At 45.2% G+C, this 143431-nt stretch overlaps 5 protein-coding genes across 5 annotated transcripts in view; 3 read left to right on the top strand and 2 right to left on the bottom strand.

Moving 5' to 3' along the window:
• The window catches only part of FAM178B (family with sequence similarity 178 member B), a 291511-nt gene extending 283593 nt beyond the window's left edge, over positions 1 to 7918 (bottom strand). The window contains exons 1-2 of the mRNA XM_087703499.1: positions 7529 to 7918; positions 3855 to 3924 (exon numbers count right to left, since the gene is read on the bottom strand). Of these exons, the coding sequence (XP_087559625.1) occupies positions 3855 to 3924; positions 7529 to 7918 (460 nt within the window). The remainder of the gene's footprint in view (positions 1 to 3854; positions 3925 to 7528) is intronic.
• A 15020-nt stretch (positions 7919 to 22938) lies between these two features.
• On the top strand, positions 22939 to 26606 carry COX5B (cytochrome c oxidase subunit 5B). Its single transcript, XM_087706108.1, has 4 exons — positions 22939 to 23124; positions 24206 to 24276; positions 25036 to 25135; positions 26368 to 26606. The coding sequence occupies exons 1-4, from the start codon at positions 23007 to 23009 to the stop codon at positions 26475 to 26477; spliced, it is 399 nt and encodes a 132-aa protein (XP_087562234.1). The 5' UTR covers positions 22939 to 23006; the 3' UTR covers positions 26478 to 26606.
• Positions 26607 to 29843: 3237 nt separating this feature from the next.
• Positions 29844 to 52520, bottom strand: ACTR1B (actin related protein 1B). The gene is made up of 11 exons (XM_014068222.2): positions 52365 to 52520; positions 47583 to 47647; positions 46529 to 46604; positions 45560 to 45685; positions 40740 to 40864; positions 40010 to 40226; positions 36509 to 36601; positions 35424 to 35598; positions 34827 to 34888; positions 34119 to 34159; positions 29844 to 32986 (listed from the first exon to the last, which is right to left on the bottom strand). The coding sequence occupies exons 1-11, from the start codon at positions 52410 to 52412 to the stop codon at positions 32884 to 32886; spliced, it is 1131 nt and encodes a 376-aa protein (XP_013923697.1). The 5' UTR covers positions 52413 to 52520; the 3' UTR covers positions 29844 to 32883.
• Positions 52521 to 54073: 1553 nt separating this feature from the next.
• Positions 54074 to 71906, top strand: LOC106550326 (E3 ubiquitin-protein ligase MARCHF5). The gene is made up of 6 exons (XM_014068221.2): positions 54074 to 54239; positions 62505 to 62707; positions 63479 to 63609; positions 67638 to 67821; positions 68988 to 69157; positions 71340 to 71906. The coding sequence occupies exons 1-6, from the start codon at positions 54199 to 54201 to the stop codon at positions 71508 to 71510; spliced, it is 900 nt and encodes a 299-aa protein (XP_013923696.2). The 5' UTR covers positions 54074 to 54198; the 3' UTR covers positions 71511 to 71906.
• A 22532-nt stretch (positions 71907 to 94438) lies between these two features.
• On the top strand, positions 94439 to 99436 carry LOC106549705 (neuropeptide Y receptor type 4-2). The gene is made up of 2 exons (XM_014067409.2): positions 94439 to 94568; positions 97570 to 99436. Exon 2 carries the CDS (start codon positions 97674 to 97676, stop codon positions 98778 to 98780), a length of 1107 nt encoding a protein of 368 aa, XP_013922884.1. The 5' UTR covers positions 94439 to 94568; positions 97570 to 97673; the 3' UTR covers positions 98781 to 99436.
• The last annotated feature ends 43995 nt before the right edge of the window (positions 99437 to 143431 follow it).

The following is a 143431-nucleotide window of genomic DNA, read 5'->3' as shown; positions in this document are numbered from 1 at the left end:
AGTTTGGGCACTTGGTGCCAGAAAGGTTCGCCATCACGGCTCTAGACCATTTCAGACAGGTTTCATTCCATCTCTTCTTAAAAACCTCCAGTGATGGAGAATCCACAACTTCTGGTGGCAAGCTGTTCCACTGGTTGATTGTTCTCACTGTGAGGAAGTGTCTCCTTAGTGCTAGGTTGCTTCTCTCCTTGATTAGTTTCCATCCACTGTCGTACCCAATTCCTGTAACTGTTGTTCGTATGTTTTAGCCTCCAACTCAGACTAGAGCTGGAAGGGACCTTGGAGGTCTTCTAGTCCAGCCCCCCTGCTCAAGCAGGAGAACCTATCCCATTCAATCAGATTAGAGATGGAAGAGGTGGGGGGGCTGTTAGAACCAGACTACAGGAACATTTGCACCACTGGGTGACTCTGAGGACAAAGGTAAACCTCCAAGTGGTTCAAGGACCCTCTAAAAGCACACAGATGACCAACTCTGTCTGCAGGGAATATCAATCCTTCCATTCCCAGCTATCCTGTCAGAGCTGAAGAAGCTTCTTGGATGAGAAGCAAAATCTCTTCAAAGAAAAATACCCAGAAACTCCATTTGCCTCTTGAAAAAAGCACCTTTGGGACTTTAATACTCTTAATGTCAATGGCCCTGCAGAGTAAGACAGCAAAGGGCCCAGCGAAAGAGATGTGGTCCTTCCCTCCTCCTTCCTTAGCTAAATCTACTCCCTCGTCGAGGTGCTCATTGTGAATACAGGCTGTCAATAGATCCCGTGGGATGCAAAATATTTGGCAAGGGTCTCCAGTGGAGCACTTCAGGGGTGACGAAAGCCCCAATGATCCATCAGGCAGAAGAAGCCTGTTTATCCTGTTTCAGAAGGCTGACATGGCACTTTAGAACAGGGGTCTGGCTGGGGAATTTTGGGAGTTGAAGTCCACCAGGCTTAAAGTTGCCAAGGTTGGAGACCCCTGCTTTAGAAGATAAAAAGGCAATCTGAACGAGGGACACCACTTGTACAATTTTGCTCCAGGGGATTCTGAAATCCTAAGGATAGAATTGTCTTTTTGGCGAAGAAATCTTTCCGCCTCAGAATCCCAACTTTCATTCACTTGCAAATGAATTGGAAGGGGGTGGGTGGGTGCTAAGTCAAATGACAATTTTAGAGCCAAGACTGCCCTCTAGTGAATCTCATCTGTTGTAAGAGTTTGTTTATTTATTTGGTTTGTCACTCATGTACAAGATAACAGGGATAAGAATAAACATGAATAAGAACACAGGAAATGGGCACAAATAAATGGGGACAATGGGGCAAGGATGTTGGGCACACTGGTGCACTTATGCACGCCTCTACTGACCTCTTAGGAAGAGGGTGAGGTCAACAGTAGACCGTTTAAGGTATGGTTAAAGTTAAATGCTCTGTATGGCTGTGAAGGATGGACCATAAGGAAGGCTGAGCGCCAAAGAATGGAGGCCTTTCAACTCTACTGCTGGAGGAGACTCCTGCGAGTCCCTTGGACTGCAAGACCATCCAACTGGACAGTCCTAGAGGAGATCAACCCTGACTGCTCTTTAGAAGGCCAGATCCTGAAGAGGAAACTCAAATCCTTTATAGCAATAGCAGTAGACTTATATACCGCTTCATAGGCCTTTCAGGCCTCTCTAAGCGGTTTACAGAGAGTCAGCATATTGCCCCCAACAATCTGGGTCCTCATTTTACCCACCTCGGAAGGATGGAAGGCTGAGTCAACCCTGAGCCGGTGAGATTTGAACCGCTGAACTGCTGATCTAGCAGTAGCCTGCAGTGCTGCATTTAACCACTGCGCCACCTTGGCTCTTATCCACCTCATGAGAAGGAAGGACTCCCTGGAGAAGAGCCACATGCTGGGAATGATGGAGGGCAAAAGAAGGAGGGGACAACAGAGAATGAGGTGGCTGGATGGAGTCACCAAAGCAATAGATGTGAGCTTAAATGGAGTCCAGAGGATGGTGGCGGCCAGGACAGCCTGGAGGAACGTGGTCCATCAGTTCAAGATGGGTCAGAAATGACTTCACAACTAACAACATACTAAAAAAGGAGTCTATCTTTTGCAAATCCGATTACGCTTGGAAGTAACCCCGCTAGCTGCACGTTTTCCAGGATTTAAATAGTGCCACACCCATAGTAGCATCCCTTTCAACAAGTTATTATTTCTTATTTTCTACAGTAACGTGGGTGTGCCATGTTAAATCTTATTTAAGATAAAAATAAGATAAATAAATCTTATTTTTGTACTGTTCAGACCAACCCTGGAGTAATACAGCAGCGTGTTCTGTAGGTGAGAAACTGGCTTAAAACAGCTCATCTAGATTAAAAAAATATTTTAAGAAACAGATTTTTCTTTGAAAGTCTGGTTTCATGCATGTAAAGATCTAAAGGTTCATTTTCTTGGTGGGGGCTTCAGGCGGTAGGGAGGGGTGGTAAAGCAAGGGTATGGGGAACAATATTTAGCCTTCGCATAAAAATCTTTCAGTACTGAGAGCCTTTTGGGTTGTTTTATTACCTTTAATTATAGATAAAGGTAAAGGTTCTCCTCGCACATATGTGCTAGTTGTTCCCAACTCTAGGGGGGGTGCTCATCTCTGTTTCAAAGCTGAAGAGCCAGCGCTGTCTGAAGCTGTCGCCGTGGTCATGTGGCCAGCATGACTCAACGCCAAAGGCGCACGGAACACTCTTACCTTCCCACCAAAGGTGGTTCCTATTTTTCTACTTTCATTTTTTATGTGCTTTTGAACTGCTAGGTTGGCAGAAGCTGGGACAAGTAACGGGAGCTCACTCCGTTACACGGTGCTAGGGATTACAATTCCTGAACTGCCAACCTTTTTGATCGACAAGATCAGCGTCTTAGCCTCTGAGCCACTGCATTCCCCACCTTTAATTATAGGTGGCATTTTATAAACCAGGGGTGACAAGGATATAAGCTATATGCCACGGTCCTTTCCAGTGGCTTACAAATCACACTGCCAATTTTCAGGGACAAATGGTCTATAATTGAACACTGCTTCCCATTTCTTTTCCGCCCCAAACACTCAAAAATGTTGGTAAGCCTCTGATGCCCAACAGGCCACCTGAGTACTTTAAACCTACGACTTCCCCCCAAAGTACCAGCTTTTTATCCTGCTCTCTTCAAGCACCTTTTTAAAATCACATCCAAAACATGGCACACAACAAATTTATTTCATTAAGAATCCTTTGTCCCAACAGGAATAGCACTTTGACTTATATACCACTTTACAGTGCTCTAGGGCCCCTCTCTAAGCAGTGCACAGTCGGCCTCTTGCCCCCAACAATATGGGTCCTAATTTGACCCACTTCGGAAGGATGGAAGGGTGAATCAATGTTTGAGGTCAGGATCGAACTCCTGGCAATTGGCAGAATTAGCCTGCAATACTGGATTCTAACCACAAGGAAGGGAGGGAGGAAGGAAGGAAGGAAGAGCACTTAGACTTCTATACCACTTCACAGTGCTTTACAGCCCTCTCTAAGCGGGTTACGGAGTCAGCCCCTGGGCCCCAAACAATCTGGGTCCTCATTTTACCCACCTCGGAAGGATGGAAGGCTGAGTCAAGCTTGAGTCTGCCAAATTGCAGGCAGCCGGCAGGCAGCAGAAGTAGCCTACAGTACTGCACTCTAACCACTGCACCAGCACAGCTCATAATAATATAAAGTACAAACAAGCAAGGTTAAAAAGTCCAGTTTCCCCCCTCCCCCACTGAAGTTAGATCTACTTCAGCAAACAAGCATCACAACCGATCCTAAAACTGGCTATAGGACAGTGTCCCATTCTCCCACCCGCCCCAAAGTCACCGGAAATATATTTTAGAATATTACCATTTCTATGAGCCGAGAGTCTTTTGCGGACTTTAGATCTATCCGTTCTTGAAGCTCTGTGAATATCACCCTGCGGGACAAATTTGGTAAGATTTTAAAAATGCTTGTTGAATGGCTGGATTCATATAAACACATGCCTTAGCCCTCAAATTAACAAAACACAGCACCAGGGATATGAAAAATGCTAAGTCCAAAGAAATACATTCCAGAAAATCTAATGGCCTGTTTCAGGGGAAAAAACACCACCACCTAACCTCTAACTTTCTCATCCTTATTTCAATTGAGTGTATAGCACAGCCTTTATTGTCATTGTATACATCGAAATTTGTTTTAGCCTCACTGGTGCAGTCCGTGACAAAAAATACAAACAACATAAATAGTATAAAGAATAATCCCTATGCAAGTAATTGGAAAAAGAAAGAAAAACTACTCATGCGTTTCCGCGTGTGCGTGGAATGATTGTGATTGTGTTTAAAGAGTCCGATAGCCCAAGGATAGAAACTATTTTTAAACCTATTTGTTTGGCTAGCTATCCTTCGATGTCTTCTGCCCATTGGCACCAGAAGTGTAAAGAGACACTGACCAGAGTGTGAATCACCACTGAGTATCTTCCTTACTCTGGTAAAGCAGTGAGACCTGGCAGTGTCACCCAGTGGTGTTAAGAAGGTAACCAATGGTTTCTTGTGCCGAATTGATCCCTCTCTGTAGTGTCTCCCTGCCCGCAGCAATTAACCAAGTGTACCATACTGTAATTGCGGCATGTGAAGACACTTTCTATCATGGACCGATCGAAAGAGGTCATCAGACATTGTTCCATCTGATCCAGCCCTTATTTATTCAAGGCTATTAAAAAAGATAATTCTTGCACCTATTGCTGCCTTAAGGCCTTGTGTTACCTTTAAATCCGTCTAGGATAAGTTGCCCAAAGCAAATTTATGGCCAAGAAAGCCTCAGCATACATCCCTTCATAGGAAGGGCCTTTTAGACTTGGGCCAGTCAACATAGACAACCTTCCCTTTGATCAAGAGGAAAAATAAACAATATTTTTAATACCATATAGGTCAGCGATGGTGAACCTTTTCAGTACCGAGTGCCAAAAAAGTCACACGGAAACATCACGTGTGCTCATCGCGGCCATGCTCTGCTTTCTAGCACGCACACGTGCCCAATGATCAGCTGGCCAGCACACATCCGCAATCCAGTTTTCAGCACTGCCGCGCACGCAAAGGGATCACGCTCTGGAAAGCCAAACTTCTGAGTTCTGGCGCACATGCGCACCTGACAATCAGCAGGCTGGCATGCATGTGCAGGCCGGTTTTTGGCACTGCTAAGCATGCAAAGGACAGCTGATTGTTGCACATGCATGCACACGGGCACCAGAAACCCGGAAGACAAACAGGCAAGGCCGCACGTGCCAGGCGACATGGCTTTGTGTGCCACTTTGGGCATATGTGCCATAGGTTCGCCATCACAGATATAGCCTCACAATTCTACCAATGAACGTGGTTTGAGACAAGTTTACACACAATTCATCCAGGTATCAAGAAAGAAGGTGGTCTTAAAACACTAAAGAAAGAAACTTGATCAATACCACCTGTCATGCCCCTGTTGGATCCTGAATCTGCAGAGGAAGACGAGCTGGAACTGGAGCCAATGGAGATCGTTGGCAAATGGGGAAGAGGAGACCCAGTCAGGGCAGGGCTTTTCAGGATTGGGACGGCTTGTAGGCAGGGAGGGGCAGGACGACCAAGGAAGGCTAAGCAGTGAACATGAGAGACAGAGCTCAGGCGAGGAGCAAGGATCACCTCCTCCTGATCCTCGAGCACGGAGAGTGGAGAGAAGGCGGGAACAATGCAGACTGAGCAGGCTAGTCAGGAGGAGAGCGGTGCGCCCCTCTTCACAAGGCCCACCTGGGGAATGAGCCTTAAGGAGATGCTGTGGGGAGGGGCATTTGTCAGGAACAAAGGCTTAATTCCTAGAGTGTTGACTGCCAACGTTGGGCTGGATTACGTGCAGCCAGAGACTGCTTGAGGGATGTGTGCGAGTGATCACTTTGCTCTGGGACTTGCCAGAAACAAAGGGAGCGTTTTGGGAAATTTGGAGCAATAAAGGGGCGGTTTGAACTGCCAGCTGCCTGTGTTATCTTTCTGCTGTGCCCCGGGTCATCACACCACCTTGTACTATTAGAGAACTTATGTTCTCCAGCTAAAACTGTAGAAATGGTGGTGGATTTAGAAGAAATCCTCCTATACTACCACCTCTTACAATACTAGACAACACAGTATTAATAGTAGAGACCTTCACGTTTCTAGGTTCTATCATATCTCAAGACTTAAAGTGGACACCTAATGTCAAAAACGTTATCAAAAAAGCACAACAAAGAATGTTCTTTCTGCACCAACTCAGGAAGCTCAAACTGCCCAAGGAGCTGCTGATTCAGTTCTACAGAGGAATGATTGAGTCTGTCATCTGCACCTACATAACTGTCTGGTTTGGCTCTGCAACCCAACAAGACAGACACGGACTTCAGGGGATAATTAGAATTGCAGAAAAAAACAATTACTACCAGCCTGCCTTCCACTGAGGACTTGTATACTGCACATGTCAAAAAGAGGGCTGTGAAAATATCTACAGACCCCTCATATCCTGGACATAAACCGTTTCAACTTCTACCCTCAAAATCACGCTATAGGGCACTGCACACCAAAATAACTAGACACAGGAGGTTTTTCCCCCATGCCATCACTCTGCTAAACAACTAATTCCCACAACACTGTCAATAATTTACCAAGAATTATGGGACTAAGAAATTCCAGATAGTTTATGACTGAGGCAACAAGGAATGACATAATCTGTTTAGAGTTAACAAAGAGGAGTTAAAGCTCAAATGATAGAGGATATTAATTTTTTACTTTTAAGTTTACTTTAGAATATTTTTGTTAAAGATTTATACCCTGTATTGGTTCTGGGAAGTCGGGGGAGGGAAGTTTGGGAGGGGTGGGGTTTGGGTGGGGAGGGTAAGGGAAGGGAAGTAAACATTTGTAAAAGGTTTTTTTTTTTAAAAATTCAATTAAAAAAATAATTTACCAACAATGCATTACTATTATTCTTCTCTTCCTTCCTAGTATCTATCTGTCCCCACATATGACTATAACCATGATGCTGGTATCTTTCAATTTATATTGTTTGATAGCTTATTAGTAACCATGACTATCACTAAGTGTTGTATCTTTTTATTCTTGATGGATGTATTTTTATTCTCTTTGTGTACACTGAGAGCATATACACCAAAGACAAATTCCTTGTGTGTCCAATAACACTTGGCCAATAAAGAATTCTATTCTATTCTATATTCCAATATCTATTCTATTCTGTTCTATTCTATTCCTATTCTATTCTATATTCCAATATCTATTCTATTCTATATTCCAATATCTATTCTATTCTGTTCTGTTCTTTTGTTCTATTCCTATTCCTATTCTATTCTATATTCCAATATCTATTCTATTCCTATTCTATTCTATTCTTTATTCCGGTATCTATTCTATTCTATATTCCAATATCTATTCTATTCTATTCTATTCCTATTCTACTCTACTCTACTCTATCCCTTATGCCATGCTATTATGCTATGTTATTCCCCCAAGTCAATCAATCCCAGCTTCCCTCCTTACCCGCAACGCATCTCGAAATGCTGGAGGATCCGTAAACGGCAAAGACAAGCTCGGAAAAGGCAGGACGGAGAAGGGCCTGCCAACTTTCAGCCGCTTGGTTTTCCGAAGCTGCTGGTACCTCTGCAGGCTGGACTGGAAGGTGAAGCTGAAGAGGCCAGCTTTGGGTTTCCTTAAAGAGGACAAAGGGATTTGGAACCAGCGAATGTCTCTCCAGGTGTTGAAGAGCTCCTTGCTGAAGGATGTCATCTTGGACTGAGAAACCAAGCCAACTTTCGAGGTTTCTTTGTCAAGCGGGCTCTGGCGCATCTGCTTCAGGGCATCCTTGGATGTCCCCGGTTGGCTATCCAGTGCAGGGGGTTTCCCCCGGCTTGGTTTGCCTGACTTCTTCATGAGGGTGGCCAATCTCTCTTCTGGCTCTAACTTGAAAGGAGAGGCTCAGCTGGTCTGGGAACGGCTGCAAAAAAGTGACTTCCCTCCACTCTCTCTCCCTCGGCCTGAAAGGATAATCCAGGGACACCGTCAAAGGAAAGAAACAGAAAGGTCATTTCAACCACTCCAAGGCTGCTTTTAAGGCTTCCAGGTGTACAGAAAGAAAACAAATGTCAATGGATTTATATTACATTATGATTAATTATTGTAAGTATGATTTATGATCTATGGCCTATCACTTTGTTGTTGTATGTGTGTACACTTATGCACCAGAGACAAATTCCTTGTGTCTTTATTACCAATAATACAATACAATAGCAGAGTTGGGAGGGACCTTGGAGGTCTTCTAGTCCAACCCCCTGCCTAGGCAGGAAACCCTATACCGTTTCAGACAAATGGCTATCCAACATCTTCCTTAAAGACTTCCAGTGTTGGGGCATTCACAACTTCTGGAGGCAAGTTGTTCCACTGATTAATTGTTCTAACTGTCAGGAAATTTCTCCTCATTCTAAGTTGCTTCTCTCCTTGATTAGTTTCCACCCATTGCTTCTTGTCCTGCTCTCAGATGCTTTGGAGAATAGCTTGACTCCCTCTTCTTTGGGGCAGCCCCTGAGATATTGGAACACTGCTATCATGTCTCCCCTAGTCCTTCTTTTCATTAAACCAGACATACCCAGTTCCTGCAACCGTTCTTCATGTTTTAGCCTCCAGTTCCCTAATCCTCTTTGTTGCTCTCCTCTGCATGCACTCTTTCTAGAGTCTCCACATCTTTTCTACATCGTGGCAACCAAAACTGAATGCAGGATTCAAAGTGTGGCCTTACCAAGGCATTATAAAGTGGTATTAACCCTTCATGTGATCTTGATTCTATCCCTCTGTTGATGCAGCCGAGAACTGTGTTGGCTTTTTTGGCAGCTGCTGCACACGGCTGGCTCCTACTTAAGTGGTTGTCCACTAGGACTCCAAGATCAATAAAGTCTACTCCTTTCCTTTTCTATTCCTATTCCATTCCATTCCTGGGATGCAATAATGTCTCCTGTGTTGGACAAAGGGTTGGACTTGAAGGGCCTCCAATGGTAGCTTCCAGCTTTATCGTTCTATGATCCCCCAACCAGGCAACTTCTGAAATGTTTGCACAAAAACAACCAAGATCGTAGCACAACATCCAGGGATCCATAATAAAGATCAAGCCAACACTGTCAATTTGTAAACTCCCAGCATTTTCCTTGCTGGAGACAAATCTTGAGGAAGAAAAGGTGAAAGAGCTGCACAAGAATTTTCATCCACTGCAGTGCAAACATTGTTTGGAAGCATTCTCATCTTTTGCCATGGAGAATGGATCAAGGAACCAAATTACATGTCCTGCAACAGGCAGGAATATCTGCAGGGCATGACTGAAAAGAGGTTCAATGACACCATTGTGGCCAACATCTTGACTTTTGGGGAGGGGGCTACACCCGGTGTTGCCAAATTGACCTCACCTACCGATGCGGGTGAAGAAGGCGAGTGCAAAAGTTGGCTTGAAAGTCAACATTAAGAGAACTAGGATCATGGCATCCGGCCCTCTCAAATCCTGGCAAATAGATGGGGAAGAAATGAAGGCAGTGACAGATTTTATTTTCCTGGCCTCCAAGATCACTGCAGATGGGGACTGCAGCCAAGAAATTAAAAGAGGCTTGCTCCTGGGGAGGAAATCTATAGCAAATCTAGACAGCAGATTAAAAAGCAGAGACATCACCCTGCCAAGTGTGTATAATAAAGGCTATGGTTTTCCCAGTTGCAATGGATGGCTGTGAAAGTTGGGCCATAAGGAAGGCTGAGCGCCAAAGAATGGAGTCCTTTGAACCCGGGTGCTGGAGAAGACTCCTACAAGTCCCTTGGCCTGCAAGGTGATCCAACCGGTCAGTCCTAGAGGAGATCAACCCTGACTGCTCTTTAGAAGGCCAGTTCCTGAAGAGGAAACTCAAATACTTTGGCCAGAACGAAGGACTCTCTGGAGAAGAGCCCAATGCTGGGAAGGATTGAGGGCAAAAGAAAGGGATGGCAGAGAATGAGGTGGCTGGATGGAGTCACTGAAGCAGTCGGCGTGAGCTTAAATGGATTCCAGGGGATGGTAGAGGACAGGAAGGCCTGGAGGAACATTGTCCATGGGGTCACGATGGGACAGACACAACTTCCCAGCTCACAACAAGTTTATGGAGACCCTGAAGCACAAGACGGATTATAACTTATCACAACAGCTACACAAACCCTGGACCTACAAGGAAGCAGTTCTGCTGCTGATAAACAGGGTCCATTACCACCTTGAAATAGCCAAAGTTAACCCCTTGCGGCATTTACACTGTTTTAAGTCATTGCATTAAAACGTCAAGCAAGGTTTCCGAGATTTTTTCTTCCCAACTGCGGCCTTGTCTGAAACTCACAGCCTTGCTCCATCGCTACCCTGTGCCGAGATACGAGTTTTGAAAACAATGCCTGTGAAATAAAAATGGCAATTGCCGGAGTTCATGCATCGCACCACACCACACGTTTTATAAGCCGCAAATGCTCAGGTTTCATGCAATGCCTAAGCCACAAGTAGAAAGTTTGGAAGGGAGAAAAGATGCTTTTTAAAAAAAATTGCCACACCTAGAAATATCCCCCTGAAATCTGGATATCCCAAAAGAAATTTGCTTCAGGGTTGGCTTTTTTAATTGTATGGTACACCCGGCAAAGCTGCTTGCTATATTTCCCAAAAGGATTTTATCAGGAATATTTCTGAAGGGAAAAAAAGCCCTAAAAAAATAAATATTGCACAAAAAGGATGTTTTTAAATCTTTTAGCCATGATCCACTTGTTCCTCCTTCTACCAAGAAACCCCCCCAATTGTTGTGGGAAAGACACGCTGGCGCTTAAATAGCCTTAATGGCCAACAAAAAAAACCCCATATTCAATATTTACAGTATTTTAATCCTGTTTTTCACCCACCACAACAAAAAGGCTCTTGAAGACACTCTTACAAATCAATTGTAAAGAAATAAGCTTCTTCTGCTCCCAGATGTAACAGCTCAGCGCTATGAAAGAGACGGAGAGGAAAAGAAGGAAGAGATACTTCAGTCGCTCAAGCACCGTACTTGCCCCTGTTACCTGAACCATGGTTTATGTGCAATTAAGCCACAGCAGAGAGCAGTTCTAAGTCAACCTTGGTAACCAGAGGGAACCGAAGAGATGGAGGGAGGCCGAGGCGGCTGATGACTCAACAGGATGATAATCACACCATCTGTTAAATGACCATCTGTCTCCCCCGATGGCATCATCTTTCTCTCTGGCTGCAAACTGATGGACTACCACCACCACCCCCGCTTTTGATAGCCCAACTGGCTAAATTGCAAATCCCTATGGAAATGCAGGCAGCCCTCAACAACTCTATAAAGCCTTAGTCAGACCTCACTTAGAGTACGGCATCCAGTTTTGGTCACCACACTATAAACAAGTTGTTGAGACTCAAGAAAAAGGGAAGAGAGCAACCAGGATGATGAGGAGACTGTAAGTTAAAACATACAATGAACAGTTGCAGGAACTGCCATTCAGACGCTTCGCAATTGACTCGTATTTATGACGGTTGCAGCGTCCCAGGGTCACGTGATACCCTTTTGTGACCTTCTGACAAGCAAAGTCCCGGGGAAGGCAGATTCACTGAACAGCTGTGTTGCTAACTTAACAAACGCAATGATTCACATAACAACCATTGCAAGATTCACAACAAATGTCTCACTCAACAACTGAAATTTGGGGGTCATTGTGGTCGTTAAATCAAGGACTACCTGTAATATACCAAGCCTAGAAGACTACAAAGCTTCAATTCTTATTCATCTGAGCTAAGCTCCCGGAAAAAATACAACCACAAACCATGAACCGTAGTTTGATGATTGTTTGCTTGCGGTGGCTACTAGATTGAAAGCAAAACCCACCTTTCCCCTCGCTCCCTGCTTCCCCACCTGCCCAATTTTTTAACTCTCCTCTCAATGTATTCTCATTGCTTCCTTTTTTGTTGTTTATTGTTCCATTCCTTTGCTACTGTTATGTTTGCACTTTTCAGTCTCCATGTGTATTGTGGTAATCTGCCTACAGCAAGATAAGGGGCAAATACATTTAACAAATAAATAACTTTGAGGCTAGTCCCTTGTGTAAACCTGGGTTATCTAAGGTTTGGATTCTCACTGCAGATAACTGGATGAAAGAAATCAGGAAGTTAAGGACAGATAAGTGTGTCAGGCAAACACAGCCTTAAGATAATGTAGTAGGTCTTAAAACTGAGCTATCCCAGTTACTACTTTTCCTGGTTTCCAGGGATGTCCCACAAAAATGTCAAGACTGTGGCTTCATGCAGGATCCCAGCTGGATCCTGGACTGACAAACAAGCATCTTCCAGTTGCTGCATTAGCCCCAGGATACAAGGAGGCTGGATAGATGGAGATGGAAACAAATCAAAGGAGAGAAGCAACTTAGTACTAAGGAGAAATTTCCTGACAGTGAGAATAATTAACCAGTGGGACGGCTTATCTCCAGAGGTTGTGGGTGCTCCAACACTGTAGTTTTTAAAGAAGAAATTGGACAACCATTTGTCTGAAATGGTATAGGGTTTCCTGCCTGAGCAGGGGGTTGGACTAGATGACCTCCAAGGTCCATTCCAACTCCTATGCTATGCTATTCCTTATTTTATTTTATTCTATTCTATATTCTATCCTATTCCTTACTCTATTCTATATTGTATTCTATTCCTTATTCTATTTTTTATCCTATTCCTTATTCTATTCTGTATGCTATCCTATTCCTTACTCTATTTTCTATTCTATTCCTTATTCTATTCTATTCTATATTCTATTCCTTATTCTATTCTATTTTCTATTCTATTCCTTATTCTATTTTCTATTCTATTCCTTATTCTATTCTATATTCTACCCTATGCCTTACTCTATTTTCTATTCTATTCCTTATTCTACTCTATTCCTTATTCTATTTTCTATTCTATTCCTTACTCTATTTTCTATCCTATTGCTTATTCCATTCTATATTCTATTCCTTAATCTATTCTATTGTTATTCTACTGCTATTCTCTTCAATTAATCAGTGCCTCCAGAGGTTGTGCATGCTCCCAACATTGGAGGCTTTTAAGAAGAGACTGGAGAGTCACTTGTCTGAAATGCTATGTGATCATCTCCTGCTTGAGCAGGGGGCTGGACTAGAGGATCTCCAAGGCCCCTCCCAACTCTGTCATTCTGCCAAGACCTCCGAAAGTCCCTTCCAGCCTCGATTCTCTCCTCCTTACTCTATTCTAGTCTATTTGCCCTAGTGATCCCCCCTCCAATTAAAAAAAACCCCTGACCTAAGCTACCAATTATTGGGGGTTTTGTACCTCTGCCAGATGGGCAGCTCAGGCCAGCCCGGTTCCTCCAACGCCCTGACCCGCAATGGAGGCTGGGGGGGGGAGAGAGACCCCCACCCCAAAATAGGGATCTCCCCTCTCCTCCAAGGAAGAGCCACCTGGCGCTCCACCTGCAAGCCAAACGCCCCAACCGCTCGCTAACGCTCACCGGCGTCTACCTGTTTCAACTGGCAACGCTCCCCGAGACAGACAGCCAATCAGAGGCCGGGATTGACCGCTAGCTAGGAGAGAGCCAATCCCGGCCCAGATGTCCGAGCTTTCTCTCCCGCAAGTGTAGAGAAGAGGCGGGGACCCAGCGGAGTTTCAGCCAATCGACGGCCGCAGTTTGGGGGCGGGGGTGGGGGGAACGCCCTTCGGAAAGTCAAGGCGGGCCACGTGCTCTTGGCCACCTTCGCAGGTGTCGCCTTTGAAGAGCTGTCCGTTCGGGCTGGGCCGCTGGGCCTTGTGGGAAATGGAGTCCCGCCTGAACCACAGACTAGAATAGAATAGAATAGAATAGAAAAGAAAAGAAAAGAAAAGAAAAAAGAATATAGAGTAGAATAGAAAATACAAAATAGAATAAAATAGAAAAGAATACAGAATAGAATAGAATATAGAGTAGAATAGAAAAGAATACAGTAGAATATAATAGAAGACAGAGTAGAATAGAATATAGAGTGGAATAGAAAATACAGAATAGAATAAAATAGAACAGAATATAGGATAGGATAGGATAGGATAGGATAAGATGGTTTAGGGTAGGGTAGAAAATAGAATAGAACAGGATAGGATCGAATACAGAATAGAATAGGACAGGACAGGATAGGAAGGATAGGATGGGGAATAGAATAGAATAGAATAGAATAGAATACAGAGCAGTGTTCCCCTACTAAGTCAATGTTTCTCAAACTTGGTAACTATAAAATGGGGTGGACTTCAACTCCCAGAATTCCTACCTTCAAAGTACTGATGTATCTAACCACACTTGGCCAAATAAAGTATTATGTTCTGTTTTATCCTCATACTGTGGATGAGTGTCCAAAATATCGCACCACTTAATTCCATATTATTTTTAAAATTAGCTTTCATACTTACATCGCTGTTTATTTTACAAACGTTTCATCTGCTAAAAGCTATCATGTTAATATTTCCATGAAGATTTTTGTAACTTTGCATTAATTAAAATGTAATGTGTCTTTACGGGTTGGCATTTTTCATACACAGTTGAAACGGACTAAATTCTCTTTTCCGCAGAGCATAATCCCCACCGCCTATTTATCAGTGACAAACTATTATTGGAAATTGAAAAATGGATGATGATAGCAGCTTTTCCAACTAACAATTTTTATTAAAAGGCATAAGCTTTTGTGAGCTGCAACTCACTTTATCAAAGTCATTCTATGCATCTAATGAAATGAGCTGGAGAAAAGCCTCATGCCTTTTAATAAAACCATTTAGTTGGAAAACCTGCTATCATGCTTCTATTTTTTTAACTGCAGACTAACACAGTTCTCCCACAATGTCTTATTGACTGAATAAATGAATGAATAGATCAAAGACCAGAACAAGTAAAAACCCTCAATAAATATACAATTAAAAATTCTAAAATAAAATAATAAATAACAGGTAAAATCTATGATAAAATCTAGTCTGTCAATTATACATGATCTAACTATACTAAAATCACAATCAGGGCCGGATTTAGATGAAAAGAGGCCCTAGGCTATTCCACTTATGAGGCCCTTTCACCTCCCATTTTTCGTGGCACGACAAAACCGCGGTCCACTAAAGCACGCCCGATTAAAGTGCGTCTCTGACATCATCAGCAGCGCGACAAAAAACACCGTGGAGAAAAAAGGGCGCTTTAAAAAGCGCTTTTACAGCAAGCCGATTCACGTAAAGGTAAGGGTTAGGTTTAGGGTTAGGGTTAGGTTAAGGGTTAGGGTTAGGTTTAGGGTTACGTTAAGTGTTAGGGTTAGGTTTAGGGTTAGGTTAAGGGTTAGCGTTAGGTTTAGCGTTAGGTTTAGGGTTAGGTTAAGGGTTAGGTTTAGGGTTAGGTTTAGGGTTAAGTTTTGGGGGGTTAGGTTTAGGTTTACGCATTAATTTTACCTTTACCTCTCACAGCGTGCTTTTTTCGTCGCACTGTGATGACGTCAGGTACGCGGTTTCGTCGAGCGCGCTTTAGTTGACCGCAGTTTTGTGGTGGAACCCCATTTTTAAGTTTGAAAATTGCATGAGACACAATAAAATACATAATTACTGTGATATATATCAATATATATCAATATATATAGTTGGCCTCCCGACGGAGGGCGGCTCTACTCTGTGGCAAAGGCAGCGAGGCCAGCCGCCTCCCTTCCTGCGCTCAGCTGCCCGGCTCGGCCCCCTCACCCTCACCTGCCTGGCCGCTGGTGGGCTCTGTGTCGACAGGGCGGCTACTGGGAGCGGCCGCGCCTCTCGCCCAACCACCGGAGCCGGGAACGTGGGTGGGCTCCCCAACTGCCGCGGCGCTGGATTGATCTTAACCAATACATTTTTATGTTTGTTTATTAGTCATGCGTAGAATTTCTCCTTATTTTCGGTTCAGTGTTTTAGTGTTCAGTTTTTAGAATAGCGTAATTTTAATTTTGCTAACAATTTGAATGTAGGCCCCTCTTGATCTTGAGGCCCTAGGCTGAAGCATAGTTAGCCTATAGGAAAATCCGGCCCTGATCACAATCCATAAACTGTGTGGACCGTAGTCAGTTTAATACTAAAAGGGGAAAGGAATAAGCAGTGAAAAGAACCTGTGACATTTGTTGTATAAAATAGCTATGGTGTCAGGGGTGAAATCAACTTACCTTTGCCACTGGTTCGCAAATGTGAACTTATGTGCCATCTCCGTGCATGCACAGGACCTTCTGCACAGGGGTGGGTTCCGGCTTCTGTTACTGCCGGTTCGCTCAGGGGTGCGCTGTGGGCACACACGCACTTGATGCATGCTACGCCATGATGCGTGCTATGCCATGATGCACAGTAGTAAAAAAAATGGTTCTGCGCATGCACAGAAGCAAAAAACAAGATGGTTGTGCCTATGGCACCGCCAATAGAACCGGTTTGGGTGGGTGTCTCGTCAAGTTACTACCTACTCATTTGAACTGGTAGGAACCCACCTTTGCTGCTGTGCATGCGCAGAGCATCAAAAACAGGACCTGATGATGTCCAGGCAGGTAGACGGAGCCTCCTGCCGCCACCCCTACTAGTTCACTGGAACTGGATAAAACCAGCTGAATAGCACCATTGTATGATGGGTTTGACACGTGTTTCCGATGAACCCCCAGTGTTGCTGCACAGAATCGAGCCCCCTGCGCAGTAATTTTGACTATCCGTTCTTGAGCAGCCACTGGAGATAAGCAGTATTGGAAATGTCTTGTTGGATATTTGTATTCCATTGCTACTGATCAGCAATAGATTTAGCTTCTTTTACAAAGTTGTGGGCAACTATAGCATTTCTGCCAGGATGACATGAAATAATCAGTGACGTGCGGTGAGGGTTACTGTTGGTGAGGCAAGAGCGTAGCAGTGGCGAGAAGCAACATCCCTGCCGCTGTGTCCGACAGCCGTCTCGCATTTATGGCGGACATAAATGCAAGCCGCCTGTCAGACACAGCGGTGGGGGTGTTGCTTCTCATCGCTGCCGTGCTCTGCCGCCTCGCCCCCCCACCTCCTCCGTCCCCGCTGACTTTCCAAAAGGACATTCCAAAAGTATGCCGCCGAGGAGCAACAGAGCCGGGATCATTGCCACTCAGGTGGCCCCCACCGCCAGCAGCTTGGGTGTCCCGGCTCCATCCAAGCTGCTTGTCGTTGTGCTCCCCTGCCTTGCCCCCCTGCCTCCTCCGACGAACAATCCTGCTCTCCCGGCCTGCAGCTAGCCCAGCACCAAGCAGGGAGGACAAGGAGGAGGAGGAGAAAAGCGGTGAGTCCTTGTGCCGGCCGGCCGGCAAGGCAGGGAGCAGGTCAGGCGGTGTTGTGACTCAGCAGATGTCTGCTGTGAGTCTTTTCGGGATACAAGATTCATTATGCAGCTGGGGCTGGTTAGAGGCAAGTTTGGAGATAAAAGGACGGATGCTGCCACGCCCTAGTCGCAGAAGTCATACGTTCCTTCATACGTTCCTTCGTGGGTTTCTTGGTTCGTACAACATTGCTTGTTACACTTGGATAAGTGCTTTGGTGTTTCATGTAAACCCGATTCGTGGAGACTTTGGAAGAAGTGCATTGCTTGTAAAAGTGTTTTGTATTCTGTTATCTGCTTGAAAGAGACTGTATTTCTGTTAATTTTGGGCTCAAAGCCAGTTTGAACTGAGAACTGATAAAGAAAAGTTCTTTTAAGTTTGCCTGTCTTGCCGTTTGTTAAGAGCCGTGAAGGGAGGACAGAACAGGCGGGGGGTGGGTGGGCTGGCTGGCTGGCTGGCTGGGGAGGGGGCCACCTGAGCGGCCATGATCCCCCCTCCCCAGCAAGCCAGCCCACCCACCCCCCACCTGACCTGCTCCCCGCCTGGCCGGCTGGCCGGCACAAAAACTCACCGCCCTCCTCCTCCTCCTCCTCCTCCTCCTCCTTCTCCTCCTCCTCCTCTCCTCCCCGCTCGGTGTTGGGCTGGCTGCAGGCCAGGGCAGCAGGATTGTTCGTCGGAGGAGGCAAGGCGGTGGAGCGCGACGGCAAGCAGCTTGGATGGAGCCGGGACACCCAAGCTGCTGGTGGTGGGAGCCACCTGAGCGGCAATGATCCCCCCTCCCTAGCCAGCCAGCCCACCCATCCCCCGCCTGACCTGCTCCCCACCTGGCCGGCCGGCCAGCACAGGGACTCACTGCTCTCCTCCTCCTCCTCCTCCCCCTCCTCCTCCTCCTCCCCGCTCGGTGCTGGGCTGGCTGCAGGCCAGGGCAGCGGGAATGTCGGCGCTTGGTGGCTCCCGCGATGCAAAGTGCCCAGCGGGCACTTTGCATCGTGGGAGCAGCCAAGACCCAGGTCTGCCCAGTAGAAAATGCCGGGCAGAGAAGAAATTGCTGCTGAAGAACCTCTCCAGAAGCACTCTCGATGGAAACTGCTAGACTGCACAGTTACTCAAGTGCCCTTGCACAGGCATGATTCACTGCTCCCAGATCAGGAGGCAGGAGAATCAGTGTCTCCTTTGCATACATTTTTTTTTTGCTTTTTAACCCTTTCTTAACTTTTAAAAGGCAAAAAATTCCTTATGCGTAGGAGGCCCCGAGTTCTCTGGCCTCCTCCTTTAGTTAACACTGAGAGCAGACACCAAGCCACTGTGACTTGAAATCTGGTAGCAACTATCCTGGCTTTAATTATTTTTAAAAAATTATTTAAAATTCTTTCCTTTCCCTCAGGAGACTGGTGAGGCCCCGCCTCCCCTGCCTCTAGTGACTGCACGTCCCTGGCAATAATCCATCCATACATTGAGTATCTTTAAAAGTGTGAATTTCTTTAAAAATGCAGGGTCTTAATCATTTTTAATTTATAGAATTGTTAAGATTCTATCCTTATTTTATTTTATAGAATATAAGATTTAGTTATTAAACTGCAATTATATTTTTTAACCTACGAAATCATTGACTTTATTAAGGGGAAGGGAGAGATCACATAAAATCATATCTGTTTTTATGGTTTGCAGTACCCTGAAGTTAGTAAATATTGGCAAGACAAAATCAAACCATATTTAAGATAAAAATCAGAATAAGCGGACAATAGCAGACAAATATTGTCAGGAAAAGAATTAGTGATAAGGAGTACAAACTATATGATAATTAAAAAGACAATTTCTTTGACGAAACTGCTGTCTTATACAAATCCTCCCCACTCCAAAGAAGCACATTAGAAATCGATTTGTTCAATCGCTATGACTGCCCATCTCAATCAATAATCATGTACAATAAAGAAATTTGGTTCTCTTACCCAAATCAGCCACTTTGTTCCTAATGACATGTATAGAGAGAGAAAAAGATATGTAACCACAGCTGTTTGCTTGAAAAGTTTTGCCTTCTCCTCTAAGGGACCAGAATTAAATAAACCTCCAAAGTTCAGTTTTGGAACTTTTGGGACTTCCAGTATGGAAGAAAATGTAAAGTTGACAAGATGTACCAGAGCATCTAAGTTTGGCCCAAAGCATCCTTGTGAGTAGTCACTGTCATATGATTAACAATTAGCTGAATGATCATTCTAGAATGAAAAGGAGCAACTATGACAGTGCATTAGAATATTCTTTATTGGAGTATTCTTTACTGGCCAAGTGTGATTGGACACACAAGAAGTTGTCTCCGGGTGCCTAAGCTCATACAAATAACAAAGTGATAAATCATAAGATGAAAACAAGTGATACCCTTCTCATAAAATAGCAATAGGAAAAGGTAATAGGAAAGATGAGAAGGATAATAGCAATACAGCCCTACTACATGGGTAAATATCTTTAGGCATAAGACAGTGCTGTGGGAATTAGGTATTTAGTAGAGTGATGGCATGGGGAAAAAACTGACTTTGTGTCTAGTTTTTTGGCATGCAGTGCCCTATAGTGGCATCCTGAGGGGTGAAGTTGAAATCGTTTATATTCAGGATGTGAGGGGCCTGTAGATATTTTCTCAGTCTTCTTTCTGGCTCGTGTAGCATACATGTCCTCACTGGAAGGCAGATTGGTTTTCTTTTTCTGCAATCCTAACTATCAGTTGAAGTCTGTACCTGCCCTGTTTGGTTGCTGTGCCAAACCAGTTATGGAAGTAGAAATGGCAGACTCAATAATTCTTCTGTAGAGCTGTATTAACTCCTTGGGTAGTCTGAGCTTTCGAAGAGATATGCAATTGCTGGGAGAAGACCTGAGAAATAGACTTTCATCTTCGTTGGTCTGTGGAAGGAGCGATAGAGGATGGCAGAATCAGGGGTGGGGACTTGGCGTCTTAACAACCAGCGCTCTCCCTTCTCCCCTCTCGATCTGTTCCAGCCATCCTCAGACTTTGGACCCCCAGACTTTGGACCTTCTCAGAACTTTAGGAGAGGGGGAAGACAAGACATTCCCCTGCACACTATCTACATATCCCCTATGGACCGTTATTGGTGATTGTTTTGAACTACATCTTGATCTGGAGGGTGTGAGACTGCGAAGTTGCTGCTTGTTAACATCAGGCGTTTACGCCTTGTTCCCCTCCAGCTACAACCACCTTACACAACACGGACTTTTGGACCTTTGGCCTTGCGTGTCTTTCTGGGACTTAGAGGAAGGGAGAGGAGCGGAACAGCTCTCCCTCCTTCTTCCATACCACCGTTTATCTTAAACCGCACTAGCGCAGTGCTCCGCAAATTTTTTGCGGGAGGTGGGAGTGGGAGGCACCGTTCTTTGGTGGTTCTCCTCCCACCTCTCGGACAGGTCGCAGTTGGTGTTGGTCGGAGGGCAGAGGTCGACCCCTTGGCCCCTCAATTATGGGGTGCCACAGGGTTCGGTCCTGTCCCCCCTCCTATTTAACATCTACATGAAGCCGCTGGGTGAGATCATGCGCCGGCACGGGATTAAATACCATTACGCAATTGTATCTGTCCGCCCCGTGCCAACTCAGTGAAGTGGTAGAAGTGATGTGCCAGTGCCTGGAGGCTGTCAGGGTCTGTATGGGAACGAACAAGCTTGCATTCAATCCCGACAAGACTGAGTGGCTATTGATGTTTCCTCCCAAAGATTGGCTAACTATTCCATCTCTCAGTCTGCGGGGTGAAATTATACGCCCCTCAGAGAGGGTTCGCAATTTGGGGGTCCTCCTTGATCCATAGCTGTCTTTAGAACACTGTTTGTCGGCTGTGACCAGGGGGACCTTTGCCTAGGTTCGCCTGGTGCACCAATTGCCACCCTACCTGGACTGGGAGGACCTTCAGATAGTCACTCATGCCCTCGTGACCTCAAGACTGGATTACTGTAATGCGCTCTACATGGGGCTGCCCTTGAAGAGTGTTCGAAGACTTCAGTTAGTCCAGAATGCAGCCGCGCAAGCGATTGTGGGTGCACCTAGGTACACCCTAGGTACCTAGGCCTTCTCTGTTGCAGCTCTGGCCCTCTGGAATGAGCTCCCCGTGGAGATCCGGACCCTTACGACCCTCCCAGCCTTCCGTAAAGCTACTAAGTCCTGGCTGCTCCGGCAGGCCGGGGGCTGTTGAAGTATCCAGCCCCACGATAACTATGAATGTTGTTGTATTTTAAATTGTTGTTTGTCTTATTTATCCACTTTCCCCTTTTTATTGTAAGCCGCCCGGAGTCCTCCGGGAGTGGGCTGCATACAAGACTAATAAACTCAACTAAACTCAACTTGTTATATTAAATACTAAAGGACAGGAGAAATGAGACCAAGATCTTTGTGACCAGATACAGATTGATCGTGTGAAATATTGTTCTAAGACAAAGCATTTTAGAAGATCAGCCTTCTCCACATCGTTGGTTCTCACAGGGAAATCCTCACACAGTTCAGTTTCACTTCCCCCCCCCAGCCTTCATCATCCCTTCCAGCTTCCCCCCATGGTTTATGGCAAACTGGCACTGAGGTGGCAGCTGGCTGGCCTATATCATTTCAGACAAGTGGCTGTCCAGTCTCTTCTTGAAACCCTCCAGTGATGGAGCACCCACAACTGCTGAAGGCAACTTCTGTTCCACTGATTTTCACATTGGGAATTTGAAAGACAAATTCCTTGTGTCCAATCACACTTGGCCAATAAAGAATTCAATTCAATTCAACTAATTATTCTACTCTACTCATTATTCTATTTTATTCTATTCTACTCATTATTCTATTTTATTCTATTCTACTCATTATTCTATTTTATTCTATTCTACTCATTATTCTATTCATTATTCTATTCTATTCCTATTCTACTCATTATTCTATTCTACTCATTCTATTACTTTACTCTATTCTACTCCACTATTCTATTCATTATTCTATTCTATTTATTATTCTATTTTATTCTATTCATTATTCTATTCTATTTTATTCTATTCTACTCATTATTCTATTCTATTCATTGTTCTACTCTACTCATTAGTAGACTATTTTATTCTATTCTACTCCACTATTCTATTCATTATTCTATTTTATTCTATTCTACTCATTATTCTATTCACTTTTATTACAAAGCAATTTATTTTTCTCCTTCAGCTAAGTCCTGTTCCATTTTCTGAGACAACCTGGAGAAATGTTTGCAATTTTGCGGGTGACATTACAAGGGAACCTCAGCAGAAAACAAGGGCAGGTGAAGGAAAACTGAGAATAACCTGGGAGGAGGGGGGGGCGAATTCTGGGAGTTGAAGTCCACACGTCATAAAGTTGCCAAGGTTGGAGACCCCTGCTCCAGAGGGGAGTCTAGAGGGAGCAGGCAGTGCCAACCCTTCGCCCAATTAACGGGCACCCAAATTCCCCACGTTTCAAACTTTCCTGCCTTTTCCCTCATAAGGGAACCAGGGCAAAGCCCGATGGGCGGGCCCACGTCGACCGCGCCTTCCGTGCGCGGCGCACCGGAAAAAGCTAGGCGGCCATCTTGGTTCAGAACTGAGGAGGAGACGCACGTGACCGGAACTTTCTGCCCGCCAAGGAGGAAGTGGTGTCTCTGAGGCGGCCGCAGCTCGAAGGGTGGCTATGGCGTCAAGGTTACTGCGGGTCTCTGGAACCTGGCGGGCTCTCCGGGTGGTGCCGGCTGCCCTGGGAAAAGGGCCGGGGGCCCTGGCGGCGGGCTCTCGCGATGCCAGCTCTGGAGGTCAGCTTTTCTCCGGGGGGGGGAACGTCCTCCCTCCCAAGCAAAGACTACCCTGCCCATCATCCCCCACCCGGGATGGAGGGAAGTGACTGCTTGAAGCCGAGGGGGGTGGGGAGTGTAAGTGCTTCAGGTTGGGTAAAAGGGTGTTGCTGAGACGCCTTTCGTAAATGAAAGCAAACCAAAAATTATCTGAGTTTCTCTCTGTGTGCATATATACATACGTGGGTATATATGTGTGTTTGTGTGTGTGGGTATATGTACACACAGATAAACGCAAACTAATAATTTTTCCGTGGGTTTTAGTATGTGTGTGCATATATACATATGTATGTGCATATATGTGTGTATATATATATATATACACAGATAAACGCAGACTAATAATTTTTGCCTTGGTTTTAGTGTGTGTGTATCTACATATGTATGTATGTGTGTTTACACATATATGGGGTGATGTGTCTTTTTGTCACAGGACTGTAACTATACTAAAAATGATCACAAGAGTGTGTGTATGTATGTATACACACACACACACTGTTTCCCAGCCTCACTGTTCTGCAATAGATGGGCTTTTAGGTTTGACTAGTGATTCTCTGATATTTATTTGATGTATTATTATTGATATATTCTTTTGGTTTTTTCATTGTTTATTTCATTGTCCTAACATTTTACTTCTGTTTACAGTCTGCGCCCCCTCCCCCAGGAGTCCCGTGGGGAGATAGGCAGCAAATATATTTAACAAAGAAATATAAGACAAATCAATTTGTATATATAAGAATAAAATGAATGTATAGCTATCCAGCTACTATGGAGCCAATCAACAGAAATTGTGGGAACACTGAAAAAAAAGTATTCATAGCCAGATCGATTTTATATGGGTTGTGTAGATTTTTTATTTTTTATTTAGCCTTGTGGTTAGATTAATGGGGACACAGTCTAGAAGTAGTTGCTGTTTTCTGGACAAGCAAATGTTTCAAATGCTACCGAAGAATATTGGGCCTTATTTTTTTAACCACAGGGGGAATTTCTGACCAGAAGAGGAATCTTTCAGATGATCTAATATTGTCCTTCTCTACCCCAGGTATGGCTACTGATGAAGAACAGGCCACAGGAATGGAGCGGAAAGTTTTGGATACTATAAAGAAAGGAGTGGTGAGCAAAACAGATCCAACATTTCTTTGAACAATGATACTTTAATGTGCTGACCATAAGAAACCTTCCATCCTTTCTTGGAGGGGCAGCATTTGAGCTACCTCATTCGTCATCACTTATCTTCCAGACTCAATTAAAAGGGTCAGTTACAGAGCCTGCCCAAAATAATATATCCTCCACCATAGCCCTATAGATTGCAGAGGTGGCAAATTTGATTTCGTTGAAGGTGGCATTGGAGTTGTGTTTGACCTCGGAAGGCCAGGGGGGTGGTGGTGTTGCCAACTCAACATCACTTGTGTTGGGGTCACCTGTGGTGGCCAAATGCTAAGGCAGGACTTCCCTCAGACCCTCCCTCCCTCTCATTATTATCTTCCCTTCTTTCCTCCTTTTTCCTTCCTTGCTCTCTTCCCATCTTTTTCTTTCTTTTCCCTCGTTCTCCTTTCCTGTCCCTTCTTTTATGCTTAAATGCAAAAGGGGAAACATTTCTCCTTTTGTTTTGTTTTTAGTTTGTTTGGCTAGCCCTCTCCCAGTGAAAATGGAGCTCAGGGTGGCCACCTGCATTTTTGCTGGTGGAGGCACCATGGGTTGTTCCTTTTCTGTTTCCAGGCCAGCCCTATGGAACAGATCTAAGCATCCGGTGGGCCGGATCCGGTCCACGGGCCTTGAGTTTAATACCCCTGCTGTAGATGGAGACAGATGATTTTGTCAAACGATCAAAGAAGCTTTTAACTTTTCTCTTTCTCTCTTTGCTGTTTGTAGGATCCTTATGGAGTATTTCCATCCAAACCATACGGGGGAACAAAAGACGACCCCCACCTTGTCCCCTCCTTGACAAACGTGAGGCTCGTGGGCTGTATCTGTAAGTGGCATCTCCTACAGTTGTTCTGACCCGGGCTCCCTTAAAAAAGCATGCATTTATTTATTTATTTATTTATTTATAGGGTTTGTATGCCGCCCACTCTCGAGAGACTCAGGGCGGCTTACAGATAAAAAGGAAGGGGGAACATACAAAAATTAAAAAACAACATTAAAATTCCACAACATTCATAGCTTAGGATGGGGCTGGAAAGATCAACAGCCCCAGGCCTGCCGGAACAGCCAGGTCTTGGTCACTTTGCGGAAGCCCGGAAGGGTAGTAAGGGTCCGGATCTCCGCGGGAAGATCGTTGCATAGGGCCGGAGCAGCTACAGAGAAGGCCCTCCCCCGGGGAGTCGCCATCCAACATTGACTGGCAGATGGAATCCGGAGGAGGCCTAGTCTGTGGGATCTTATGGGTCTCTGGGAGGTAAATGGCAGGAGGCGGTCTCTCAGGTAGAAGCAGTCTTGGTCCCGGCAAAACCCCTTTTATTTACATGTCTGTGAGTTCCTTTCATTCAGAGTCAGCAAGGCTTGGCAAACAGTCTTTCCGAGGAATGTTTATCCACACGCACCTTATCTCGTTTGGAGAGCTGCCAGATAACTAGTTTCCAAACGCAGGGCAAGGCAAAACTTGGCAGTGTCTTTTACGCACCAACAGAATTTTCCACTCTTGATATGACCGAAGGAACAAATTGTTTCCTACACAAGTCCCCTCCCCATTTGCTTTTTTGTTTCCTATGGGAGGGGCCAATCACCTCCAAACGAGTTTCACTCATTTATTTTTGCAACTGTATACATTTTCTAACCAAAATTCCCAAGGGTTCAGAGGATTGCCTTTTTGTTTTTTTAAACTTGAGCAGTTAGGTTTGCTTATTTAATGAATTTATTTGCTGCCCATGTAGCAAATGACTCTGAGCAGTAGCCTAGAGGTGGAGCTCTTGCCTGACAATCAGGAGGCTGAGAGTTCGATCCTAGGTAGAGGCAGGTATTTCTCTAGGCATATTGAGATTATATCTGATGAATATCACTCTCCCATTGGCAACAGGGAAGGGCATCCAGCCAGTAAATCGCTCCATTCAGTTGCCCAGACTCCACCTTGCAAGGGATTATGGGGTCATTAAAAGACGATGATAGCAAATGACTCTGAACGGCGTTTGTTTGGGTAGCATGTAATGTACATTTTTCTAATGCTTCTATGGCATTTTCACAATCTCATTTCTGCCCTTTTTCTAGGTGAGGAAGATGCCACGGAGACGTACTACATTTGGCTTCACAAAGATAAAATGGAGCGCTGCCCTTCATGTGGGGCCCATTTCAAACTGGTTCCCTGTGAGTTGCCCTGAGTGGTTGCCAAACCCGAATTCTTAGTTTTAGGGCGACACGGGCGTGAGCCAGAAATCTTGAATTAAGTTATGCGGTCCTGTATTTCCTACAGCTTAATAAAAGTCTTTTGATCTGTTGTGTAAAACACATCTTTGGCATCCTGGGCTGGTTTTTAAAAATTGCATTGAAATTAAAAGAGCTTTGACTAAGGGGGGAAATAAGGACATTTGCTATTTCAAGGCAAAAAAGCTGAATCGTTTCCCTGAAATTTTCTTCTGGAATTATGTGTACACATGGACAGAAATGCCATGGCTAATGTGGGATCTTTGTCTCAGTGGAACTCCGATTGGACACTGTGTCCCTGCCAAACTAATTGCCAATTAAGTCTTTGGCAGCGGTTCAGGGAAGATAAAGGTGGGTGTTTATCAGCCTTATCCCGAAGGACTTTGGCTGCCTACTGTAGGACTCTTTACAACTATTTGGGACTCATTACGGGCTGTGAATTGTTGAAATAAAAAAGGGGCTTTGGACCTAATTGTGTGCTTTTTATTGTTATCGGGAAGCCTAGGTCAGAACAGTGACAAGTCCCAGAAAGGTCTACAGTTTTTTATTTGTTGTCACATTTAAGGCATGTTACGCGACTTAAAAGCCATCCATGAAAAATAGTGTGGACCATTCAAAACTTTTTAAATGAGATTCCTTTGAGAAGCAGGAAAGTTCACGTGGGCACAATTCTGGCACTTGGCAACAGGATCGCATTTATAATTGTGTAGCATCCTGCAGTAATTGCGATTTGTGAGCCTTTTTTTTTGCAGATTTCTCTCCCCCCCCCCCAAAAAAAACAGCTATTGGGGAAGCTGTAAAATCAGGCTCACGTGAAGCCCAGAATGACAGAAAATGAAAATTATTGCCCCAATTGTGCTTGTTAAGTGAAGGACCACTTGCAATTTAATGCTGTTCTAATCCAAAGTCACATCCAGGGGAATGGGGTGCACAAGTAACCCTAAGTCCTATTAGCATTGGGAACAACTGCTATACCGAAGGTGGTTTCTTAGTGGCATTTTTCATCATGTTGGGGCTAGAGGCTTGCAGAAATTCTTAGTTCAGGGGTACCCTGGTAAAGGGCTGGTAGCCAGATCTCTGGGGCTGTTGCTATCAAATTTTTGTCCATGTGCTGCATGAACCCCAAATTTCCTTTGGCCAATTAACTCCTGCCAGCAACCAGAGGCATTCAAGGAGAATGAAAGCAGCACCCTAAATTCCTTGAGTATTAGGATTGCAGATCCAAAGGCGCAGTGGTTAGAATGCAGTACTGCAGGCTACTTCTGCTAGCTGCCCTTTGCCTGCAATTTGGCAGTTTGAATCTTGTTAGACTCAAGGTTGACTCAGCCTTCTATCCTTCCGAGATAGGTCAAAGGAGGACCCAGATTGTTGGGGGCAAGAGGCTGACTTTCTAAACTGCTTAGAGAGGGTTGTAAAGCACTATGAAGTGGTAGAGGCATCGGTGAATAGTGGTTAGAATGTAGTATTGCAGACTGACTCTGCCTACTGCCAGCAGTTCGATCCTGACCAGCTCAAGGTTGACTCAGCCTTCCATCCTTCCGAGGTGGGTCAAAGGAGGACCCAGATTGTTGGGGGCAAGAAGGAGGCTGTAAAGCACCGTGAAGCGGGATATAAGTCTAAAGTGCTATTGCTATTGTGTGAGTGCACGACATTGCCTTTGTCATACTGAGAAAAACTAGGGGCCAACTGATGAATCTTCAGCTAGTACTTTATTCTCTTAGCATTTACTCTAATTCAGTCCTACTACCCTCTCTTAATATGGAGATTCACTAACCATATTTATCCATAACTGCATTTCCAAAAAGCGCATCTGCTAGAAACTAAATAACTGAAATAGTTGCTTTGACATGCATTTATTGATATATTTGCCGTTTCCACCCTACCCACCTCCAGTAAATGGGAGATGGTCACACAGACAACTCTGCTTTGTAGCTGCTATATATCCAGCCCTAAGTAAACTACTTTTTCCTACCTGTTTTCACATCACTGAACTATTCCAGACACAGCTCACCTGAAGCCAGACGAGCACAAAACCTTTTAAAGTACTTAAATAATTTTTTTTAACTTTCTTTCCAAAAAGGAACTTCCAAACAAACAGAGTATGGTTATTTGCTAATAAGGGCAGAATAACCAAGAAGAAAAGTGCAATTAGTATACTGGGACACTACTTTGAAGCTGGAAGGGCTCTTCAAATTCTACCATCCTCAACATTGGTTTTTCTGAAATTTAAATCCATTATTTGATACCCTGCAATCAGGAGTCACATAGGACAAAGCCATGATCTAATTCAATTTTAAGAGAAGCAGAATTTTAATTTCCAAAATTCCCCAGCCAGCCATGCAGGGGGAATTCTGGGAGTTGAAATCCACATGTCACCAAGGCTGAATAACACTTGTCTAATTTCACACGTTTTTGAAGTGACTACAGCTGAGCTGACCAACCAAGAAATGACAGCAGTGAATGTGACCTAGTGTGCAAGAGGTTGTGAACTCTGTTGCAGCATTTGGACAGCCACTGCGGAAATGGGGACGGAGGAGACAGACTTCAGATTCCATCTCTTGTCTTCGCTGTGAACAGCATCACAAAATCCTTAGGGAATTGTTTAATTAATCCACCAGCTACACCCTCTCTCTTTCAGGGATTTGCATCAACACTTCACGTGGCCAAATCATAGTTTGGTAAAAGACAAATCAAGGCGGACTAGAATTATGTTCTGAAAAGTACAACCTAAGAGCTTCCTTAGCCCAACCTTTTCCATGCAGCGCACCCCAAAAGAAGGGTCACCCCAATTCCTGAAAACTTTTAGGAGTTCTAACATGCTCCATGAGCACCGAGTGCCGAAGGAAGGATCTAGTCCCGTGATGGCGAACCTATGGCATGCAGAGCCCACTCTGTGGGCACCTCTGCTGTCACCAACTGCTCTTCTGGTTTATGGTGCGCATCCACAATCTGGTTTTTGTGGGTCCCGGAGCACCAGAAAACAGCCTGAAAACGGCCTCAACGACAACTGTTTTTAGGCTATTTTTTGAACTGCTTTTGGGCCTTTTTCAGGCAGTTTTTGGCCCCCAAAAGACTGAAAATTGGTCTGAAAATGGCCCCCAAACCAGCCTGAAAACGCCCAAAAGATGCTCCAAAAACAGACATGCGTATGTCAGCTAGCTGGTGTTTGGGTTCCCAGCACTCCGGCGCATGTTCCGATTTTGGCACTCAGTACCAAAAAGGTTCGCCATGCCTGGTCTAGTCCCAGCATCTGAAAAGGCAGCATCACAATCAGGATCGTGCCTCCTTCCGCCATGAACAGAGCCACTCCAAACGCAGGCCAAGCCACTGGCGGTTAATTTATAATTATTAGTATAATGAATTTACAAAATAAAAATACAGGCAACTGTGTTAAATTATTGTACATTGCAGCCCAGACAGGTGGATCTCATGGGGAAAGGATGGTGGGAGAGGGAGCAGAGAGGGGTGGGGCGGGGAGAAGAGGGGCACTTCTGCCTCCAATTTGGTTTAGTTACTGTAGAGGGGCAACCAGGAGAAGCTGACAGAGGTACATACGTATTTTAAGGAAACAGAAGAGAGTGTTTCTTTTAAATAAATTCATTTGCCTACATATTAAAAAAAAAACGCTGAATGCTTTTCCCAGCCAGAGGCTAAGGCCATGATTTGCAACACAGCCGAAGTAGTGAAGAGGGGAGCCGGTCCTCTTAGCTGCTGGGCAGTTTGGGTAAATATTGGAAACCTCCTCCTCCCCCCTTTCACCAACACAAACACCCCCCCTCCCCCCAATCAGCTAGCAAAACCAGACACGCTTCCAACTGGTCTCAGTTAATACCGTTTGAATTCTGGACTCTGAGCTGAGGCTATCCAGCCCCCCTGCCCAAAGGCAGTGAGCAAAGGGAGCACCACGCGGAGCAAATTGGGGTGGGGGAAACAGGGTTTGTCCTGCAAAGCCTGGGAAGCAACTCGTGATGGCTAACCTATGGCATGTGTAGCCAAAGTGGCACTTAAAGTCATGTCGCCTGGCACACGTGCTCTTGCCTCTTTATCTTCTGGGTTTCTGGTGTGTATGTATGCACAACGATCAGCTGTCCTTCACGTACACAGCAGTGACGAAAACTGGTGTGCGCATGCAGGCCAGCCAGCTGATTGTCGGGGGTGCATGCACGCCAGAACTCAGAAGTTCAGCTTTTCCGGACCACGAACCTTTCGCGTGTACAGCAGTGCCGAAAACCGGCATGCACATTTGCACCAGCCAGCTGATTGTCGGGGCTGCATGTGCATAAGAGCCTGGAAAGTTCGGCTTTTCTGGAGTGCAGCCCCGGGGAGAGCACATGGGTGCGCACGTGATAGTTTCACACGGGTGCTCCGCACCGAAAAGCTTCGCCACCACTGTCTTAGGCTGTTCAGTAGAGGCCTGGAGAGGGCGGCGCAGGGGGGTTTCAATTGAAACCCACACGTTTGGGTGGGGGCCCCATTTGGGAAAGCTGGGCTAGGAGACAGGAACTGGATAGAGAGCGGGCAGCTTTTGTACACTGGTGAAGGCACCCCCAACACCTCCAAAAGAGACGCGGCCATTTGCAATGGACAGCCACAAGATTTGGGGGGAAGGGGGGGGGGGAGCACATCTCAAGGTATCAAGAGCCAAAGCAGACCTGGGGGGTGGAAAAAAAGACAATATCGCATAGAGTGGGCTCAGGATAGGTTGGTCTATTTCTTAGGTCAGTCTTAAAATGTTCCAGGTTCCTGCACCATGCTTGTTAAGCTTCCTCCTTCTCCCAGCAATCACCTGAACTCCCCCCACCCCAGCTCAAGCTCAAGGGAGATTCCCCCACCTCCAAGGATGGGATGCTTCTGCTCCTACAAACCTGCAAGGCAGCCCTTTCCCATCTCCTTAGTTAGCTTAACCAGACCCAGATTGGGTTCTCCATATCCTTTCCCACTACTTGAAGCCATGTTCAGAAGGACGGGGTGGGAAGGATGATGCTGAGAAGCTGCCTACTTCCTCTCTGGCTTGGCTTATGCCAGAGGTCCCCAAATTTGGCCACTTTAAGACTTGTGGACTTCAACTCCCAGAATTCTCCAGCATAGCTGGCTGAGAATTCTGGGAGTTGAAGTCCACAAGTCTTAAAATGGCCAAGTTTGGGGACCTCTGGCTTATCCCTTCTCCAACTTGGCTTAGGCCATCCCTGGAGCTGAGCCCACACCCCCAAGGGGAGGCCGATCGGAGGAAAGACGTGATTCTCGACCCTCGCCCTATTCCGCCAGGGGCATTTCAAACACCCCTCTGCACTCAAGTCTCCTATTTCTTCAATGTCAGGACGGGGGCTGGAATGGGGGAAAGGGGCCTCCGAGGGGGAAGAAGCTGGGCTTAGGCTGAGGCCCCCATTGCTCTGCTCTCTCACAGACCCCTTGGTTGGTCCTCAGGGTGATGAGAGGGCCGGAGCATTTAGGGGGGCGGGGGGCAGGCTGAAGAATGTTTTTGATATCCTTTCCTTCCCCAGAGATCTGGGAGTCCCTGGTAGAGTTGGCAAGAGGTGGCAAGCAGGGCAGCAGCTGTCAGGTGCCGTCTTCCCTAAGAACTTTCTGACTTGGGGGGGGGGGGAGGGTACCGGAGGCATGGGCACGATGCCTGGCTCCTCCGGAGAGGCGTCAAAGGTGCAGATGGCGAGGAAGGGGTGGTTGTGATCAGGGTTAACTCCCTTGCCAAGAGGGCAGCCTTCTTCCTTCCTGGGAGCCCAAGGCAAGTGGCTGGGGCAAAGCGAATGGGTTGCTTGGGAGGGGATCGGAAGGTGGGAAGGGGCTTCCAGTCCCTCCCAAGTCAAGGGCGAGGACCCTTTCCCCACCCCCACCCCCCAAACAAGGCCTCAAAAGAGCAACACCTCCTCCCAGGGAGGTGTGTGCTAGCAACATGCATGTAAGGGTACTAAGAGAGGGAAGTGGGGAGGGAAAGGAAGGAAAGAAGGAAAAGGGAAGGAAGGAAAAGCAGGAAGGAAGAAAGTAAAGAGGAGGGAGGTATGGAAGGAAGGAAGGAAAGAAAAGGTGAACGAAAGGAAAGGTGAAGGAAAGAAAGAAAAGGGGAAGAAAAAAGGTGAAAGGAGGAAGGAGTGAAAGGAGGAAGGAAGGAAAAAAGAAAGGGGGAAGAAAGAAAAGGGAAGGAAGGAAAGAAAAGGGGAAGGAAGGAAAGAAAGAAAAAGGGAAGGAAGGAACGAAAAGGGGAAGGAAGGAAAGAAAGAAAAGAGGAAGGAAGGAAGGAAAGAAAGAAAAGGGGAAGGAAGGAAGGAAGCAGCCCTGGACAAGAAAAGATCACGAGGGAAGAGAGACGACCCCAGCTGTGGCTTCCTCCTGCTGCCACCCCTCCCTGCCCTAGAAAGTCTTTCGATGAATGGCCCTGGAGCCGTCTTCCTCGTATTCCTTCTTGGAGACCCACATCTTCTTGAAGGTGTCCAGCGAGGCCAGGATGGAGCCCCTGGGAGAGAAGACAGAGGAGGGTCATGGAGCCGGCCTATTGTCTTGGTCAAATAAGATAGGTCAGCGGTCTCTAACCATGGCAACTTTAAGACTTGTGCACTTCAACTCCTAGAATTCCTCAGCCACGATATGAATAAAAGGCCGACCCAAATGCTAAGTTTATTTCTTAGCAGGAAGGAGGAGCTTGTTTGTTTGTTTTTAAAAATACTAAAATTAGGTTTTGTTTTTGGGACAGCCACTCTCCTCTCTCTCTCTCTCTCTACATTTATTTTGAATCAATATCTGCTCCTTACAAAAATTCAAAATTCAGATTCTGCTGTCAGCTCCTCCAGGCCCAATGAGAGCCAATTCTGACAGCAATCTTAGGTTTGGCAATGACAACAAAAAGTAAAAGGTCTTGGCTTAACTTGAGGACAACCCAGACTGCATTCTTCTAGTGCTCAAGTCTTTACAACCCCAATCCAGTTTATTCCTCTTCCCCGATTTGAGAGTCTCTGGTTTAAGGTGTTGTGTGAACTCATCCGAGGGTGGTTTGTCTAGAAGACAGGATTCACAAACTGAACCATGAACGTGGTTTGCTGACTAATTAAGCACAACGGCCGAATTTGCAAAGGGCACTAAATGAAAAATCAAATAAACCACATTCCTGTGCAGGAAAGCTAAGTCATTATAAAACATGGCTACTATACTGGGGCTCCTGGTGGAAACCGCCTAGGGCAGTGATGGCAAACCTTTTAGACACCGAGTGTCCAAACTATGCATGCACACCTGCCCAAACTGAAAGGTGTACCCGCGCATGAATGTGCACAGGCGCAGACATGCACACAGGCATGCACAAACACATGCATGTACGGGCATGAATACATGCGCATCAGAGACCCGAGGCTACTTGGTGGATGGGTGGCGGGCATGCCAACACCCGCAGCAGGCAAGAGGTAGGATTTTTTTCTTTCGTGCGCTTCCATTTCATCGTTTGCAGGGAAACAGAAGCTCACGAAAGAAACGCCACGCAGATCTGACCTGGGGCATCGGCGTGCATGCCAGCAGAGAGGGCTATGCGTGCCTCCTTTGGCACGCGTGCCATAGGTTTGCGATCATGGGCCTAGGGAGAGGAAGGGGTACATTCTTACCCAATCCACGTTGAGTATAATCTCTCCTGAGGAGCCGAAATCTGGAAAGAAGAACACAGAAGCATGCTTAGACAGAGGGAGAGAATCAAGATCAAGTGAAGGATTAATATCAATTTATAAGGCCTTGGTAAGGTCACACTTGGAACATGGCATTCAGATTTTATCGCCACGATGTAGAAAAGTTTTTTTTTTTAGTTTTTAGTTTAGTTTTATTTGTCATTTATAGGTCGCCCTTTTCCCTGAGGGGACTCAGGGCGGCTTACAATTCGTGGGAAGGAGTGCAAGACAAAACATAAAATATGTGAATAAAATAAAATAAAACAGTAAAACACAACATTCATTCAGCATTCGGGCGGGGATGTGAAAAGATGTGGAGACTCTAGAAAGAGTGCAGAGAAGACCAACCAAGATGATTAGCGGACTGGAGGCTGAAACATGAGGAACGGTTGCAGGAACTGGGCCTTACTAGTCTGATGAAAAGAAGGACTAGGGGAGACATGATAGCAGTGTTTGGCTAAACTTTTTAGGTAAATATTTCAGGACGGAGGAAAGGGAACAGTCCCTGGGGAAACTGCCATTTTTTTTTTTTTAAGTATTTCATAGTCATAGGGATTTCAAAATTCATCCTTTCATTTTTTTTAAAAAGGGTGAGTTTACCCACGTGAATGGAATTAGAGCTAGAAGGTAGCCTTTTTCCCATCGAATTACCTTGATCTTGACATCCTTCGGAGCGAGTTTCTTCACTTCGTTGAGCAGTCGGTCCCCGAAACCTTAAGAGTTGAGAAGGCAAGATGAACACCCTGGCATTAACATTGGCATGAATGGAAGGGAAATGAATAATGGATGGATACTGAACAAGGAGAGATTCAACCTGGCCCTTTCTCTGCTTCCGACACAGAGCCCTCATCAGAGCCTTCCCCAGACTCCAGGACTGGCCCATCTTCCTCTCCAACCACCTCACTGTCCGAATCTGCTGCCAACTCCACTGGCCGCCAGCAGGCTAGAACAAATATTTCTGCTCTCTTGAACCTTGTCTGGGAAAGACGTGAAAATGACACATCTCCTTCCCAGCCATTTTGGGGGGAATTGCAGAACTAAACTCCTTTATACAGAAGTTATGGGTGCTCCATCACTGGAGGTTTTTAAGAAGAGACTGGACAGCCATTCACCTGGTATGGTATAGGGTGGCCTGCGTGAGCAAGGGTTGGACTAGAGGACCTCTAAACTACCTTCCAACTCTGTGGTTCTGTTACCTATTATTTGTTACAAGCGGAAGGTACCTCCTCCTCTATGTCCACTGAGTACCTTTGAAGAGCGTAGACCCTCCAGACAGGACAATGTTCCCAAACAGCGTCCGCCTCAGGTCCATGTCCGATTTCTGAATGGCGAACACCAACACTTCGTGGATCCCTTCGCTCTCGTCTCCTATTAGGTCCGGTTGGAAAAGCAGCTCAGGAGCTCGGAATCGGGATGGGCCAACCTGTCCCAAAAGCCACAAGGGTCAACTCGGCTTCAGCAGGACTGCTTGGCTACAACATTCATAAGCTGGCAGAAGATTCAAACACCCGCCCACCCTTACCAAATATGGCTGAATTAACCAGTCTCTGATAGGAACTCATAAAAGTGTTCTGACCCAGGCTTCCTGAGGAAGCATAAATCACAATCTTAGTCCCCCCCAAACCCTCTTTTATTTAGAGGGCTGTGAATTATGGTCATTAACAGTATGCAAGGCTTCACAAACAGTCTGTGAAGATTCCGACAGATGTCTGCTGGAGTTGCCACAGTCTTTCAGGGGAATGTTGATAAACACCCACCTTATTTCCCTTGAAACGCTGCTAGAGACCTAATTGCCAAATGCAGAGCAAGGCCAAATGTAGCACAGAGTCAAACAGAACTTTTCAGAACTTGAACTGACCAGATGAACTAATTGCTTCCTGCAAAAGTTCACGTCCCGTTTGCTCCTCTTTTATGTCTTATCGGAGGGGCCAATCATCTCAAAGCCTTACTCTCAAGTTGACCCTGTTTTCTTAATTGTTCTTGCCTTCTGGCAGCTCTGCGCATGCGCACACTGGGAACAGGATCCCATTGTTCTTCTGCCTCGCTGATGTCAGACTCCGCAGGAAGCAAATAACTACCAGATGGCCTTGGCCCCCTCTCTGCCTCTGACGCAGAGCCCTCGTCCGAGCCTTCCCCAGACTCCAGGACTAGCCCATGTTCCTCCCCAACCTCCTCACTGTCTGACTCTGCTGTCAGCTCTGCAGACAACCGGCGGAACACAACATAAAGCCTTTTTTAAAAAAATAATAATAATCATCATGCTTCTCTTGCACATCGAAACAGGAAGTTTCACATCCCAGGAGCAACGCACATCATTTAGTTCAGAAACTTACATCTAAAGTGCTTCCGTCAGGCAGCGTGTACTGCACCTTCTCTGTCTCAAGGGCTTCATCCTTCTGAGGGTTGATGGACAGGTAGCAAGCTCTCTGTAGGGAGGAAGGAAGTAGGTGAAGCTCCTGAATTGGTTCCGGAAGCCACCAGGGAGAGAAGCTCCTTCTAGGTTCTCGTAGTGAGGCAAGAGGTCAGTTAAGCCTCTCCTCCTTCACTTGACCATGGCATCGGGCAAGAACTTCAACCATCTCATACCAAAAGTCTGCTGGGGGTGCTCATCTGCATGTTCATTTTTAAACTGAACTTGGCATGGCTGGTCTAGTGAAGAGAAGGGCCAGGGGAGACAGAAGAGCATCTTCCAATATTTGGGGGGCTACCACAGAGAGGAGGGTGTCAAGCTATTCTCCAAGGCACCCAAAGGCCAGACAAGGAACAATGGATGGAAACTGACCAAGGAGAGATTCAATCTGGAAATAAAGAGAAATTTTCTGACCATGAAAACAATCAACCAACGGAACAGAAGTTTCCTTCGGAAGTTGTGGGGGTTTCATCCCTGGAGGCTTCTAAGAAGAGACTCAACTGCCATCTGTCAGAAATGCTGTAGGATCGCCTGCTTGGGGGGGTTGGACTAGATGACCTCCAAGGTCCCTGCCAACTCTGTTATTCTATGTACTTCTATGCGCTAATCAAGGAGAGATTCAACCTAGAAATGAGGAATTTTCTGACAGTGAGAACAATCAACCCATGGAACAGAAGTTGTGGGAGCTTCATCCTTGGAGGCTTTCAAGAAGAGACTGGACTGCCATCTGTCAGAAATGGTGTAGGGTCACCTGCTTGAGCAAGGGGTTGGACTAGATGACTTCATCTAGTCCAAAGGGGACTGGAGACTAAAACATATGAAAAACAGTTGCAGGAACTGGGCATGGCTAGTCCAGGGGTGACAGGATAGCAGTCTTCCAATAATTGAGGGGCTGCCACAGAGAGGAAGGAGTCAAGCTAATTTCTTAAACCCCTGAAGGCCAATGAAGGAGTGAATGAAAACGGATCAAGAGATTCAATCTAAAAATAAGGAGGAATTTTCTGACAGTGAAGGCAAACAACCCATGGAACAGAAGTTGCCTTCGGAAGTTGTGGGAGCTTCTTCCCTGGAAGCTTCCAAGAAGAGCCTGGCCTGCCATCTGTCAGAAATGGTGTTGGGTCTCCTGCTTGGACAGGGGATTGGACTAGATGACTGCCAAGGTCTTTCCTACTCTGTTAAACAGTGTGGCTCTCATCTTCCCAGTTGTGCTTTTTATGTATTTTATCTTATTTCGGGGACACCACATGCTGATTGCTGAAGAAGTCCCACTACTTAAATCAACAGGGCTGTTTGTGTTCCTTTCCACACGACGTAGCAAAGCCATTTCACCGGCAAGGAGCTCTTTGAAGCTCCCGTGGCAGGTGTTCTGCTCGCTGAAGGCAGCCGCTTTGAAAGTCAGAAGCAGCTTCTGCCTTCTTTAGCCTCTGATGGACACTTCAAAGGAGCCGCTTGCTGAACAGCGGTTTCCAAGACAAATTGGAAACCGCGGTCGCCAGTTTAACACCATCTCCAGCTGAAGCTTCCCTTCTGTGAGATGCTCAACGCTTATCAGCACACCAGGGAACCCCTGTCCCAACTGCAGTGAGGGCAAAGAGCCCCCCATAAATCCACATATATCCCCTTCCCCCTAAATCCTTCCATTCCCCACTAGACTGTCAGAGCTGAATAAGCTTCTTGGATGAGAAGCAAAACGTCTTTAAAGAAAAAACAAGGAAGTCCGGTTGCCTCCTGAAAAAAGCACCTTTGGGATAACCAGGGCCTGGATGACTGAGAATCTCCTTAGACTTTTAGCTATACAATTTGGGATGAAGACCCTTGGAATGGTGTGGGAGGAGGAATGGATTTTCAGAGGGGGAAAAATGCAGGCTACAATTAATTTAATTTAATTAACCACATTTATATGCCGCCCAATCCCGAAGGACTCCGGGCGGCTTATAAAAATAAAGAGAAAAAAAAGACACATAACGAACACATAACAAAAGAAAACGGTTTAAAATAGCAACACCACATACATTCATTCTAATCGGGGCTGGACCTCAACAGTGAGGTCAACAGCCCCAGGCCTGCCGGAACAGCCAGGATTTTACAGCTTTCCTGAAGGCCATGAGAGTGGGTATGGTCCGGATCTCTGGGGGTAGCTGATTCCAAAGAGTCGGAGGAGCCACAGCGAAGGCTCTCCTCCGGGGGCCCACCAGCTGACACTGTCTGGCTGACGGCATCTGAAGGAGGCCCAATCTGTGGGATCTTACTGGCCGCTGGGAGGTATGTGGCAGTAGGCGGTCTCGAAGATACTCTGGCCCTAAGTCATGTAGGGCTTTAAAGGTGAAAACCAACACCTTGAATTGCGTCCGGAGGCCAATTGGTAGCCAGTGCAGCTCGCGGAGGACAGGTGTAACGTGGGTGTACCTCGGTGCACCTAATATCGCTCGCGTGGCCGCATTCTGGACTAACTGCAGTCTCCAAACGCTTTTCAAGGTTAGCCCCATGTAGAGCGCATTGCAATAATCTAGTCTTGAGGTGACAAGGGCGTGAGTAACCGTTTGAAGTGCCTCCCGATCCAAATAGGGCCGCAATTGGTGTACCAGACGAACCTGGGCAAAGCCCCCCTGGTCACAGCCGATAGATGATGCTCCAGTTTCAGCTGCGAATCCAGGAGGACCCCCAAATTGTGGACCCTCTCTGAGGGGCATAAATTTTCACTCCCCAGGGTTAAGGATGGACTGTCTAAGCTATCCTTCGGGGGCAGCATCCAAAGCCACTCAGTCTTATCGGGATTGAGCACAAGTTTGTTTACCCCCATCCAGATCCTAACAGCCTCCAGGCATCAGCACATCACGTCCGCCGCTACACTGAGCTGACTTTCGTCCAAGCTCCACAGGGAAGGACTTTCGTCCGAACCCCGCAGAGAAGGTGCTCAGCGCGAGTCCGAGGCGGCTGGGGCCGGTGGTAGTTTGTTTGTTGTTTTTTTTGGGGGGGGGGGAGGTTCCTTGTTCCTTGTACAAGAACCATTTGCACTACTCAGGTGACCCCAAGGACACAGATAAACCTCCAAGTGGCCTCAAACACCCTCTAAAACAGTGTTTCTCAACCTCGGCACCTTGAAGATCAATGGACTTCAACTCCCAGAATTCTCCCACCAGTAGCCTGGCAGGGGGATTCTGGGAGTTGAAGTTCACCCATCTTCAAGCTGCCAAGGTTGAGAAACACTGCTCTAAAAGGATGTAAATGACCAGCTGTCTGCAAGGAGTATCAATCCTTCCATTCCCCACCATCCTAGTCAGAGCTGAAGAAGCTTCTTGGATGAGAAGCGAAACATCTTCAAAAGAAAAACCAGAAAGTCCAGTTGCCTCTTGAAAAAAACCACCTTTGGGACAAGCACAACTTGGATGATGGAGAATCTCTACAGACTCTCGCTGGACCTTACCTCTTTTATTGTCTTGACCACTTCAAACTCGGCCGAGGTGTGGAAGTCATAGCCCTCTTTCCGTAGTAGCAAGCGGAGGTAGCGGGATACATCCCGCCCGGCAATGTCGACCCGCATAATGGAGTGAGGCATGGCAAAGCCCTCGTAGATGGGCACTGCATGTGTTACGCCGTCGCCAGCATCGAGCACGACTCCCGTGGTGCGGCCTGTGGCATAACTGGAAGAAGGCAGAGGGAGATGGGGTAGTCAGTCCATTCGGCTAAGAAACCATGTGGACCAAGGTCTGGGCCTGACTGAAGTTTCTTTTCAGCATTGGTTATTCCTTCACATCATGAGACAATTCCTAAAAGAATGCATCTGCAACACAGGTAGTGCTCCGAGAGGTGGTAAGTCACTTCTCATCCAGCCTACTTCCACTTCCAGCAATTGGAAACGTACAGACTGACGTACTGCTTTTTCAAAAGGCAACTGGACTTTCTTGGTGTTTTCCTTGAAAATACTTCGCTTCTCATCCCAGAAGCTTCTTGGATGAGAAGCAAAGTATTTTCAAGGAAAAGAAACCAAGAAAGGCCAGGTGCATCTTTGGTACCTCAGTCTGTAAGTTTCCAAATGCTGGAAGTGGAGGTTGGCTGGATGGGAAGTGACTTACCACCTCTGGGCTTCAGTTATGGTTGACTTTGTATGTTCTGCATGATTTTTATGGCCCACAATCGCTTACACAGACACTTACAGACTGAGGACAGCTTGCATGGAGATGAAGAGAGCAGGGACGTTGAAAGTCTCAAAGAAAACTTCTGCAGCCTTTTCCCGGTTTTTGCTAGGATTTAGGGGGGCTTCTGTCAAGAGAACAGGATGCTGGAAGGAAACAGAGGGTCCACTTCAATGTCACAAAACCGATGGAATGTTTACAAACCCCTTTTCCCATCAGACATACCCCCCAGGCTCTCAAAAGGGCCCCCAATCCAGTTAAGAAGCCACTAAAATTGCAGCTGCCAACAAAAGTGTGTATAATCAAGGCGATGGTTTTCCCAGTTGCAATGGAGGCTGTGAAAGTTGGACCATAAGGAAGGCTGAGCGCCAAAGAATGGAGGCCTTTGAACGAGGGTGCTAGAGAAGACTCCTGCGAGTCCCTTGGATTACAAGGCCATCTAACCGGTCAGTCCTGGAGGAGATCAATCCTGACTGCTCTTTAGAAGGTCAAATCCTGAAGAGGAAACTCAAATCCTTTGGCCACCTAATGAGAAGGAAGGACTCACTGGGAGGCAGAGTTGACAACACAACCTGCAATCTTGGAGCTCCAGGATTACTGTTGATATCTTTGTGCCTGGACAGTCCTTTTGGACCTAAATCGTCCTGTAGAGACGGTGATAGAGAAGAGCATGTCCTGCTGATCTCAGGGTCATCGTAAAGTCCCTGATCGATCCAGGAGAAAGCTCTTTTTGCCAGCTACAAGAGAAGCAGCCATTTCAAGCTGCATAAGGTTGGGACAGACCCCTGAAATGGAAGCAGAGCAGGAGAGAGAGTGTGTTGAAACTGGTGAGATAAATTTTACTATTAGAGAGAACACCCAAAAAACTTAAAGTTAAAGTTGAAGACAGAAGAGAGTAAGCAGCGAATTAGCCTGAATTATAACTATTGTGTTATCCTTTTTTCTTTAATTTTGTTTCTTTTTTATGGAGGAATTTTTATTAATGCCTCTTACTTTTAAATTGAACTGGTCTTTTTTCTCCCCTTCTTCCTCTATTTTTCTCCATTATTTGTATTTGTGGACTAAGAATCTCTTCCTTCTGAATGCTCGGTTGGATCGGAATTGCTAAGCATTTTAAACATTTTTTTTTCCTTTCTCAAATTTGGAGCTTTAAGAGAGAGCTAAAAACAGAGGAAAAAGAAGTAACACTGCCATCTAGAGGCTGGAGGCTTGGTTACATATACTATTTCAAGGCCATTGGCTTTGCTTACCGAAAGGGATAGAGAAAATCACATCTTGTTTATACGGGTGCTCTTTTGAAGTAAAGAGAAAGCCCTGACTTGAAAGATTACACTGAATTTATTTGAAACCTAGCAAAAAGTCTTGGATGTCCTAGTGGCAGTGTTTACGACCTGGAAAAATGGTGCAATATGAAGAAGAAGAGGAAATAACTTTGCAAAGAATTATGCTAGAAATTCAAAAAGTTCTAATAAGCACAGAAAGAAAAAAACACCTAGAATACAGATTTTACAAATGGCAAGAGATATTGGACTGCACTACTACTGGAAGGATACAGGATGATGAAATGAAATGAAATTTTACAATAAAATTAAGTTAAACTTAGTTAAACTTTGAGTATTATGTATAAGACAAAGTAATAATAGTTATAGCCAAATAAATGATTAATAATGATAACAATGCATTTATATATGCTAGATTGGTCTATGGAATTTTATATAAGCTGCAAATTCGGACCATGGAGATGATATGGCAAAGCCTTTTTAAAAAAAATTAAAGATAAACAATATATAGAATAGAATACAAAAGATGTAACACCATTGGATGCGTCCAGGATGATGTAATGAAATGTCATAATATAAATTCATTTTAAATTTAGTATGTTTCAGATAAAAAGGATGTAATAGCTATATTCAATTAATGTTTAATCATAATAATTGTATGCATATATATTAGATTGATGATATGAGCAATGGAATGCACGAAAATGAGTAAGTTGACATATGAAATTAGAGAACAAGAAGATAAACAATTTTATAGTACATGGGATCTATTTAATTAGTGGTTAGATTAAAAAAAATATGGAATTGAAAATTTATTAGTGAATGTTACCAACACCCAAATAATAGAATGATTTAAAATAGGATATAAAAAAACTTATTATTGGACATGTTGAAGATGATGTAACAAATTATTATAATATAAATGAACCCATATTTAGAATACCTCTTTTAAAATGAAGAAATAATAGTGACAGTCAAACAAATGAAGTGCTATAATAATAATGTATACAAATATAATTGATTGACAATGTGACTTTATATAAAATTTAAGGGATGACTATGGAAAGGATGCACAAAAACCTTGTAACCAATCGACACACTGTACGGAATGGAAGATTTTTTTGTTACGTGTTTTATTTGTTTGCTTGTTTTAAAAAATAAAAACGTATATAAAAAAAAGAAGGAAGGACTCACTGGGAAAGAGCCTAATGCTGGGAAAAACTGAGAGCAAAAGAAGAAGGGGACAGCAGAGAAGGAGGTGGCTGGATGGAGTCACTGAAGCAGTAGGTGTGAGCTTGAATAGAGGATGGTAGAGGACAGGAAGGACTGGAGGAACATTGTCCATGGGATTGCGATGGGCCGAACACAACTTCGCAACTAACTAACAACAACAAAATTGCAGCAAAGCGAATTCTATTCACTTTTCTAAGGACATGATGTGATGTATAGCAACTGAATGTTAAGGGCCTCTCTATTAAACCACATTTTTCAAAATGTTGTGTTATCCAGGACGCTATGTTAATCGAAACAAAATTTGGAGCAAAGGGCTCCTCTGACATCTGAATCATCCAGAGACAAAACACATTACAGCAGAAGCAGGATCTAGAAAGTTCTGGAGCCCATCCCTTTACCACCAATGTGGTTTTCCATTCCTACTGGTTAGGAATTACCACCAATGTGGTTTTCCACTCCTACTGGTTAGGAAATTGCCAGAAGATCCCTACGGCTCCATTTCCTTTATCCCTGCAATATGGAGTGGGACAGTACCTTGGTACTCAACTGCTTTGAAACTCATCAAATTTGGCACTCAGCGCATTTTGACGTGGACATTTTGTCCCAGCACTCATCATTTGTTTGGTACTCTACGGACAAGCTAGAACTTGTTGGTATCAGCTGCCTGGTAACTCACTACATTACTGTTTTGGCCAGCCAGCGGATCTGGCAGCAGACTCAGTGAGGAAATTGGAGAGGAACATGGGCCAATCCTGGAGTCTGGGGAAGGCTTTGACAAGTGCTCTGAGTCAGAGGCAGAGCGGGGGCCAGGGCCATCTGACAGTTATCAGCTGCCTTCGGAATCGCATACCACTGGGGCAGAAGAACACCTAGAGCCTGTTCCCAGTGTGCACATGCGCAGGGTTGCCAGGAGAAGGTAACAGCTAAGGAACAAGGGCCAACTGGGGAGTAAAGGGACAGGTGGATGGTGAATGGCCCCTCCCATAGGGAATGAAGAGGAGCGAAAGAGGAGGGGAGTTTGCAGGAGACAATTAGTTCAGTTCATTAGAGTGAAAATCTGTTCCTGACTTATTGCCAAGTAATTGCTGCTACAGTGTGGTGTTTGGAAGATATCGGCCTGGCAGCTCTCCAAACCAGATAAAGGCCTGTAGCTGTGAAATCTCTTGAAAGACTGTTGGCCGGGACTTTGCTGGAGAGGAATTTACTCTAAAACTAAATAAAAGGGGTTTTATTGGGACGAGGAGTCAGCTTCGTGCTTTTGAGAAGCCTAGGTCAGAACAATTACAGTGGTATAATGGAGGTGTAATGAGAACCAAAACCGATGAGCATCGAACACATTCTTCCCATAAGGAATAATGTAGTGAGTTACAAGGTAGTTGAATTCAACAATTTCTAACTTGTGCATTGAGTACCAAACAAACAATGAATACTGGGACAATTTTTTTCCATCAAAATGCATTGACTACCAAATTCAATGAGTTTCAAAGCAGCTGAATACCAAGGTACCACTGTATTCCTTATGGGAAAAATGTGTTTGGTACTCATCACGCTTCCCAGAACTACTAACGATGAGTACCAAGGACCACTGTCCATGTATATCTCTTCTGCACTTTCTCCAACTGCTCTCTTGATGTACTGGATCAACAATTCATATTGCAGTGTGTGATAGTTCTCTTGGGGCACCAAGCCAACCAAAGCTGCATTATTTTTTTTATACAAAAAAGGCCTACAGGAACATGCTGGCTGGGAAATTCTGAGAGTTGAAGTCCACAAGTCTTAAAGTTGCCAAAGCTGGACAGCCCTGGGGTCATGATTCTGAGGAATTCTCCCAACTAGTTCAAGACTCTGAGACTGTTGCTTTCTCAAAGATCCTGTTTATTGGGTACATCAAATTGGCACGTTCAAATGTTAAGCCATCTCTGAATAATTCCCCTGCTTTGGAATAATTCACTGATAGATACTGGCCACCCCCCTTGGGTCACAGTTCATGTCAGCCAATCAAGCAGGTGATGAGCTTCTTCCTGCCATTGCTAGGACATGTTGAATTGACTTTGGTTCTCAGGAGACTTATTGCTGTTATCTGACAGTCTTAGGAAAACATTCTACATTCTATAAGTGTTGTTACCACCCCCACCCCCGTCCCACCTCCCCACTTCCCCGTATAAGGGTGGCAACTAAGAAATGAAGCAGAGAAAATTATGGCCTCGGCTAGAGTCTTTTTGAGAGTTGATACCTAGCCCACGTCATCATTTCTAAAAATACTGAAATTTAAAAACAAATACAGAAGGTTGCATCTCTCCACCTGAACTCATGAACGATGTATTTTACCTCTTCTGAAAATGTCTGCAACTGGTCTTTGGAATAAACGTACTGCCAGATTCTCTCCATGTCGTTCCAGTCCCGGACAATGCCATGCTCCATGGGGTACCGGATGGATAACAATCCTCGGTGTTCCTACGGAAGAAATAGAAATTGTTCTGCTACAGAGGATGGTACCCAGCAGCCAGAAGATGACTCCTCTTAGGTGAGAACAGATAATGTCCAAAATATATAACCTCTGTCTACATGGATGCAACAGAAAAGTTCAAAGGTGGCCTATTGCAAAGCACACCAAACATCTCTAAAAGGCAGAGCGTAAAATGCATATGCTCTTTTTGGATATTAGAGTTGAATAAATCATTGTCCAGCTGCTTTCTGTAGTATAAGAGCCATGGGTGGCGCAGTGGTTAGTATTGCAGGCTGACTTTGCCCACTGCCAGAGGTTTGATCCTGACAGGTTGACTCAGCCTTCCATCCATCCAAGGTAGGTAAAATGAGGACCCAGATTGTTGGGGGCAAGAGGCTGACTCTGTAAACCACTTAAGAGAGGGTTGTAAAACATTATGAGGCAGGACAGTGCCATGGTGGCATAGTGATAAAAATGCAGTATTGCAGGCTAACTCTGACCAGAGTCTGGTCTTTGATCCTGACAGGACTCAAGGTTGACTCAGCCTTCCATCCCTCCAAGTAGGTAAAATGAGGACCCAGATTGTTGGGGGCAAGAGGCTGACTCTGTAAACCACTTAGAGAGGGCTGTAATGCAATATGAAGTGGTATATAAGTCTAAGTGCTATTGCTATAAGCAAAACTCTTAATTAATACAGAGAAAAATCAAGTCAATTAGCATTTTAGGTGGGGAACAGGGTTCAAATGAAGCCTGGCAAGACTGAGTGGATTTGGGTGTTGGGGCCCTTCTGGGTCTGTACCATCTTTGGTACTGGAGTGGGTATCCCAGAGATGCTGTGGGTGGGATTTTACCTCTGCTTTCGGTCCAATGAAGAGATCTCCTTCGAGTGCTCCAGCCATAACGCGAACATGCTTCGGGCGGCCCACACTAGCAAGAAAGAGAGTGATTCATCACTCTTGCACATGAACATGTGTCAACCTTACAAGGCAGACCAGCCAGACCGAAAGCACAATTAGATGACCTAATTCAAGATTACATTAATAGAATCTTGCAAATCTAAAAGGACGATTTTCCCAGTATCTCCTTTACAGTGCAAAAAACTAGGAAAGGTTCTTGCTCCACCCGCATTCCTGTTGTGGGCCCAGCTGCCTTTTATTTAGCTGTGTTCTGGCCAGCCAGCGGCCCAGCAGAGATGGCAGAAGATTCGGACAGTGAGGAGGTTGGGGAGGAACATGGGTCAGTCCTGGAGTCTGGGGAAGGTACTGATGAGGGCTCTGTGTCGGAGGCAGAGATGGGGCCAGGGCCGTATGCCAGTTATCAGCTACCTTCAGAGTCAGACAGCAATGAGGCAGAAAAACAGCTGCAGCCTGTTCCCAGTGTGCGCATGCACAGAGTTGCCAGATGAAGCGAACAGCTAAAGAACAGGAGTAAACTTGGGAGTAAGGCCACAGGTGGACAATGTATGGCCCTCCCAGAGAACATATAAGAGGAGCAAAAGGGGAGTGGAGTTTACAGGAGACAATTAGTGCGCTTAATTGATTTGTGATTCTCCAAGACTCCTTGCCAAGTTTTGCAGATGTTGGCAGCTCTCCAAGCCAGAGAAGGTCTGTGACTGTAAATCCTCCCTTGAAAGACTTTGCTCGATGTGAATGAGCAGAATTCATAGTAAAATAATAAAAGTGGTCAAGACCAGGAGTTTGCTTCAGGCTCTTGGGAAGTCTCGGTCAGACCAAGCTGTTCCTTTAGCCTATGTCTTTTTGCCCCGTTTCCAAAGGTAATTCCCACATATTATTATACCGGAGGACCCTTTACAATTGTTCATCAACCTTAACCTCACCCAGCTCCCCTCTTGTTCCCAACTTTCTACACTTAACAACTTACGAGATGTTTTGGAGTGATACTCACTAGTTTGGGAAGCAGTACTTCGGAATCTGATCTCCAGCAAAACCAGCTTTAACTACTCCTGAACCCTGTGTGGAAAAAAAAAGCCCACTCATCAATAGCAAGGAAGAAAACATTTTGGTTCAAAACACACTGGGTAGCAGAGAAAAATTTGCCACATGTCGCTTGATGGCATAATGAAGTTGGCACTGAGGTTTTCCAGTTCCTTTTTGTATATATCACTTTTTAGATTTTTATTATATATACTGTGTGTGTGCCTGTGCGTAAATATAAATATACTTCCATATTGCATGTGAACAGAGTTGGTTCATATTAACCCAATTCACAGTAACAATATTAGTAATCTCTCTCACATTTATCAAATTTAAGTAATCCTCGTTATATTGTTTAAACCAGGGTCTCTGGAGCCAGATGTCTTTCATCCCTCTGCTGCAGCTCCATGTCTCTCAAAATATGCATCACAACCACCAATGTGCGACCTCATTTTATTGAGGCTTTCAAGTAATCTTTTTTTTCCCAGTGTTCAAAATGTTTTTGTTTACATGCTGAAATAAAAAAATTTCTCTGTAGCAGTTCATTGATTTTATAAATGCAACACACAATAGTTTTTTTATACATAGCATAAAGGTTAAAAAAATAACATTTTCCTGAAAGTAAGACCTCTCTGGATAATAAGCCCAATCGGGCTTTTGAGCCTGCTGAACAAAACTCTGTATTGGCATCAGGAAGGGCATCTGGCCATTAAAAAACTCTGCCTGCTCCATTCAGTTGCCCAGACTCCACCCTGCAAGGGATTATGGGATCATTAAAGATGTTGATGATGACTTATGTTTTATTTTTACAAGTAAAACAAACAAAATGTGAAAAAGTTATGTTTATGTACTTAACAAGGCTTATTTTAAAGTTACATTATATTAAATAACGGCATTAACTAATGTTTTTGTGCCATTGGTCAGCATAATGTATTGGTTAAACAACTGAGCTACTGATCAGGAAAACACGGAGGCATTCCTTTCAAACAGTAGTTATTCTAGACAATCCACTTCATAGTTTTCATTTGCAATACAGGAGCTAATGCTAACTCACCTTACATATAACAACTAGAGAAACCAGTTACAGATAGTCCTCAACTTACGACCACATTGAGCACAAAATCTGTGATTAAGTGAGACATATGTTAAGTGAGTTTTGCCCCATTTTATGATCTTTCTTGCCCCAGTTCTTAAGTGAATCACTTGCAGTTGATAAGTTAGTAACTTGGTTGTTAAGTGATTCTGGCTTTAAATGCTTGTCAGAAAGTCGCAAAAAGTAATCACATGATCGACGCTGCAATGGGTCATAAGTATGAACCAGTTGCCAAGCATCTGAATTTTGGTCACACGAGCATGGGGATGCTGCAAAGATCATAAGTGTGAAAAATGGTCATTAGTCACTTTTTTTAGCCGTTGTAACTTTGAACACCGACGAAGCAAAAATTGGAATTAAGATTGCTGAGAGAAATATCAACAACCTCAGATGTGCAGAAGATGCCACTCTAATGGTAGAAAGTGAAGAGGAACTAAAGAGCCTCTTGATGCGGGTGAAGGAAAGTGCAAAGGTTCGCTTGAAACTCAACGTTCAGAAAACTTAAGATCATGACATCCAGCCCTCTCAATTCCTGCCAAATAGATGGGAAAGAAATGGAGGTCATGGCAGATTTTATTTTCCTGGGCTCCAAGATCATCGCAGATGGGGACTGCAGCCAAGAAATTAAAAGAGGCTTGCCCCTGGGGAGGAAAGCAATGGCAAATCTAGACAGCAGACTGAAAAGCAGAGACATCACCCTGCCAACAAAGGTACGTATAGTCAAGGCTGTGGTTTTCCCAGTTGCAATAGATGGCTGTGAAGGTTGGACTATAAGAAAGGCTGAATGCCAAAGAACGGAGGCCTTTGAACTCTAGTGCTGGAAAAGACTCCTGCGAGTCCCTTGGACTGCAAGGCCATCCAACCAGTGAGTCCTAGAGGAGATCAACCCTCTTTAGAAGGACAGATCCTGAAGAGGAAACTCAAATCCTTTGGCCACCTAATGAGGACTCCCTGGAGAAGAGCCTCATGCTGGGAACGATGGAGAGCAAAAGAAGAATGGATGACAGAGAATGAGGTAGCTGGATGGAGTCACCGAAGCAGTCGGTGTGAGCTTTAATGGATTCCAGAGGATGGTAGAGGACAGGAAGGAACGTTGTCCATGGGGTTGCGATGGATTAGACACGACTTCGCAACTAACAACAAAACTTCAAATGGTCACTAAATGAACTGTTGTAAGTCAAGGACCACCTGTATTTATTTTCCATGCCTCTCAGTGCTATACATTATTATGCTGGCTGTCAAATTGTTACACAAACTTCCTTTTCCCTCCCACCCATTCTCCATTATCTAATAGTAGGGATTGAAACTGGGGTTTTCCCTCATATAGGACCACCATGTTATGGACCATGCTAATAAACTAGGATTTTGAATGGTTCATAATCAAAGCTCAGTAAGAGATTTGCATATAGAAAAGAACACTTCATTTGGTCATATGTGTTTAGACATACAAGACAAATTTCTTGTGTGTCCAATCACACTCAGCCCAATAAAGGATACTATTCTATTCGATAGAATAGTACTCTGGCTCGCCTGGAAAGGAGCAAAAAAAGCATCCGCAAGAAAATAGAGGAATCAACACAAACCATGGCAATTATTTAAGTAGCCACTACAATAAGAATATATTCTTAACCCAAAGAAATTAAGGACAGGAAACAGTCCTATCAGGTGGAACCCGAGAGAGTAACTGGGTAATGGCAACTACCACTGTCAAAAAATAAAATAAAATGCATGGATGAAATGAAATAGGTGGTAAGAACCATGATCAACACAGATGCCTTTTTCTCTCCCGCTTGCATTTCCTATACTGTATAGGTAGACAAAAATGCCAAACTCAGTCTGGACATCTGGTTGACTATGTGATGAATCATCATCACCATTAATAGACACTTTAAGAAGATACTTGGTTGATACCTAGGATGCTGGCAGCAACCGGTATCAACCATTAGTACCAGTCAATGGTATTTGTGATGAATTTTTGAATGTTCAGTTGACTGAGTTCCATGTTTAATGAATAAAGTATATAATAATAATAATGAAATATAATAAAAATGTATCTAGTCAATATTTGTGATACAATTTGTAAATGTTCAGTTGACTGAGTTTCATGTTTAATGAATACAAGTTAATAATCATAACAACAACCATAACAACAACACTATCAAACATCCACTTTTGGCTATCCAAGGTAAGGATTCAATAGGTACACAAAAATGCCAAACCCAACTTGAACATGTGGATGGTTATTATTATTATTATACAATTGTATCACAGTGGCCAGTTGTATCGCCGGATTTGGCATTGGTGACTACTCGGACCCCACCCAGGGGCTTAGGACGTCGTAATGTATTTTCGTAATATGCGTGCAGATCCAAGTAGTGCGGCTTTTTGCATTTGACTGATGGTGATTTTGTCAATTTTAAACTGTTTTAAATATAATTCCAGTGCTTTTGGAATAGCACCCAGTGTGCCAATTACCACTGGAATTACCACTGCTGGTTTGTGCCATAGTCGTTGAATTTCAATTTTTAAGTCCTGGTATTTTGCGATTTTTTTATATTCCTTCTCATCGACCCTGCTGTCACCTGGTATTGCAACGTCTATGATTGTAACCTTATTTTTCTCAATCAGTGTGATGTCTGGTATATTATGCGCCAGTATTTTGTCTGTTTGTTGTTGTTATTATTATTAACTTTTATTCATTAAACATGAAACTCAGCCAACTGAACCTTTAAAAATGTATCACAAATATTAATGTCAAATATATTTATTATTATGTATTCATTAAACATGAAACTCAGTCAACTGAACATTTAAAAATGTATCACAAATATTATTGATAAACGTAATAATATTTATTATTTATTCATTAAACATGAAACTCAGTCAACTGAACATTAAAAACGTATCACAAATATTAATGGCAAATATAATATTTATTATTATTTACTTTATTTATTAAACATGAAACAGTCAACTGAGCATTCAAACGTGTATCACAAACAACTGACACTGATGGTGGATACGGGTTGCTGCCAGTATCCATTATTATTATTATTAATTATCATCATTATTATTATCAACAATAACAATAAAGAAAATACTTGGTCGATCCCTGGGATGCTGGCAGCGACCCGTATCCACCATCAGTCCATGACATTCGCGGCCCATTTTTAAACCTTCCAGTTGACTTGAGTCTCACATTGAATGAAAAAAGATAATAATAATAACAACAACAACATCCACAGTCCTCCTATTTCATTCCAGGCACGAGGCTGCCCGAGTATTCCGCTGAGTAATCCCAGCCTCCACAGCGGCGGGGCTCCTCCTGCCAGGCGCCTGCCCGCCTTCCTCCCTCACCCCGCATCTTCTGACACCCGCATCCCTTTTCCACACGACCCGCAAACCAGGTTTAGGGGTCCCGCATCCTGGCTTAGCGTTGCCCCCCCCCCAGCTTCCTCCCCTCAGAGCCACTCCAGGCCAAAGCCAGCCAGGCGCCCGCGGCCTATCCGGCAGGGCTATCCGAGGCAAGGCGGGGCGGGGGCCAAGGCCGAGGCCCCACCCAGCTCCGGCACCTCATCCTACTCCTCAGCCGCCGCCGCTGCAGCTCCGCCGGGCGCGGCTCTTTTTCCCTTCAGCTTCTCTGCGGCCCTGCAGGCTTACGTTGTCAATGACGACGGGCTGGTTGGCGATGATATCGTAGGACTCCATGGCCGGGGCCGCTGGGCCTGGCCGAGCGACGACTCTGGACCCGCCCGCCTCAGCCGCTGGAGCTCCGCCGCCGGGCCCCGGGAAACCACCACCCTACCTCGGCGCACCCTAACGCGCCACTGGGCAAACAGGAGATGGACAGGCAGTATCAGCCAATCGGCGGCGGCGACACCTCAGCGGCCTCCCCGCGGACGGGCGGGACTTCCGCTCAGCGGCCCGCCGGCGATTGGCTCCTCCCGCGGCCGTGGAAGGCGGGTCTTCCGTGTCAAGTTAGATGGAGCAAACGCCGGAAAGGGAGAAGGGCGGAGGTAAATGATGTCATGGTCCGTTCTTAAAGGGACAGCGCTGTATATTTTTATGGTAGGGGAGACTTTGGGCTTTCCCTCAGCGGATGAAAGAAGTGGGGGGGGGGGTGGACTCGGCAGGCAAAGGAATGGGATGGAGGCTTGAGGGGGAAAGGGAGGAGATTTAACAGATGAATAGACTGGGTCTATGACCCCTGAAGGTCATCTAGTCCAACCCCTTCGCCCGAGCAGGGCTCACTACACCATTTCTGGCAGATGGCAGTCCAGTCTCTTCTTGAAAGCCTCCAGGGATGAAGCTCCCACAACTTCCAAAGGCAACTTCTGTTCCATTGAATATAAAATACCAGAGTTGGAAGGGACCTCAGGGATCATCTAGTCCAACCCCACCTGAGCAGGAGACCCTGCACCATTTCTGGCAGATGGCAGTCCAGTCTCTTCTTGAAATCCCTCAGTAATGAAGCTCCCACAACTTCTGAAGCCAACTTCTGTTCCATGGGTTGATTGCTCTCACTGTCAGACATTTTCTCCTTATTTCTAGGTTAGGAATGCTAATGAAAATACCTAATAAGGCAATGAAACTGAAAGGAATCGTGGCAAAGGCCCAAGATTACTTCCCCAACATCCTTTCCCATCACTCCCAACCAGCAGGTGAGTTGTGAGTCCCTAATGAAGGCAGGTGGGCTTAAGCCCTTTGGGTTCACTGGTTGCATTACTTGGATGATCAAGCTTGTCTTGCAAACCCCTTGGATTTCTGCATGAAGCTCATGGATTCCTCCATCCATGATGTCTATGAAGAATCTCAGTCATCTAAGTTGTGGTCGTCCCAAACGTGCTTTTTCAGGAAGCAACTGGCCTTTCGTGTTTTGTTTTGTTTTTTGAAGACATTTCGTTTCTCATCCAAGAAGCTTCATTAGCTCTGATTGGATGGGGGCGGGGAATGGAAGGATTGATATGCCTTTAGTTGCTCAAATGGTATGGGGTCTCCTGCTTGGGATGGGGAGCGGGTGACCTACAAGGTTCCTTCCAACTTTGTTCATCTCTTAATTCTCTGAACTCAAAACCCTAACCCTCAAATACTGGCCTGATGGAAGATGCAGTCCAACTCCAATCCTCATCATCCCCACCCCACAGCAGGAGCGGAGAGGATGATGGAAGATGGAGTCCCACCTTTGCCCAGGACGCTGGGGGTTTTAGGCTTGTGCGCCCTCCCTGCCCCCTTCCCACACCTGGACTATTCAGAGCCACTCTCCAGCGGCCGCTTGCAGAAGCCCTGAGCCGACCCAACGGCGGCTGCCGCGTCTCTTAGGCGGGCCCGGAAGCCGGCGAGGCCGGGGTGACGCCGGCGAGAGCGCGCGGGTTGCGCAAGGCGAGGCGGCCTGGCCGAGCTCATCCGGGCTTTGCGCGCTCTTCGGCGGCTCTTTCGATGCCCTGCGGGGGACGCTGAGCCGGCCCAGCCGCGCTGGGGCTTCTCTTTCCCGGCCATGGCGGCGGCGGCGGCAACACTCCAAGAGGCTTCCGAGAGGTGCGTCTCCGGCCGGGCACTGGCGAGGGGTATTTGACCCGGATTCTGAGCCTTGCCCATCATCCCCAGCCAAAGGGGACCCCCCCCTTTCCCATCATCCCCAGCCAAAGGGGAGCCTCCCCACGGCCCGTGACACGCGCCTTTCCAGCCGGCCGTCTTTCCCCAAAGGCTGCTCGACCTTGGCGCAATCCAACCGGCTCCGTGGAGGTCGGAGGTTTGGAGAGGCTGATGGGCGCCTATGCTACCCTTCCCTCCCCAAAAGGCGAGCCCTTGGAGGGGACCAGGAGGCCGCCCTTTGGCCCTGAAAACGGGGCTCCGGACCGATTTGAGGGCCACCTATCTACCCTACCTAAGGTGGGGTGCGCGCGCCTTGGGAACGGCGTGGAGCCGGTCCCTGCGGTTTTTTTTCTTTTCGTTTTTGGAGAGCCAGACTGGAATGGAGCCCATTCAATGGCTTGGATGAATATGTTCTCGTCCCCATCATCCCCATCCAAAGGGGACCCCCCCTTCCCTATCATCCCCATCCAAAGGGAACTCCTTACCCATCATCCCCAGCCAAAGAAGACCTCTTGCCCATTATTCCCAGCCAAAGGGGACTCTCCCTTCCCTATCATCCCCAGCCAAAGGGGACCCCCTTCCTTATCATCCCCAGCCAAAGGGGACTCCTTGCCCATCATCCTCAGCCAAAAAGGAGCTCTTGCCCATCACCCCAGCCAAAGAGGACCTCTTGCCCATCATCCCCAGCCAAAGGGAACCCCGCCTTCCCCATCATCCCCAGCCAAAGGGAACCCCCTTCCCCATCATCTCCAGCCAAAGCGGAGCCTCCTCTGGCCTGGGACATACATCTTTCCCCCAAGGCTGCTCAACCTTGCATGGCCGTAGGGAGGTCTCAGAGGCTGATGGACACCTATGCTGCCTCCGCCCCCTCCCCAAAAGGCGAGCCCTTGGAGGGGACCAGGAGGTCGCCCCTTTGCCCTGCAAATGGGGTTGCGGACCGGTTTGGGAGCCACATGTCTGCCTTACATAATGTGGGGTGCACGTGCCTTGGAGTCAGCCTTCCACCGTGGGTGTTGTAATATAGATGCACGTGGGAACACAGTGGAATTGGTCCCTGCGGGTTTTTCTTGGCCAGATGTTGGGGAGCCTTTTTAGAGAACCAGAGTGGGATGGAGCCCATTCAGTGGCTTGTATGGATATATGTTGTCACTAGGATGGGGGTGGATGGGGTGGTGGTATTATTTTATTATGTTTATTATTATTTTATTATTATTATTATTTCTATCATTTTTATTTCTTTTTAAATATTTTTTTACATTTTGTTCTTATATAAACAATCCATCTTCAGGAGGCAACTGGACTTTCTTGTTTTTTTCTTTGAAGATTTTTCGCTTCTCTTCAGTTCTGACTGGATGGTGGGGCATGGAAGAATTGATATTCCTTGCAGACAGCTGGTCATTTGCATCCTTTTAGAGGGTCGTGGAAGTCCAGTTGCCTCCTGAAAAAGCACCTTTGGGACAACCACGAAGTAGATGACTGAGAATCTCTACCGACTTTTAACCATACAACTTGGGATAAACACCCTTTGAATGGTGTGGGAGGAGGAATAGATTTCCAGAGGAAAAACTGCAGACTACAGGAACCATTTGCACCACTCAGGTGACCCTGAGGACACAGATAAACCTCCAAGTGCTTCAATGACCCTCTAAAAGGATGCAAATGACCAGCTCTGTCTGCAGGGAATATAAATCCTTCCATTTCCCCACCATCCTGTCAGAGCTGAAGAAGCTTCTTGGATGGGAAGCGAAACATCTTCAAAAGAAAAAGCAAGGAAGTCCAGTTGCCTCCTGAAAAAGCACCTTTGAGACAACCCTGACCTGGATGACGGAGAATCGCTCCAGCCATTTAAGCTGGTTATTGAATTCCTCCGTTTTCTGGTTCATGCAGTGTACTGCACCACGAATTAACCAAAGAGTTTTGGATTGTGTATCATACCGAGCTACAGAAACTAACCATTGCATGGTTGGTGTGTATATGTGTGTGTGTGTGTGTGTGTGTGTGTGTGTGTGTGTTTTTGTGTGTTTGTAGATTTTCACGGGTGTAGGTATGCTGGTCTTGTTGTATTCGGGTCTTTTCCCATGTAAGATTGAGATTGTCTTGGCAACATTTTGACGAGGTCACACTCGCCATCCATAGATTGGTGTTTTGGGCTTAAAGCGTGGTCGGAGATGCCGTCTTTCTATAAATCTTGGTGGGGATGTGTGGAGTGCTGGCGTTGTTTCAGTAAGTGGATTGATTGGCTGTGTGGCTGCATCATGATTGGTAGATTGGTGCTGATTGGTGCTAGCTGTGTGTCCATTGTTTTGTGTTGTAACAGCCTGGGTGGTAGGTGGGGCTCGTTTGTCTGGAAACCAGCCCTGGTATACAAACGAGCCCCATCCACCACCCAGGCCGTTACAACACAAAACAACAATGGACACACAGCCAGCACCAATCAGCACCAATCTACCAATCATGATACAGCCACACAGCCAATCAATCCACTTACTGAAACAACGCCAGCACTCCACACACCCCCACCAAGAAAGACGGCATCTCCGACCACGCTTTAAGCCAAAAACACCAGCCCGAAGATAAATGTTGTGAAAACTTTACTGCTAGTTTTGACATGTAGTAATGTGCAACCTGATATGCAAACCCAGCACTTGAGTGGCAATATAGCAAGCTATGTTTTAACCTAGTGTGCAACCTAAATCCAGGCTTGTATGATTAGTTTATAGTTGAATGGACCTCAAAAAAGATACAGCAAATGAAGGTTCATATAATTATCATAGGTGGCTATTTCACACAAATTTAGCTTTCCCCACTCCTTCCACATGATTTATCTTTAAAATGAAAGAGTCATCTTAGACTTACTGAAAATATTATGGAAGTGTTCTCTTTCTGTTTTCTTTTCTAGGATTATAAGGTTTCGCTTTCTTCAATTATTTTCCTTTAATAGTGAGGATTTCTTCTTACGTGCATGGTAAAAGAAGTTAGTAAATTATTAACAAGAAAGCATTTCCTTGCCTTTCAATTCTGCAACTCCGTTAAATCAGGACACATGCTTGATTGAAAACTTCCCAATCCACGAAACAGCTAGATAAAAGATTCTTATACACAGTAGAAAAAAAGCCAGTAAATCATATCCTTTCCTCTGCCAGCATGAAGGCACATGAAGTTTTAATTCCCATCATGTTTTTTTTTTTTTAAATCATACTTCCCCTAATGTTTCTCAGCCATTTTAAGATGTATGGACTTCAACTCCCAGCATTGCTGGCAGGGAAATTCTGGGAGTTGAAGTCCATACATCTTTAAAATGGCTGATGTTGAGAAATACTAGTAAAAAAAAATTTTTCCCTGCGAAGCTGGATAACTCTTGGTTATTGACGTATAACTGACATTTTCATGCTGAGAATTTCTGGCTGTCAATTCCCACGGTTCTTGGGATTTCAGCTGAGAGAGCATAATGTTGAAACACGAAGTTCCCAATTCAAATGTCACGTTTGCAGTTTTCAAGGCCGTCTCCATCTTCACAGTCACAGCCTTCAGTTGACTGACTATATATATGTGTGTCTGTGTGTGTTAGATTTGTGCTGATAAATAAATAAAGGGAGACTAGTATAGATCTATTTCAAGCTATTTAGCTCTCATCAGCTAGCCATACCCTTACTGGGATTCGAACCTGGGCTGCATTACATATTAGGCAGATGTGTTAACCACTAAGACACATACATATATCTATACACATACACACACACACGCACACACACAACCTGTGCTTCACAACCAAACTACGTGATAGGGCTATGCAGGAGGAATTCAGTTCACAATCTGTTGGCTCAATAGTGGTCTTTGATTGAAACACGTAAGGGAATATTGCTCCTGCCGCCTTGAGTCCGGAAGCAGTTCCATAGGTGGATGGCGTAGACATCTTGGTGAGGTACCAACGTTTAGTACTGCAAGGAGCCCCAGACGGCTCCTGAGTGAAGGAGTGGAATATCTGCCAGTTTGAACTGAGGTAACAGAATGTGAGGCAACTGACAGTTGGAACAGAGTTCTTTTCAGGTGGGGAGGGGGAGTAGAACTCCTTAGCATCAGAACGTGTTAATTAGTGTATAAGAAACACTAATTATCTGTTGGTCATTTCGAAAAATCCTTTCTTAGCGAGCACCTAGAAGCCAAGAATTTCAAGCTTGTAGGCTTTATGGTTCTGGAGATTTCATGAGTCAGTGGTACTTTACTTTTATATATATTGATTACATCACATTTATTGGTGTACATATTATGACATACATTGGTCAACTGAAGGCGGTGAAGATGCTTAGTAATCCTACCTTCTCTTTTTCCCACAATAACAACCCTGTGAGGTGGATTGGGCTGAGAGAGAATGACAAGCCCAAAGTCACTCAGCTGGCTTTCATGCCTATGGTGGGACCAGAACTCACAGCCTCCTGGTTTCTAGCCTCCTGCCTTCGCCTCTGGACTCTTAATAAAACCTACTAATGCAAAAAACGGCTGAGATAGAGCTCAAAATCATGAGACTATGTGTGGCAAAACCGGGATATGTTGGGTGTATCTCGTTTCAAGTTCACACCCCCGTGCCTAAGGCGTGGTTCCAAACTTGTGAGACTAGCTTTGATATCAACATTTTTCAGCCCTAGAGTTCATGTAGATTATTATCATTATTATAATGGGTTTGTTTGGGATGCTTTGCAACTTTTCATTAATACGGGAAACCGGCTTCACTTCAGAAGCAGATTCAGGAAGGCAGATCCCATTCTTTGTACGTTGATCTCGGACCAGTTGGTTGTTTAGATTTGGCACCGCTCCATGCCCAGTCTGTTGATCTACTTTGGACTATGTACCAATAAAGGGAGAATAGTTTGGGCTTGAAATAAGGTGTCCTTGGTGCTCTCTGTACTTGGTTGTTTTCTTGCAGACATTTCATTACTCAAACTGGTAACCTCATCCATGCTCATATTTCTGATGATGATGGTACCAGATCATTTGTATGATTTGGTATCTACCCATATTTTTGGGAGTATAAGACGCTCCGAAGTATAAGACGCACCTAGATTTTGGGGAGGAAAACAAGGGAAAAAATATCTGCCTCTGTCTCTCAGCAATTTGCCTCCTTACAACAAACAATACAGACAATATACACTGTTCGTAGTGTTATATTTCAGACTATACTTGTACAGATGCTGTTAAAATTGATGTGCTTTTTGGAAGTATAGTTATTCTCTGCTATTTACTTTTTAAACAATAGCACTGGGCCTCTTCAGATCAAGCATTTATTTTAAAAAGCTTTTTTTTTACTGTCTAGAACAATAATAAAGCAGTCTTTAATAAATAAATCTAATCATTTGAACATTCTATAGGCATTTATAATTGTTGACTTACCTCCTTGCAGCAAACAGCCTGATTAGCACAAGAAAAAAAATCTGCCTCCCAGCAATTTGACACTTGGAGCAAACAGCAAGTTTCACTTTCAATTTCTCCCTATCATCAGCTGTTACAGGCTGCAGGGATTGCTATAGCTTATTGATGCCTCTGCAAGCCCCCCCCCCTTTGCTGCAAAGAGGTAAATTGCTGGGAGGCAGAGGCCAAAGGGTGGGGAATGGTGGGTGGGTGGGGCTACTTTCAGTGTATAAGACACACCCAAATTTTCACCCTCTGGGGGGGGGAAAGGTGCGTCTTATACTCTGAAAAATATGGTACATGATTTTTGCCCAGTCTCTGCCTCATTTTGGCAGTATAACATATTATTGAAAAGCCAAAAATGTTTACAGATCAAGGATTGTGCATACAGTGGGACCTCACATACTGAACGGCTCGGACCACGAACAATTTGGGTGCCGACTAAAAAATCCACTAAATGTTTTACTGACTTCACAAACACATCCTCGGGTGCCGAATAAACACAGCCGCGGCAATTTCCCCTGCTGTACCACTTTTTGTGTGTGCGCACATGTGCATTTTGTCTTGCTTCTGGTCACGACCAAATTGGGCACTGACCAACAATGGTCTGTACCTGAAGTCCCACTCTGTTTTAACAAGACCCTTCAAGCTGTAGCTGTCAATTTCCCTGCCAGGCATTTGGCAATTGAGGGATTTTTTTTTCTGGAAGCAAGAGTTCTCAGGTGCCAAAAGTTAACCAGAACAGGTTAAAAAAAAACAACAAGCCTTTTACTAGTATAGTTTTTTTAAATATTTTTTTTATTTTTAATTTAAAACAAATACAACATCCTTCTTTACATGCTGTAGAAAGTGTATCAGTTTGTTACAAAAAGGCTTTAGTGCATCTCTTCCACAGTCTGCAAACATAATTCATATTAACTCAAGCATTTTAACTCAAATATTTGTACATGTCACCATCATCATATATCCATTTTCATTTGACTATAATTTTTTAAGCGTCCTTCATCGTAAAATATACCAAGATTTAATACATAACCACATACTGGTCTTTCAATTACTATTTCTAAAATCCTCCAGTAACACTAAGTTCTATTCTAGCTAAACATCCATAATATTTAATAACAAAGATTTCTAATCCTGCTTTCCAAATCACTGTTTAAAATTTACATCCTGTTTCCTTATGTTATACCCATATCTATATATATGTTGTTATTCTTATCCCTCCTTTATTTGACTATATCCTGTATCATAACATTTTCTCCCTAATAATCAAAATTTTAACTGTATCTAACTTGGTTCCTTTTTTATTAACCTTTATATATAATCGAAAGGGATTTCTAATCTTCCTTACATGGGTACCATTCAATATTCATATCCAATTATACTTATCATAACATTACACATTGTATACATTAATAACATTATCAATTATTTATTTAAAATGTATCTATTGTCAATAAATTTCACTACGTTTAACTAGTTTTAAATTATATTCTTCCATTTATCAATCTGTATCTTTCCAATAGCAAAACAGTCTCATATCTTCTGCCGTTTGTGGTGCCAGTCCACTAATCATCTCCTTGATCAACTTTGTATGGACTTCTCTTAGAAACTCCTGGCTAATAAGATCTCTCTTGTAGTCTTGATGCCCTTCTTCTGTTTCCTTAGTCAACTTATCTTTGATTGTCAGTAGTGTTATCAATGTTATTGCTAATAAAATTTCTCTCTTTAAATCAATAGATTCTTTGGTTTTTTCTTCTTCTGTATCTTGCCCTCTGGGATAAATTTCCCCTCCATTTAATTCCTCTTTCAGTATTCTACTCTTTCCATTTTCAGAGACAAACCAATCACCATAAATATCAGCAAATTTAATCTCTTTATATTCATTTTCCACTTCAATTTTTTGGATTTTAACTACCACATTTTCCATTTGATAGACATCCTCAACTTCTTCATCATATTTTGCTCTTATATGCTCTAAGTCTTCCAGCTTCTTCTCTATCCTCTCATATGTATTTGATAATTTCTGTATTTCTGAAAATATATTTTGCAAGCTTAAAATTTCTGTTTGCTTTTGAAATTGTGCTATTATATCCAGCTAACAAACATAGCTGCTCTAGCTTGGAAGGTTAATAAAATTAAGCATAGATTCACAAAAACGTTTTGTTTTCACTTTTCTCTATTTAGAGATATACTTCAAAGGGACATCTGTATCACTCTCTATAACCAAGCAGTGAGATTTTGTAGTGCCAAGCCAAAACAATCAGTGAAGAAAAAAAAAGTGTTCCATTTCCAATACACAAACCTTCCAGCCTCCGAGTAGCAGTGTTATTGTTGCAAATTTCCTTATTTCTTTTTGTATCTTTTTTGTATTTCAAGTTAGAAAAAAGAGTGCAGTTTTTAAATGGGTTAGAAGAACACCCACAGTAATGAAAGAGGAAAATTTTAGACCATAAATTACAGAGAATAAAAGAAAAAATAGAAGAAAACTTAAGCCCAGCCTCCATTTCTCTCTCTCTCTCTCTCTCTCTCTCTCTCTTTCTCTCTCTCTCCCTCTCTCCCCCTCTCTCTCCCTCTCTCTCTCTCTCTCTCTCTCTCTCTCTCTCTCTCTCTCTCTCTCTCCCAGTTCCATTCCCTCTTCCCCCTCAGAGCTCTCAGGTTGCCTTGATTTGCACTGACTCCCAACCTCCTCCTCTGATTTGGCTTTGCACCTTGTATAACGAACTTAAATGCGATCTTCAGGGTACAATCACTCAGCATTCCTTCAAAGCTTCCCTTCTCCTTTTCTCTCTCTTTGTCTCCCAGGCATTGCTGGGTGTGTTTTGCCACCGAAGGCGATGACCGGTCGGCAGAGTGGGTCTGTCCTTGTCGTTGCAAAGGATCCACCAAGTGGATCCACCAGGCCTGCCTCCAGCGATGGCTGGATGAGAAGCAAAAGGGGAACAGTATCGGCAGCGTGAATTGTCCCCAGTGTGGAACTGAGTACTGCATTGTCTTCCCCAAAGTAGGTGAGTACAGAGCTGGCCCAACCACCGCCGGATAAATGAACCCATTTGGCTGCAGCGGATTCAAATGCTAAATAAACACTGTATTTCCTCCAAGAGTCATAAAAACCAACCTGTTGTGGCCCACCAGTGACCAGTGGAGCTGGCAGCAGTCAGACAGTGAGGAGATTGGGGAGGAACCTGGGCCAATCCTGGAGTCTGGAGAAGGCTCTGACGAGGGCTCTGTGTTGAAGGCAGAGATGGGGCCAGGGACGTATGCCTGTTATCAGCTGCCTTCGGAGTCGGAGATCAGTGGGGCAGAAGAACAGCTGGAGCCTGTTCCCAGTGTGCGCATGCGCAGAGCTACCAGGAGAAGGGAACAGCTAAGGAACAAGGGCCGACTCAGCAGTAAAGGTACTGGTGGGTGGTGAATGGCCCCTCCCACTGGGAATAAAAAAGAGCAAATACGTCCATCTGGAACAGGCTCCAGCTGTTCTTCAGCTGGTAACTGGCATAGGGCTCTGGCCCCATCTCTGCCTCAGACACAGAGCCCTCATCAGAGCCTTCCCCAGACTCCAGGACTGGCCCATCTTCCTCCCCATCCTCATCATGTCCAACTCTGCTGCCAGATCTGCTGGCCGCTGGTGGGCCACAACATGAAGCTCACAAGGAACTATTTCCTCTCCCTCCCATGCTCCACTGGTTCACAAAGCCAGAAAGGTTGGCAACTTCTGTTCTACAGACTGGCCTCTGGTCAACAAGGACTTCTTCTGATGCTTGGTCATCTCTTTGCAGGACCCGTGGTCTATTTCCTGCAGCAAGTGGACCGGATTTTATCCAAAGTCAGCCCTTTTGCTGCTGCTGGCATTGTGGTTGGGACACTCTACTGGTCGGCAGTGACTTATGGAGCTGTGACTGTGATGCAGGTAAGACTTGGCGTGCCCACAGGAGAGGCTGCCCTCCCATCAAAGCCCATCAGCAGAGACCCCCCCCCCAAAAATCATTATGTTGGTCTGCAGAACATGATGGAAGCCAGAGCATTAGTTGATGAAATGGCAGGGTAAAAAAAAAACTGTTGGAGAATTGGTATTCTCCATCACATTAATCTTCTGGATACCTTGTGGAGATCTTGATAATGCAGATAAGATCCCATTCAAACTTTAACTTTCAAACTTTAATGGTATTTGTATGCCGCCCACTCCCTAGGGACATTCAGAGGAAGGTAAGGGGCGATTTGGAGCCTTGAAGCTAAACCACAAACCACGTTTTAAGTTTTGCAAGGAAGTTTATGCTGGTAAATGAGGTTTGGGGGAATGAAGAAATACACTGTATATGCCACATTCTTTGTGGCTTCACTCCCCGGTCATCTTCTGACCTAAGCTTCCTGAGACAGTACAAAGCACACGCATAGTCCCCCAAACCCTCTTTTTGTTTCAACGGCTGTGAATTGTTTATTCATAGCCTGTAATGAGTCCCAAATAGTTTGTAAAGAGTCCGACAGAAGTCTGCCAAAGTCTTTCAGGATAAGGCTGATAAGCTTCCACCTTTATCTCTCTTGAAACGCTACCAAAGACCTAATTGCCAATTAGCTTTGCAAGGCCACACGGAGCAAAGAGTCCGAACAGAGCTTCAGAATATAAACCGACCAGAACAGACAAAGTTGCTTCCTGCAAAGGCTCACGTGCCTTTGCTCCTCCTTTATGTCTTCTTGGAGGGGCCAATCATCTCCAAGCCTTACTCCCAAGTTCTCCCTTCTGTCTTAACTGTTCTTGCCTTCTGGCAGCTCTGTGCATGAGCACACTGGGAACAGAGGGAGCCTATTCCTCTGCCTCACTGCTGTCTGACACCAGAGGCTCTGGAGGCAGCACATAACTCCCAGATGGCCCTGGCCCCCTCTCTGCCTCCGACGCAGAGCCCTCATCCAAGCCTTCCCCAGATTCCAGGACTGGCCCTTGTTCCTCTCTAACCTTCTCACTATCCTACTCTGCTGCCAGCTCTCTGCAGGCTACCTGCAGATCACAACAGATCACACATCTTGCCTCTGTCTGCCACACCCCTCCAGGCTCCACCCCTTACCTGTCAGATAACACCTTAGCCACATCTCCAAGTCAACTGGACTTCCTTGTTTTTTTTTTTTGTTTTTTTTAAATTATTTTTATTTTTTGGTTACATAGACAACAATGGGAAGGGAGAGGATGGAGAGAAAAAAAGGGGGGGGGAGGGAAAACCCATCTTCACATACAATATGTCGTTTAATCACAGGTGTATCCCTACTAAGTTTATACATCCCGTATCTCTCTATTGTATATTTAATAAGCACCACAATAAGCTAGGGTTTAGAAAACAAGAAACAACAAAGTAAAACAAGGGAGAGAGGAAAAAAAAAAAAGGGTAGGGGGGGGCAAAAAGGACAAAAAAAAAGAAAAAAAAAGTTCCAGAAGAGGAGGGGAAAAGAGGGGAAAAAAAAAAAGGATGGGGGGAGGGGGGAAGGCCAAAAAGGACAAAAAAGGTCCAAAAAGGAAGGGGAAAAAAAACAAAAAACAAAAACAAACAAACAAACAAAAAAAAAAAAAGAAAAAAAAAACCATCATCACATGCAGCATGTCGTTTGATTACGGTTGTTTTAACATCTACATCTTCAAATAATGTTTACCATCTCAGATATTTCCTCTAATGTAACTAAAGGTCTCATTTTCCTTCTACCATATATATTCAGTTAGCATTAGCATTGTTTTCCCCCAGAGAATATACTTCTATTCATTGTTAACCTTGCATTTCATACCTTCAAACAGAGATCTTATTCCTTCATTGTTCAACAAGGCATCGCTGCCTATATATACCAGTTTTCATTTGTTCCCCTACTAGAATTACCTTATCAGCAGCGAAATATCATTATAATAAATTCTTAACCTTATACATTATATCACCAGACCTTATATTAGTACTTCCTTATATCATTGTTGAATTATTTCACAGCATAATTATATCATCATTTACTTTTTCCAATTAAAGCATAAGTATATCATTTTTCATTTCCAAAATTTTGTTCTTTTTCCCTTAGCCATTGATAAAACAGGTCCCATATCTTATAAAATTGTTCATCCTCTTGCTCTCTAATTTCAAATGTCAATTTACTCATTTCGGCACAGTCCATTATTTTTCGAATGATTTCTTCCTCTTTTGGTATTGTTTCATTTTTCCAGTTTTTTGCAAATACAATTCTGGCTGCTGTTACAACATTTACAATCAAATATTTTAAGTCTTTGTTGTAGGTTTCTGGTAAAATTCCCAATAAAAAGACCTCTGGTTTAAAGTCTATTTGTTTATGTATCATTTTCTCCAACCACATGTGGATTTTAGTCCAGTATCTTTTGGCTTCAGTGCAAGTCCACCACATGTGGTAGTATGAGCCAGGTATCTGGTGACATTTCCAACACTTTTCTGATTTATTCTTAAACATTCTTGCGATTCTGGTCGGGGGTAGATGCCACCTATAAAACATCTTATACAAGTTTTCTCTATATGCAGTAGACATTGTCATTTTGTAATTTTGAGACCACAATTTCTGCCAATTCTCTAAATCAATCCCATACTTAAAATTTTTCCCCCAAGCAATCATAGTTTCTTTAACTTGTTCTTCATGCAATTTAAACTCCAATAAATATCCATATAGTTTTTTAATTACTTTTTCATCGGTACCTGTTAGAATTTTATCTAGCTCAGTCATTTTATTATATAGACCTTTAGTTTTTCTATCTTCATTATATCTAGATTGTATCTGTACATATGAATACCAGTTCATTTCCATCCCTTCTTGCTTCAACTCTTGACTAGATTTGAGCTCACCCTCTGCATTCAATAATTCTATATATCTAACTGTTTGTTCCTTTTTATGTATTATCGGATACGAGAATGCTTCAATTGTTGATGTCCAGACTGGAATTTTTAAATAATGTAATTTTTTAATCTTTTCCCAATTTAACAACAGTGCCTCCCTTATATAATGTCTTCTAAAGTAACCATGTGGTTTAGTTCCCTTATACCATAAGAAGGCATGCCATCCCAACAACAAATCATGACCTTCTACGTTCAATAATCTAGAGTTTTTTAATGATATCCACTCCTTAATCCACATCAGGTTTGCTGCCTGATAGTATAGCTCCCAATCGGGTAAACCAAAACCTCCTCTTGATCTAACATCTTGTAGTAATTTAAGCTTTATTCTAGCTTTTTTCCCTTGCCAAATAAATTTCAAAACTATTTTATTTAAGTCTAGAAAAAAATCCTTACCCAGTCTAATTGGGATTGTCTGAAACAGATATAAAATTCTAGGTAGAATGTTCATTTTAATTGTAGAAATTCTTCCCATCATTGATAAATGCAAGTTTCCCCATTTCTCCAAATCGATTGCTATTTGTCGTTTTAATCTGGTATAATTATCCTCTTTAAGAGTGCTACATCTAGGCGATAAATGTATCCCCAAATATTTAATTTTATTTGTGTTTTGAATCTGCAACATTTCTGACAACTGAACCTTTTGTGTAGCTGGGATATTCTTTGTCATGATCTTTGTTTTATCTTTGTTTATTTTCAAGCCTGCTACTTCTCCATATTCCTCTATTCTTTCTAACAATTTGGGTGCAGTTTCTAATGGGTCAATAGTTCCTTGTTTTTTCTTTTGAAGACATTTCGCTTCTCATCCAAGAAGCTCTGACTGGGTGGTGGAGAATGGAAGGATTGATACTCCTTGCAGACAGCTTGTCATTTGCATCCTTTTAGCGGATCGTTGAGGCCATCTGGAGTTTTATTTGTGTCCTCAGGGTTACCTGAGTGGTGCTCCTGGTTCCTGCAGTCTGCCATTTTTTCCTGTGGAATGGAAAAAGCACCTTTGGGAGCCCAAGGCTAGTCCAACTCCTAATCCTCCACCCACCCACTTGCCTCTTGATCTCCACAGGTAGTTGGCCATAAGAAGGGCCTGGATGTGATGGAGCGAGCCGACCCCCTCTTCCTGCTCATGGGGCTGCCCACCATTCCGGTCATGCTAGTACTGGGCAAGATGATCCGTTGGGAAGACTACATCCTTCGGGTGTGGCGGAAATACTCTAGCAAGCTCCAGGTCCTGCATTCCTGGGTTCCAGGTTGGTATGTGGTTCCCCTTTTGAGACCTGGGCTCCTGCTTTGAGGGGATAAGGACAGGGAGGGTGGAGGGGGATGGAGCTGAATTTTTTGCAGGCTGAGAGAAATCTGGAAGTGTTTGTGTGTGTGAGAGAGAGAAAAAATAGTGTGTCAAAGATGGCAGCAGAATCCTCCTTGGCGGCGAGTTTGATTCATGAGAACAGTGTTTCTCAACCTCGCCAACTTGAAGATGTGTGGACTTCAGCTCAGACTAACAGAGTTGGAAGGGACCTTGTAGGTTATCTAGTCCAACCCCCCCACCCACCCACACCCAGGCAGGAGACCCATCACCAGTTCTGACAAATGGCAGTCCAGGCTCTTCTTGAAAGCCTCCAGGGATGAAGCTGTCACAACTTCTGAAGGCAACTTCTGTTCCATTGGATATAAAATACCAGAGTTGGAAGGGACCTTGGAGGTCATCTAGTCCAACCCCCCCCCCCAAAGCAGGAGACCCTACACCATTTCTGACAGATGGCAGTCCAGTCTCTCCGTGAAAGCCTCCAGGGATGAAGCTCCCACAACTTCCGAAGGCAACTTCTATTCCATGGGTTGATTGTTCTATCAGGAAATTCTTCCTTATTTCCAGGTTGAATCTCTCCTTGGTCAGTTTCCATCCATTATTCCTTATCTGGTCTTCAGGTGCTTTGGAGAATAGCTTGACCGCATCCTCTCTGTGGCAGCCCCTCAAATACTGGAGGAATGCTATCATGTCTCCCCTGATCCTTCTCTTCACTAGACTAGCCATACCCAGTTCCTGTAACTGTTCTTCATATGTTTTACTCTCCAATCCGCTTTGGACTAGAAGAAGTCCTGCTCAAGCAGGAAACCCTACCCCGTTTCTGACAGATGAAGAAGGGAAGTTGGGAACAGAGTGCATAAGGAAAGAGAAGGAAAGAGAGGAAAGAAGAAGAAAGGCGAAGGAAGAGGGAAGGAAAAAGAAGGAAAGGAAGGAACTAGGTTATAATGAGAGGGAGGCAGAATCTGAGAGAAGTCCTCCCTTAGCATTTGGCCACCACAGATGCCCCCACCCCCCAGGTCAAACAGAACCCGATGCAGCCCTCAATGAAATCACATTTGACACCCCTTCTTTAGAGTGATCTCTTCTCCTGGCTTTTTTTTTCCTCCTCAGGATCCAACCGTACGATCCCATCGATACCTCTGGCCGAGTCACGCTACCAGAGCGACCACCTTTCCATCTCGCGCACCTTGTGTGGGGCCCTGGTGTTCCCAACTATTGCCAGCCTTGTGGGCCGGGTCACATTTCGGAGAGTCAACTCCAACCTCCAGCGTACTATCCTGGTGAGTCAGGAGAGGAAGCCATGATGGGCAGCATTCAATGCTTGCCTTGCCTTCCAGGGAACTGGTCCCAGTTCATCACAACTGCATGCAATAAGGAATGTCTGTCTTTTCCTACTGAGCAATTCTCTCTCCCCTCCCTTCCTCTCCCTCTCCCTCTCTGTCTCTCATAAACACACATAAACACTGTTCTGGCCCATCTCCCCAAACACAACAAACCCTCCGACGTGAACTCAAAATATTCCTTTATTGGGAATGTGGGCAATCAGGACAAAAAAGTCTCGCTCACCGCAGGCTAATCGCAGGCTTGTCCGTCCGGAAGATGAATAGTTGTCTGCCACATCTATTCATCTCCCCCCTTGCCTTTTATTCCCTAGGGTGGGGCTTCGATAGCAGTGGTGGCTCTTCCACCCCAAGGACCGGCCCATAGATTTCCACTGCTCTCCTCTGCCTTCTGCGGATGTGCATGTGCATGTCAGGCGCTGGACCCAGATGTTCCTCCTCTTCCTCATCAGCCACCTCCAGACTTGGGGGCTGTTGACGTGCCATCTGAGGGCTGATGGATGGCCCAGGCTCCACCTCTGTCTCTCTCCCTCCCTCCCTCTGCAAGCTCCATTCTCTCTTCCCCCTCAGAGCTCTCAGGTTGCCTTGATGCTGACCCTGACTCTCACACCTCCTCCTCCTCTGATTCGGCTGCTGGAGATCTTGGAGATCTTCTAGTCCAACCCCCTGCCTAGACAGGAAACCCTACACCAATTAGACAAATGGTTATCCAACATCTTCTTAAAAACATCCAGTGTTGGAGCATCCACAACCTCTGGAGGCAAGTTGTTCCACTGATTAATTGTTCTAACTGTCAGGAAATGTCTCCTCAGTTCTAAGTTGCTTCTCTCCTTGATTAGTTTCCACCCATTGCTTCTTGTCCTGCTCTCAGGTGCCTTGGAGAATAATTTGACTCCCTCTTCTTTGTCGCAGCCTCTGAGATATTGGAAGATTGCTATCGTGTCTCCCCTACTTCTTCTTTTCATTAAACTAGACATAGCCAGTTCCTGCAACTGTTCTTCAGATGTTTTAGCCTCCAGTCCCCTCATTACTTTGGTTGCTCTTCTCTGTCCTCTTTCTAGAGTCTCCACATCTTTTTTACATCTGGCAACAAAAACTGAATGCAGCATTCCAAGTGTGGCCTTACCATTAACACTTCATGTGATCTTGACTTGTATGGCTGGTTCCTAACAAGCTGCGGATCGATACTAGTCTGCAGACCAGAATCAGGGACACCTGCTTTAGAGTGTTCCCGTTATTCTTGCAGTCTTGATCTGATTGCTTTAAATTTAGTCAGCTGGGATTGTAAAGGTTGAAGACCGCCATCTTGGCGAGCACTCAAATGAAGGATAATCCACTCTGTTATTTAATTTGCTTCCCTTCTCTTCTAGTGTCTATCTAGTGCATCAGATAGAAAGTCCCTACAGATAATAGTGAGGACAACCGAGAAGATTATAGGAAGCTCCCTTCCCTTTATTCAGGACGCTGCTTATGAGCGCTATGTGCTTAGAGCTCAAATTCACAAGATTCATTTTTCTCGCCATAAACATGTATACATCCAAACCAGACATGTTTCTATGTGTCATATAATATATGTGGGTATATACATTATTTATTTATTTATTTATTTATTTATCTTGTCATGTTAATGTAGTGTAAAATTGGAGGTGGTAACCCTTTGAGGATGGGATACGGTGGCTCAGTGACTAAGACGCTGAGCTTGTCGATCACAAAGTCGGCAGTTCAGCAGTTCGAATCCCTAGCGCCGCATAACGGAGTGAGCTCCCATTACTTGTCCCAGCTTCTGCCAACCTAGCAGTTCAAAAGCATGTAAAAAATGCAAGTAGAAAAATAGGGACCACCTTTGGTGGGAAAGGAACAGTGTTCCGTGTGCCTTCAGCGTTGAGTCATGCCGGTCACATGACCATGGAGATGTCTTCAGACAGCGCTGGCTCTTCGACTTTGAAACGGAGATGAGCACCGCCCCCTAGAGTCGGGAACGACTAGCACATATGTGCCAGGGGAACCTTTACCTTTAACCCTTTGAGAGCGGTATGCAATGAATTTTTTAATGTATGCCAGTTAGTTTACATTCAAAGTGGCAATAAAGTTTATTCTATTCTTTTCCCTTCTCTCTCGGTAGGGTGGCATTGCATTCGTGGCCATCAAGGGGGCATTGAAAGTTTATTTCCGCCAACAGCAGTACTTAATCCAAGCCAACCGGCGCATCCTTAACTTTGTGGAGAAAGAGGAGGTGGAAAAGGACTTGGCTCAGCCTGAGGAAGACAGCAGCAGCGAAGTGGGGCTCAGCTAGAAAGTACAGTCATGGCTTCTGCAGATCCCTTCATCCCCCTATTCCAGAATAACCGAATTCTCCTCTAAAAGAGATTGTAGCTCACCCAGTGTCCCTTTTGAAGCAAGTGCCTTTTGGGCAACCCAGATGTGGCTGCTTTGTGTTGTGGGGAGAGGTTGACCTGAAGTTGGGTGACCCAAATATCTGCAGTCTTCCCTTACCAGTAAACAATGCTCATTTCCAAGCAGGTTCCATTTGTTTGTGTATGTGTTCTGATCAGCTGCTTCTCACTCGCTCTGTGCCATCTTCTGTCTTCACTCCAGTCTGAATCCCACCTAGAATCTGTCCCACGATCTCTGTTCATAAATCATAATTTCAATAAAGCAGTCATCAGCTGCTCCTTCCGTCTAGGCGGAATTCCTGGTACGGTTTTTCTTGTTGAAGAACGATGCTGGGTTATAATATGTTCATGTTTGGTAGGGGAAGGGGGTGGGTCCGTGGGAGTAAAAATGGTGGCCATAATAACTACGCAAACACAGGGTTGTTGTTTTTTTGCATGCATTGCAATGTGAAACGGGACTGTTAAATCCCGTGCTCCTGTTGTGACCTAGGCTTCCTGCTTCAGAAAAAAGCACACGCTTAGTCCCCCAAACCCTTTTTTTATTTCAAAGGCTGTGAATTATGTTCGTTCGCAGTCCGTAATGAGTCCAAAATAGTCGTAAAGAGTCCTACAGTAGGCTGCCAAAGTCTTTCGAGATAAGGCTGATAAGCACCCACCTTTATTTTCCTTGAAACGCTGCCAAAGACACTTAATGGGCAATTAGCTTGGCAAGGCCACATGGAGCAAAGAGTCCGAACGGAGCTTCAGAAGGTAAACTGATCAGCATGAACCAAGTTGCTTCCTGCAAAGGCTCATGTGCTTTTGCTCCTCCTTTATGTCCTATGGGAGGGGCCAATCATCTTCAAGCCTTACTCTCGAGTCGTCCCTTCTGTCGTAACTGTTCTTGCCTTCTAGCAGTTCTGCGCATGTGCACACTGGGAATAGGGGGAACCTGTTCCTCTGCCTCGCTGCTGTCCAACTCTGGAGGCTCCGGAGGCAGCACATTACTCCTAGATGGCCCTGGCCCCCTCTCTGCCTCCGACGCAGAGCCCTCATCCGAGCCTTCCCCCGACTCCAGGACTGGCCCATCTTCCTCCCCAATCTCCTCGCTGTCCAACTCTGCTGCCAGCTCTGCAGGCTGCTTTCCTGCTTGCCTTCTTATTTTATAGAGAGAATTTATACAGCCGCCCACTCACTCTCAGTGGCTGTGGGTGGCTTACAAAAAAAAAACAAAAAACCAAATATACAAATGAAAAAAAACCAACAATAACGGAGTGAGACTAGAGATAGAAGACCTCCAAGGTCCCCTTCCATCTCTGTTTTTCTGTTACTTCTTTTCAACCACTAGATGGCACTGGCATCTTAAAGAATATCAAGGGATTCTCTCCAGTTCCCAACCAAAAATGGTGACCAGGTTTGAAGCTTGCCAGATCTACCGCAAGTTTATTTTGCGGAAAATGTTATTTTTATAATGTTTTATGCCAGGTTATTCCCCGGCGGAATTTTTCTTTCAAGGCAACGGCAGTTGAGCTTCCGAACCGGGGTCTGCTTCGGCCTCCTGGTGCAGGGCTTTAGGCGAAGGCTAGAGGGAAGAGCTGCTGGTGGTGAAGAGCCGGAGGGCCTCATTCCAATGGGAGAGGCGAGTAGAGGCTGGCAAGGCGCCCCTCGATGTGAGTGACACCGAGTTGGCCATGCCCACCCAGTCATATGACCACCTAGCCACGCCCACCCAGCCAGTCATTAGGCAGACCATATTAGTAGTCCACGGGATTTAAAATTACGAATTTAGTGGCCCCTGAAGTCCGAAAGGTTGGGGACTCCTGGAGTAGAAGACCTCCTTTGTCCCTTTAGCCCTACTATTCTATTTTTTTATGATGGAAATCGAGAGGAAGTACCTGGAAGTTCTCCATCATCAAATTGTCCCCGGTGAATTGGCTACTACACCCTTGGCAAGTGAAGGAAGGAGGGGGGAATTAAAAAACCCAAGTTGCTTTTGAAAGGCAGCTAAGGAAACAGCAGGAAAGGCAAAACAAGTTCTACTTTCCCCTGCTAATATTGGTGCTCAGGTGGAAACTTACTGTTTGTTCTCATTAAGTGGGAAAAGGTGACCTATTCCTTTTCTGATTCTCTCCCTCCCTCCCTCCCTCCCTCTCTCACTCACTCACACACACACACACACAGAAAAATAGCAGACGCCACACACACAGTCCTAAAATTAAATCTGACAAATCTTCTCTTGAGACTGTGTACTTACCCATTTAATGATGTTAGTTGCTCAGCATTCAGGAGCTGGATTTTCACGGTTGCTCCCCCAAAGAGTTTGCTTCAAACCTCTGATTGCCACAGGGCATCGCGCCTGCCTGCTTCTAAAATTAACACCGCCGGGACTTTTAAAAGCCGATCATCTTCCTTGAACGACCCCCATAAACCCTTGCGGGGTGGAGTTTGAGCAACTGAATGGAGCTAGCAGAGTGTTTTAATGGCCGGATGCCCTTCCTGTCACCAATGTGGAGTCTTGCTCAGCAGATACATTCTCAGTGAGCCCAGAGCAGAGTGTTTTAAGGGCTAGATGTCCTTCCTATCACCAATATGGAGTTTTGTTCAGCAGATATATTCTCATCGTGCCCAGAGAGAGAAATATCTGCCTCTACCTAGGATCAAACTCACAGCCTCCCGATTGTGAGGCGAGAGCTCCAACTCTGGGCCGCTGCACCACTTCACCTTAGATATGTGATCCCTTCCCCTTACTGCTCCTTCATCAAACCATGATATGGTAAACATGGATTTGTGCTCTATGTTGTATTAGAAGGGGTGGGTCTTCAATTGCCACCATTTTGATTATTTCGACCTCCTTCCTGCTGAATGCCCCTGTCTTTGGCTTGGGGATGTGTGATGACCCAGGTCGTGGCACAAAGGCAACACAGCCAGAGAACCGGTATGAGTCCCTTTATTGGCACCAACTGTGCTCCCAACGTCCTTGTCCTACTCTCTGACCTGGAGAAAAGCTCTTCCACAATTTGAATTTGAATTTGAATTTGAATAGATTTGTATGCCGCCCAATCCCGAAGGACTCCGGGTGGCTTACATAAAAACAGTTTAAAAAACAGAATACTAAAAAAGTTAAAAATACAAAACAGAGCGAGTTAAAAAAGGACACAACATACACTCGATGTTAATGGGGCTGAAGCTCAATCAGAGATCAGCAGCCCCAGTCCTGCCGGAACAGCCAGGTCTTAACAGACTTTCGGAAGGCCAAGAGAGTAGGGAGGGTCCGGATCTCAGGGGGTAGATCGTTCCATAGGGCCGGGGCAGCTACAGAGAAGGCTCTCCCCCGAGGAGCCGCCAGACGACATTGTGTAGTCAACAGCACCCAGAGAAGGCCCACCCTGTGCGATCTTATTGGGCGCTGGGAGGTATGTTGCAGGAGGCGGTCACGGAGATATCCAGGTCCTAGGCCATGTAGGGCTTTAAAGGTGATAACCAGCACCTTGAAGCGTATTCGGAGAACAATAGGGAGCCAGTGCAGCTCACGGAGGATAGGTGTAACATGGGTGTATCTAGGTACACCCAGTATCGCTCGCGCGGCTGCATTCTGGACCAATTGTAGTCTCCGAACACTTTTCAAAGGCAGCCCCATGTAGAGCACATTACAGTAGTCGAGTCTTGAGGTGACGAGGGCATGAGTGACCATTTGGAGTGCCTCTCGGTCAAGATAGGGCCGCAACTGGTGCACCAGGCGAACCTGGGCAAAAGCTCCCCTGGTCACAGCTGACAAATGGTGTTCTAGTGTCAGCTGCAGATCCAGGAGAACACCCAAGTTGCGGGCCTTCTCTGAGGGGTGTAAGATTTCACCCCCCAAGTTTAAAGGTGGAATATCTGGACTATCTTTGGGGAGCAGCATCCAAAGCCACTCAGTCTTGTCAGGGTTGAGCGCCAGCTAGTTCATTCCCATCCAGACCCTGACAGCTTCCAGGCACTGGCACATTACTTCCACCGCTTCACTGAGTTGGCACAGGGCGGACAGATACAACTGGGTATCGTCCGCATACTGATGGTCTTTAATCCTGTACCGACGAATGATCTCACCCAGCGGCTTCATGTAGATGTTAAATAGGAGGGGGGACAAGACCGAAACCTGCGGCACCCCATATTCAAGGGGCCTAGGGGTCGACCTCTGTCCTCCGACCAACACCGACTGTGACCTGCCAGAGAGGTAAGAGGGGAACCACCGTAAAACAGTGCCTCCCACTCCCACCTCTTCCAGCTGCCGCAGAAGGATACCATGGTCGATGGTATCGAAGGCTGCTGAGAGGTCAAGAAGCAGCAGGATAGAGGAATGTCCTCTATCCCTGGCTCGCCAGAGATCATCGGTCAGTGCGACCAAAGCGGTTTCAGTGCAGTAACCAGGCCTGAAACCAGACTGAAAGGGATCTAGATAATCCGCTTCATCCAAGGTCCGTCGGAGTTGAGAGGCCACCACCTTCTCAACCTTCCCAAGAAAGGGGAGGTTGGAGACTGGACGGTAGTTTTTAAAAGCAGCTGGGTCCAGAGCAGGCTTCTTAAGGAGGGGTCTCACCACCGCCTCCTTCAAAGGTTGCGGGAAAGATCCCTTCCGAAGAGAGGTGTTTACAATCCTCTGGATCCAGCCTCGTGTCACCTCCCTGCTGGTCGAAACCAGCCAGGAGGGATACGGGTCCAGTAGTCAGGTGGCGGCACTCATCGCTCCCACTTGTCCACTTCCTCAGGAGTGGCAGGCTGGAACTCACTCCACAAAATTTGATCAAGGCTCTCCCTCGGCATCTCTGCTGGCACTGTCCAAGTGGAGTCCAGGTCCATCCGAATCTGAGCGACTTTGTCCAGCAGAAACTGAACAAATTCCTCAGCTCTTCCCTGTAAGGGTTCACTCGCATCTCTCTCTTTCAGGAGGGAGCAGGTTATCCTAAACAGGGCGGCCGGGCGAGATTCTGCGGACGCAATAAGGGCGGAAAAATTGGCACATTTTGCCGCCCGTGTCGCCACTAAATAAGTCCTAATAAAGGTTCTTAGCAGTGTTCGGTTGGATTCGGAGTTACTGGCCCTCCAGTGTTGCTCTAGGCATCTCTTTTGGCGCTTCATCTCCCGGAGTTTCTCGGTAAACCAAGGTGCCCTCCTGGATCCACTACTGCAGAGAGGCCGCAAAGGCGCAATCCGATCTAGTGCTCTAATCGCCGCTGTATTCCAGGCAACGACCAAGGACTCAGTCGGATTGTGGGCAAGGGAGTCAGGTATCACCCCAAGCTCTGTCTGAAATCCCAATAGGTCCATCAGGCGCCTGGGGCGGAACCACTTAATCGGCTCCACCTCCCTACGGTGGGGGAGTAGCTTCCCAAAATCAAGCCTCAGCAGGAAGTGATCTGACCATGACAAGGGCGGAGATCTCAATCCCCTTTAGTTCCAGATCACGTCTCCACTGCCCCGAGAGAAACATGAGGTGGAGCGTGTGACCCGCCACATGAGTCGGACCCTGAATTACCTGGGTCAAGTCCATGGTTGCCATGGAAGCCATGAACTCCTGGGCCCCATCAGAGTGTTCGCCAAGAGATGGCAGGTGGAAATCCCCCAGTACTATAAGTCTGGGGAACTCAACCGCCAGTCCGGCTACTGACTCTAGGAGCGCAGGCAGGGCTGTTGTGATGCAGCTGGGAGGTAGGTACGTCAACAACAAGCCCACTTGATCCCCTAAGTCCAACTTCACAAGGAGGGACTCACACCCGACATTCTCTGGAGCAGGGATCCTGCGAGGAACTAATGATTCCTGGATAATGACTGCAACTCCTCCACCCCTTCGCCGGTGTCGAGGCTGGTGGAGCACCTGAAACCCTTCTGGGCACATTTCTGAGAGGGGGACTCCTCGTGGCCCAGCCAGGTTTCAGTAATATATGCCAGGTCTGCCCCCTCGTCTAATAGTAAGTCCCAGACGAGGGAGGTTTATGGACCACAGACCTGGCATTTAGCAGCAGCAGCCTAAGACCAGGGCCCTGATTTCCCATGTTACCTGGTTCCCGAGTTGAGCTATCAGGGCCGGAATGAGGGATCGCTGTGCCGTAGCGAACCCTCCTTCCCCGGTAATGGCTAGCCTTGAAGTTCTCATCGTACCTGCCCCTCCCAGTCATGACTGTAATGCTCCGACCCGCCCCCATGCCCGTAGACCCCCCTCTGTCTCCCAAGGCCCCCGTTTTTCTCGGCAGGCCATTCAAACCAGACACTCCGGGTTGAGAGGTGGATCCGGGCCCCCATCCACTTCCGCTTCTGCACTCAGTGGAGGGAGCTCCAGGCCGTGCTCTCAATCCCCTCATACGCACCAAGCAGACATTCTCCACATACATACCCCACTATAGTTAAAAGGAATACAACAATACAATAAAAAAAAATAGAATTACACTAGTTTAAAAGAAGGTGGGATCATTCACTCACAGGCATACACATACATTCCACATACGAAAAAGAGGGAGGGTTGCGCAGATATTAAGGTTGATGTTGATGTTGTGCAAGTCACTTTGTAGGTTCATAGGGTGGAAACACAAAAGTCAAATCAATGGCAGCGGGATATAAAGGGAGTAGTTCGTCTTCTTTCCCAGATAGCGTGGCAAAATGGAAGTAAAAGTCTGGGTGGCTAAGATGATGTTCCTGGGGTAGCGGTGGGTGGCAGTGGTCGTGGCGAGAAAATAAGGGTGTCCAAGGGTCCAGGTCCATAAGCATAAGCAGGGAGAGCCAGCTAGTATAAATGGTAAGGAGGGGAGGCCCCCCAGCCACAGAAAAGGGTGAAAGGAGAGGCCACACCCCAGAGAAAGTCCGTTCGGATGGAGGGGGGGTGCCCGAAGGGGCCGCAATGATGACAGGCAAAAACAGCTGCCCACTTCTGTCCAGCACCCCATAAATCAGCCACCCCACTCCTTGAAGACAAAGGACAAGCTAGTCTAACTCCGCAGGCTCCAAGGGCTCTTCCGATCATAATAGACTGAGACAGAGGCCTCCAGCACCGCCAGGACCGCTGCAGGTTGAAATACACTGAGGGCGGGAGAGCCCGGGAGGGCCGTGGCAGTGGCAGCAAGCCAGCCGCCCGATCTCCTTCGGCGCCATCCGGACCAACCACCCCCTCACTAGCACGATAGAGTCAATGCGGTCTAAAGATACTCCAATCCAAACACTGTAAGCAGAATGACTGCAATCAATCACTCAAGCAGGGCAAGATAGGAAGTCCCGGGAGTGAAGGATAATTCCAGCAAGACGAGATAAACACACAGAAGATCGTAAATAGTTCAAACAGTCGGGAGGAAGGCCAGGAATGCAGGCCACAACTCTACCGTAGGTGAACTCAGCATTGTTCCCAACAAACACCCCTCCCAACTGCCTCTCCTTTAAACTCCATCCCCAGGTGTGCCTTGTAAAGGGAATCGGGGTTTTAAATTCACAGGCACGCAGGAGAGGGTTCCTCAAAGCGATGTTTAAGCAACACAACTGATAATGCAGAACGGAACGGAACAATGTCCACCTGACAGCTATTTATACTGACAGCTGTCAGGGGGGGAACCAATTGGGTGGCAGTAATTCTCCCCCCGGCCGGCAGCCACACCAGAGCCAATCAGATCTTCTTCCAGCTGTGGCTTCGGCTGCCGGCTGCGTCGGGGAGGACGCAACACGAGGCACTTTCCTTGTCGTAAGCCAACCAACCCCCCTTGTTCTCTTCTGCGTTCTTCCCTGCGCTCCCTAGGATGAGGAGGGGCTGGGCCTTGGTCTTCATCTGAACCCCCTCTCCTTTGTTCTACCTTTCCCCTGCTCTGCCCAGCCTGACTTTGTCCTTCCCCAGTTTCCTCCCCAGCCAATGGAGTCACTCTCCCGCTCTCTGTCAGCTGTTCGTCTTCCATCTCAGAGTTCGACTCCGACGGAGGCATGACAGGATGTGGCTAAGGTGTTTTCTGACATGTAAAGGGTGGAGCCTGGAGGGGTATGGCAGAAAGAGGCAAGTTGTGTGACCTGGGAGTGAAGCCACAAAGAATATGGAATATACAGTGTGTTTCTTCATTCCCCCAAACCGCATTTACCAGCATAAATGTCCTAGCAAAACTTAAAACGTGGTTTGAGGTTTAGCTTCAAGGCTCCAAATCGCCCCTTACCTTCCTCTGAATGGGATCTTATCTGCATTAGCAACAGCTCCATAGGGTGTTGTTCAGAATCAGAGACTCAGTACGCAGTGCACAAATTGTTATTCTCCTTGGCAACTGTACCACACAATCAACCATGTGATTGTCACACAGATCCTGGGCAGCAGCAGGAATCTCTCTCCTTAATTTGAGTCCCAGTGGCTGCGGCCCAGGGATGAGAAGCCAAAAGCTCACACAAGAACGAGAGGAAAGCAGAATACCAAAATAAGGCAGCCAATCATGCCAGCCCCCCACCCCAACATCTGATTGCAGCATCAAGTCTCCGAACCAGTTCAATAAAGGGGGAAAAATTGTCTCTGAGCAGGTGCAAAGCATCTTTCTCTCAAGTCTGCACAATTTTCTTCTCCGCCTGTCTGGCCTCGCAACACTTAACATTCCCGGGAAGGCTTTTTCAAGGCAGATGAGAGCAGCTTCCAAGTGAGCATGTTTTATAACTTCCTGGCATCTGTCTTTCTGGAATTCAAGGTCAAGTAATGCACTCAAAGGAACCATTTTTCATAGACTGTAGGGCTGGTGTTTTTTCTCAAAGCAAGGCCCGCTGAAAGATGTGTGGGCTTCAACAGCATCCTGGCTGGGGAATTCTGGCAGGGGTGGGCTGCTACAGGTTTGCCTGGGTTTGGGAGACACCATTGCCTGGGTTTAGGAGACACCACCATTAAAAAAATGGGGGGGGATTACATTTTTTCAATGAAGTTTGTTCTGTGCAGAACAGAAAATAAAGATGGCGACGCCCAGGATAGAACCGGTACGGGCGAGTTACTACCTATTCGGCTGAACTGTACCATACTGGTAGGAACCCGTCATTTTGTGCCTGGAAGACCTGCACCAACCTGGAAGCCAAAAATGGGGGAGGGGAAGGCGGGGCACATTTGAGGAAGGGTGGGGCGCACGGGGGGTGTCATTCACACATTGCATTATGGGTGCAGGTGCACATGCTTTCGCCACATGACGACCAAAAGATTAGCTATCATTGATCTAGGCGTTGATTCTTCTTCTTTTTTTGAGATAATCTAGGTTTATTACTTATAGTTAGTATGATCATTACATTACAGTAGGGTCATTATTTATGGTTAGTATGTTTTTTATTTTATTGTTTTATTATTATATTTTTATTGATTTTTCCCATTTTTAAAAAAACATAAATATCATCTTTGCAACATTTCTACATCATTAAATATCCATTATACTCCTTTTATCAGCACATATCTATCATCTATCTATCTATCTATCTATCTATCTATCTATCTATCATCTATCATCTATCATCTATCATCTATCTATCTCCATTTTTACTCATTTTCATCTACTCCTATTATTATTTATAGTTATATTTTCTTCTCTTCACATGTAGTTATTTTTATACATCTTATATCCTTCTGTGAATATATATTTCTCTTGTTTTTCTTAGTCCATATTATTTTATATACAACCTATTTTATAGTTTTCCCCTCTTGTTAATTCTGCGGTTTTATGATTTTCTGATTTCTTAATCTTTTTTAATACACTGCATTAAAGAAGGCGTTGCTTCTTATTATGCCATCCTATTTTTCCTCAGTAAATCTTACTAAACAATCTTGGAGCTCGAATGACCTGGGGTAGGCAATGGAGATCTGAACTCCAATGTACTCCTTTCCGCACCCCTGGCTTATGCCAATCTAGGGTCAGCCCCATGTCTCTGTGTTCCCCTGGCAGAGCTCTGCAGCAGCCCTTCCACAACCCAGCCACTTAACTTCTGATTCAGCTGCAGTGCCAAAAGAAATAGTGGGGTGATCAAGCAGAAAAATAGAACTTGCAAATGCCTCTTGCAAAGCGTGAGTTATTTTTCGGTCCATTTTGCAAAGCAATGGTGAGAAGGGGGCTGGATTCCGCTTTTGTTGCCCACTCCCCTCCCCCCCCCAATGAACTTGGACAGGGCACAGGCTGGCTCATGGACACCATTGTGAGTTTAAGGCAGTGTTTTTCAACCTTGGCAACTTGAAGATGTCCGGACTTCAACTCCCAGAATTCCCCAGCCAGCATTCGCTGGCTGGGGAATTCTGGGAGTTGAAGTCCTGACATCTTCAAGTTGCCAAGGTTGAAAAACACTGGTTTAAGGAAGCCAAGTGTGAGTATGCTCGCAAGGCAGCAGGAGAATGCGCGCCGAGGGTTGGAGCGGCTGGGTGGCTGGGCTTGTGGTTTGTGCGCATTGTCCTGTTGCCATATTTCGGCCTGATATTAATCTGATTGTCAACATGACTTTGGAAAGAGAACGTTGTTTTCTCAAGGACGCATCTGGCTTTCTCGTCTATAGTTCAAGGGTCTGAAATCTATCAAAGAGGTAAGAATTATAGTCCCGCTGTTACCAACATATTATTGTTTGTATTCTTATAAAGCGGTTGCCATGAACGTTATTTTGAATTGTTTCAGAAAGGCGGGAGGGAAAGAGGAAAAGAGGGAGGGAGGGGGAGGGAAGGAAGGAGAATGGGAAGAGGAAGGAAGGAAGGAGAGAATGGGAGGGAGGGAGGGAAAGAGGAAAGAAGGGAGGGAGGGAGGAACAATACAAGAGGGAGGGAGGAAAGAGAAAGGAAGGAAGGAGAGAATGGGAAGAAAGAGGGAAAGAGGAAAGAAGGGAGGGAATAAGAAAGGAAGAGGAGAAGAGGGAGGGAAGAGGAAAGAAGGAGGGAGGGAGGGAAGGAAGGAAGGAGGAGGGAGAAGAGGAAGAAAGGAGAGAAGAGAAGAGACCTGGAGTCTTTCCAGAGAAAAATTTATTGTGCAATCACCCTACCTCATTTCTTGGAATTTTTCTGAGGACCCAGATGAGGACATTTTTTATTTGTACACCCCTTAATGTGTTTCCTCACTGCTCCTCCCCCCATTTTTCTTTTCATAGAAGAGCTGCGCAATGTCTTTTGACTGGATGCCATTCCTTTGGGAGCTGTCCATTTGGAAACACCACAGAAATACAGTAAAACATTACAAAAATGTGTCAGAATATACCAGACCCTTTGCCTGTCTGCCCATTCTTGTTAAAGACAGCCATCCATGAAAGAAAGAAAGAAAGAAAGAAAGAAAGAAAGAAAGAAAGAAAGAAAGAAAGAAAGAAAGAAAGAAAGAAAGAAAGATAGATAGATAGATAGATAGATGGAAGGGGGGAGGGTGGAAGGAAGGAAAGAAGGAGAAAGAGAGAAAGAAGGAAGGAAGAGGGAGGTAGGGTGGAAGGAAGGAAGGAAAAGAAAGAAAGAGAGAGAAGGAAGGAAGAGGGAGGTAGGGTGGAAGGAAGGAAAAAGAAAAAGAAAGAGAGAAAAAAAGAAAGAGGGTGGAAGGAAGGAAAGAGAAAGGAAAGGAAGAAAAAGAAAGGAAGAAAACATGATTTCTGCAAATCTAGGGTGACAGGTAAACTCCCACTGAAGTGGACAGCTTGCAAAATTGCCTGGGACCAGCTGAGTTCTTTCTGAATCTTGTATCTTTTGTGGGAGCCCATAAAAAAATACCCACGAGTCAGAGAAGTAATGTCTGTTGCAGGAGTAGGTTTGGCATGGAATCTCCTTTGCCACTAAGAGGGACCAAGTCTATCACCTTTGCTGCTGATTGTGCCAGGCAAATGTCGGTGGCCACCATTCTCTTTCTGAATCAAAATGTCACCTTGATTCATATCAAAGCCACTGCAGGGATGGGGAGCCTGTAGCCCTTCCGGCGTGGAAAGAACAATATCCAGAGGACCTTCTGCTTCTTTTCCAAATCATTCCTGCCACGCAAGCACAATGCATTTCAACCTAGTGGAGTGTTTTAACTTTCTCAGATCCTGCATGGATTTGGGCAGGCGGTGCTTGATTAGGCTGTTGATTACAGTTTGATTGTTTGGTAGCTCCTTGATTGGATTGTTGTTTACTGCTTGACTGTTGGCCTAGTGTTAATCTTAGTGTTAATTCATGCTTATCTGGGGGTCGCTGGCGAAGAGGCATTTTAGTCTTTGAGTGTCCTCTTTGGATTATCTCCTTTAAATGGTTTGTAGATGCTGTTTCTCTCTCTCTCTCTGTGTACCCCCTTTGATTTACTGCTGCTCCCAGCAAATAAATATTTAATATATTAGCACCAATCCAATACAGCTAGTCAATATTTTCAGATGACAAATTGTACATTTTTGACTATCAGTTTTGAAAAATGCAGTTTTACAGCCCACAGGTTTCCCCAGAAGCAGTAGCCAACAAAGCAAAGAAGATTATTCTCCATTTTCCTTGATGATTGAGAGGTTCTTGGTGGAGGGGAATTGAACGCAGCTTTCGCTGCCACACAGGAAAGATGCAGAAACCTTGGAATGAATGACAAGAGTCACTCGGGTTTCTTTCTTTCTTTATTAAACTTATGTGATGTCCAGTTCGTTGTCAAGTGTGAGAGTGTCGCAGTATGGAGGGTTTTTTCCCCCTCCCCCTTTGAACAAGGCTCTGATATTTGTCTGGCTGTGACTGCTGTTTTCTGCAATGGAATTTGAAAGCCCTCTTTGCCCTGGAGACACGCCTGCATCATCTGTTGCGCAGAAAACAGCTGCGGGCCAGCATCGTAAAAGCTGACATATGTCATCATCCGCTGCAGCGCATCAGAAATGTCCTATGAAACTCCTCAAAGGGAAAGGAAGGAATCTGGTTCGACTCCCTTGGAAAGTGGACTTCAAGCAGAGTAAATCTGTTTGCAGATTCACAGAGTTGGAAGGGGCCTTGTGTGACATCTAGTCCAACCCCCAAATCAAGTAGACCCTAAACCATTTCTGACAGATGGCAGTCCGGTCTCTTCTTGAAATCCCCCAGTGATGAAGGTCCCACAACTTCTGAAGGCAACTTCTGTTCCATTGAATATAGAGTTGGAAGGGACCTTGTAGGTCATCTATTCCAACCCACCCAGGCCCACCTGCCCAAGCAGGAGACCCTACACCCTTTCTGACAGATGGCAATCCAGTCCCTTCTTGAAAGCTTCCAGGGATGAAGCTCCCACAACTGCTGAAGGCAACTTCTGTTCCAGGGGTTGATCGTTCTGACAGAAAAAGTCTCATTTCCAAGTTGAATCTCTCCTTGATCAGTTTCCATCCATTATTCCTTGTCTGCCACAGAGAGGAGGGGGTCAAGCTATTTTCCCAAGCACCTGAAGGCCACCAAGGAATAATGGATGGAAGCTGCACAAGGAGAGATTCAACCTAGAAATAAGGAGGAATTTTCTGACAGGGAGAATAATCAACCCATGGAACAGAAGTTGCCTTTGGAAGTTGTGGGAGCTTCATCCCTGGAGACTTTCAAGAAGAGACTGGACTGCCATCTGTCAGAAATGGTATATAGGGTCTCCTGTCTGGGTGTGGAGTTGGACTAATGATCTACAAGTTCCCTTCCAACTCTATTAATCTGAATCTATCTAAAATGATCAATAGCCTGGAGGCTAAAACATACAATGAACAGTTGCAAGAACTGGGCACAGCTACATGCGCGGCAAGACCTGAAGATCAGCTCGCCGGTGGGAGGCATGCGCGTATGCACGGTGGAGATGGGCTGGGGTGACTGCTGATGTGCCTGGAGAGAGGACTCTGTGTGCCACCTGTGGCATGTGTGCCATAGGTTCAGCATCACAGGTATAGAGCCTGTACTGCCATTTTCCTAGGTTTCAGCTCTAAATACAATAGCAGAGTTGGAAGGGACTTTGGAGGTCTTCTAGTCCAACCCCCTGCTTAGGCAGGAAACTCTACACTACTTCAGACAAATGGTTGTCCAACATCTTCTTAAAGACTTCCAGTGTTGGGGCATTCCCAACTTCTGGAGGCAAGCTGTTCCACTGATTCATTGTTCTAACTGTCAAGAAATTTCTCCCCAGTTCTAAGTTGCTTCTCCTCTCCTTGATTAGTTTCCACCCATTGCTTCTTGTTCTACTCTCAGGTGCCCTAGAGAATAGCTTGACTCCTCCTCTTTGTGGCAACCCTGAGATATTGGAACACTGCTATCGTGTCTCCCCTAGTCCTTCTTTCTATAAAATTAGACATACTCAGTTCCTGCAACCGTTCTTCTTATGTTTTAGTCTCCAGTCCCCTAATCATCTTGGTTGATCTTCTCTGCACTTTTTCTAGAGTCCGAATATCTTTTCTACATCGTGGTGACCAAAACTGATTGCAGGATTCCAAGTGTGGCCTTACCAAGGCCTTATAAAGTGATATTAACCCTTCACGTGATGTTGATTCTATCCCTCTGTTTATGCAGCTAGAACTGTGTTGGCTTTTTTGACAGCTGCTGCACATGACTGGCTCCTATTTAAATGGTTGTCCACTAGGACTCCAAGATCCCTCTCACAGTTACTACTATTGAGCAATGGTTGAAGGAAGGTCCAGAAGCCACCCAGAAGCAGCTGGAGGGCACTTCCTGGAACCCCAGAGTGGGCTGCAGGTTGTCCATCCCTGACTTAATAAGGAATGGTCTGGTTGGGACTATTGATCTAATCTGGCCTGATTACCCCCAAACAACATTTATCACACTGACAAAATCAGATAAAGAGAAAGAGAAAAAAATAAGCAGAATGAAAATGAAATAATCCAGAGTGACTCATTCCGTCAGAGGCAGAAAACATTTTCTAATTTCCGTCAATTAAAGAGAATTTTAAAAACCTCACATGGGATCACACAGCCTATTCTTTCTGTACCAATAAATCGTCATGATAGTTCTTCTCGGCCTCCTAGCGGCTCACAGATTAAAATGGAAACAGAGCCACCCTCCCTAGTTGCATCTATCATCTTGCTTGCCAGCAAAGCAACCCTTCCTGGCTTTGGTATAAGCCCTGTAGCATAGCCTGTACTTATTGTGACCTAGAAGCATGCACAGTCCTCCTGCACAAGGCCATGGATGCTCTGTGTACAGGGAAAGGAAGAGAAGGAACGGGGCTGTTTTCCAGAGGGTCCTGTTTTTGTTTAGGAATAGCGGTACCTAAGCCATAGTTTAGTGTTTTGTGCAAACATAGCCATTAAGTCAGGAAAGAGTCCTAAAAAGAGCAACAAAGATTAGGGGACTGGAGACTAAAACATATGAAGAACGGTTGCAGAAACTGGGTATGTCTAGTTTAATGAAAAGAAGGACTAGGGGAGACATGATAGCAGTCTTCCGATATCTCAGGGGCTGCCCCAAAGAAGAGGGAGTTAAGCTATTCTCCAAGGCACCTGAGAAGCAATGGGTGGAAACTCATCAAGGAGAGAAGCAACTTAGAACTGAGGAGAAATTTCCTGACAGGGAGAACCATTAATCAGTGGAACAGCTTGCCTCTAGAAGTTGTGAATTCCCCAACCCTAGAAGTCTTTAAGAAGATGTTGAATAGCCGTTTGTCAGAAACGGTATAGGGTTTCCTTTCTAGGCAGGGGGTTGGACTAGAAGACCTCCAAGGTCCCTTCCAACTGTGTTATTCTATTCTATTCTACCCCCTGTTCTATTCTATTCTATTCTATCCCTTATTCTATTCTATTCTATCCTATCCTATTCTATCCCTTATTGTATTCTATTCTATCCCCTATTCTATTCTATTCTATTCTATTCTATGCCTTATTCTATTCTATCCCTTATTCTATCCTATTCTATTCTATGCCTTATTCTATTCTATTCTATTCTAAAATTGGATATGCCTCCTCTAGTGAAAAGAAGGACTAGGGAAGAGATGATAGCAGTGTTTCAGAATTTGAGGGGCTCCTACAAAGACGAAGGGAGGAAACTGTTTACCAAAGCACCAGAAGTCGACAAGAACCAATGGATGGAAACTAATCAAGGAGAGAAGCAACCTAGAACTAAGAAGAAATTTCCTAGCAGCGAGAACGATCAACCGGTGACTTGCCTTCAGAGGTTGTGCATCACTGGAGGTTTTCCAGAAGAGACTGGACAGCCACTTGTCTGGAATGGTATTGCATTCATTCTAGTCCAACTCATGCAGACGGTTGGACTAGATGACCTCCAAGATCTCTTCCAACTCTGTTATTCTATGTTCTATTGTTGCTTAACGTTGTCTGGATAGGGAAGAGGTGAACAGGACCACGGACAGCTCATTTTCTCTTCCACTATCCCATCTGGAAAGGGAATGGGACAACTTGCCCCAGCCAACTTGCTGTGGCCAACTTACCATGGTCAGGGCCAACTCACTGCGGGACAATTCCCCATGGCTAACTTGCCATGAGACAACTCACCGAGGGACAACGTAACAATTCTATTTAATTATTTAAAATAAATTTAAAAATATTTTAATTTTTGACATTCATGTTTTATTCGGTTCCTGCAATGATTTGCTTAACAACTACGACCAAGAAACATTAGAAAAATTGGGTGCAATTGCAACCACCTCACTCAGCAATGGAAATTTTGGCCACAATTGTGGTCATAAGTTGAGGATTACCGATATTCTTTTACAACCTTCCTTACAGCGATTCAGCCAAATGTTAAGCTAGGTAAGACATTTATTTATCTTATTTATTTATATATCAACTTTAGGGATCACCCACCTCACTCACAGAGTAAGGTGTCTTAGTGTTTGCACAACAATCGTTCTCTGATCAGTTTAAAAACTTAGCAGATGCTTTGGACAACATCCTAATCAGAGGTGGGATTCAGCAGGTTCTGTCCAGTTCTGAAGAATTGGTAGCGGAAATTTTTAGAGTATTCAGAGAACCGGCAAATACCACCTCTGACTGGCCCCGCCCCCATCTATTCTCTGCCTCCTGAGTTCCAGCTGATCAGGAGGAAATGGGGATTTTACAGTATCCTTCCCCTGGAGTGGGGAGGGAATGGAGATTTTGCAGTATTCTTCCACCAAGCCATGCCCACAGAACCGGTATCATCTCCTGTGTGTCTGTGTGTGTGTCTCTCTCTGTGTGTGTGTGTGTGTGTCTGTGTGTGTGTGTGTGTGTGAGAGAGAGAGAGAGAGAGAGAGAGAGAGAGAGAAGAGGGGAGGGGTTCAATATACTTCCATGGTATTTTTTAAACATTCTCCCCAGCAATTAATACCAAAACACTGGTTTGAGCAATTGGTGAGTCCAGCCTGTCAGATGCGAGGTAGATCTTTGCTTCTTTGCTTCTGTGAAGCTGTCCATCTGTTACTCTTTGAGGGGACACTTTTGATTCCTCGTCTGTACTTTGCTCCTTGCCCCAAACCATCTGCCTTGGCTTTCGCTCCATCCCAGGGGATTCTGCTTCTTTAGAAAAACAAGGGAGAGGGGGAGCTTCTGATTTCTCATCGTTTCTCTGCTTACGCATCCTCCTGCATCCAAGATATCCTGCAGATGTGGAGCTTTTCTGCAGAGGTCTCCAGAGGGTCCTTTTGGCTTTTCATGGTCCAGCTGCATCCTTCACTGCCAGCTTTCCTTTGGCTGGGAGAATGGCAGGAAGTGCCTTTGACATCAATGGCTCTCAGCCATTCAGGGGACTCTTGCATTCTTCTCACAACAGGCCCCTGGCTGCATCAGTGGGTTTCATGTGCAACATGCAGAGGTTCCAGCATCACGCTATGCCAGGCGTGTCCAACCCATGGCCCACATAACACATGCCACCCTGGAGCCTGGAGCTTGGAGCCTGGACCACAATAGGAATGGCATGGCATGGCATGGCATGGCATGGCATGGCACAGAATAGAATAGAATAGAGCAGAGCAGAATAAATATTGGAATGAAGAATAGAATAGAATGGAATAGAATAGAATAGACAGGGAATGGAGTGGAGTGGAGTGGAGTAGAATAGAACAGAACAGAACAGAACAGAATAGAATAGAATAGAATAGAGAGGGAATGGAGTGGAGTAGAATAGAATAGAATAGAATAAGAGGGAATGGACTAGAATGGAATGGAGTGGAATGGAATGGAATAGAATAGAATAGAATAGAATAGAATAGAATAGAATAGAATAGAATAGAGAGGGAATGGAATGGAATAGAATAGAGAGGGAATGGAATGGAATAGAATAGAATAGAGAGGGAATGGAATAGAATAGAATAGAATAGAATAGAATAGAATAGGAGATGGAATGGAATGGAATAGAATAGAATTGGGAATTGGGAATGGGAATAGAATAGAATAGAATAGAGAGGGAATGGAATGGAATAGAATAGAATAGAAAGGGAATTCAATGGAATTGAATTGAATAGAATAGGAATAGGAATAGAATAGAGAGGGAATGGAATGGAATAGAATGGAATAGAATAGAATAGAATAATAATTTTATTGTCACTTTTAAAGTACACTAATTGGCATGTATTAAAATGAAATTTCATTGCATGTAGCTCCCAAAGGATCACCACCTGCAATGTACACTACCTAAACATGAACAAATAAAACATTCATCCATACATAATTATGCATATACCCCCATATATTATAGGGCAAAGAGAAACAACACAGTCTAGTTTGGATGTCCACATGTACATGGCAAGAAAAACGAATCTTGTGAATTTACAAGACAGGTGGCCTAGGGCTGGGGAATTCTGGGAGTTGAAGTCCACCAGACTTAAAGTTGCCAAGGTTGGAGACCCCTGGCCTAGGGGACAAAGCTAATACAGAATCTGGTAGCCCTGCTAGAAATACTTCAAAACCTCCTCCCGGAGGATTTTCCATGGGTTGCCCCACAATGTTAGAATCTGCCTCCTAGGGAAGCTCCTTTGGCATTTTCTCCTTCCTGGAAGATATTTTGATATTATGTTCAATGGCTCCCAATTAAATCTACAGTCCTACAAGTTGGCCGGCTGCTCTGTATATTTTTCACAACCAAAAAACTGCGGCATTTCTTATTGCAATTTAAATCGCATTTTGCAAATTGCCCTGGGGGAAGATAGAGAAAGTATGATGCTAAAAAATAACAGGAATAACACTAACGGGAGAGAGCCAGTTTGAGGCAGTGGTTAAGACATCAGCCTAGAAATGGGGAAACTGAGTTTTAGTCCCATTTTGGGCACGAAACGAACTGGGTGATCTTGGGCCAGTCACTCTCTCTCAGCCCTAGGAAGGAGCAATGGAAAACCGCTTCTGAAAATCCTTTCCAAGAAAACTGCAGAGACTCATCCAGGCAGTCTCCGACAATCATGCATGATTAAAAGGTAAAAAGGTAAAGGTTCCCCTCGCACATATGTGCTAGTCGTTCCTGACTCTAGGGGGCGGTGCTCATCCCGTTTCAAAGCCGAAGAGCCAGCACTGTCCGAAGACGTCTCCGTGGTAATGTGTCCGGCATGACTGAATGCCGAAGGCACACGGAATGCTGTTGCCTTCCCACCAAAGGTTTAGGTTTAGGTTTATTAGATTTATATGCCGCCCTTCTCCCAAGGACTCAGGGCAGCATACAACATTAAAAGAAGCACATAATACAAACGTTTTTAAAAAATTAAATAGAATATCCCAAACCCAATTAAAATTGACAATGACATGTTTTTTTAAATTTAAAATTAAAATTAACAGTGATCAATACTTATTTTGTTTTGTTCAGGCCAGGCTGGCTTGCTGGAAAAGCCAACTTTTTAGGGTGCGTCGGAAGGACTGGAGGTCGGGGATTATACGAAACTCTGGGGGCAGCTCATTCCAGAGGGAAGGCGCTCCCACAGAGAAGGCTCTCCCCCTGGGGGTCACTAGCTGACTGTCTGGCCGACGGCACCCTGAGAAGGCCAACTCTGTGGGATCTCACTAGATGATGGGAGGCTACCGGTGGCAGTAGGTGGTCTCGCAGGTACCCTGGGCCTAAGCCATGGAGCGCCTTAAAGGTCATAATTAGTACCTTGAATCACACCCGGAAGACAACCGGAAACCAGTGCAGGCCGCCTGAAAAGGGGTGTAACATGAGAGCACCTGGGTGCCCCCATGATAACCCGCGCAGACGCATTCTGGACCAGTTGAAGCTTCCGGGTGTTCTTCAAGGGCAGCCCCATGTAGAGAGTGTTATAGTAGTCCAGGCGAGAAAGGACGAGGACATGAGTGACTGTGCACAGAGCATCCCGATCCAGGAAGGGGCGCAACTGATGTACCAGGCGAACCTGGTAAAAGGCCCCCCTGGTCACAGCCATCAGGTGTTCTTCTAAACTAAGCCGCGTATCCAGGAGGACGCCCAGATTGCGGGCCCTCTCTGAGGGGGCTAAAATTTCTCCCCCTATCATCAAAGATGGAACAAGATGCACAAATTGGGATGACGGAAACCACAGCCACTCCATCTTGGAGGGACTGAGCTTGAGCCTGTTCCTCCCCATCCAGATCCGCACAGCCTCCAGGCATCAGGACATCATGTCAAGGCCATTGTTTGGGTGGTTTGGGGCAGAGATGAAAAGTTGGGTATCATCAGCATATTGATGATACTGTACCCCAAAACCACGGATGATCTCACCCAGTGGTTTCGTATATATGTTGAACAGGAGGGGTGAGAGAACTGACCTCTGGGGCACCCCACAAGTGATGCCCCTCGGGGTCGATCCCTGCCCTCCAGTCAACACAAACTGCGACCGATCCAACAGGTAGGAGGAGAACCACCGTAAAACGGTGCCCCCACTCCCAACCCCTCGAGTCGTCACAGTAGGATACCATGGTCGATGGTACTGAAAGCCGCTGAGAGGTCTAATAGGATCAGGACAGAGGAGCAGCCCCTGTCCTGGGCCCGCCAGAGATCATCGACCAACGCGACCAATGCCGCCTTCGTGCTGTATCCGGGCCTGAAACCCGACTGAAACGGATCCAGGTAGACAGCTTCATCCAGGGACTGGGGAAGCTGACGTGCTACCGCATTCTCAACAACCTTCGCTACAAAGCGAAGGTTGGAGACTGGACGATAGTTGGCTAAAGAAGCTGGGTCCAGGGAAGGCTTCTTAAGGAGGGGCCTCACCACCTCCTCCTTCAAAGCGGTGGGAAAGAACCCCTCTCTCAATGAAGCGTTGGTAATCGCCTGGAGCCAGCCTCGTGTCACCTCCCGGGAAGCTGAGACTAACCAAGAGGGACACGGGTCCAGCACACAAGTGGCAGCACTGAGTCTCCCCATAATCCTGTCCATGCCCCGGGGGTCACAGGATTAAACTCATCCCAGATGGTCTCCACAAGATTCATCCCTGTTGACTCGCCCGAATCTACCCAGTCAGAGTCCAAGCCTGTCCGGATCTGAGCAATTCTATCCTGCAGATACTGAACAAATTCTTCATCCCTACCCTGCAAGGGATCTTTCCCAGCTCCTTGGTTAAGTAAGGAACGGGTCACCCTAAACAGGGCGGCTGGGCAGTTATCTGTGGATGCGATAAGAGCGGGAAAATGTTGCAGTTTTGCTGCTTTTATCGCCACTAAGTAGGATTTAATATGAATTCTTACTAGTGTTCGATCAGATTCGGACCGGCTGGCCCTCCAACCACTCTCTAGGCGGTGGTTCCTATTTTTCTAATTTGCATTAGCGCTCTCCATTGCTGGAGGGGATTCAGAAAATCTGGGAGTCTGGCAGTTCCCTTCAGATTTTTGCAGGGAGATGAATGGTCTTCAGGGGCTCCTGACGGGGGGGGGGGGAGGAGGGGGGAAGTCTTTCAGCAGGACCACTGAGCCTCTTGGCAGGGCTAGTCCACAGGTGGGTGGGTGGACGGATGCAAAGGGAAAGTTAACACATACTGAAAAGTTGGGTGTCTTAGGGTGTTTCCTGGAGGTGCCTTCAGGATCTCCACCTGGGAAGGATGGGATCAGAAATCCAGAGTGGCCTTTCCCTCTATGACTCAAAAGTAATGTGCTAATGGAGAGGAGACTGCCAAGAATGAAAACAATTCCAGATTTCTACAAATGTGTGTGGTATGTTAAGGGAGGGAGGAAGGAAAGAAGGGAGGGGAGGAGGGAGGGAGGAAGATGGGAGAAGAAAGGAAGGGAAGGAAGGTAGGGGGAGAGGGAAGGAGAGGGGGAGAGGAAGGAGGGTTGAAGAGAGGAAGGGAAGGGAAGGAAAGAAGGAAGATGGGAGAAGAAAGGGAGGGAAGGGAGGAAGAAAGGAGGGGAGACGGGAGGAAGGAAAGGAGGGAGAGAAGGAAGATGGGAGGAGAAAGGGAGGGAAGGAAGGAAGAAGGGAGGAAGGGAAGAGAAGAAGGTGGGAGGGAAGGGGAGGGAGGGATGGAGGAAGGAAGGAGAAGGGAGGGAGGAAAGGGAAGAAGGAAGAAAGGAAAGAAATCCGAACTCGCATGGTGCACTTGCAGGCTTTCCTCCCAATTTTGTTTTCCAGTTTCAGGGAAGGAGGAGAGAAACGCCTCTGAGAGAAGATGGGGGTCCTGATGGAATCCTCCTCCCGGGACAAAGACAGGGCTCTTCCATTGCCGAGCTGGCGGTCGAGGGCTGCTGGGGGGCTCAGTGCCGTTTTCTCTCGCCCCCTCCTCCTCTCCCCCTCTGCCTCCCCCTTCCACACGATGCCTCCGGGGAAAACGTCTCCCGGGAAGAGTAGGGGGCTGAGCTGGGTCCGAAGCCCCCTGCCCGCTCCGGGACAGTTCCCCCCCCCAGAAAAGCTGTCCTCACCTGAGCCCGGGGGCGGGGGCGGGAGGCGAGGCCTGGGCTGGGTCCCCACGTGCGGGAAGCCGTGGGAGGGGTCTGCCTGCCAAGCCCCCTCCTCCTCCCCAGGGAGGGCTCTGGGAGACGCGGCGGCTTGGCATAAGAGCGCCCGGCCGCTGCTCGCTGGCTGCTCTCTCCCTACCTGGATGTCCCCTTGGTCGAAAGGAGACCCAGCCCGGAGCGCTTAGGTGCCCATTTACCTGCGCAGGAGGACGGCCAGCGGAGCTGATCCGGTGGGGAGAAGGGGAGCGAGCTCTGCAAGGTGCTAGTCCTCAAGAGGCGAGGACCAGGTAAGCAGGGGTGTGTTTCTATTCCACCTTCCCAGCCCTACGGGATGCCCAGGCGTTCCCGGCCTCTCTGACCCCGCTGGCAGCGCCTCTCACACGTACCCAAGAGCCCCCGCCGCACAGCTGGGGTCTCCTCCCGGAGCCGCCCGGTACCCACCCACTCACCCGCCTCCGAGCCCCCCACGAGGGACAGAGCAGCAGAGCCACCGAACAGCCTAGCAGAAGACCCGGTCGGGAGCCAAAGCCGGCTGCTCTTTCCCTACCCGGGGGCGAGAAATTCCGGCATCTGTCTGGCAGCTGCGCAACATCTGGCTACGGCCGGGAGAAGGCAAGCGATGGGGCTTGGGGGAAGGAGTGGGCGAGATAAGGCGGGCATCAGAAAGCGAGAAAGCTAAGAAGACCCCAAAGTCTCTTCGGTTGGCATTTTCCTCCCACCTCCCCGGGGATGCTGCTTGAGAGGAAGGCAGGATGAGAATTGGGGTGAGTGGGTAGGGGAGGTAGCCCTTTGCCACACGAAAGGGAGACGCCTGCAGCCTTGCAAAGCTGGCACCCCAAACCCACCCACTCCTGAAAGAAGGCGCAAGGTTGGTGAGGAAAGGAAAGATTGCTGAGCTCTGTCTGTCTGTCTGTCTGTCTGTCTTGGAGCAGCTTCCCTGGGGGAGGGGGAGGTTTCAAAAGAGCAAACATGATCCTTTCGGAAACTTTGCCCGTTTTTGCAGTCCTTACAAGTGCCTTTTGGATGCCCAGCTTTAGCACAGACCCAAGAGGGGTGTGGGATGAGCTGTGCCTCCTCTTTGGATGGACAAATCGCCACCCCTTGGTTTGCAAATAGCATCCTCTTCGGCCTGGAGCCTGGGCTGTTTCCAAGTAAAATTAGCCAGGTGTGGATTTTTTTTTCCAGCTTAGGAGCTAAGCATTTGCTTAGGATCTTGGCCGCCTGAAGATATATCACTGTGAAGCCCAGTTGGGTGCAAATTATTTCTAGGCACTCCCTCTGCAAGGAAATTGCTGTGGAGCCCATCTGGTGTATCTGCTCCCAGTTTTTAAAATCTGGGTAAATGGCATTTGGGGCTAAATGTCTATGGAGATTCTTAAATCATCCAGGTCATGGTTGTCCCAAAGGTGCTTTTTCCAAAAGTTGAATGGATTTGCTTGGGTTTTTTTTTTTCTCCTTTGAAAACGTTTTGGTTTTATTTTGTTTTGTTTTCTTCTCCTTTGAAAATGTTTTGCTTTTCCTCCAAGAAGCTTGGATGGATGGAAGAAGCAGAACTGGGGAAGCTTCTTGGAGGAGAAGCAAAATGTTTTCAAAGGAAAAACAAACAAGAAAGTCCAGCTGCCTTTTTTGAGGCAGGGGGAAACACTTTTGGGGCACTATAGCAGAAGTGGCAGGAAACGGATCTGTATCACTTACAAAATAAAAAAGAGCCTCAAATATGCAGTTAAGGAAAAGAGGTAAGGAATAGTTAACAAAGGGTATATGAGCTCCAAAATGTCTTTCTTATATGATAGATGGGGAGTTGTCTTTGGTGTTGGTAGGGAGATCACTCTGGAAAAACTCTCTGTTGAGTCAACCTTAGTTCCTGGTGATTCACAAAATTAGCAAAAACAATATATATTCAGAAGTGATTTGCATCCCATTCTTTTTCTCTGCTTTCGTAAGAAATGGATGGGTTTCTATTTCAAGCCAGCTTTGCTTTGTAAGATATGTGGGTTGTTTGGAGGGCAATCTCGAAGAAGTGAGGCTTCGTTTTACGAAAATAAAAAATGCAGAACCCAAGGGATGGATAATCTTGGAAAACCTGTTCCTCTGCCTCCCTGCTATTTTATAGCTTTCAGAATGGCTGTAATGGAGGCTAACATTTAATGGCAGATTTGAACAGATTTCAACATTGTTATGGGGGGGGGGGCGGGGTTCTCCTAAAGAGGAGAATTTATGTAGCTCAGATTTCAACCACAGACTCCTTGATGCTCTTGGTTGTTTGCCTTCTGCAGACTTCTCATTACCTGACTACGTAACATTATCACTCCTACTGAGTGTGGGTTTGCTTCCTATTTACCGTATATATAGAAGCTTGCCTTGTTAGTGTTGGGGAATATGGTTTTCTCTTTGGTAGTTCCTTCATTAGAGTATTGTTTTCTGCTTGCTTGTTTGTCTGGCATTAATTGCTGCTTATCTGGGTTTCGGTTGGGAATGTATTCTGGCTTATTTTATTTCCTTCATAGCTTTCTTAATTCCTTTTTTTAAATGGTATTTAATATGGTTAGCTCTATGTGTCTATTGATGACTGATTTATCTGAATGCCAAGCTTCCAATAATTTTTTAGCTTTTTTGGGATTTAGCTTGCTCTTTATTCCTATTTCTATCTTTTCTATTTTTTAAAAAAATCTCTCTCCCCCCCTCCCTCCTTCTCTTTTTCTCTCTCCCCCTCCCTTCCTCCACCTCTCTCTCCAAACCAACTACTTATCTACTTATTAATAGAGATATTTTAGCATTATGGCTTCGTTTAGACTTTCTAGTTTAGTTTGTGGCGGTGTTATTAAATTATTTTTATCCCTACCTTTCTCTTTTTGTTCTCTAAACAGCATAGAATATTGGGAGGGGGATATTCCTCACTCTCTTTGCCATGTAGCTTTTTATGCAGCAGATTTTTTTTAACATTATAGGTATTTTAAAAATAATATAATTACATAGTCACATTGCTTTTCAGTTTATATAATACTATAAACCTTCCCTTAAGAAATGTTAACTGTGATGTTCTTGGAGGTATGATTAGATAGATAGATAGATAGATAGATAGATAGATAGATAGATAGATAGATAGATTGATAGATAGATAGATAGATAGATAGATAGATAGATAGATAGAAGATGGATAGATGGATGGATGGATGGATGGATGGATAGATAGATAGATAGATAGATAGATAGATAGATAGATAGATAACTAGATAGATAGATATCAATAATAGATATAATCAATGCACCAATTCTTCCTTGGCACAGGGAAATTCCTGGTGAACGCAGCCGTGTGTGAGAGAAGGGCTGCGTCCTTTGGTGAGAGGCTGCATCTTTCCCTCTACTGAGTAGTAGGAGTCGGGGAAACTGCTATGGACCAGCTCCTGCGTCTCCTCTATCTGAACTTCTCGGAGCAACTGAACCTGCTGGAGGAGCATGGCATGTCCTGTGGCGAGTCGGTGGGCAACAGTACCTTCCTGATCGTGGCTTACAGCATCCTCATCGCAGTGGGGCTGACAGGCAACCTCTGCCTGGTGTGTGTCATCGTCCAGCAGAAGGAGATGAGGAATGTCACCAACATATTCATCGCCAACCTCTCCTTCTCCGACATCCTCGTCTCCCTCGTCTGCATGCCGGTCACCGTCATTTACACCCTGATGGACCACTGGATCTTGGGAGAAGTGGTCTGCAAGGTCAGCCCCTTTGTTCAGTGTGTTTCGGTCACGGTGTCCATCCTGTCCTTGGTCTGGATCGCTCTGGAGAGACACCAGCTCATCATCAACCCAACTGGATGGAAACCAGCGGCCAACCACGCCTACATGGCCGTCGGTCTCACCTGGGTGGTGGCCTGCGGTATTTCCCTGCCCTTCCTGTCCTTCACCGTCTTGACCAATGAGCCCTTTCAAAACTTGAGCCTTCCCTTTGACTCCTTGGCCAACCACCTGGTCTGCGTGGAGCGCTGGCCCTCGGATCAACACCGCTTGACTTACACCACCTTCCTCTTGCTCTTCCAGTACTGTCTCCCGCTACTGCTCATCCTCGCCTGCTACTTCCGCATCTTCCTACGCCTTCAACACCGGAAGGACATGGTGGAGAGAGCCAAAGATGGCTCCCGGGCCACCAGCCACCGAAAGGTCAACATCATGTTGGCTTGCATCGTGGTCGCCTTTGCGGCATGTTGGTTCCCCCTCATGTTCTTCAACGCCCTTTATGACTGGGACCACCAGAAGATCTCGGTCTGCTACTACAACTTAATTTTCTCCCTCTGTCACCTCACGGCCATGGCTTCCACCTGTATCAACCCTGTCATCTACGGGTTCCTCAACAGCAACTTCCAGAAAGAGGTCAAGGCCTTGCTATACCGTTGCAGCTGCAGTCGGGAGAAGGAGAAATACGAGACATTCCCTCTTTCCACGGTCAGCACAGAGGTTTCGAAGGCTTCCCTTCATAGTGAGGGAGGCACCAGTCTCCCTGCGTGATGGTTGGATCCAAAGCCGGACCTCCCCAAGATCAACCACGCCTTTCCTCAACCCTCGGCAAAGGGTGGACTCACTCCACTCTTACATGTTTGCATCTCTCCAAGTCTTCTGTCTGCTGTCTTTATAACCAAACAAATATCAGGGATCATCTTCAGTTGCTGGGGACAGAGTGAAAGAGAGGGGTGAAGTTTGACTGAAATGGAGAATATTTCGGAGGACTAGAGCAGGGCCCTCCAACCTTGGCAACTTTAAGACTTGTGGACTTCAACTCCCAGAATTCTGTCTTAAAGTTGCCAAGGTTGGAGGGCCCTGGTCTGGAGAACTTAAATTTCTTATGCCAACAATGCATTGGAAGCTCGGAAATCAGATCTTCTCCTCGTTCCTGAGCCCAAATCTTTACCTAAACCCTGGGAGATCTGAAAGCTTCCTAGAGAATATAAATATATTGAAATAAATGGAGATTCGGAGACGTGTTTGAGGAACTGCATAACTTCCTAATATCCAGGGCTCCTATATTGCTTTGCTTTGAAGAGTAACCATCCACTTCATTTTCAAAATCCTGGTGTAGGTGAATTCCTTGTTCACTGATCTTGACAAATTGTGTCCCAGAGAGAGCATTTATCAATGATAGTAAATAAAGATTTCCTGACAGAAAACTCGCACAGCATGCCCAATCTTCTCTGCAACCACAGAACAACATTGGGTATATTCTAGAATAGTGTTTCCCCACCCCCACCCCCTCAAACTTGGCATTTTAAGAGGTATGGACTTTAACTTCCAGAACTGGCTGGGGAATTCTGGGAGTCGAAGTCCACACACCTTAAAATTACCACATTTGAAAACATTATTCTATCCTATGCTTTCCATGAGTGGTGTGGTGGCCTAGAGGTGGAGCTCTGGCCTCTGCAGGCTGTGAGTTTGTTCCTAGGTGGGGGCGGATTTTTTCTCTCTGAGCACAATGAGAATATATCTGCTGAACAAAACTCCACATCGACGACAGGAAGAGCATCCAGCCAGTAAACCCTAGGCTCCATTCAGTTGCCCAGACTCCACCCCGCAAAGGATTATGGGGTCGTTAAAAGGAGATGATGTTCCTGTGCTTTTCACTTGAGTGAGTCCTTTGTGGGGTAGGACTGACCCATCCCACCCCTGTGAACTGTGTGAGCTCCTTGGCTAATACTCCAACATTTTCTGTGGTGTGCCAGGAACTTAGAAAAGTCTTAGTTCACTGTGGAAAGAGTTGCATGCTGTCAAGAAACTGTCATTGTTTCATTATGCTAAGTTGCTATTTTCTCACATGCTTTAGATGAAATTATGGACAGGATAAATATCATTAGATAGAGAAAGAGACAACCAGAGATTTTGGTGCCTAAAGGAGAAGCTTCAAATCATCCTTGCTTTTCCCCAATTCTTAACAATAGCAACATATTTTCTCCATTGTCTGCTCCCACCCTATCAATGCAGTTAAGCTCTATAATTTCCACTCTGTTTTTATTTGGAATAATAATAAAAAGCACGCCTTTCCATAGGTCAGATAAAAGACATTCAATTTTCCTCTTGCATTGTCTGGAAAGTTAGCCTCTTTAATATAAATTCAGGGTGAAGGAATCAAAATACATTTCTTGTTCTCTAGATTTGGCATTTATCCTGCCTAAGCTAATTTGGTGCAGATCACAAAATTGGGGTTTGGGAGTATCAACGTCTCAGCCTGGCTTTCTCCATCTGAACTTCCGCCCAATTTTTGCTTCTTTGCACAAGCGCTTGGGAAATTTTAGGAATGGAATTGTCTGCTTGCCGTCAACGTTCCTATGGTGTAATCCTGCTGAGGGCAAGGGGTGTACGTTGTGTAAATCAGGACAGTGGGATGTGGCTTTGGATTGGTAGTCTGTTCAATGGCTAAGAGGAGAAAGCATATTAAATATGTGAGGATTTAAAAATAACTTACATTAATTAAATCACTTATGCTAACCTAATGTCAGGGTTCCAAATAGCATCCAAAAGTAAATCAGAGTCCAAGGCAAAGTATTGATCAAAGTTCCAATTTATTAAGAGAGCCATGTTGGCATATCTGGGAACAACTCTGAAAGCTTCCTGGTTTTCCTCACCCAGTTGAAAATTCAAGATCTTGCTCCCCACACCAAGTCCATCACATGGTCCAATCTCCCACTGCCATTCTGGCAGTTCCACCCATCTAGTTCCAGTCAGGTGCAGAGGTGCAGAGACAAAGAATGACCTTGGCTTTGTAGAAAGAATTTTGTTATGGCTACATAGCATCTAACTCTGTACAATCCCCCAACCCATTTTCCCACAATAGAAAATGCATAGTAGAATAATAGAAAATGTGGTTGGCCAAAGATCCAAGAGAAATATGGCTGCAAGCTGACACCTACATAAGTTATTCTAAAGGGGTCTTATTCTAAGGAGTCTTCAACCTTGGCAACTTTAGGCCTGGAGGACTTCAACTGGCTGGGGAATTCTGGGAGTTGAAGTCCTTCAGGCTTAAAGTTGCCAAGGTTGGAGACCTCTGATCTAAATCATTTAAATTTGATTTAGATTCCAATGCTCCAAAACCAAATTTTGTTTTTGCTTTTTTTTTCTGGCCGTGGCCTCTCTCAAAAACCTAAATGCCGTTCTTCCGCCCCCTCCCAAATTTGCAATTGACTGTGATTCAAGCAAGCTTGTGAGCCAAGATTTCCTCCCACTGGAAGGAAACGTCTATCCCTGAAAGGGTTTTCATATTTTACACTTTAAATTTGCTGGCCACCAGCCATCCCACAAGGCACTCACGTACTCACTTTGGGCAACAGATATGCAGTAGCAATCTTATCGCTGGATTTTCACTGCCAAAGGTTTTCCCTTTTCATATATAATAAAATGTGGCTGATCCAGAGTGATGTTCCTGAATTTTGGATGATTTTGGATGATGGGAAACACCACCATCGGTTCCTTTAATGCAAGCGGAAATTTGCTGATTGTCCCATTCAAATTTTAATTGGGATACTGTTAAGTTTGCCCACTGTTGACTGCATAAGGTAAAGGTAAAGGTTACCCTCACACATAAGTGCTAGTTGTTCCTGACTCTAGGGGGCGGTGATCATCTCCGTTGCTAAGCCAAAGAGCCAGTGCTGTCCGAAGATGTCTCTGGGCATGTGGCCGGCATGACTAGACGCCAAAGTTGCACAGAACGCTGTTACCTTCCCACCAAAGGTGGTCTCTATTTTTTCTACTTGCATTTTTTATGTGCTTTCGAACTGCTAGGTTGGCCGAAGCTGGGACAAGTAACGGGAGCTCACTCCGTTACTAGGAATTCGAACCACCAAACTACCTACCTTTCTGATCAACAAGCTCAGTGTCTTAGCCACTGAGCCACCGTGTCCCATGGTGTATATATATAAATATATATATAGAAGTGTTATGCGAGAGCATGTACAGAAGTGTTGCGCATGGACACACGAGCAAACCAGTAGTAAAATAAAACTGCTCCCCAGCCTCCTGCAGCACTTTGCCAGTCAAATGGGCTGCACAGAGGTCTCCGTGTGGCCTTACCAAGGCCTTATAAAGTGGAACTAACCCTTCACGTGATCTTGATTCTATCCCTCTGTTGATGCAGCCTAGAACTGTGTTGGCTTTTTTGGCAGCTGCTGCACACGGCTGAATCCTATTTCAATGGTTGTCCACTAGGACTCCAAGATCCCTCTCATAGTTACTCCTATTGAGCCAGGTACCACATATTGTACCTGTGCAGTTCGTTTTTTCTTGCCTAAATGTAGAACCTTGCTTTCTGATTCTTGTGCCCTGACAAAAAATGCTGCAATATTTGGGACACAAAAATTACCCCAGGAATTTTTGCATCCTGATGATTATTATTTTCTTGAGCATGACAAAATCATTACAAGTAGTTAAGCGTTCTAGAATATTTGTCTAAGCTAATGGTGTGGGACAGAGGTGGTATTCAGCAGATTCTGACCAGTCCTGGAGAATCGGTAGCAGAAATTTTGAGTAGTTTGGAGAATCGGTAAATACACCTCTGACTGGCCCCACTCCCATCTACTCTCTGCCTCCCGCGTCCCAGCTGATCGGGAGGAAATGGGGATTTTGCAGTATCCTTGCCCTGGAGTGGGGAGAGAATGGAGATTTTGCAGTATCCTTCCCCTGCCACGCCCACCAAGCCATGCCATGCCCACAGAACTGGTAGTAAAAAAAATGTATCCCACCACTGATGTGTTTCCAATCTTCAGTATCAACCAAATATACAGTTAATATAGTGATGGTGCCATTTCTATGGATTCAAGAGGCAGGAGATTCCCCTTCATAGAATTGCCAAGGCATCACACATTAGTTAGCAAGAAGGGAAAGTTGGCTGTCATTTCCTCTTGGCATTTAAGTGGTATTTTGAAATATCCTGCAGATTGTGCATGAAGGAAGGGAGCTGCGTGTATACAGATTTCATCGGCCCCGTGGATAACTAGGGTGGATGTACAGAGAAATAAGGAGTCTTTAGCCACCCACAAGAAGAAAACTGTCCTCTAATCAGCTGGGAGGTAAGGAGAGCCACAAATATTAGATGGGGGGTGTGTGTGTTAGATCTGAGTTGAAGCCTCTTAATATCCTGAGTTTAGATGAAAAACAGATGTTGCAATTTGCATAACCCCTGTAGATCTACACCACAGTTGAATTGCAAGTAGAACCTGGACTTACAATCCCAATTAACCCCCCAAATTTCCATGACCAAGCAAGACCGTTGCAAAGTGAGTTTCTCTCCGTTTTACAACCGTTCTTGCCACCGTGGTTAAGTGGATCACTGCCATTGTTAAGTTGGCCACCCAGATGCTAAGTGAAATCTGACTTCTCTATTGACCTTGATAGTCAAAAGGTCACAAAAGGTCATGATCACGTGACCCCAGGACTTTGCAACCGTCGTAAATATGAGCCCGTGGCCAAGCGTGCGAATTTTGATCACGTGACTACTGGGAATGTTATGACGATGGTGTGAAAAAGGGCAATAAGTCACTTTTTCTGGTGCCGTTATGACTTTGAGCAGTTGCTAAATGAATAGTGGAGGACTAGCTGTACTGCGTTTAGGAGAAAAATGAATGTTGCCATTATTGTTTGAGCCACAGTGGCGCAGTGATTAGAGTGCAGTATTGCAGGCTGCTTCTGCTGACTGCTGGCTGACTGCAATTTGGCAGTTCGAATAACACCAGGCCCAAGGTTGACTCAGCCTTCTGTCCTTCTGAAGTCAGTAAAATGAGGACCCAGATTGTTTGGGGCAATAGGCTGACTCTGTAAACCACTTAGAGAGGGCTGTAAAGCAATGTGAAGCAGTATATAAGTCTAAGTACTACTGCTATTCCTTCCTTCCTTCCTTCCTTCCTTCCTTCCTTCCTTCTTTCTTTCCTTCCTTCCCTCCTCCCTCCCTCCTTCCCTCCCTCTCTCCTTCCTTCTACCCTCCCTCCCTTCCTTGTGGTTAGAGTGCTGCATTGCAGGCTCTACCCACAGCCAGGAAGTTCAATCCTGACCGGCTCAAGGTTGACTCAGCCTTCCATCCTTCCGAGGTGGGCCAAATGAGGACTCAGATTGTTGGGGGCAATGGGCTGACTCTGCAAACTTCTTAGAGAGGGCTGGAAAGCACTGTGAAGCGGTATATAAGTCTAAGTCCTGTTGCTATTGTAGATCAATATTATTTTGAATTAATGGCCGGAGACAAGGAATATACAGGGCACTGTATGAAACCAGCCCTTTTCCTGAACTCAGAAATCCTTGAACCTATCCCAGGCTACATACTCACTTATATCATGTTTCAACCAACTTATCCGTCACAACTTCCTCCCAAATATTTTTCTGGAAAATGTGGCTTAAGAAGGTACTTAAGCCACTCAATCGAGCCGTTTCTGATGAGACAAAGTTGTGAAATACAAGAGGTTTTGTTCATTTTTAAAAGCAATGATTTCAGGAATGGTTTGGCAGCATTGTTGTTGTTAAAAAAATGTTTTGTGCATAGTTTGGGTCTTCCAAGACACTTTACATATGTTTTCTCAAAATGGTGGGACGAATGCCAATAATTTTTAGAAATTATGGTTAGCACGATCTCCAGGCCCTCAAAGATCCTGGGATAGGTTTAGCCCTGCACTAAACTACAGCTAGTCCTCGGCTTACGACCACATTTGAGCCCAAAATTTCTGTTGCTATGTGAGAGACATTCATTTTACGGCCTTTCCTGCCACAGTTGTTAAGTGAATCACCGCAGTTGTTAAGTTAGTCACAAGGTTGTTAAGTGAATCAGGCTTCCCCATTGAGTTTGCTTATCAGAAGGTCGCAAAAGGGGATACTGACACTGCAACAGTCATAAATACGAGTCAGTTGCCAATGTCTGGATTTTGATCCCGTGACTGCAATAATCTTAAGTGTGAAAATCGATCATAAGTCACTTTTTGGTTACCGTTGCATCTTTTAACAGTCACTAAATGAACAGTTGTAAGTCTAGGACTACCTGACGTACACATGATCAGCTGCAATGATTCATTTAACAACTGTGGCAAAGGTCGTAAAATGGGGGCACCACTCAAACAAATGTCTCATTGAACAACTGAAATTTTGTTGTGGCCATAAGTTGAGGACTACTTGTATTGATATCCAGCTATGACATTCCTCTTTTCCAGCATGAGGGAAGATTACTTTTCTCTCCTACTTTTTACTGAAGTGAATGCATAAGGCAGGAAACACCAGATTACACTTGGCAGCAAAATCTTTCAGGCCAACTTTTGCGAGACAAAATATTGAGCATTTGAAAAGAAAAGGGTCCTTTCTCTTCCTATTTGAAATGAGAGATTCCTTCCAGAGCCCCTTTTACCAAGTTTCCAAAGCTGTCTGTTTTGACCGAGGCTTCCCAAGAGCATGAAACAAACTCCTTGTCCCGACCAAAAAACCTTTTATTAATTGACTGTGAAGTCTGCTCATTCACATCCAGCAAAGTCTTTTGAGGGAGGATTTACAGTCCCCAGACCTTATCTGGCTTGGAGAGCTGCCAGGCTGATCTCTGCAGAACTTGGCCAGGAGTTTTGGGAGAGTCACGGACCAATTAAGCGAACTAATGGTCTCCTGCAAACACCACTCCCCTTTTGCTCCTCTTTTATTTTCTCTGGGAGGGGCCATTCATCATCCACTGGCGGCCTTACTCTCAAGTCAACCCCTGTTCTTTAACTGTTCCCTTCGTCTGGCAACTCTGTGCAAGTGCACACTGGGAACAGGCTCCAGCTGTACTTCTGCCTCACTGATGTCTGACTCTGAAGGCAGCTGAAAACTGGCATACAGCCCTGGTCCCCTCTCTGCCTCCGACACAGAGCTCTCATCAGAGCATTCCGCAGACTAAAGGACTGGCCCATCTTCCTCCCCAACCTCCTCACTGTCCGAATCTGCTGCCAGCTCTGCTGACCACTGGCAGGGCACAACACTTCCTGACAAACCTGGATTGATTCTTCCACCAGTTCAGTGATGCTCTTTCCCTCCCCGACAGAGCCCTGAAGTTTGAAGTTTTAGAGAAGATGGGCCTAAGTCCAACCAGAACGGGGGCTCCATTGGGCCAAAGCAAAGACAGAAAAGTTTGGCTCTCCATGCAGAGATCAGGAGTGTCCAGAGGACGCAGATTTAAAAAAGCTAAGGTGATTTACAGATAATGATCAACCTTCTCATCTTTATTTAACCAGGAAAAAATGTAAACAAATATTTCCAATGATGAGATTTCTATCTAATAATCAACTCAATCACCCAACTTCTAATCATAATATCAGTGTTCTTTCTAGCATCCAGCCAGGTTGGATTTTTTTGTATATTTAATGTTTAGATTTATTTGATGTTTGGTTACTGATAATTAATGTACACAATTTTTATTATTATTGGAGATAGGTCTTTTAGGTTTCCTTTGTTTTGCATTTTATTCTCATTGATAAAATGTAATAAATACTGTACTTTTTGGACTATAAGATGCACCGGAGTATAAGACACACCAAGATTTCAAAGAGGTAAATGAGAAAAAAATAGTTTTTGCCCTCCCTGGCCCCCAGGATCAGTCTGCAAGCCTCCCAAACCCTCTACGTCAGGGGTGGGTTGCTCCCGGTTTCGCCCGGATTGGGTGAACCGGTCGTAGCGGTGGTGGAAAGTTCTGCCCACCCACCCAGATGCTTCTGAGCATGAAAAAGTCTTGCACACCCGTCAATGCTTGCATGAGCGTGCACCTGAGCGAACCAGCATTAAAAATAATGGAAACGCACCACTGGTCTGCGTGTCCTGTTTTTCTCAAAACTGGCGTACGCAGAGAGTTTGGGAGGCCTGCAGACTGCTCCTGGGGGCTGGGGAGAGCAAAAACAGCACTCCTGGGGGTTTGGGGAGGCCAAAAACAGGCTTTTTTTCACTTGTTTTTCGCAAAACCAGCCCATGCAGAGGGTTTGGGAGCCTTGCAGAGTGCTCCTGAGGGCTGGGGAGAGCAAAAACGCCCCGTTTTTTTGTGAAAAACAGGCCCATTTTCTGTCTCCCAAACCCCTCACGCATCATGTTTTGCCCTCCCCAGCCCCTAGGACCGTGATGGTGAACCTATGGCACATGTGCCACAGGTGGTATGCAGGGCCAAATCTGCTGGCATGCGAGCCATCAGCTCCAGCGCACATACGTGCACCAGCCAGCTGATTTTCGGTCTTCTGGAGCCTGGGGAGTGTGAAAAATGGGCTCAACGGGTCTAACGGAAGTTCAACTATTCGTCTCTGGCTTCCAGGGGGCCAGGGAAGACCATTTCTACCCTCCCCAAGCTCCGGAGGCTTTCCTGAAGCCTGGGAGGACAAAAACAGCCTCCCCTGACATCCCCCTGGAGGAAATACTAAGCTGAGTTTGGAGGTGAGTATTGCAACACACGGTGGGGAGTGGTAGGGGATTGTGTATGCATGCGGGGGGGGCGCTTTGCATTAAGGGTGCCAGCACACACACATTTGTGCGCATGCTCTCACATTTTTGGCACCCAACAACAAAAAGGTTAGGCATCACTTCCCTAGGAGCCTCCTCGTTTAGGAGGGGGAAAGTGTGTCTTATACTCTGAAAAGTATGTTATATGTTCAGAAAAAAATCAAGATGGTGACTCCAATGCTGCAATTGAATTCTAAAAACTGGTGGAGTTTCTATCCACCGTAACATTTCCTCTGCCTTCTGCGACTAATGTTCTCCCCGTCTTCTTGGACACCTTCTGGACTGAGATGCCTCAAATGCTCCAAGGAAGACTTTGTATATGAAATGGAGCTTACTTCTTCTTTTTGCTTGAATTGTAAGAATACTAATATTCTGGAAGTGTGCTTGCCATAGAACTGGTTGCATTATATGGTATATTTTTATTCTGCTGTGAGAACAATAATAAAATAAAACATCTTGCACTTTCATATTTGTTTCCTCTTTATGGGCTTTGTAAGAACATGAATCTCAAAGGGGTGTTTATAAAAAATGTCTTGTTTAATGGATTGCACAGTCTTCAAAATTTATTTCCAAACACGAAAGGGGGGATTAAGGTATAGAGCAGAGGTGTCTGTTCTTGGCAGCTTTAGGACTTGTGGGCTTCAACTCCCCAAATTCCCCAAACGGCCAGAGATCTTAAAGTTGGCAAGTTTGGATATCCCGTTATAGAGGGAAAATTTGCACCTTGGGTGCCAACAGGCCAACAGATTATTCTGAAAGTATCAGGTAATGGAAGAGAACATCAAATAAGCCCAGATGGACATCTCAAGACACATCTCTGAATCTACAGGAGCTCTTGTTGCCCAACAGGACATTTTCCAGAAGCTAGTTCCAAAAATCTGAAAATGCTTGGTTTGAAGAATAGAATAACAGAGTTGGAAGGGACCTTGGAGGTCTTCTAGTCCAACCTCTTGCTTAGGCAGGAGACCTTACACCACTTCAGACAAATGGTTATCCAACATCTTCTTAAAAACTTCCAGTGTTGGAGCATTCACAACTTCTGGAGGCAAGTCGTTCCATGGATTAATTGTTGTCACTGTCAGGAAGTTTCTCCTTAGTTCTAAGTTGCTTCTCTCCTTGATTAGTTAACACCCATTGCTTCTTGTTCTGCCCTCAGGTGCTTTGGATAATTTTGACTCCCTCTTCTTTATGGCAGCCCCTCAGATACTGTAACACTGTTATCATGTCTCCCCTAGTCCTTCTTTTCATTAAACTAGACACACCCAGTTCCTGCAACGGTTCTTCATATGTTTTAGACTCTAGTCCCCTAATCTTGGTTGCTCTTCTCTGCACTCTTTCCAGAGTCTCCACATGTTTTCTACATCGTGGCGACAAAAACTGGATGCAGTATTCCAAGGGTGGCCTAACCAAGGCATTATAAGAGAATTCAGGTTTTTTTTTCTTTTTTTTAAATACAACTTTATACATATTATAGAAACAAAGTGTTGAACAGATCTTTCCTTTTACATTCTCTCATTTACTTAGTCCATTTTACATCACAGCTTGGTTTTCACTTTCAGCCAAATTATTTTCTTCCATTATTTTCCATTTTTAATATTCATTTTTTCTTAATACATAAACAATATCTTCCATTGCCCCTTCAAAAATTGCACATTATCATTTTGTATTTCTATATTAGTCTATTTTACTATAAGCAATATATATCCTCTAGTTACATTTTAATGTAGAGATCATTTCTTTCAATTTTTTTCTACAGTTAACAATGTACTATAATTACTTTATTTCTTAGTTGCATAACAATACAAATCATGCTACTATTCCCTTTAATCCACTGATGCAACTCTTTTTCCCCTTCTTCCTCTTTTATCCATTTTAAGATAATTCAGTTTTCAAAACTGCACATTTCTACATAATTGGGACTGGCAAACATTTCCCTTCTTCGGTTTGGTTCCAAGAGATTGATCATGTAGACACAGTTGGCATGATGATTCCTGGCAGGGCAGAGAAATACTGATTGTGTGTTTCAGGGCCCCCTAAAGTCACTCTTCCTAGCAGATCATTACATCCAGGATCTGACTTGATTTATCTGCATGATTCAGATGTCAGGGTTCCAAATAGCATCCAAAATTAAATCAGAGTCCAAGGCAAAGTATTGCTTAAAGTACCAATTTATTTATAGAGCCATGTTGGCACATCTGGGATAACCCGGATCTGAAAGCTTCCCGGTTTCCCCCACCAAGTTGAAAATTCAAGGTCTTTCCCCCACACCCACGTCCATCATGTGGTCCAATCTCCCACTGCCATGCTGGCAGTTCCACCCATGCAGTTCCGATTAGGTGCAGAGGTGTAGAGACAAAGGATGACCTTGGCTTTCTAGAAGGAATTTTGTTATGGCTACATAGCATTTAACTTTGTACAATCCTCCCTCCCCTTTTCCCACAATAGAAACAGCATAGTAGAATAATAGAAAGTGTGGCAGGCCAAAGATCCAAAAGGAATATGGCTGCAGGCCCGACATCAGAATCCTGTGATTGAAAAGCCTGAAGTTAGCCTGAAATTATCCCAAACTCTCACCATGACTCTGATTAAATAATTGTAGCCTGCAAATCAATCACTCTGTATGGGATCCAGCCAATAACCCCTGGAATAGCTAAAGAAAGCAGTTTCTCAAAAGTCTTTGAAGGTTTCAGTCGAGAGAAAAATTCTGCCCAAGATGCAGAAACAGAGAATTAAGGTTGCCCACAGCCACTGACCCTGTGAATAATAAGATCAGCATCGTAGAGAAGCCTGCATCAGCTGGTGTTCTTCAAATGTATTTGAGTCACCAACATTCCTAGGCAGTTGGATCAAGCTGGCTGGGAATTCTGGAAGTCTAACCTGCCTGAAAGGCAACAGATCTGGGTACTTGAGAGACCGCCTACTGCCAATTACCTCCACTCGACCAATTAGATCCCACAGGTTAGGCCTCCTCCGAGTTCCATCAGCCAGTCAATGTCGACTGGCAACTACGCGGAGGAGAGCCTTCTCTGTGGCAGCTCCGACCCTATGGAACGAACTCCCCGTGGAGATTCGTACCCTCACCACCCTCCAGACCTTCCGCATAGCCCTTAAAACCTGGCTGTCCCGACAGGCCTGGGGCTAAAGACCTTCACCGTACCCGAATTGTATGAATGTTGTGCTTTTAATGATGTATTGTCCTATATGTAACTTGGTTTGTCTCCCCTCCCCTTGAACTGTGAGCCGCCCTGAGTCCCCTTGGGGAAAAGGGCGGCATACAAATATTAATAAATACAAATACAAATAGGTTAGCGAATGTGAATGTGTTCTGACCGAGGCTTCCCAAGAGCAGGAAGCAAATTTCTGGTCCCTACAAAAAACCCTTTTACTAATTTCCTGTGAATTCTGCTCATTCACATCCAGCAAAGTCTTTTGACTTTACAGTCACAAACCTTATCTGGCTTGGAGAGCTGCCAGGCTGATATCTGCAAAACTTGGCAAGGAGTCTCAGAGAGTCACAAACCAATTAAGCGAACTGATTGTCTCCTGAAAACTCCACTCCCCTTTCGCTCCTCTTTTATTCCCTCTGGGAATAGTTCACTGTCCCTCTGTGGCCTTACTACCAAGTCAACCCCTGTCCTTTAGCTGTTCCCTTTGTCTGGTAACTCTGCGCATGCTGGGAACAGGCTCCAGTTGTTCGTCTGCCTCACTGATGTCCGACTCCAAAGGCAGCTGATAAGTGGCATACGGCTTTTTGCCTCTGACACAGAGCCTTCATCAGAGCCTTCCCCAGACTCCAGGAGTGGTCTATGTTCCTCCCCAACCTCCTCACTGTCCGAATCTACTGCCAGCTCCTCTGGCCGCTGGGGGGCCACAACAGAATGTAAATTTTGCAGAAAAAGTCTAATATTTAATTGTGAGGGACAATTTAAGGATAACTGGCTCACTGCCCAGCAGGTAGAAGAGAGGCTCCCAAACATGCCTGTAAATAGTAGATTAAATATATTAATATTGTGAATGTTAATAAATGTGGGAAGGACATGAGCACCGCAATATAAAGATGAGATGAGATGATGCAGTTTGACTTGGAAAGAATAAATAAATAATGAATGAATAAATAAATAAATTCTGCATATTAACATTTTTCTGGGTCACAGAATGATGACCAATTCCTTCTTGAAATGCAGCCACTATTAGTAAAACCTATTTCTGATGTCGTTCCCTTTATTCCTCTGGGACATCTTTTGTCTCTTGTGAACATAGAAGTTGAAAAAGGAGAAAGAGAAGAAATGGATAAGCAAATTGCCAGGGATGACAAGGGAACTCTACAATATCAAAATGAGAGCAAAAAAAGAAAAAGAAAATGATTCAGGAGTTCAATTGTTGGGAGAAATGTCCTTCTCGGTTCAGTTCCAAGTGGGGGAAAAAACACTGGAAACCCGGAGGCTGCTTGGAAAGATTGTTTAATGGTGGTCAGGATCCCATGGCTTGAGCTCCTGAACAGAAAAGGGGAATCACATGCTTCCCGATGTTGGGTGAAGAAGAAAATAGATGTGATGAAAGCCCCTTGTTTTATCCCCTCTCTGGGTTTTGATCTTGATCTTGTCTTCTGATTGGCTTTCAGACTCCCAGGGCAACTCTGTAGACTGTGCTTTGAGCCCAAGTTTGATTGAGCATTTAGGTATTTAGGTATTTATTGGGATTTATATGCCGCATTGCTTCTGACCAGGTGCCCTGTGGGGAGATGGGTAAAGGGCTAATACTATCATGCCTTAATCCCATGGAGCTTGAAGGGGGAGATCTTTGCTATGTAGAATAGACTGGCTCAGGCCTTGACAAAGGTGAGGGCTAAGAGTGAGTCTATTTCCTGCCAAAAAAAAACATGTTTCTCCATTTCTTATTCAGGGAAATATATTCTGCCTTTTCAATATTTCCTAGGGTATTTCATTTTTATCTGGGAGGGGGGGTGCTACCTTCCTACACTATAGAAAATGATACGACCAAGAAAAAGTCTTGCGGCTTCATTTGTATTCTTGGCAGAGTTCCAAGCTCTTACTTCTTATGTTCTTAGATCATAAGAATTTGTATTTGGGGAACATCACAACAAAAACTCTTTCCTTTCATTTTAATAACAGCCTTTCCTAACCAAGTGCTTTCAGTTGAGGAAAGATTGCAGATCTGGCTCCCCTCTTGTTTGGGAAGAAGTCTGGAGAAGGCCTGTTTTCTAGTCTGGTGTCTTAATCACTTGACAAAGTGGCTCTTTTGTTACCCTTGTTAGCTGTTATCCTTGCCACTCTTCCCTATCCTGCTGGATGTGATGTGACAGCCAGAAAAATATGGCATCCTTCACTCAATCCTCCAAGGAAAGATTGAAGGCAAAAGAGGTCCAGGCAGAAGAAGGACATCATGGATTCAAAATCTAAGGGCCTGGTTTGGACAAAACTCAGCAGCACTTTTTTGTGCAGCTGTTGATGAAAATAGGATTGCCAACATGATCACCAATGTCCGATGACGGAGGAGGAGGAGGGGATGAGGAGGAGAAGAGGAGGAGGAGGAGGAGGTGGGGAGGAGGAGAGGGGAAGAGAAAGAAAATAAAGGAGGAAAAAGAAGAAGGAAAAAGGAAGAAAAAAAGAAGAGGAGGAGGAGGAGGGGGGAAGAGGAAAAGAAAGAAGAAAAAGGATGAAAAAGAAGAAGGAAAAAAGAAGAGGAGGAGGAGGAGGAAAAGGAGGAGGAAGGGAAGACGAGGAAGAGGGAAAAAGAAGGAAGAAGAAGAAGAAGAATCCTGATGCAACTTGTCAACATCTTATGATGATTGTATTTTATGATGATGATTGTGATTTATCTCTTGGTGCTTGTATGTACACTGAGACCTTCTGCACCGGAGACAAATTCCTTGTGTGTCCAATCACACTTGCCCAATAAAGAATTCTATTCTATTCTATTCTATTCTATTCTATTCTATTCTATTCTATTCTATTCTATTCTATTCTATTCTATTCTATTCTATTGAATGTATCTTGTCTTTTTATGTACACTGAGACCTTCTGCACCAAAGACAAATTCCTTGTGTGTCCAATCACACTTGCCCAATAAAGAATTCTATTCTATTCTATTCTATTCTATTCTATTCTATTCTATTCTATTCTATTCTATTCTATTCTATTCTATTCTATTGAATGTATCTTGTCTTTTTATGTACACTGAGACCTTCTGCACCAAAGACAAATTCCTTGTGTGTCCAATCACACTTGCCCAATAAAGAATTCTATTCTATTCTATTCTATTCTATTTCTATTTCTATTGAATGTATCTTGTCTTTTTATGTACACTGAGACCTTCTGCACCAAAGACAAATTCCTTGTGTGTTCAATCACACTTGCCCAATAAAGAATTCTATTCTATTCCATTCCATTCCATTCTATTCTATTCTATTCTATTTCTATTGAATGTATCTTGTCTTTTTATGTACACTGAGAGCATACGCACCAAAGACAAATTCCTTGTGTGTTCAATCATACTTGCCCAATAAAGAATTCTATTCTATCCATCTAAAAATGTGAGGTCCCCAAATTGTAGATTATATTCCAGCTGCAGAGTCGTCGGTCATCAGGAGAAAGAAATCAAGATTTTGTGCTGCTTTGATGCAGGGATTCTCCTAGCGCAGCCCAGAATCGTATCATCCCTTCCTTCAAGCCAAGACAACACAGAACTCTCCAAGGTCCTGACTTATATATTTCAGTAAAAAGTTTCCCCCTTTCTTGGGAGCGTTGTGGTGGCCTAGCGGTGAAGCTAATCGCCTCCGGTTGAGAGTTCAATCCTAGGGAGTGGCAGATGTTTCTCCCCCCAGGCAGATGTTTCTCCCTCTGGGCGCAAAGAAAAAAAACGTCTGCTGTGAACTCCACGTGGCGGCAGGAAGGGCATCCACTCAGTAAATGCTCAGCTCCATCCAAGTCACCCCGACCTACCCCAATCAGTTATGGATCAGAGTCCTTGAAGGAGGAGATTTTTTCCTGCTTTCTTGGGTGGTCAATTTTATTAGCCTAGACTTGAATGATCTCTCTTGACCAGATCTTTTCAGCCACGGTTGATTAATTTCTCTGGCGAATCTCAGGTATCCATAGATTGTGGTATCCACTTGTGAACAATGCCCAACTAACCAATCATGGGGCCAAACTCACATCAACCCAAGAAAAATTATGCAGAGATTAAATTTACAGAATTATAGAATAACAACAGTTGGAAGGGATAAACCACTTGGCCCTTCGTGGCCCTGCAGGCAATAAACTCCATCATCCCCATCATATAGGACTGGAGAGGATGAATAGAATACAGCTGGAAGGGACCATGGAGGTCTTCTAGTCCAACCTCCTGCTCAAGCAGGAGGACCTATCCCATTCTGACCCCTGGCTCTCCAATCTCTTATTAAGAATGATTTAGGGCAAAAGATGAGGCATTTAATAATATTATAACCCAAAGAGAAATACAACCTGTCTCAACACAGAAGTAAAGTCTTCTATCTATTGATGGGTATTTTCAAAGCCTCTGCGGCTTTCTTTTCTTGTTATTCTTTCTCTTTAACGCAATTTACTCACTCCAAGCATTCTTTAAAACCCAATTTTTCTTGGGTTGGGAGAAGCGCAATAGGTAGGCAGGTAGATGGCTGATAGAGATAGATAGATAGATAGATAGATAGATAGATAGATAGATAGATAGATAGATAGATAGATAGATAGACAGACAGACAGACAGACAGACAGACAGACAGACAGACAGACAGACAGACAGACAGACAGACAGACAGACAGACAGACAGACAGACAGACAGACAGACAGACATAGAATGAATTCTTTATTGTCCAAATGTGATTGGACACACAAGGAATTTGTCTTTGGTGCAGATGCTCTCAGTGTATATAAAAAGAAAATAAACATTCATCAAGAATCATAAGGTACAACACTTAACGATAGTCATAGGGTACAAACAAGCAATCAGAAAACAATATCAATATCAATCGTAAGGATACAAGCAACAAAGTTACAGTCATGCAGTCACAAGTGGGAGGAGGTGGGTGATAGGAACGGTGAGAAGATTAATAGCAATAGTAATGCAGACTTGGTAAATAGTTTTACAGTGTTGAGGGAATTAGTTGTTTAGCAGAGGGATGGTATGGGAGGAAACACTGTCCTTGTGTCTAGTTGTTCTGGGGTGCAATGCTCTATAGCAGCGGTTCTCAATCTTCCCAGTGCCGCGACCCTTTAATACAGTTCCTTATGTTGTGGTGACCCCCAACTATAAAATTATTTTCGTTGCTACTTCATAACTGTAATTTTGCTACTGTTATGAATCATAATGTAAATATCTGATATGCAGGATGTATTTTTATTGTTATAAATTGAGCATAATTAAAGCATGGTGATTAATCACAAAAACAATATGTAATTATATATTGTGAAATATTTATTTCTAATTACAAATAAATGAAATTTTGTCTTCAAGCATGGTGTAGCACAGGGGTCAGCAATCTTAAACACTCAAAGAGCCATTTGGATCCGTTTCCCACAGAAAAGAAAACACCGGGAGCCACAAAACCTGGGTGGGTGTGGCCAACTCAACATCACTCCCATCCAGTCATATGACCCCCCCCCCCAGACATGACTACCCAGGTTTCATGGCTCAGTGTTTTCTGTGGGAATGGGGTCTCTCTCTCTTCTCTCCCCCTCCCTCTCATTTCTGTTTTTCTCAATTTCCTTCTCCATTTCTCTTCTTCCTTTCTTTCTTTCCTTCCCTTTCCCTCTTTCTTTTTCTTTCTTTCTCATTGAATACGATAGCAAATCCAAAAAAAAGTTATTAATTGTAGGAAATTGCTTCTCTGTAATCTTTCATAGTGAACTCTAAGTTGATAGAAGCTGGGAAGATTGTATTAACATTAATAGGATATATATATTGATTTCTTTTGAGTTTGACAATATAATACGTTATCTAAAATTATAAATAATCTTATTTTCAGATGCATTTTTTTTGCCATCTCTGTTATTTTCTTTTTAAAAAATCAGACTTGCTTCCAATTTGTGCCTTCTGGAAAACCAGTTTTCTTGGCAAGAGATCTAGCTTGCCATTACTTTCGTCATAGGTCTGAGAAAGTTGGTTTCTTTCTTTCTTTCTTTCTTTCTTTCTTTCTTTTTCTTTCTTTCTTTCTTTCTTTCTTTCTTTTCTCTTCCTTTCTTTCCCCCTGATTTGTTTCCCCCTCTTTTCCCTCTCTCTCATTCTCTCCCTTCAGCTCTCTTTCATTTCTTTCTCCCCCTTCTCCCTCTAATTTGTTTCCCTCTATTTTCCCTCTATTTTCTCCCATTCCCAGAGCCGAGGTGGTGCAGTGGTTAAATGCAGCACTGCAGCTGCAGGCTACTTCAGCTGACTGCAGTTCTGCAGTTCAGCTGTTCAAATCTCATTGGCTCAGGGTTGACTCAACCTTCCATCCTTCCGAGGTGGGTAAAATGAGGACCCGGATTGTTGTTGGGGGAAATATGCTGACTCTGTAAACCACTTAGAGAGGGCTGAAAGCCCTATGAAGCGGTATATGTCTAACTGCTATTGCTATTGCTATTCTCTCCTTCCAGCTCTCTTTCATTTATCTCTCTCTCTCTCTTTCTTTCTCCCCTTCTCTCTTTCATCTCTTTCTTGCGTGTGCAAGCAAAATACCCTCCTGGGCAGGGATCACAGTGGCGGGGACAGCAACTCCTTCCGCTGCTGCCACTGAGAAGTGAGTAGTTGGCTATTCTCTGCCTCCTGAGTCCCAGCTGATCAGGAGGGAATGGGGATTCTGCAGTATCCTTCCCCTGGAGTGGGGAGGGAATGGAGTTTTTGCAGTATCCTTCCCCTGAAGTGGGGAGGGAATGGAAATTTTACAGTATCCTTCCCCTGGAGTGAGGAGGGAATGGAGATTTTGCAGTATCCTTCCCCTGGAGTGGGAAGGGAATGAAGATTTTGCAGTATCCTTCCCCTGGAGTGGGGAGGGAATAGAGATTTTGCAGTATCTTTCCCCTGGAGTGAGGAGGGAATGGAGATTTTGCAGTATCCTTTCCCTGGAATAGGGAGGGAATGGGGATTTTGCAATATCCTTCCTTGCCATGCCCACCAAGCCACATCCACAGAACCAGTAGTAAAAAAATTTGAATCCCACCACTGCCTTGAAAGCCCCCTTCGATTGCAGAATAAAATGTAGTTAGAAATGGCCTTTTGATTCATTTGCTTGCAAAGGTACCCACAGAGGCCCAGGTATCATCAGCCCCTTCCTTATTGCCAGCCTCGTCAATTTTAAAAAGTTTTTTAGATTATTTTAATTTCAGAGGAAACTTAAATGGAAAGCTGTGAGCAAAGCGTACTTCTCAACGTACGACCACAACTGAACCCAAAACCTATGTCCCTAAGTGAGACTTTTGTGAAGTGGGTTTTGCCCCATTATAGAACCTCTCTTGCCACAGTCAGTATGTGAATCATTGCCGTTGTTGAATTAGTAACCTGGTTGTTAAGTGAACCTGGCTTCCCCATTAACTTCAATGGTCAGAAGGTTGCAAAAGGGGAATCACATAACCCTAGCCACCGTCATAAGTGTGAGTCAGTTGCCAAGCATCCGAATGTGAATCTGTCAAAGAATTCATGACTGGCAGAGACATCATAACAAGGTCAGCCAATGAATAGGCATAGCAACAGATCAGCCAATGGAAGCTGAAACAGATTGGAGCCTGAGCCTGGTTTAGCCCTGCAGCATTGTGTGCTGTGCTTAGAATTGAAACTGAAACTAGTCTTGTCTATATTAAGCTCTACTCTCTGAATTGAAACTGAAAAACAATGTCTCCTTTCTACTACGTTGGAAGAATCTGCTGTGGGTATTGTACATTTATTCATGTGCTATTATGTATCTAAATAAGTTAATGAATCCTGCTGAATCAGTAACCTCTGTGTGCTTTCTGGATTTCATTTTTACAACAAACTCTGAGAGAATCACGTAACCCTGGGGATGCTACAATGGTCGCAAGGGTGAAAAGCTGTCATAAGTCCCTTTTTTCAGTGCTGTTGTAACTTCGGTTACTAAGTGAACGGTTGTAAGTTGAGGACTACCCTTATAGGCAAACATTTGAGTCAATCTTGACATCTGCCAGCAAGTTAGGCTTATATTTGACTCAGCCCAAAATATCAGCACCAAATATAAAGCGCAGCTGAAACTGAAAGCAAAATGTTGCCTTCAATCTGGACTCCGTTCAAGTCGGAGATCTGATGATCATGTTGGGAACACCATCTGTCCTTCTTCCTTTCACCGAGGATGGTGAAAGAGAATTGTTGGAAGAAATATTCACCTGGTTCCGTTCCAAACAGGGAGAAAGACACTGGAAGCATGGAGGGTGATTGGAAAGATGGTTTATTGATGGACAGGACCACAAGTGTTTGAGATCCTGGGCAGTTGAACACATGGAGTTGAGATTACCTTACCTACTTAGAGGAAAGTAAAGTCTTACACAGGCAAGAAAAACCAAAAACAAACATAGACTGGATGAAACCAGGTGTAATAGCACTTAGAGGGACCTTGGAGTCTTAGTGGAAAATGAGCTAAGTAGGAACCAACAGTCAAAAAAAGGCAACACAATCCTAAATTGCATTAACAGAGGGATGCAATCAAGATCAAGGGAGGTATGAATACCACTCTCTAAAGTCTTAGTAAGACCACACCTAGAATACTGCATCCAGTTTTGGCCACCACACTATAAAAAAGATGTTGAGACTTTAGGAAAAGTGCAGAGAAGAGCAACCAGGATGATGAGGAGACTGGAGGCTAAAACATATGATGAACGGTTGCAGGAAGTGGGTATGGCTGGTCTAGCCAAGAGAAGGACCAGGGGAGATGTGATAGCCGCCTTCCAATATTTGAGGGGCTGCCACAGAGAGGAGGGGGCTAAGCTATTTTCCAAAACACCTGAAGGCCAGACAAGGAATAATGGATGGAAGCTGCACATGGAGATATTCAACCTGGAAATAAGGAGAAACTTTCTGACAGTGAGATCAATCAATCAAAGGAACAGAAGTTGCCTTCAGAAGTTGTGGGAGCTTCATCCCTGGAAGTTTCCAAGAAGAGACTGGACTGCCATCTGTCAGAAATGGTGTAGTAGGGTCTCCTGCTTGGGCAGGGGGTTGGACTAGATGACCTACAAGGTCCCTTCCAACTCTGTGCATCTGTCTACCTATATTGTATTCCACTTCCATTCATACAATTGCATGTCAAGCATCCCATGGGAGGTTTGTGAACCTGAAACCCCAAAGCTTCCATATTTCTACCTATAGCCGCTCAGCATCCAGTCTGCATGGAGTTTGGACCTCAACCAAAAAGCCTTGGGCCCCTTCCTGTGCTAAAATCCAGGCTTTGGAGTTTGCCTGGAAACTCACCGGATGCGGCCTGCAGGTGCCCAGTGAAGAAAGGAGGAGGGAAGGAATTCTTTGTTTGCGCTGCAATTCCTGGACAATACAAGGCTAAAGAATGCGTGTTGCTGACATGGGGAGAAGCTTCCAAGTCCTGTCAGCTGCGTCCTCAGCCGGCTTTTTCATTCAAGACCTGCATTCTTGGAGGCAGAAGCTGGCTGAGAAAGGAAGGAAGGAAGAAAACAGTTGGAGGAACGAGAGGGAAAACAGGGAGCTGGCTTTCTCAAGGACAGTGGTTCCTCCCACAGCTGGCAAGATTTCCAGAATAGAAATTCAGCCCTGAATGGAGGTCCAAATTTTATAGAACAAGGCAGGAAGGTGAGATTCAAATGTCCACCAACAACACCCTCAATTATTCACCATGCTCAGCATTCTTCTAACTTTTTATTTTAAAAAGTTGGCCTATTATAAGCCTAACAAGAAACCTTACAACTCTCCTAGAAAATAAGGAGACATCACAAACGACACCATTCGACAACATTTTGGTATGGCACCAATTACAGAGAAGATGAGAGGAGGCCGGCTACGTTGGTATGAACAAGTCCAGAGAGCGGCACTTTCCATGGTGGCCAAGACTGCCTACCAAGTAGAACTCAATGACAGGCAACCTCGCGGGCACCCAAAACAGAGATGTCAAGACACCATCAACAAGGATATGCAAGCCGCTGGCCATCGCCCTGGAGAAAACAGCTGACCGCACAAAGTGGTGTTCAATGATCTGAAAAGCGGACCCTTCACCTGTGGAATATGCTAGGAAGAAGGAGGAGAAGAAGGAAGGGGGAAGAGAAGAAATGAGGAGGAGAAGGAGGAGGAGGAGGAGAGGAAGGAGAAGGAGAAGAAGGAGAGGGAGGAGGAGGGGGAGAGGAGGAGGAGGAGAAGCAGAAGCAGGAGGAGAAGGAGGAGGAGGAGGAGAGGAAAGAGAAGGAGAAGTAGGAGAGAGAGGAGGAGGAAGAGGAGGAGGAGGGGGAGAAGGAGGAGGAGGAGAAGGAGGAGAAGGAAGAGGAGGAGGAGGAGGAGAAGAAAGAGGAGGAGGAGGAGGAGGAGAGGAGAAAGAGAAGGAGGAGGAGAAGGAGGAGAAGGAAGAGGAGGAAAAGGAAGAGGAGGAGGAGGAGAAGAAATAGGAGGAGGAGGAGAAGGAAGAGGAGGAGGAGAAGGAAGAGTAGTAGTAGCAGTAGTAGCAGTAGTAACATGACTTATAATAATTTTACAGAAGGTGTTGTCCTACTTCCTCCCATCCTTCAAGGCCATTCCCTCTTCCCTCTATCACAGGCCCTCATATTCTGCCACAGCAGAGGGACAGTTGTTTGAGCCTCAAACGAAGATGCTCTTTCTCTTTTGCTAACTTTTAGGGTTTATCAGATCAACAGTGCCCAACTTTCAGGTTGTTGTCTAACCAGGCTGAATCACCCACGTGTTTTGCATCTTGTGTTTTGGGGAAATGGCAAAAACGTCATTTCCCCAGTATCCTGTCCCGCTTCCGTTCCGTTTGCCCTTCTCCCCAATTCATCTGTTGCACCTCGGAGTCCTTTCTCCCAGGTACTGGGATACAGCTGGTCCTGAGTCAGTGGGAATAGGATGCATCCTGGCTGAAGGAAGCTGGTAATGTTAATATGTCTGAGCCCAGAACTTCGGGGAAGGGAAAACAGGACATGTCTTTCCAAGAGGCTGCAGCTGAGAGGCAGAGAGCTTGGGGAGGGGGGGGGAGGAAAAGGCACCCCCCCAGCCAACTTTCTCAGGGAAGCAGTGCTAGAGGTGGACTCTTGGAAAACTTGCCCAGGGAAATGAAAGGAAATCATGTTTATTTGGTCAGGGAGCGGCCAGATCGCAATACAACACAAAAATAAAAACAAGTGGGTGGGATCAAATGCTAGTATAGCTACCAATGACAATATTATCTCTATTAAAGAATGAAATGTCTGTAAGAAAACACGCAAGCTCAGAGAGCACCCAGAAGTCCACAGCAAGGAATTTTCTATAATACAGATGTGACAGGTATATGCATATCCATAGCCCTTGACTTACAACAGTTCATTTAGTGACCGTTTGAAGTAACCACAGCACTGAAAATAGTGACTTATGACCAGTGGTGGGATTCAAAAAAATTATACTACCGGTTCTGTGGGCATGGCTTGCTGGGCGTAGCAGGGGAAGGTTACAGCAAAATCCCCATTCCCTCCCCACACCACTAACCTGCTTTCCAGCTCCATTCTCCTGTTTAGGGCAACAAAAGAAGATCGGCTGGGAGGCAGCAGGGGAGGGGCCAGCCTATTTGCCAGTTCTCCAAACTACTCAAAATTTCTGCGGTGTTGTCACTTATAAAGCCCTTCATGGTATTGGACCTGGGTACTTGAGAGACCGCCTGCTGCCAATTACCTCCCAAAGACCCATTAGACCACACAGATTAGGCCTCCTCCAGGTTCCGTCTACTGGCCAATGTCATCTGGCTACTACCCGGGGGAGGGCCTTCTCTGTGGCGGCTCCGGCCCTTTGGAACGAGCTCCCCGCAGAGATTCGGACCCTCACCTCTCTCCAGGCCTTCCGAAAACCTGGCTGTGTCGGCAGGCCTGGGGTCGATGAGTTCCCTTCCCCTCTCGAATTGTGTGGCTGTTGGTTGTTTTAAATTCCCTTGTATTTTTTGTTGTAATTCTTTGTGTTTTCCTTCCCCTCCCTTGGGTTTGTGCGCCGCCCTGAGTCCCACCGGGAATAGGGCGGCATATAAATAAAATGAACCTTGAAACTTGAACCTTGAACCTGTCAGAACTGGCTGAATACCACCTCTGCTTATGACCATTTTTCACACTTATGACCACTGCAGCATCCCCATGGTCACATGATTTACATTCGGATGCTTGACAACTACTTCGTATTTATGACGGTTGCAATGTCCTGGGAGGGGGGTATCACATGAGCTGCTTTTGCGACTTCCCGACAAACAAAGTCAGTGGGGAAGCCAGTTCCACTCAACAACAGAGTCCCTAATTTAACAATGGCAGGGATTCACTGAACTAATGTGGGAAGAAAAATGGGGCAGAATTCACTTACCAAAGTTCCCACTTAGCAACATACAGTCATTCCCGCTCTCTGAGCTTGCGTGTTTTCTTACAGACATTTCATTCTTTAACAGAGATAATATGAGCAGTGCTCATCTCCGTTTCAAAGCCGAAGAGCCAGTGCTGTCCGAAGACGCCTCCGTGATCATGTGGCCGGCATGACTCAACGCCGAAGGTGCACGGAACGCTGTTCCCTTCCCACCAAAGGTGGTTCCTATTTCTCTACTTGTACTTTTACATACTTTCGAACTGCTAGGTTGGCAGAAGCTGGGACAAGTCATGGGAGCTCACTCCGTTACGCGGCACTAGGGATTCGAACCACCAAACTGCTGACCTTTCTGATCGACAAGCTCAGCATCTTAGCCACTGAGCCACCATGTCCCTGTTTATCCTGTCCTGCTATATAGGTATGTTAATTACCTGTGCCAGCATAAATCTATATTACAGTTTCTCTGGAAAATTGCATGACGCCTAAGCCAAGGTGCGTGCTAACATGCAATAAACCTGATGAATAAAACAGGAGCAATTCTTCCTGGGACCAATTTTGCCATATTTTCACTGGAGCTACCCAGAATGTGGCTATTGCATGAGCCATGAAGAGTGCTAAATCTTCTCGAAGGTGTTTTGCATAAAAATTGGGCACAAAACGTCTCCTCGGCCAACTCTTTAATTCTCTTAATGTGTCTGTGCTTTGTCTGGCACAGAAGGCATCTCCCGCTTGGGGGAAAGTACTGAAAATATCATTGGCTCTGCTAAAATGGAAGTATTTTGTTCTTCTAGACTAGGGGTGTCAAACTGGATTTCATTGAGGGCCGCATCAGGGTTATGTTTGACCTCGGGGAGCGGGGTATGTCTAGGGCCTGGGTGGGCATTGCTAGCTCGATGTCACTCCTGTCGGGGGTGCCTGTGGTGGCCCGAAAGCTCGGCCAGCGAAAATGGGCTCCTGAGCTCCATTTTCAGCTGTGACAGCCTCCTGCAACTTTCTGCCAGCAAAAAGAGAGCTCGTGGTACTTGAGGTAAAGCCTCTTGAAGAGGCTCTCCAGCCCCTTACCTGCTTTTGCCTCCCACCCACCCAAGGCCTTCAGCCACCCAAGGCCTTCACCTGCCCTTTGCCCTGCTCAATATCCTTTCTTGTTCTGACCTAGGCTTCCCCAGATCACAAAGCCAACTCCTTGTCCCGATAAAACCCCTTTTATTTTGGTTAAAGGGAATTCCTCTCCTGCAAAGTCCCAGCAAAAGTTTTCTCAACTACAGATCTTTATCAGGCTTGGAGAGTTGCCAGGCCAATATCTTCCAAATGCCACACTGTAGCGGACAATTCCTCTGCAAGAAGTCAGGAACAGATCTTCACCCTATGTCAGACCCGCAAGCCATCTTTTATTTTAAGGTTTCAGACCTGCCACACTTTCTACTGTCTACTTTCTACTGTGAGAAAATGGGAGGTGGGATTATGTGGAGTTGGGTGATGTGTAGCCATAACAACATTCTTCTTAGAAAGTCAAGGTCATCTTTGTCTCTGCACTTGGCCAGAACTGGATGGGTGGAATCTGCCTTCGTGGCAGTGAAATATTGGACCATGTGATGAACTTGTGTGTGTTTGGGGCAGGATCTTGAACTTTCAACTGGATGGGGAAACCTGGAAGCTTTCACATTCAGGTTTTCCCAGATGTGCCAACATGGCTCCCTTAATAAAGTGGAACATTGAGGAATCTCGTGCCTTGAATTCTTATTTTATTTTGGATGCTATTTGGAACCCTGACACCCTAATGAATTAAACTAATTGTCTCCTGCAAACTCCCTTCCCCTTTCACCCTTCTTTATTCCCTATGGGAGGGGCCATTCATCGTCCACCTGTGGCCTTCTGCCCCACTGATATCTGACTCCGAAGGCAGCTGATAATTGTCTGATGGCCCTGGCCCCCTCTCTGCCTCCGACACAGAGCCCTCATCAGAGCCTTCCCCAGATTCCAGGAGTGGCCCATGTTCCTCCCCAACCTCCTCACTGCCTGAGTCTGCCTCCAGCTCTGCTGGTTGCTGACAAGCCACAACACTTCTATACAACGGCTGTGCTAACCACTATACTTCTGCTCCAAAGCTGGATGTGGAATACAGTCACTGCACAATCTTTGCAGCATCCCCATAGTAAGGTGATGAAAATTGAGATCTTTGGCAATTGATTCATATTTATGACTGTTGCTGTATCATGTGAGCTGACAAGCAAAATCAACGGGAAAGCCAGACTCACTTAACAACTGGGTTACTAACGGGTCGGCTGCAAAGATTCACTTAATGACGGTGGCAAGGAAGGTTGCAAAATGGAGCAAAGCTCACTTAACATCTCACTTAACAACAAAAATGTTCGGCTCCATTGTGGTCGTAAATCGAGGCCCACCAATGTTGTTGTTTTCAGGCTTCACCGCCCTCCGGTTATTAATTAAGTTCTATTCAAAAAGTCACTCTAAAGGCAAACATTCCTATAATCAAAGCTCAGGAAAACAAACAGAAAAATATTTATAATCTGTTCCTCCCCTTTGCATCACTCCCTGCTGGGGCGCAGTCCAATGACAATAAAAACTTCGTGGATGAAGAAGTAAACGGCATGTAAAATCACACAAACGCAATAGGATCAACCAGGGCCATGATATATTTAAACCACAATAAAACACAACGCTTGCAATTCAAAAATCCTACGCCCACACACCACCTCATTTCCTCATATGTAATTTGTAGAATACTGTATACTAATAAACACTATTGTGCAAATTATATTTGCCATTCAAAGGCATAGTTTCTTCCACATTTCTAAAAATGAGGATTCCTAGATTGGAACAGTTGGGAGTCGTAGTCCCCAAATCCCCTGCCAATCACCATCCCAGGTCTGAGAAAGGTTGTACAGGCAGCCCTCCACTTACGACAGTTCATTTAGTGACCATCTGAAGTTGCAACCGCACTGAAAAAGCTTTTCACTCTTATGACTGTCCCCATGGTCATGTGATCAACATTGAGACGCTTAGCAACTGACTCATATTTATGACAGTTGAACTCAATTATGGTCCTAAATTGAGGACTACCTGATCATATTTGTGGCAGCCATCATATCATTTTAGACACATACGCACACCTCACAGATAACCCTGCTATGCTGTGTGACAGAATAGAAGCCATGATTTTAAGCTGCCATGAGATACATTTCTTTTTTATTATTATTTTCAAACATACAAAATACACAAACACAAAACTTTGATATAGACTACATTTACACAATACATTTGAACTTTGTGTTCCTTCTTATAGCAGTTTCAAATCAGTACAATTTTCCTTATGTTATTTCCCCTTCTGATATGTTTCGTTTAAGTTTCACCATTTTTAACCCTCATCTATCTGACCCATTGGGTTATTGCCTCTAATAAGTTTAAATTCTCTTGAGTGCATATATACAGTACATAATAATCCTCCTTAACATCTACTTTTGGGCTTTATTGGTTTCTTTCAATGACCTTTGTTTCTTTCCTCCAACCACCTATACCATTTCCCCATATCTGATAATATTCTGCCTCTTCTTTTCCCTGAATTTCTTTTGTTAATTTGTCCATTCAGCACAGTCCAGAATCTTTCTTATTATTTAGTCTTCATTTGGTATCAATTTATTTTTCCATTTCTAAGCATTTCTATGAGCCTCCTACGTTTTACTGCTGCAGCAACGTATTTTGTGAATCCAGATTTATAACTTAGCAAATTTGAAGACTACAACATCGTCCCCTGTGGATGTTTAAACTGTACACAGACCAGAGCCCCTGTCCAAGAGAGAGGGTCAGTTAGGAACTATGAAATGTAAATATATTGCAATGTTCACACTAGGAATCGTCACATCTTCCTAGGCCAGACCTACTTCTAATGCCTTGGAAGGGCCACACCTGGAATATTCCATCCAGTCTCCACAATATAAAAAGACGTGGAGATTCTAGAAAGAGGGCAGAGAAGAGCAACAAAGATGATTGGGAGTCTGGAGACTAAAACATATCAAGAACGGTTGCAGGAATTGGGAATGTCTAGTTTAATGAAAAGAAAGACCAGAGGAGACATGATAGCAGTGTTTCAATATCTCAGGGGTTGCCACAAAGAAGAGGGAGTCAAGCTATTCTCCAAGGCACCTGAGTGTAGAACAAGAAATGATGGGTGGAAACTAATCAAGGAGAGAAGCAACTTAGAACTGAGGAGAAATTTCCTGACAGTTAGAACAATTAATCAGTGGAACAGTTTGCCTACAGAAGTGGTAAATGCTCCAACACTGAAAGTGTTTAAGAAGAGATTGGATAACCATTTGTCTGAAGTGGTGTAGGGTTTCTTGCCTAAGCAGGGGGTTGGACTAGAAGACCATCAAGGTCCCTTCCAACTGTGTTATTCTATTCTGTTCTGTTCTGTGCTGTGCTGTGCAGTGCTGTGCAGTGCTGTGCTGTGCTGCCCTATTCTATGCTATGGCGCAGATACACGTCAACACAATTTCCAGGAGTGACTCCAAAAAACCTCTAAGCATAATTGGCTACCTTTAAACCAGTCTTCAATTACTGCTTCTTTGTCATTCCTATATTCACACCACAAGCTGTCCATGAGGGTTAGAGGAAACAGGTGCATTTCCTTCCTCAGAATCCCATTGATTCCACATCTGAAAACATCCTCGCCTGATGAATTTCTGCAAAGCCAGCCTTCCCTATCCGATACCCAGCCTAGATTTACTGACTTACTCATCATTCATCACTGAATAATCTTAGGGAAATCTGCCATCAAATGTCCCACTTCATCTTGGAGCAGTCTAGGTGAACCTTTTTGACACCGAGTGCCAAACCTGGAGCGTGTCCATGCCGGGAACTGGAAGAGCAGTCGCCCAGCACGCATACGCGCACTGGAAAGACGATCCTCTGATTTGCAGCAAGTGCATGCGCCTGGCCAGCTAATCTTCATACACGAATGCATGCCAGAAATCAGAGGACTAGGTGACGCACTGGAAACTGGAAGATTATTTTTCCGGCACATGCGTGTGCACCGGGCAGCTGCTCTTCCCAGTTTCCGCCGTTCCCACGCATATGAACACCAGCTGGCTGGCACACTGGAACCTGGAAGAGCAACTGGCAAAAGCTCACATGCCTGGAGAGATGGCTGTGGATGCCACTTTTGGCACGCGTGCCATAGGTTCACCATTACAGTCTTAGAGTATGAACTACCATTGGCAGACAAAGGAGGAGGGGACCTAATGGAATTCATCCATCACTTTAAACTATTCCAGTTGTTTTTTTTTAAAGAATTATTGTCATGATTCCCCTCCCTCTGCAACAAGCTTGGATTTGAGGCTTTTGTTTTTCAAACTGATGTCTCAGCTCTCAAACCCCCAAAACTGCCTACTGCTGTTTTATTTCAATCGAAGGCAGGTGGGCTATGAATATTTCAGCAGAAGAGATCCATGAATAAGTAACAACGCAGTCATGAGAGAAGTAAATTTCAGCTGTCAGACTGCAGGAAGATGAATCAAGGCGTTCAGTAGGTCGGAAAAGATAAATGGGCTTCATACAATCCGAACAGAGGTGTGGAAGGAGAACCTGCCCGTGGCTTCGATACTTCTTAGTCACAGCCACCAGCCCATCAATGGGCCATGAGAAAAGTTGTCGAAGTTTGCAATCAGGTCTCCATGGCAATGCTTCAGTCTTGTTCACCAGGCGTGGGTGTTACCTGTGCGAAGGATGGGTGCATAAATATCAACTTACCTGAAGGGGCTGACCTAGACTGGTTGTCATGGAACCCAAAGAAGCATCTCCTGCAAAGGAAGGGTCGTCATAGCAACAGCTGTTTGGTACCCGGCAAGCCATTCTACTCTCTCTATCTAAGCTACAGTGGGGTGAGGAAAGAGACGGGTGAAGGAGATCCCAAAATTTTTGCAAAGCTTGTGTATGCATTAGGAGATAGCCAGGGTTGTTGTCCCTCCACCCCTTTAGCTTTTTAGCAGAAAAGAGGCATTTTCCCCCAGGTAGGGAAGCTGGCTAGGGAACTCCACAGACCAAATATCAGGCAGAAAACAATACCTTAATCAAGGAACCTCTAAGGAGAAAAGCACATATCCACCAATGCTGGTAGGCAAGCAAGTGTCTATGAACAGAGAGCAAAACTCACACTTCTTTGCACTGGTGATGTTACCTAATTGAGTAATGAAATGTCTCCAAGAAAACCACCAAGCTCAGAGAGCACCAAGGACCTCAGAGTCCTCCTCCTCCTTCCTGACAGTTACAACAATTAATCAGTGAAACAACTTGCCTCCAGAAGTTGTGAATAGCAGTAGCACTTAGACTTATATGCCACTTCACAGTACTTTTATGGCCCTCTCTAAACAGTTTACAGAGTCAGCCTCTTGCCCCCAACAATCTGGGTCCTCATTTTACCGACCTCAGGAGGAGGGAAGGCTGAGTCAACCTTGAGCCTGGTGAGATCCGGTCTGCGAAATTGCTGGCAGCCGACAGTCAGCAGAAGAAACTTGCAGTACCCCATTCTAACCAGTGGTGAGTTTTTCCCAGTTCGGACTGGTTCTACCGAACCAGTAGTGGTTTGGCGGCCTGAGTCGCTGGAACCGGCAGCGACCCAGGTCTCCCCCACCCACCCAAACTGGTTCTTCGACCATCTTGTTTTTTGGTCCTGCATATGCGCAGGACAATTTTTATTGTAACGTGCATGCATGCATGGCGCACCCATGAGCGAACCGGCAGTAATGGCTGTTGGAACCCATCCCTGACTCTAACCACTACATCACCGCAGCTCAGAATGCTCTAACCCTGGAAGTTTTGAAGAAGAGATTGGACAACATTTGTCTGAAATGGTGTTGGGTTTCCTGCCTGAGCAGGGGGTTGGACTAGAAGACCTCCAAGGTCCCTTCCAACACTGTTATTCTGTAGGTGTGTGCAAATTATACAGGGCAAAAGTCTTGGGGATAAAGACAGAAGATCAAAACCGAGTTTGGAATAAGATAGTTAGCTATGTAAACATTTCAAACAAACAAACATGTGAAGGATGCTGGGAAATGTAGTTCAATAACAGGCAAAGTCACATTTCAAAATTTCCAGCCGGCACTTTCAGTTGAAGAGTGGTGTGGAATAGAACAAGCATAAATATTTGCATAATAAATAAGGCATGATAAATAGATATGGAAGACAGCAGATTGGCGAAGGCTGCCTTTGCGCATCCTAATTGACATTTGTGAATTCCTTCCTTTCTTCCCCTGCTTCTGATTATCACAATTTCCTGTTTTCTAGATGCTTGTGGCAAATATATAATAGACTTTGAAATGATTTCAAAGCCTTGGAGACTTAGCTGCAGCACCAAAACTAAACCAAGTTGATGAGGGGTGTATTTTAATACAATACAATAGCAGAGTTGGAAGGGACCTTGGAGGTCTTCTACTCCAACCGACTGCTCAGGCAGGAAACCCTGTACTGTTTCAGACAAATGGCTAGCCAACATCTTCTTAAAGACTTCCAGTGTTGGGGCATTCACAACTTCTGGAGGCAATTCCTGTTCCACTGATTCATTGTTCTGTCAGGAAATTTCACCTCAGTTCTAAGTTGCTTCTCTCCTTGATTAGTTTCCGTCCATTGCTTCTTGTCCTGCCCTCAGGTGCTTTGGAGAATAGCTTGACTGTCTTCTTTGTGGCAACCCCTGAGATATTGGAAGACTGCTATTATGTCTCCCCTCATCCTTCTTTTCATTAAATTAGACATACTCATTTCCTGCAACCATTCTTCACGTTTTAGCCTCCAGTCCCCTAATCCTCTTTGTTGCTCTTCTCTGCACTCTTTCTAGAGTCTCCACATTTTTTCTACATAGTGGCGACCAAAACTGAATGTAGGATTCCAAGGGTGGCCTTACCAAGGCCTTATAAAGTGGTATTAACACTTCACATGATCTTGATTCTATCCCTCTGTTTATGCAGCCTAGAATTGTGTTTGCTTTTTTGGCAGCTGCTGCCCACGGCTGGCTCCTATTTAAATGGTTGTCCACTAGGACTCCAAGATCCCTCTCACAGTTACTACTATTGAGCAAGGTACCACCTATACTGTACCTGTGCATTTCGTTTTTCTTGCCTAAATATAGAACCTTACTTTTTTCACTATTGAATTTCATTTATTAGATAGTGCCCAATGTTCAAGCTTGTCAAGTTTGTCTCAACCTGATTTAAATAATTTGGTGCATTTAAAGAGCGGCAAAAATCTCATTTTTTGGCAAGTTCAGGAAATTCTATATTAGGTCCCTGCTGAAGCCTCCCACAGCCATGGATTTTGAGCCTAAAACGACCATCACTATTATAACATATTTCTAAGGAAGGCAAGTTTTATATTATCAGAACATTACTTTGGTGATACTTTATACGTTACTCTAAATATCTACTTCGGAAAGGAGTTTTACCCCTCTTTAAAGGTCTCCTGCTTGAGCAGGGGGTTGGACTAGAAGACCTCCAAGGCCCCTTCCAGCTCTATTCTGAATTAATTAAATCCCAAGCACGGGTAAATTACCCCAAATTGGGTAAAAGCTGTATTTCTTATGAACCCGCTACCCAATCACAACCGGAACATTTAAACTGACTTAAAATATTTTACTCACATTGGGTAAAAAGGATTTTTGTATTGTAGGAAGTTATCACCCAGCCCTCTCCCAGAAAAATGAAATATCCTAGGAAATATTGAAAAGGCAGAATATTTCTCTGGATATAAAAAGAAAGAAACATGTTTTAAAAAACAGAATAGCTGCCTGTAGCTTCCTGCCCATCCCCACCTTGTTAATGGGCCATTAAGAAGGCCAAGCTAGTCTACTTTACATAATAAAGACTTCTCCACTGCAGCTACAGGAAAGCATGATAATATTGGCCCCGACTGGCCACATGGCATCTGAGAACTCAAACAAACCTGGATTCAAAACACAGCCTAGAGAGTTGCCCCTGCATGGCCCCATGGGAGTCTGACAACCAATCAGAATACATTTCTTACACAGGAACAGGAAACATAGAGGTGGGACTGAACAGGTTATAAAAAGCCTAGCAAGCCCCTCCCTCAGCCCTTCTCTTCTTCTTCACCAACAATGAAGCATGTGATCACCTTTTCTGTTCAGGACTCAAGCCATGTGGTCCTGTCCAACAATAAACCATCTTTCCAAGCAGTCTCCATGTCTCCAGTGTCTTTTTTACCCCACTTGGAGCCGAACCCAGAAGGACATTTCTTTCATCAGTATGATTTTGGCTAAAGAAGGAAAATGTTTGGGAAGCCCAGCTTTGAATGACTCCGAGCGGAATCTCCAAAAGTCATTTTGGTGCTGACATCTTGTGGTTGAAAATATGGCACTTCTGTTCATGTGTCTTTATTAAAGACACATCAGCCATTTGCTTCTGTCAAATGTGATAATTTTGTTTGTTTGTTTAGTTAGTTAGTTTGTCAAACATGTATGAGATAACAGGTATAAGTATAAACATGGGCATGAACACAGAAAATGAGTACAAATAAATGGGGACAGTAGGAGAGGGACGGTAGGCACGCTGGTGGGCTTATGCACGCCCCCTTTATGGACCTCTTAGGAATGGGGTGAGGTCCACAGTAGAGAGTTTAAGATTGAAGCTATGGGGGAGGGGATTGAGGATGTAACAACGGAGTCAGGTAGAGCATTCCAGGCGTTGACCACTCTGTGGCTGAAGTTGTGTTTTCTGCAATCGAGTTTGGAGCAGTTCACCTTGAGTTTGTATCGATCGTTTGCCTGTGTGTTATTGAGGCTGAAGCTGAAATTGTTGCGGACAAGTAAGATGTTGTAGCAGACAATTTGGTCGCTCCTGCCCCTCGCCCTGCAGCTGCTGCTGCTCCTCTTCTGGGGCAGCGGGGCTGCGCAGGAGCTGAGTCCACAGGGGAGGAACACCTGTCCAGCACCGGGGTAACAGGCACACCAGCCAGGAAGTGATCACGCTCCCCTGGCAGAAATGGCAGTAGGAGGGCCTGTGCTGACTTGTTCTTGGTGGTGAGCTGGTGGGCGCTTCATGGACACTCTTCTGGTTTCCTGTACATGTGTGCTGGTCTTCACGGGCACATGCATGCCAGAAACCAGATGATGAGGCTGCTCTTTTGGTTTCTGGCACGTGGGCATGCGCCAACACTGGACTAGAGAAACCAAGTTCCCTCAACCGTTCATCATATGTTTTAGCCTCCAATCCCCTAAGCATCTTTGTTGCTCTTCTCTGCACCTTTTCTAGGGTCTCAACCAGGGGTTACATCCTCCTGGTTCGGCTGAACCGGTAGAGATGATCGTCCTTGATTCTGTGAATCAGTAATAAAAAAAAAAAAGCTTCCAAGGATCCTGTGGTCAGCTGTGAGAGATGCGATCGTCGGAAGCTTTTATTCCCGCTTTTTAAAGCATTTTTTCTTTGCTGGTTTGGGCGAAGAGGTAGGGAAAAAATGCTTTAAAAAGCAAGGGGGAGGGTTGCTGCAAAAGAAAGAAAGAAAATAAGAAAGAAAGAAAAAGGAAAGAAAGAAAAGAAAGAAATAAAAAGAAAGAAAGAAAGATGGATGGATGGAGGGAGGGAGGGACGGAGGGAAAAAGGAGAGGGACGGAGGACCACAAACCTGGCATTAGACGCAGCTTCAGAGTATATCTTGAAAGAGCACAGCAAAATCCAGGACTGGAAGGGACCCGGAGGTCATCTAGTCCAACCCCTTGCTCCAGCAGGACATTGTTAAAATGAGTTTCTGTCTTTTGAAACCCCCAGTCACATGACTACATAGCCACACCCACCCAGTCACATGACACCCCACCACCACCAAGCCACACCCACAAAACCAGTAGGGGAAAATTTGATTTAACCACTGGTCTCAACATCTTTTCTGTATTACAGTGACCAAAATTAGACACCGTATTCCAATTGGGATCACTCTCCTTAGCTGGGATAAAGTTATCTTTAGAGCTGTAAAGAAACTATTTCCCTGCACCCTCCTCCCTGCCCCCCAGAATCGGTTCCCGACTGGGGGGCTCAAATGACAAAAATCCATTTGTAGATAAGTGCAGACAGCAACAGTTGTGGGTTAAGATGTACGCCTTTAGTAAGGGCTGCTGGAGCAAAGATTAGCCTTGGAAATTGAGCAGGAAATTCCACATTTATTTAAATTAACACAGTCTCTTGGGCTATGTTAAAGGACTATCACATCTATTATGGCCTTTAGCAACAAATGACATTGGAGCAAGGCAGGAACCTTGGAGGTCTTCTAGTCCAACTCCCTGCCAAGCAGGAAACCCTATACATTTCAGACAAATGGCTACCCAACATCTTCTTAAAGACTTCCAGTGTTGGGGCATTCACAACTTCTGGAGGCAACCAGTTCCACTGATTAATTGTTCTAACTGTCAGGAAATTTCTCCTCAGTTCTAAGTTGCTTCTCTCCTTGATTAGTTTCCACCCATCACTTCTTGTTCTACACTCAGGTGCCTTGGAGAATAGCTTGACTCCCTCTTCTTTGCGGCAACCCCTGAGATATTGGAACACTGCTATCATGTCTCCCCTAGTCCTTCTTTTCATCAGATTAGACATACCCAGTTCCTGCAACTGTTCTTCATATGTTTTAGCCTCCAGTCCTCTAATCCTCTTTGTTGCTCTTCTCTGCACTCTTTCTAGAGTCTCCACATCTTTTTTACATCGTGGCGACCAAAACTGAATGTAGTATTCCAAGTGTGGCCTTACCGAGGCCTTATAAAGTGGTATTAACACTTCATGTGATCTTGATTCTATCCCTCTGTTTATGCAGCCTAGAACTGTATTGGCTTTTTTGGCAGCTGCTGCACACGACCGGCTCATATTTAAATGGTTGTCCACTAGGACAGTGGTCCCCAACCCCCGGTCCGCGGACCGGTGCCGGGCCGTGGAGTACCTGGCACCGGGCCGCGCAGCGGCCGGGGGCCATGATTGCTGCAGCGGCCGGGGCCCCTGCAACGGCCGACTCTTCACTCATTCAGCGCCGTCGCCGGAGGGGGGGAGTTGCGCGGAAGCACAGGAGCAAGTGAGGCGAGGAGGAAGAATCCCCCGCTACTACACCACCTCCGCCCCCTCCCCGAGTCAGCCGTCCCCTCAGTGAACGCCTCCGCCTCTTTCTCCTTTCTCGCCTCAGTCGGCTCACCTGGAAGCGAGGCGAGGAGGGGGCGGACCATGCGCTGGAAGCGGAGCCCTTGGAGGCCCTGGCGGCTTCCCCGCCGGGCCTTGGCTTGTGAGAAGGAACGGCGGGAGAGGTAGAGAGAGAGAGAGAGAGAGAGAACGTCGGGCAGCCGAGGGTGGGGGGGGTCTTTTGAGGGGAGATGGGGGGCAGCGCACGGTGGAAAAGCGGTGGTCTTGCCCACCCCTTCCCTGCCTCCTGCCCGCTCCAGTTGCCGCAGCCAGGGGTGGGGGCTCGGTGCCTGAAGTCTCTTGCCTCTCTTCCAAAATTTCGCCAACGGGCATCGGTGAAGCACGCTCTTTCTCTTCCTCACAAAACACATTTCCTTTCCCCCCACGCGTAGTTATTGGCGATATGGACTCTTGGAGGCTGCGCTCCCGGGTCGCGTTTCCTTTTTGCAGCCCACGAGAATGTCTGGTTCTGAGCCTCAAAAAACGAGAGTTCTCTTAAGGCTGCAAAAAAGGAATATACTTTGGTCCTTGAAGCGCTTTTCCTGTTATTTGGACATTATATATATACGTACGTACATACGTACGGTATGTATATATGCATGTATGTGTGTGTGTGTGTGTGTGTGTGTGTGTGTGTGTGTGTGTGTGTATATATAGCTTGAAATAGATCTATACTAGTCTCCCTTTATTTATTTATCAGCATAAATATAACATATATATATATATATATATATATATATATATATATATATATATATATATATATATTATATATATATATATATATATATATATATATATATATATATATATATATATATATATATATGTCTGTAGTCCATAATATAGTGATGATTTTAAAAAAAATTAGTTGAGCACATGGAATCTTTTTTCTTTTAGTATATTTTGGAGGTGGGGGCCCACTTTGTTATTTAAGATATTATCTCCTTTTATATATGGTAGTGAAGATACCTAATACTCCTACCCCCTATTTCCCCCACGACAATCAATGTGTCGTCGCGAACAACGCCCCCCCATCCCTGCGCGCGCTCAGCGGGCCACGGTAAAATTATCAAAGGCTGACTGGTCCGCGGCGATAAAAAGGTTGGGGACCACTGCACTAGGACTCCAAGATCCCTCTCACAGTTACTACTAGTGAGCCAGGTACCACCTACACTGTACCTGTGCATTCCCAGGTTTACAGAATGGGATGCATCTGTTAAATGAGAAGAAGCTTGCTGGGAATACCAGACAAAGAACAATCAGAGGAACGGAATAGTTGTCTGCAGGGTATGGTCAACAAAAGTCAAGCCGGTAACTATGACACAGTTGAAAAACCAAGCAGAACTTTTCTCACACTGTTGTGGCCACAATCAATCTTGGGTTGTTGTTTTTTAAACAGTAGCCAATAACCCAGCATTGCCTGGGTATTTATTTATAGGGAGAAAATGTCTGGACCAAACATAATTTCTAATTTTGGATTTTCGCCCTTACCAGATGGAGCCCCCTTGTGGAGTACTGTGAAACCGTTACCACAGCAACTCCACTACGTTGTGCATTAGAAGCCATTTAAAGGGACAAAAGGCTGCATTTTAACAGAAGAAAGTTAGGGGTGTCTTACTGCCACAGTGTTTGTCTCCAGACAGTAAGTCATCTGTGTTCCAAATTTGGTTGAAATTTCTGGAAGTGTTCCAGAGTTATGCTCACACATCCATTTATATACATATACATGTACATGTACATGTACATGTACATATACATATACATACACACACACACACACACACACATATACACACACACATATATATGCACACATGCATATACATATGCACACACACATATATATGTGTGTGTGTGTGTGTGTGTGTGTGTGTGTTGCATTTGTACTGATATATATATATATATATCAGTACAAATGCAACACACACACACATACTAGTACTGTACTAGTACTGATATATATACTAGTACTGATAGTATAGATAGTACTGGTAGATAGTACTGGTAGTATAGATAGATCTATACTAGTACTGATATATATCAGTACTAGTATAGATCTATTTCAAGCTATTTAGCTCTCATCAGCTAGCCAGGTTCAAATCCCAGTAAGGGTGTGGCTAGCTGATGAGAGCTAAATAGCTTGAAATAGATCTATACTAGTCTCCCGTTATTTATTTATCAGCACAAATAAAAAAAAACACAAATATAACAAAGGCAACAGTAAAAATATTGGGTTTCTGTCGTGATGGACTCTTGTGACGAGCCGATTGACAGATGATGGAAGCAGTTAGCTTCCTCCCATAATTGGGGCTTACCAGGGGTTGTAAAAATCTAATAGATACTTTTCACCCTGGCTTCGCGGATAACGGATAAGAGCCTGTGGCCTAATGGCTAAGATCTCTGCCTAGTGTGCAATATAGCCCAGGTTCAAATCCCAGTAAGGGTGTGGCTAGCTGATGAGAGCTAAATAGCTTGAAATAGATCTATACTAGTCTCCCTTTATTTATTTATCAGCACAAATAAAAATAAACACACACACAGAAACACACACATATATATATATATATCCGTATAGACAGCCCTGAATGAAAATGAGGCACAACCTGGATTCATACAAAATAGAATAATAACTTCATTGTCATTTTCAATGTACATTAATCTGCTGCCATACTCCCATCGGAGCCTGAATCCGAGGAGGTAGATGATCTGGGGCTGACAGAGGTTGAAGGGACAGCCTCATTGACTTGACCTCATTGACTTTGGAGGAATGTGGGGAGGAGCAGGACCAGGAAACCCCGAGCCCCTCGGGCATGGGACAGTTTGCTAGCAGGAAGGAACAGAGGCAGGATGACCAAGAGAGGGCAGGCAATAGGGATGAAGAGTGACTGAGCTTAAGCAAAGCGACTGTTATTAGTGTGCGAACTGGTTGCAAATCTCTTTTTTCAGTGTCCATTGTAACTTTGAATGGTTGCTAAACAAATAGTTGTACGTTGAGAACTACCTGTTAATGTACTGGGTGGGAACAATAGAGTTTCTGAGCCATAATAATAATAGCAATAGCAATAAGACTTATTTACCGCTTCACAGCCCTCTGTAAGTGGTTTATAGAGTCAGCGTCTTGCCCCCAACAATCTGGGTCCTCATTTTACCCACCTCGGAAGGATGGAAGGCTGAGTCAGCCTTGAGCCATTCAGTATCGAACGGCCAAATTGCAGGCAGCCGGGAGGCAGCAGAAGCAGCCTGCAGTACTGCACTCTCACCACTGTGCCACCACAGCTCTACCTATCTAATTTGAGCTTGGACAACAAACAGGGCTAAAATTTGATTAACTAGCGTTTAGTGCCATCATGTCAATGCGGTTACACAATCACATGGGAGTTGGCATTCCAGGGTTTTTTTATTCCTTTGGCTGCAGAATCAGCAGACAAATATCTGACCTTGCAGAAAGCCCAGTTGCCTCTTGAAAAAGTACCTTTGGGACAACCATGACATGATGGATGACTGAGAATCTCTCCCACAGACATTTAGCTATGCAATTTTGGGATGAACAATCTTCGAATGGTGCGGGAGTATGAACCAGTATGTCCAGAAAAATTGTAGACTATTTGCACTTCAGTTGAAGATGCAGACAGCACAGAGTTCAACCCCCACAGCCTGGGCCCTGGGTTCAACAGGGCAGAAAAAATCCCGCAGAAAGCACACTCCAACTTCTTTTTTTATCAAATATTTTTTAATTAAGTTACTAGCTGTTAAACTGGAGTTATATTTATTTATAAGGGGAAAATGTCTGGACCAAACATAATTTTCTAATGTTGGATTTTTTCCCCTTACCAAAGGGAGCCCCCTTGTGGAGTATTGTGAAGCTGTTACCATGGCAACTCCACTGCGCTGCACAGTAGAAGCCATTTTACGGCGGTACAGTAGAAGCCATTTTAAGGCACAATAGGCAGTATTTTAACATAATATACTCCCCCAATGGGCTCTTGGGGTGTCTTACCCCCAGAGTATTTTTTCTCCAGAGAGGAAGTCATCTATGTACGAAGTTTGGTTGAAATTGCTGGAGATGTTCCAGAGTTATGCTGGAATGTACACACACACGCAGCCATGTTTTTATATAGATAGATTAAGTATTATAAAATACAGAAGTAAATAAAAGAGCAAAGAGGAAGGAAATGGGAAAGAGAAGTGAGGAAAGTGAGGAAACTAGGGCATACAAAACCTTTGCCAGACCAATTCTCGAATACAGCTTGTCTGCCTGGAATCCACACTGTATATCGGACATTAATACGATCGAGCGAGTCCAGAGATATTTCACGAGAAGAGTCCTCCACTCCTCTGCTCACAATAGAATCCGTTACGCCACCAGGCTCAAAGTTTTCGGTTTGGTCAATCTGAAACTACATCATCTACAGTCTGACCTAAGCGCAGTACACAAAATTGTCTGCTACAACGTCCTACCTGTCAATGACCACTTCAGCTTCAACCGCAATAATACACGGGCAAACAATTGATACAAACTCAAGGTAAATCACTTCAAACTCGATTGCAGAACATACGACTTCAGCAACAGAATGGTCAATGCCTAGAATGCTCTATACATATACATATACATCCTCAAACTCCCACAGCTTCAATCTCAAACTGTCTACCGTGAACCTCACCCCATTCCTAAGAGGTCCGTAAAGCGTGCATAAGCACACCAACATGCCTACCATCCCTGTCCTACTGTCCCCATTTATTCCTAATCATTTCTTTCGTTCATGCCCATGTTTATATTTATACCTGCTACCTTGTACATGTTTGACAAACTAATAAATACAAATATAAACACAGAGGTAGGGAAAAGAAAAGAAAAAGGAACTTCCGACTCTCTCAGTTGCAGTAAAACAAGGCATCAAATTCCAGCTTTTCATTTTTCCGACTTTGTGAACGAAAGAAAACCAGAAAGTCCAATTGCCTCTTGAAAAAGATCTTCTAGGCTTCCAAAAAAGTTCTAAAAACTAAAGTTGTTCATGCAGATGTTTGGCCAGCAGGGGTCGCCCAAGACCGTCCCATGAAGCATTCCGGCACTTGCACTAATATAGTTCATTATGTGCACGTCTACTGCGTAGACGTGCTCACGTAACTGAGCAAAAGTAAGCGACAGGAACACGACTGGGACAACTCAAAATCCACGTCGAAGCAATAAAATCCCTTGATTCAGGGAGAGACGAGGTGTTAGAAGAAACGTCCTTCTGGGTTCAGTTCCAAGTGGGAAGAAAGACACTGGAAACATGGAGGCTGCTTAGAAAGATGGTTTAATGATGAACAGGACCACATGGCTTGAGATCCTGGAGAAAAGAAAAAGAACGTGGGGGGGGGGGAGAGAGAGAGAGAGAGAGAGATGGAGAGAGAGAGAGAGAGAGAGAGAGAGATTGATTGATTGATTGATTGATTGATAGATACCCTCTCTTGGGCCCTGCCTTGGAGCTTCCTGTTTCTACATAAGAAATGTATTCTGATTAGTTGTCAGACTCCCATGGGGCCATGCAGGAGTAACTTTGTAGTGTCTTGAGTCCCAAACTTGGTTGACTCTTGCTGGTTGATGTAATCTCCCCAAGTGCCATGTGGTCTGTTCTGTTGCTAGGTGGGTAGAGGGCTAATTCTACCTTTGCTGGATCTTGGGTGGGGGCATTTGCCTATGAATAGACTTAAAGGTAAAGGTTCCCCTTGCACATATGTGCTAGTTGTTCCTGACTCTAGGGGGCGGTGCTCATCTCCGTTTCAAAGCTGAAGAGCCAGCGCTATCCAAAGACGTCTCTGTGGTCATGTGATCAGCATGACTCAACGCTGAAGGCACCCGGAACGCTCTTACCTTCCCATCAAAGGTGGTCCCTATTTTTCTACTTGCATTTTTACGTGCTTTCGAACTGCTAGGTTGGCAGAAGCTGGGACAAGTAATGGGAGCTCACTCCGTTATGCGGCGCTAGGGATTCGAACCACCGAACTGTTGATCTTTCTGATGGACAAGCTCAGCGTCTTAGCCACTGGGCCATCTCATCCCACAGAATAGACATAGCTATCTCTTTATCTGTTAAGTGCTGACATCTGCTGTGGGTATTGAGGATGGTGGGGGCTATTACGTGTGAGTCTGCTTCCTGCCTCTAAAAAAATGTGTTTCTCCATTTCTTATCCAGGGACATATAATATTCTGTCTTTTTAATATTTCCTAGAATATTTCATCCTTCTAGGAGAGTAGTTGCTAACTTCCTACATAGGTTTACCAGCACGATGGAAATTGCCAAAAGGGAGAGAAACAAGGATACCTTGTTTTAAATTCCGAAGGGATCCAAGAAAAGCATCGCAGAGGTATCTTTGTCCTTGTACATGGTATCCTTATGGCATATTGAATGTAGGTAGTCCTTAACTTATGATTGCAATGGAGCCCCAAATATCTGTTGGTAAGCAAGACATTTCTTACATGAATTTTTGCCCATTTTAGGAGTTAGGTAATCCTGATCCTAATGACTGTTTACCAGACAGGTGATTGCCCACCAAATGGCAAAGCAACTGGTTTCTGCCTTGACTGTGTCACATCTGAATGGCTGCTAATTGGGTTATCCAACCTATCAACAACAGAGATGCAGAAAAAGCAGGGAGAGGGGCCAGTTTCCAGATTTGCCCTGGTTTTGGAGTCTCCAACAGGCAGAGTTCAAGGACAGAAACTATCTACATATGTAACCAATTCAATGAGTGTCCGCAGGTCTGGTGACTTCTCATCACAGAGATGACAAGGTTGACAGATTAACACAGTTGGAAGGGACCTTGTAGGTCATCTAATCCAACCCCCTCCCCAGTCCTTGTCCCGATAAACCCCTTTTATTTCATTGACAGTGAATTCCTCTCCAGCAAAGTCTTTCCTCTCCCACAGCCTTTCAAGATAGCTCACAATTACCGACCTTTATCAGGCTTGGAGAGTGGCCAGGCCGATATCTTTCAGACGCCACAATACTTGGCAAGAATGCAGGAATGAACTAATTGTCTCCTGCAAACTCTACTCCCCTTTTGCTCCTATTTTATTCCCTATGGGAGGGGTCATTCATTGTCCACCTGTGGCCTTACTCCAGGGGTGGGTTTCTCGCCCCGTTCCAACCGGTTTGGTTGGAACGAGGCCGGCGGCGTCCTCGCGCACGTGTGCGGCGTCCTTGCGCGCGCCGCACGTATGCGTACTAGCGTCTGTGCAATGCTCCAGCTGCTCCTGGAGGATCGCGCAGGCGCTGTATGCGTCCTGCGCATGCGTGGAAGCGCAGAATTATCAAAACCGGGTAAGGAGTGGGCGCGGGCACGCGGGTGCGCACGGGGGGGGGCTTCGCCGTTCCCGGAAGTTATTTACTTCCGGGTTTGGCGACCAACCGGATCGCAGGGACCGCCGCGAACCGGTTGAAACCCACCCCTGCCTTACTCCCAAGTCACCCCCTGTTCTTTAGCTCTTCCCTTCATCTGGCAGCTCTGTGCATGAGCACACTGGAAACAGGCTTCAACTGTTTGTCTGCCTCACTGATGTCTGACTCCAAAGGCAGCTGTTAACTGCCAGACGGCCCTGGCTCCATCTCTGCCTCCAACACAGAGCCCTCATCAGAGCCTTCTCCAGACTCCAGGACTGGGCCTTGTTCCTCCCCAGCCTCCTTACTGTCCAAATTTGCTGCCAGCTCTGCTGGCAGGCCACAACAATTATCTTCTCCAGTTCTCTTTTAATTCAACGGTCTCTAGGTACTGCCTTATCCACTATCCATCCTTTTTGGTTTTTTGCCTTTCTAAGTAAGTTTCGCCTCCTGACATGATATGCTGTACCTTTCTGTTTGACTAGAGCAGTGTTTCTCAACCTTGGCAACTTGAAGATGTCCGGACTTCAACTCCCAGAATTCCCCAGCCAGCGAATGCTGGCTGGGGGATTCTGGGAGTTGAAGTCCGGACATCTTCAAGTTGCCAAGGTTGAGAAACACTGGACTAGAGCAACCAAGATTACTAATGGCAGGATAAGACGGCAAAAC

The sequence above is a fragment of the Thamnophis sirtalis genome, unplaced genomic scaffold, assembly GCF_051295495.1.
Source record: "Thamnophis sirtalis isolate CommonGarterSnake01/CBP01778 unplaced genomic scaffold, rThaSir2_p1.2 scaffold_2, whole genome shotgun sequence".
In the NCBI taxonomy this organism is placed as follows: Eukaryota; Metazoa; Chordata; class Lepidosauria; order Squamata; family Natricidae; genus Thamnophis; species Thamnophis sirtalis.
The sequence above is the reverse complement of the archived record's forward strand: the minus strand, read 5'-3'. Positions and strand labels throughout refer to the sequence as shown.

What these genes read in the sequence shown, in the direction of transcription:
- LOC106550326 (XM_014068221.2), top strand. Translation starts at nt 54,199, where the DNA reads ATGGCGGCGGCGGCGGCAACACTCCAAGAGGCTTCCGAGAG. An exon ending in CATTGTCTTCCCCAAAGTAG is followed by an intron (nt 62,708 to 63,478) that starts GTGAGTACAGAG and finishes ATCTCTTTGCAG; the next exon opens with GACCCGTGGTCTATTTCCTG. An exon ending in GAGCTGTGACTGTGATGCAG is followed by an intron (nt 63,610 to 67,637) that starts GTAAGACTTGGC and finishes TGATCTCCACAG; the next exon opens with GTAGTTGGCCATAAGAAGGG.
- COX5B (XM_087706108.1), top strand. Translation starts at nt 23,007, where the DNA reads ATGGCGTCAAGGTTACTGCGGGTCTCTGGAACCTGGCGGGCTCTCCGG. An exon ending in TCGCGATGCCAGCTCTGGAG is followed by an intron (nt 23,125 to 24,205) that starts GTCAGCTTTTCT and finishes TCTCTACCCCAG; the next exon opens with GTATGGCTACTGATGAAGAA. An exon ending in GAGGCTCGTGGGCTGTATCT is followed by an intron (nt 25,136 to 26,367) that starts GTAAGTGGCATC and finishes CCCTTTTTCTAG; the next exon opens with GTGAGGAAGATGCCACGGAG.
- LOC106549705 (XM_014067409.2), top strand. Translation starts at nt 97,674, where the DNA reads ATGGACCAGCTCCTGCGTCTCCTCTATCTGAACTTCTCGGAGCAACTG.
- ACTR1B (XM_014068222.2), bottom strand. Translation starts at nt 52,412, where the DNA reads ATGGAGTCCTACGATATCATCGCCAACCAGCCCGTCGTCATTGACAAC. An exon ending in AGCCCGTCGTCATTGACAAC is followed by an intron (nt 47,648 to 52,364) that starts GTAAGCCTGCAG and finishes TTTTCCACACAG; the next exon opens with GGTTCAGGAGTAGTTAAAGC. An exon ending in CTGACGGAAGCACTTTAGAT is followed by an intron (nt 35,599 to 36,508) that starts GTAAGTTTCTGA and finishes CTTTTGGGACAG; the next exon opens with GTTGGCCCATCCCGATTCCG.